Genomic DNA, 144,179 nt, shown 5'->3' with positions numbered 1-144,179 from the left:
ACTGGTGTCTATTATTCAAGCTCTCAACGGAAGAATCTGGGTGTGACGCGTTTGGCAAAATAGGTCCACAAACGCTAAATAAAACTAAAATTCTCGGGACAGGAGCATGTGTCCAAATTTTAATCTTAACCGTTCTATTTCATCAGATACGATCTGTAAACAGGGCTTTAAGTGTAAAATACCGAACTTGTCCTTTAACTAAATCAAGTCATCTTGTTGCTTTGACTGAGTTAATTTGAGTCAACTTATAGTGTCAAGTTTATGCATCAATTCGTGTTTTGAAGTGTAATAAACTTGACACTATAAATTGACTCAAATTAACTCAGTGAATGCAACAAGATGACGTGACTTAGTTAAGTTGAGTCAACTAATCGAAAACTGAAGAAAAAAAGCAAATCTAAAAATGTATAAATACTATTGTAGTGTAGAAATACTAAAACAAAATCACACTCAAACATCTTTAATTCATTTAAAATAAAATTAATAATTAAATGTTAGTTTTGTAAAGAAATAATGCCGGCAGATTTTAATATTTTGTCCTCAAAACTAATTCCAGGCATTTAAGAATATCTTTAAGTCATTAAATAAATGTTTTACATTTACATTACATTTATTCATTTTGCAGACACTTTTATCCAAAGCGACTTACAAATGAGAACAATAGTTCACAGTTGAACTAACCGTAGGACAACAAAATGCAAGTGCTATGACCCTTTTCAGTTTAATCCATCTCTTCATTTAAATGTCCTATAGAAATAAAATTGTATTGTATTAGGACCAACAATGTTTTCGATCCAGGAACATTTTACTTCCAACATCACAGTCACTTTTTTTGTGTGTCGTTGTATAGCAATGCGTCACTCGAGGCTGTGCATTACAGTGATTTCATCAGCTTTGCCACCGCACCGGTTGCATGATGGGAACAAAAACGATTTACAATCTCAGATTTCACGGCCGTCCCAGGAAGGACAGTAATGGCATACATAAAGAGTGCAACGGTCGAACACCTTGAGCTGCGTCTCTCTAAAGACCCGCTGATGAAAGCGCCTGCAAGATGATTCTCTTTGCTTTTTTTATTCCCAGAAGCAAAAACGTTGCCTTGCGTTTGCTGACTCATCAGTCTGATTTCATGGGCAGCTGGACTCTGATCCCCCCAACCGGCCCATCTGCTGGATGTGTGTGTGTGTGTGTGTGTGTGTGTGTGTGTGTGTGTGTGTGTGTGTGTGTGTGTGTGTGTGTGTGTGTGTGTGTGTGTGTGTGTGTGTGTGTGTGTGTGTGTGTGTTTGCTAGACATGTTTGTCTGTCTAGTCTGCTGGGAAAAAATGAGGAGTCCTGCTCTGTTGACTGAGAGTCCTGTGTGTGTGTTTGGCTCTGATGTTCTCAATGGACAGTACAGCTCAGCCGACTCACTCAACATCTGCTGCCCTCAAAACCACCAACACAATTACAGCTCACGTACACACCAGCTCTAACCCACTACACTGCCATCTACTGCATTTCCACCCTCATGCTCTCGGTCTGTTGAACTTTAAAGGTCTAAAACTGTATCTGCACCACTAATCAAATGGAATAGAAGAACACATGCTCCATCTGTATGCTGCAAGAACAAGCCCTAAATTACAGAAACGAGTTAGATTTTAGCATTTCCGTCCGATTCCATCGTCCTGAAGTCAATTGGTTTGTTTAAATGTTTTATTTTTACATTTTTGGGGGGTTAAATGCCTGAATTAAGGTCAATTTTACTTGTGGCAATTGTATTTAGGCTTCAAACTTTATAAAAGTTTGTTTGTGGCGATTATCAGGATGAAAAAAATAAATAAAAAAGGTTGAAGAATCAAACTTTTGTTGGTCACAGAGCTTATTTTCTGGAGTGATCCAAAAGCCAATGGAAATATACATTTGGGTTTCAGTTGAGGGAACCAGGATCATGGGAACTTTTTGGGTTGGATACAAAAATACTGCAGCATTATATTGGTCGGACAAGCAGGCCGTGAGGTTGTGGGGATGCTCAAAAAAATCAGTGTTCTGATACCACAACAGAGACACTGTTTATACGTTTCCAGGAAATTAACCTACGAATGGCTTCCTTAGATATATGCCTATCTATATTAATCTGAGATAGGAGAAAGTATTTTAACACTGAAAAACATCCATAGCTATATGTTCTTCGGAGCAGATTAAGTTAATCAAATAATGTATCATCTTATGAAAAAACATTTTTGGCTATTTATAGTACTTTGAAGATTAAAAATGGCATTGCATTGCATGTTCTTGAGATCAGATCAGTTTACTGGTTCAAGGTTTCATCCATTAACAGAGAAGCCCTCCTGGATTCTTTGCTGCTCTAGTAATGTTTTTCAAGAACCATTTAACTTAACAAGTTTCTCTTTTCACATCAGGCTGTAACAGATAAGGAAAAACAGGAATGAAACCAAGGAAAAACCCTGCTATAAATTCAAATGTGAGACATTGTGAAAGGAAACACGTGTCAGTCTATAAACTTTTCGTCTAAGATGCTGTCACAAAGTGTGTTTTTTGCAGCGCTAGTGTTTATGGAGCTCCACTTGATGGTTTTCTTCTATAAAACCTCCTGTTATCTTTTTGTCCCAGATAGGTTAACTTCAAAATCTTTCACAGTCTTTGTATATTGGAAAAAATATTGCACCGTATAACACACACGGTCTGTCAAGTGTTTCCTGGGTTTATTGTGTCTTCAGCGTCTTGAGTTCTGGGCATGAATGCCTGTGCTCGTGTTACAAACAGCCAGTAAATCTCTTCATTCTCTAATATGAGCCACATTAATACATACACTCAATCTCATAGTCCACTACTACAGCTGCTTTGTGTTATCTTACAAATGACTGTTTATGAAAGAAAGCCAATGGCTCTGGAGAAAATCCTTTTAAGCATGTAAGAGTTGTTCATAGTTCAAAAAAAGTCTCCAATAAAAAAAAAGGGTTTTCCAGTCTGACATCAGATAACCTATTATTTCTCTAGTTCTGTAGCAAAGCATCTTTTGGTGCTTTAAAGAACATTGATCTAAAAAAAAAACAACTATAATGTCACATTGATCTCCACATATGGTATAATAACAACTAAATAATTTTATAACATAAAAATTACTATTTGTTGAACTTAAAATGTTTTAAATACTACTATATAACTGTTAAAAGAATCTAAAGTGTTACTACAATCCTTAAAGAAAAATCCTTACAGTTTCTCCAGCAAAGAGACAAGTAATGTCACATGTGAGTTTCAGAAGGAATGTCTCAAATATCTCAAACTCAAATACAAGCTTCCACTGGTTTGTGGTGAATCTAAAACGAAAAACTAAATCCATTTCATGCTAAGGCAATGAGTTGTTTTCATTCTTCTGTTTTGTAAAGACAAGCGCTGCCAACATATTCCCTCCAGAAAAGCAGATTGCTCCGTGACCTGTTCGGTTCTGTCAACTGTGAAGATCAACATATCTTTACTCTTCTCTTTCTCCATCTCTTTAGCTGTAGCTGAAATCTTACACCACCGAACACCTGTTCAGTTATTCTTACAAGCGTTTCACTGCTGTCTCCATGTCATAGTCTTTCTTCTTTTACCATCTCTCTCCCTTTTTCTTCATCTTTACTCCCACACATTGCACTCTTTCCCTGAAATCACGCTGTAAAAAAAATGAGATGCTCCAACCTGATCTCATGAGAAAACAACTATTTTATTAGGTGGCGATTTAGATTTAGTCAGTTTTGAAAGAAGTGGAAGCATGAAGGTCCATCTCTAAACCTAACCACCAGTTGGGCAACAGCAGATTGTACAAAAGTGTACAAATGAGATCTGTACAAACTCATATGAATTAGCCACTAATTCGACAATATTTAAAATAGTTTTGAATTGTCATGAGAGTGTGTTAGATATTTGTAGTACTTTAAAGCCCCCATTATGCTGTAAAACCGACGCAGTCAATACGGTTTGTACTGTGTATCAAGCACTGCAAGATCCAGAGCTGAAATTCAGATATGGTAATAGGTGTGTTTTTTTTATATATATATCTTGGATGCATGTAAACCTATTGTAGGAGACTCCAGAACAATTAGGGGCACTTTAAATGTTGAAGGCAGTGGTTGCATGGTTTGTTAGGGTTGAATTCATAATTATTTTAAGTAAATGTGTTGACTGAACTTAAAAGTCAAGTTGCCATGACTTCTAAATAAACATTCCTCGCACACCTGGGTGGTCATGGCCAGGTGCGTAAAATAGAAAACATAGAAACAGTCCTGCATTTTCTTGTAAAAGTTCAGAGATCTTGAAAGTATAGATGACTTAAAATCCACCATAGTGCCAGTTAACTATTAAGATAAAGTAACTCTATCAAAAGTTACTTCATGTTTGAGATACACACATCACGAAGAGCAATGTGCTTGTCAAAAAACAAGAAATCACCTCAAGAAGTCACACGACAAAATGTTGCTAAACATGACAACAAAATCAACAACAACAAATACAGCTGGCGAATGGTCAAAAAATGCAACCATATTAATGATGATTCATGCCCCTGTGCATGCTGGGAACAGGGTCAATGCAACTGAACCACAAAAACAATTTCAGTGTTGGCCTTTTTGAACGAAATAAAATGCATTTATGCAACACACTATACTCATGTTAAAAAAGTTACATTTAACAATAAGGTAATTTAATAATCTTTGTTAACTTTAGTTGATTAAATATTAGTAACAGATACAACCGTTTAACAACTAATTATTTAAGTAAATGTTGAGATTACCATTAACTATAAAATTAAAGGTAGTGTAGGCAATTTTGGACAGGCTAGCAATAGCAAGCTAGTTTTAAAAGCATAAGATCCATCCTCCCTTCAGAGCGTCTCCAAACGACGTTAAATTACGTCTCATGTCTGTGTCATGCGCCGTGCACTATGCGTTCGGGCCAATTATCAAGATCAGAGCCCTCTCCCCGGACAGCACGCCAAATACGTTTACCAATTTAATCTATCCGACTTATTTGTAAGTGTGAACTTGTGATTTGGTCCTGTGACTTCCACAGAAGATATATGCATGTTTTATATTTAGACCACCCCTATTATCGATTGCTATCAGGATGTGAAGAGAGTTTCAACCAGTATAACAAAAAGTGTTTATAAAACAAATGACCTATCCTACCTTTAATTAATGCTTTAGAACTACGGTATTTGACAACTTTATTTTTCATGTTAACTAATGCAGTTATCTAATGTTAACAAATACCAAAGGTAGGACTATATCAAGAAACTTGTTGCTGAAAGTTAAAATATCATGATTTTGCTGATTCCTACAGCATTATTATTGATCTAAGAATCATTTTACATTCTCTCAGACTGTGGTTTTTCCTTCTTTCTCTCTATGAAAGCATGTCTTTGTGGTTGTGTCTTTGGGTTCAGCTCTCGCCCTTTTCATCAGCAGATATTTGAAATCTAACTAACCCTATTCATGGTCTGCCAGCTCAGGCAGCGTCCGGCCTGCGTTCATGCCACACAACACAGGCGGCCCGGTGCGGGGGAATCTCAGGAATTCGGTCCAGGAGACGCAGGCGGCTGACAGCTGGTTCCAGCACTTTTTTTCTCAATCCCACTGTATGGCAACAGCTCACCGACCACCAACCACCATCTGTACACCTATCGTATTCTGCACAGATCTGACAATAGTCTGACTTTCCCAGGTTTAGCGTTACAATCTGCACTTTAATGTAGCATTTACAGAGCGTCCTGATACGTGCTGCTGACGGTTTCAGACTCCAAACGCTCAACTGAGCTAATTAGGATCATGGTTCTGGTATCAGTACATCATATTTTGTTTGCAGATTTATTATCAAGGTCCAAAACAGTACCAGTTAGTTTAACGAACAGATGGGGAACCGGAGACCAACGCAGATGCTAGCTGACGCTAACAAGTTAACGTTTATGCATTCGGCAGATACCTTTCCAGTGTTGAAAGAGTTACTTTGAAACAGTAGCTTGCCAAGCTTAAGCTACTCATAATTCTCATAATTACTCATAAACTACAGTCCAACTGTTCTTAGCTACAATAACAGAATTAGATAAATAGTAAGTAACTAACAAAAATAGCAATCCTTTGAAAATGTATATCATATGACAATAACAATGAACATTTGTCTCAAAGAAAAAATGAATGTCTGAATCTCAGGGTGACAGCAAAACTTGAAGACATATTTAGATGAAATAGGCTACAAGAAAAAAAAAGTACACTTTAAGAGTTAAAAACACAGTGATGAACAGTGTTTAACTTAATATTTACTATTATAAAGAAAATACATAAAAGTCAGTGCAGGTATGGGAAACTGCGTATAAATTGAGAATCAAGACTTGGTCTCATTTAAAAATAAAAATAAAATAAAAATAAAACACTTGAACCAAATGACTTTCATAAGGATATGTCCTGCTGATGCCGGCATATCATTGTACAAAAAATAAATATATATATAACAACCTCTGAGTGTAGAGAATGCAATAAGAATACATTTTCTTCACTTTTAGTTACTCCACACACTGCACCTTCCACAAAAGTAACTTGCACTTACAGTTCAAGCTCAGGGCATTTCTCATGTTTTATAGAGCAGCAGGGTTTATAAGTGAACATCTGTGTGGAATTTACTAGTCGGTGGTAGAAGCCAAATGGCCACACTTTGGCTCAAGCTTAAGAGCGTCAGCATTGAAGTGCAAACAACCATCCACATTTGGCTGCCTGTTTGCCAGCTGCAGACAGAGGAACCCTTAGAAAATGCTAGAGGAAAAATTTGTCCAGCATTTAAGACCAAAGAAAGTCAATTTTTTTATGAATGGAGAGGCCTTGAGACTTCTGGGAGATCGGAAGTCATGTTTACCCACAGGATGCAGATGAAGTTTCTCGGGAGATTCTAACTGACAGCGTTTTGAGATCCAGCTCTCTGGAATTTTCTAACACCATCCTGTTCCAATTTGTCTTTATTATATACTGCGAATATTATCCTGACCTTTGAGGGCTTGATGGGGTACTAATGTAATGGTCTCTTCAAACAGACAGATTATTGTCTGCTGTGCTGGGAGGGAATGAGAGTCTGTGTTTGCCGCTCACATGTGTGATTCATTTGCCATGCAAGGTATGGCAAACGTCCCACCTCAACAACAGAGCCATATTGAACGGGTGTGTTTGTATAATACATCAAAAGCAAAAGAGAAACACCCTCAGACAAATAATACAGCTGCTGTGAGACAAAGTTACGCTTACTTACAGAGCACAAAAGTACTGTGCTGCTGGTATTATGTCACAGTGATGGTATCACACGGTAATACCGTGTTATTTTGATATGGTACCCTTGTAGTGAATGATTATCATATTCATACACACTGTAAAAAGTTGTAATCTGCTAATGTTACTTTAAAAAGCATATTTTACCTGATTTAACCCATTCAAATTTGGTTGTTAGAATAAATTAATGTGCTTTTGGTTCAGGGATGCTAAACAATATTTTTTGATTTGAATAAAACCTGATAATCTAAAGGGGTACTTCACCCCTGGCAAAATCAGCTTTCATTCAATTAAAATTTGCTGCATAAAGTAAAAGGTGAATTTTTTTATGAAATCGGTGCTATCTGACAAGAGAAAACAGAGGAAAAATGGATGTTGTCTTTCAATGCACTGGGCATGTTGCCCAAAACTATTTATTATTTACTGTTAGTGCATTAATATAGGAAATAATTATGATTAATATTGCTCTGACTTAGTTTTATTTGCTAGTGCCTTTCAAAAACATTTCAATTATTTATCCTGTGGCCAAAGCTAAAGCTCTTTATAATATTTGCAACACTGGAAAAGAACAAACTCGCTGCTGTCAGACCGGCTGTCGTCTTTCTAATATGCCATAAACAGTCGGGAAGGTGCACAAGCTCTTCCTTTGAATAAATTAGTGAAACCTCCTAAGAGTTCATTTCCATTCAGAAATGGAGGTAGGAGAGAAATGATGTTGATAAACACACCCACGCACATTCAGTTGAACTATAAGGAAAGGCTCATGGGTAATAATAACCGATATTTTAATGTGCACAGAGAGAGATATGAGGTACATGTCCTCTGGAACTCCATGTTTGACAGTTTTATTGCTGTTAATGAAACGCGTGGCATGGGAGTATTAAGGCGTCATCAAATTGACATCTTTAATTAAAGTGGCAGCTTAATTAAAAATCCAATTTACTGTGAAACTCTAATGAATAGAAAAATGCAAAACGCAAGACTTGACCTTCAAATCAGAATGCTCCAGATTTCAACACACCGACAAAACGCTTCTTAAATGAAGTTGGAATCTGGATCCGCAATGTTGCCCTGAGACGCAATAAAAGAGTTTGTGTGAGGCGGGTGATTTAATTAAAACCTGAGAGTTAATTGTTATGACTGACAGTGGTTAAGAACTGTCAACACATCAAAAGTAAAAAAATAAGCTGCATAAAATCCTGTCATTCAAGACATGAGCAGAGCAAAAGTTCAATCTCCAAATATCCCTGTTGTTCTTAACGTAACAGTTAACAAAAAATAAATAAAAAATCTGTAAGTATTTACAGAGCCAGTCACTAAAACAATTCGAAATAGCACATATGTTGTTTGGCCCACTTTATACTATGGTGCTTCTTTGCTATTTTAGAGACTGACAGCACCAATCCTCATTCACTTTCATTATCTAGGCTATTGACTGAATACTGTTAAAGCACTATATATTTATTTAAACCAATCTGGATAAAAATTATAATCTGTAAAATGAGTGAACATTGACTATTCTTCAACAGAAGAAACAGAAGAAAGCCATATAAGTTTGGAAGAACATGAGTGTGAGTAAATGATGACAGAAATGTCCTTTTTATGCAATCCTTTTGATAACTATTCTAATGTATTGTTTGTACGTTGTGTTTTATTTATTTTATGATGAATAATAACTTTAAAGCTTTCTAGAAGGCACTGCTCATTTAGATAATTTAAGTTAAGTCAAGTCACCTTCATTTAAATAGCGCTTTTAACAATATAGATTGTTTCAAAGCAGCTTTACAATGATAATTGGGAATTACAGTAACAGAGATTGTTTTGGCTTTACAGCAGCTCTAGTATACAGTTATTGTCCAGCTAAAATTAGTTTTGATTGATTGATTCACTTCCGTTGCAAAGATCATTAGTTATTAACTTAGGGGGCGCTAACACGACACCGTTCTAACAGAAAACACTCAATGCGCTTTGGTACGCTTATCCGCACAAAACAGTTCCTGGTGGCTCGAGAACGCAAACCCTAGGTTTCAAGGTGCAAGTCTTGAACATTTTTGAAAAAAGTTTTCTCTGCGCAAACCTCAAAAACACAAACCCGCGAAAACACAGACGGCGTGCACATGCGCATCACTTGTTTAGTCTAGGCGTGTAGTCCTTTACAAATCAACCCTCAACAAACTACTTGTCTGGCCTGAAAATGTATAATAAAGAATTATCAATCACTTCCGCGTAGCCACGTGAAACGGGATTATCCCAACAACATTTTATCTACAGAGGTAAAGGAGAGGAGGCTAGTTGACACTTCAGGAATGCATTGTCGACGTGTTCAGGCGCTGGTCCTTCATCAGATCTGGATACGGCCTGGATCCGTCGGACTGCAGTAAACCTCAGGATAAACAGAGAGACTAATATTAGCATAGACGCCATTCTTCTTATGATGTAACAAGTACATCAGGAACAGTATACAGTATAATGTGGCAGGCTTGCGTGAATACATACTACATTCTCATTTATTGTCCCATTCATTCAATCACAAGTCTAATATGCTGATGTGCAAACATCGTTTTGTTGTACTAGCAACAAATACACTTTCTACATTTCTTGGGGATCAAATAGGAAGGAAAGAAAGAAATATGACATTGCCCAAAGTGTCAAGTTTATTCTGACCAAAATCGCTTGAACACACATCATGTTATAAATACAACATCTTCTTCAGAAACCACAAAACAATAAAAACATTCACCACGCTTTCTGACAATTCTAGAATTACAGGCTATACAAATACAGGCTACTTTTGCTGTGTAGAAAACATACAATATGCTTCAAATGATTATTCATATATGTAAATTTGCACTACTTTAATGTCCAGACAAGGCTAAAAATAATAATAATAATAAAAATAGCAGTCAGAGCAGCAATCGTTTTCCCCTCCGCCATGTTTAAAGTTTATGGCCTGCCCGACTCAAGAACTTGGGTATCAAAGATATCGCCGAGCTTTCCATGGATGTTAATAACTAGCATATTTAAATTTATATAATGATAATTCAATCAACATGACTTTTTAAAATAAGTTCGCTTACTGTAAAACCTAAAAATAAATTATTGAATCCTTTCAAATAGTGCCTTTATTCTTACAGTTTTTTACAATCGCTATGACAGTTTTTTCAATACATTTAACAAGTTTCCTAAACTCTTAACACGGTTAGCACAACATCAGTCTTTGTAGGCTATACAATTAACACATTTCTTGTTGCTTTGACACAAAATGCATACAGTTAACACAAATTTAAAATGCTTGAACTTCTTTTACACACAAGCTCAACCAATACCAAAACAATGTAATTTTACTGCCAATTTTACAAATGCTTTCACACTGTATGTCAGAACAGATAACATCATGTTCGAAACATAACTTATAGGCTAAAGTCAAAGTGAACAGCTGTTCATATTGTGAATTGAAACACAAATATATTTCCTTTATTTTATTCCTTTGCTACTGAGAAACAGCTTATTGAAGTTTTGCAAATATATAAATTACAGCTGATTCCCATCCAGAAGCACACTCAGGTGTTGAGGTTCTTTCAATCGCATGACCATATGTTATAATGTAAAAGAGGACTCTTTGGGCTGATCTTGTGTGGAAGAGGAACAATTTCAACACAAAGAAAGAAAGAAAGAAAGAAAGAAAGAAAGAAAGAAAGAAAGAAAGAAAGAAAGAAAGAAAGAAAGAAAGAAAAAGAAAGAAAGAAAAATGCCTACACGAGGGAGAGGAAGACGAGTACAGGACAAGGGAGAGGTATATCTTGCTGTAATGTTCTTTTGCAAATAAAGTCTTTACTGCAGACAATTCTGTCTCTGTCTTTTTTTTTTTTCATAAACTGTACATAAAGCTACTCTGAGATGGTCATTATTTTTTTGTATTGAATTTCTGCAGATAAAGAAAAGAAATCCATGCATTTACTAAACTCAACAACAGAAAAATGTAGAGAAAATGTTATATTCAATACAATATACTGTCTATTGTATAAGGGCAGACCTGACACATAACATAATGCAGTTTCTGTAATTTCAGCTGATGTTACTGTTTTTTTTGTCATTGTGTTATGATTGACTACATGTTCCTGTTGGAAGAGAACATGTGTTAGTGTTTTGAATAATTAGTTGATTTTGAAACATGTTTGCAGTGTTTTGTTAGATATAGTGTATTGTGTTAGTGTATTATTGTATTTTGAAAATTAGTTTTGGAGTTTAGTTTACAATGTGTGATTTTGAGCATGAAATTAACCGTTTTGCCAATTGTGTGTTTTAGGTGTGTTGGTGTGTTAAGAGTTTAGGAAAATTGTTAAATGTATTGAAAAAACTGTCATAGCGATCGTAAAAAACTGTAATAGTATCATGCCGTCTATAAAGGCTGATCCATTTACAGGAAGGAAATGTTTCTGGGGGATATAAAAGCTGAAAAAAATTACAGAAAATCTCTCTCTCTCTCTCGTCATGCTCTGATTATCTCTCTTTTGTCGGGGCTGTTGAACACAGAGGGCTTTGGGAAAGCAGTGACTTGAAAATACTGGCGAGGACTCTGAGTCCTCCACAGACAGTCACACCGTCCACTGCTCTAATAATCGAACTAATGACCGTGCTAATTATGACCAAGCTGCTCTAGTGGATACTTCTCGAGCTGCTATCAATTCTCACGCATCAGTGACCAGAAAGTAACACCTGCTATATTGGTTCTCGAGCCAAGAGAATGGGGCTGATGCTTAATTTTTTTTTTCTTCATTATTAGTTGAAGAACTAGTCTTGTGTCTGATCAGCAGTAGGATAACACAAGTACTTTGACACTCTCACAGACCAAATCTAGGCAAAATGTAGTGTGTGTGTGTGTGTGTGTGTGTGTGTGTGTGTGTGTGTGTGTGTGTGTGTGTGTGTGTGTGTGTGTGTGTGTGTGTGTGTGTGTGTGTGTGTGTGTGTGTGTGTGTGTGTGTGTGTGTGTGTGTACAATATAAATCTATTTAATAATACCCCACAATAGTTGGGGAAATATGTCAAAGTTATTGAAAATGTATTTTAAAATATACCGAAAATACTTATTTTATTTTTTTTGCCATATGGGTTGCGTACAAAATTACACTGGTATTTAGGGACAGGCATTAAGGTGACTTAGATCGTACCTATCAGACAGTTTACATTTTGTCTATTAAAACGGGGGAAAATTTAAGACAACGTCAGAAAATATGGAGTGCCTCAAGGATCTGTGTTAGGCCCTCTGTTATTTTAAATAAATAAAAATACTGCCACTTGGTAATAATATTAGAAAACATGCTGATGTTTCGAAGTAAAATTATTTAATCACGCCCAGATGAAACCTCTAAATTATCCAAGTTGACAGACTGTGTTAAAGACATAAAACATTGGATGACCAGTAATTACAGTAGCTAACTGTGTGATTTGTGTACATTTCCAAAATACATAACTTGGATACAGTCACCTCTGATAACAGAGAACTCTAAATAGTAATGTAGACACGGCTGCTTTGAAACTACATTGTGAAAAGCGCTATACAAATAAATTTGAATTGAATTGAATTAAGTTCCAGCCTAGGAATTTTTTTTGGGGGGGGGGGGGGGATTCTCGCTAGCTATAACAGTATTAGCTTTCAATTAGCCAAATTAAGTTAGACTGACCAGATTACATTAGCTTTCCCTGTATTCAGCCTCTCAGATGTGTAACCTGATCCTCTCAACCTCAGCAAGCAGGGCCACAGTCAGTTATTCCCGCCCCGCAGAAGCAATTATTCATTTAACATTAGGTGTTTGTGCTTTGGGCTTCAACAAACCCTGCTGGATGGCGACTCTTATGACTGAACGCCTGCCGTCGCCCACAATAAATAACCCTGGGCACAGGGTCCAAGCTAAATAGAGTGACTCAAGATCTGTGTTGAAGAATAAAAATAAAGGCCTCGCTGCGTGTTTGGCGAATCGACAGGTCTAAAATATTGAATACGAGCGGTGAGAAAGGATGGGGAGGTGTATAGCCGAGTCTTCTGTCATATCGCGTTTATGCTGGCCAAGTGCCATTTTCCTTTCACTCTGCCCTTTAATCATAGACATAATGAACAGCCCCTGGGCTCTGGCGATTGTAATGTGATGATACCATGGAAGATGGAAGACAGAGAATTGGCTGTATAAAAGGTGACAGACTGCGGTCGCCCACCGTTTGGAAGCCGTTATAATATTAGCTTACTGCCTTTCTGTAATTCTAAAAGGTGAAGACATTTCAGTATTCGGGGTATTATGCTAGTGTACCCAGATTCAAATGGTACAAACTGGTTTATTAAAGTAATATGTCACCATTTTAATAAAAAAATATAATGTCATTTCACATCTGAACAGGAAAAGTAGCTCTTTCCATGCAGTTCAGTGACCACATCTGTCAAAAAGGGCAAAAAAAAAAGTAGTCCTCCTTATATTATAAATTGTGTGCTATATTTAGAGTCATATACTGTATGAAATTGCTAATCACAGAAAATATTTCCCTTTAATAATCAGATATGGTGCATTTGTATCAAGTTTGAAGTCAATGACATTTCGTCACACAAAAAAAAGCATTTGCAACTTTGCAACACAAGTCAAACATGTGCATCAACATTTTACAGTCCATCCAAGCTTCTCAGACTTTCAGAACGTTCTGGCAAGGTTCTCGAAAAGTTATGAACAAATGTTCTTCCAGTGACAATAGTAGAATGTTCGTTCAAAGTTATCTGGGTTTTAATAATCTTCTTAAAACGTTAGCACATAAACGTTATATATACATAATTTATGGAACGGAATTCGTCTAACATTTTTTAAATGTTACTTGTTTCAGAATGTTCAGAATGCTCAGTTAACATTTGCATAACCAAGGGGGAAAAAACTGTTTAAAAAGGACGTTTTGAACGTCAACAGAACATTCAGAAATAATGTTTGTGGGAATGTTGACAAAACATTCTTAGAACATATTTTTGTTAGCTGAGATATGACTTTTTTAGTCCAATTTCAGAGCTTCAACAGAGGAGAATCAACCCAATCTCAGAGGAAAATATGAGTTCTCTTGATGTGAATTATACAAAAACAAACATGAAGATCCATGCACCCCTAAACCTTTCCGTCAGTGGCGTAAATAGATAATACTGTACGTAAAATGTATGAATGAGATTGTAAAAGTTCATATGAATTAGTCACCAATTCGCCGAAAAGAAAAATAGTTACAAATTGTCATGAGATTGTTTTGGGAAGATTGTCAGTGACTTTAAGATTGTTTGGCTCACAAAGCTATTGTATGACTTCAGAAGACTTGAAATAAAGCAATTGAGTCCTATATGTAGTAGTTGAAAAAAAGCTGCACAAATTTTGTTGTATTCCATTGACAGAAAGTCTTAGAATGGCATATTAGGGTGAGTATAAATTACAATATTCATTATTAGCTGAACTATCACTTCAAGACATTATATTTTAGAAAAGTGTTCCCTTCTTCGTTTTAAATGTTGCATTACAGGTTAATTTAACACTTACAGTTTTATAAAATATGATCTGTGCATTAGCTGCATGCTAAATTAGGGAAAGCATTGAAGAGCTCACAAAGAGCCTTTGCCCCATTGAGCAAACCACAGCTCTGCCTGGAGCCGCTCGCCACGGTAATTTGATTCACCTACACAGAGTGTGATGGAATTTAATAACCTGAACAGCGATGATGTGTGTCCGGAAAGAGGAAGGCAACGAGTTTCTCCAGGAATCTAGAGGCAAGACTGAACCCACAGGAATGTTGAGCCCTGTGAGAGAAAACGGCTTCTCTCTCGCTACCAAAATTACGTAAAGTTTGAACAATCACATACTGTGCTGAGCATGAACATGGATATCTAAAGCTTTGAAACCTGAAGTCATAGACGGGGTATAGCAGCTTGCTTGTTTAATTGTGAAGGTCAAGTTATCATTTACTCACCCTCATGTCGTTTCAAACACATTTTCGATGCCGGAATTTTCCATGTCAAGCTCAAAATTATTTTAAACATAAAGAATCAAAGTATCATAAAAAAGGTTTGTATGAATTGACAGTAAAAATATCAGCATATGGTTTTGGAGCGACATACTGTACGTGTGAATATTACCCGCAGCTGACCAAGTCACATTGCGAGTTTAAACTGAAGTTGTTTGTAATGCATGCAATCTGTTGGGTTTCACACCGACTGTGTGTCATGGAGAGAGATCCTGTTTTAAGGTTCTTTGAGGGGGAAGTGCGATATATCTTATTCAGATCCTCAGGAGACGTCGATATGTGCTGGATGCTGTGTATTTCCAGCTCAGCACCAATGCCAAAGTCTTAAGCAGCTCTGGGCACAGATACACCAATCTATTGTTTCCTAATTGAAATTATGGATTTTCACAAAGCTGGGAAGTCAGATAATGCTTACCAATTCGATACAACTAATATATCCATTTATATTTCGGCTTCAGACTCAATAGCAAACGGGCAGATTCCAAAATTAACTTTATGGCTCATCTGCCAATGTTGAGTGAATTGAGGACATTTACTGGCAATAAAACTAGAATGATTTAGCACAGATTTCTGCTTAGCATAGCAATTTTGTGAGAAACAGAGCAGTGTCATACACAGAAATATTGGTAAATCACTGCAGTTTCCTTTCCATGCCCAGCGCTGATGTTTTACTTTTCTCTGGGAAGTTTTGCTCTCTTTAATCCCTCTCAAGTGTTCATGATAAGGCTTAAAGATTGGAGCGGTGGAACATTGTGAAATCAGTGAGTGCTAGTGAATGAAAATTTTAAGATTCCCACAGAATTTTTTCTTTACCATTATGAATAATCAAGATTATTTTAGCACTATTAAAGCACAGACACAGCATTTATGGTGTAACTAGGGCATTTAGTGTCTATATATGCCAATGAAGGACTTCCGAATCTATAGCGCTGAATGAATATTAAAGTTTTAAAGAGATAGTTCTCGACTCTCAACAATGAAGATGTTGTCATTATTTACTCACCCTCATGTCACTGTACTCCAAAACATTTAAAGCCAAATGACTGATTTGTGTGAGAACAAATGAAAACGTGACTCAACATTTGCTGCAAATCTTCCCTTCACTGAAGCTCTCGTGTCTCAATTGTAATTTTGCATAAACAAACAGATGAATCAGATTTGGATAGGACAATTAAATGGTATTTTGACATCAGTTATACATCGAAAATCCATTTTTTTCATAATGAAATCCTTTTAACAGTCTACAGCATGGTTAGACTGTCACTGATAATTCTTCTAATAGACACAAATAGGGTTGAGTGTGGATTTCAGGACAGCGTGGGCGAATGAAAGTGGAGTTGCAGATTCAGCTCCGTCTGTTTCCCTGGAACTCTTCAATGGCTTTTTGTGTAGCTTCTTTATGAACAAAGGAATGCTGCGTCACACTGAAGAGCTGCTTGTCCTGTAAGTCTGGAGATGTGTACGGTCACAGGTGCTTATGCTCTCTAATGTCCTGACCAGTCAGATTCCTCTGTTCAGTAAGGCATGTTTCTGAGCTGCCTGTGTCTGTGAATTGTTGTGTGAAACATTAACCTCCCCCGACAGGTATGCTAAAGTTGATCCCATCTCAAAAACTCCCCAGGCTCTACCAAATATGTAAACACGTAAGTGCCATTACTGGCATTCGATCATGTAATTTCTTGCCTCCCAAAATGCACAGAAATTTCCCTGCGGTGCCTGTGCTTCTGAATAGAGTCGAGACACACTGTTGACACATGCACAGCATGACTGAATTATGCAGATGACGCGTCACATATAATGTGGAGTTCCTATGTTTCTCAGGAGTGACAAGGCAAGAGAAAAAGAGAAAACACAATACAAGACGGTATGCTTAGAATGACATAAAACACTATTTTTGAAAGACAGAAATATGTGCACAGTTTTCTGTATGCATGAATAACTAGATGACAAACTACAAACTACATTTGCAGAAGGCTCATCATATAGCAAATAATACAGTTGCTTGATTTGACCTTTCATTTCTAGTGTGACAAATGAATCTGAAGCGATATCTACCACAATTGTTTTACATCTTGACATTTGATTTGACTGCTAAATGTCAAGACATTTTTACACAATTGTCTGTAAATATTACCATACTTATTTTTTGAGATGGTAAGTGGACAGCACTTGCTGGATTTTCAATAGAACATAATGAGATGACAACAGTGATTTGATGTCTTACTACTATTATATGCCTTGTCCTCGGATGCATTTATCCACATGTTGATGGTTCTGTTGGAGTATTCTCAAATCACGCCGAATAACATGAATCATCAAACTCCTGGTGTTCATACGAGCTCAAGTGCCAAGCATGCATATCACATACGTACAAAGTAATGCTGAAGTTCATAATAATCTTTTCAATTAAACTTTGAACTCAAATAATTATTTTGTTTATAAACTTTACAATTTTGGGGTCGAAAAGATTTTGAAGAACTGTCTTCTGCTCATCAATGCTGAATTTATTTGATCACAAATACTGTAAAACTATAATGTTGTGAAATATAATTATTTAAAAATGTCCTATTTAAATATATTTTAAAGTGTAATTTATTCCTGTGATCAAAGCTGAATTTTCAGCATCATTACTTACAACAGTCTTCAGTGTCACATGATCCTTCAGAAATCATTCTAATATACTGATTTATATATATTTCAAAATAATAATTTTAACAACAAACTTCTGAACCTTGCATGCACAGTATGCAGTTTTCCTGTCCAAACACACCCAGACCTACCCAATGACAAAGAGTGAGTGTTTGCAGCAGAAATGGCTGTGTGAGTATAAACTCATTTTGTCCATGTACAGTGAGAAATGCTGGGCTCATACTGTGTGACATGATCTGAGAGAAGGCCGCAGCCTCCAGGCCATGTTTGATAATATCATAATACAGCTCTGCCCTGCACTGAGCCTGCAGTTGGGTAGGCCATGAATCATCACATTATCCATCCTCTCTATGGGAGGAACAAGATCTTACACTCCACTCTACCAGACCGCGGTAAAAAAAAAAAAAAAAAAAAAAAAAAAAAAAACTCTGTTGGAACAGCTGCAGGGCAAGATTGGGAGGATTTTGAAGGTCAAAACCTGAGGATAACACATTAAACTATTCTGAAACTCCACAACGAGAGAGAGAAAGAGAGAGAGAGATCCCTCTTTGTTCCCTTCTTTCTGGAGAGACATTTGCTGGAGTTCTTATCAGATTCCTCAGATGTTTGTTTCAGGTTGTTTGAGACCAATGAGCCTTGCTCTGGCGGTGACGGGAACCTGATGCCTTTTAATTTTAGCTACTGGCCCCCAAACTACGTTTTGGCCATTGTAAACCTGACAGCGCACGCTAAGGTATTATACTGCAATATGCAGCTCCCTGTCAGGAAAGAAACATAATCTTGCCCCTTTTCTGGAATGCAAGGTAACAAGAATCACCGAGAACAAAACATCAAAGCTAATCAGAGTATGAAGACGTGCCCACACAAAGAATGCATCTTCCCTGCATGGCATCTCTTTTCCAAAATTAGTGAGCAACATACATTACCATTTGAAAGTTCGGGGTCAATACAATGTTTTTTTGATGAACACTTTAATTCAGCAAGGATTCATTAAATAAATCAAAAGTGACTTATTTGCATCAAATCAGCATATTAGAATTATTTCTGAAGGATCATGTGACACTGAAGACTGGAGTATTGATGCTTATTATATATATATATATATATATATATATATATATATATATATATATATTAAAATAGAAAACAGTTATTTTAAAATGTAATATAATTCAGAATATGTCTTTTTTTAATCAAAATTCTTAGAGATCCCAATCCTTTTAACGGCGGTGTATGACTCTGGTAGACTTTTATTAGACGGTTAGGGTAAGGTGTTAGAGTTCGGGTAAGTAGAGTAAGTTGACATACTTGAAAAGTTACATATAGTCAGTAGAATGTCTGTTGGGGAGAGTCTAAAAATGTATATAAAAATCCAAAAATGAGAAATTAATAATGAGAGTTAGTTGACATAGTTGTAAAGTTATGTATAGTTAACAGTATTTCTAGAGTTGACCATTTGAAAAAAGTGTTACCAAAAATTACTATTTTACTTATCAACATGCTAAGAGCCAAACTCCTTTATTTTATGGCGCACACATTGCACAAATCATATTCACTATCATAGGGTGTTTTTGTCTTGTGTTTTCTAGTTAAAATATCTTCAGATTTTTCCATTTCTTAGTTTAAAAAAAGTGAAATACATTATCTTCCAGTGCATAGGACAAAATACACTTTGGTTAAAGTTTCTGATGCAGTCTAAATGTAAGTTATTTATGGATTTTTTTTTTTTAGACATTGTTACTGGAAATAAAGTTACAAATAATCAATAAATGCATTACAAGTCAATCACTTACAAGGTTGAATTTCAGTTAGGATGCAGCCATAGAAGTCAGCCGTTCATAAGGTTTTGAAACCGAGGCATGGTTTACAAGTCCTGACAAGATTTATATAGGTCTACTTCACTTGACATGTTCACTAACATGGTTTCCAGCTATTGTTCCTTCAATGATCTAAATACCTAAATAATTTATTGTTGGAGACAGTGGGGCTGAGTTTAACAAGTGTTTACACATCCTTCCTTTATCGAAATCTCCAGCAGCTGTGTGTGTTTCCTGTCTGTGGAGGGATGCACTCGGACACTTTTAATGGATGCGGATCTGCTGTGTCATTCAAAGCCACTAAAAAGTAAACGTTTGTCATTTTGACTCGATTGAGAAACTAGAGAAGCAGATTGGAACATCTTTTTCAGTCCCTTTTCACTCTCGACGGAGAGATCTAATGTCTCTGGTAAACCTCCATGCATTTTCTATCAGGGACCCAGGGTAACACTTACGAAACGAGAGAGGCAACCCTTCCTGCCCCCACACTTCCTTATAAAAATCCTGGGGTTATTTTTATTCGTCTTTCTCCTCTGTCAAAAGGGTCAGCGCTCCGCTCGTGTACCCGCGATTCTTCTCCGGTTTAATGCATTGCCATATTAGCATTTAGATAACCCCTCTGAATATGGGAGGGCAGGGAATTGAAGGCAGGAACAGAATAAATACAGTGAATAATACATCATACATTTAAAATGAATGGCACTGGAGGTTTTTCCAGCGTGGAATTTGGCAAGATGGAGAGCCGGAAACGAACAGATGCCCCAAATTTGCAGCACCAGAGAGAGAACTGACCAACATTCAATCGTCTGTATGGTTTTGGTCAAATTTGCTGTCAGGAACATGCAAACTAGATGTGGCCCGCTATGATGATCATTATTTTGATTTCAGTTTAACATCCTTCTAGAGTGATTTTATCTGGTCATCAGCCCTGTATTGTTTAGTCTGTTGACACTTAAACACTTTGAAACCCTCAAATATGTATTTTCCTCTCAGAAACTGAAACCTAAAATCAAAGACGTCCAACCAAACACTCACCGGCCTAATTAATGATTATACGCCTGTCAGTGCAGTGGCCCATGTCTTTTGTTGGAGCTCTGCTGGCCTTGTGGTTTATTAAGCCGAGGTTCTGACTGGATGGAAATGACTGAGGTCCCGCAGGGCCCAATCACATAGTCATCACGCTGGGAATGAGCTGAGAGCCCGTCTATGCAGATCAGTGTGTGTTAAGAGCCTACTCTGCAAATCTAATGGCCATTTAACCATCTGGGCTGAAGAGAAAAAGAGAGAGAGAAAGAGAGAGAGAGAGAGAGAGGGTCCCGTAGAGACAACTCCGGACCCATCAGTATTCTTGTCAGCATCTCCACATGTGGAACCATGAACGAAATATCGCCCCAACCAACCCCTCCTCAACAGGCTTTATTGAAACAAATTGCAGGTCCCTTTACCAGCTGCACTTTAAGCAGTGTCTGTGTGTGCGGCTGGGGTGGAAGAAGTGGAAAGCGCATGATTAAAACCCGGGGAAAAGGGTGGAGGTGTGTCCCAAGTCCCAGGTCAATCAACACGGAGTGATTTAGAGACGTTGAGAAGATGGGGAGTGGTGTCACCGGGTGTCTGACAACACGACTGCTTTCGTGAGACCTTTGAAGTCAAGTGGTGGAAAAGGGCAGAAAATGACACTTCATGAAAGGTTTTCATAAGTACAAATTACAGACTGCCATTGGAGAGTGTTTTACGCCATTTCCAGGGCAACACCCTGGAAAGACCCTAGCAACTGTGTAGCAACATTATAAAAACAGAACATGAGAACATCTTAGCAACTGCATAGCAGCACTGCATAGTATAAACTGCATAGCAACACCCTGGAAACACCCTAGAAATTGTATAGCAACACACTGGAAACACCCTAGCTACTATAGTAACAACCTGGAATCACCCTAGAAATTACATAGCAACACACTGGAAACACCATAGCTGTATAGCAAACACCCTAGCAAAATTACAGAAGCAACTTGGAAACGACTCAGGATATCATAGCAACTGCATAACAACACCCTGGAAATAACCCTAGCAACTGTTTATCAGTACATTACATGGAAAAAAATATGTCAAATCCTACGAGAAGAAAAAACAATGAACTCATCTTGCACCCTAACAACTGAATATCAACACACTGGAAACAACCTAGAACATCTCAGCAACCACATAGCAGCCACCACCAGAGCACTCTATAGCAACAGCATTGTTTAGAAAAAAACACTTTTTTGTTAATTTTGTTGTAAAAAAAAAAAGAAGAAAAAATGTATCTGCAAATATACCAACATTAAACCAACATTATGGAAAACGCCCAGGACACATATTGAAACTGCATTGCAACACCCTAAACACCCTAGAAAATGCATAGCAACACACTGGAAACACCCTGGCTTCTTTATAGAAACAACTTGGAATAGCAAATTTATTTACAAACAACTTGGAAACCACCCAGGACATCCCAGCAACTGCATAGCAACACCCTGGAAACACCCTGGCAACCGTATTATCATTAGAAAAAAAGTAAAAAATAAAAATTGAAAAGTAAAAAAATTTAACTATTAGTAAATGTAAAAATATGGCAAGCTATGAGAAAAAAAAGAGGTGTGGGGAGTGTGGGGAGTGTGTGTGTGTGTGTGTGTGTGTGTGGGGGGGGGGGTGCTATGAGTAATGAGAAAATATGAAAAACAAAGAGGCAGAGAGGCAGGTAAAGAAAGAAAAAGAGAATCAGGCTCACACCTGCATGGTTCACACCTGTGCACAGAGACCTACAGCATCAGATCCCACACTTTATTGTACCATGACAACCCCGCTGTCAGCAGAAAGGCATTTCCCTGCTCATAGATTTATAGCCCTGGACACACGGGCCCATTATTGGCCCAGACTGTATGTAGACCTCTCCTCCACCCCCACCCCCAAACATAATGGTATGTCCCATCAACAGGGGCCCTCAGCCAGGTCGCCATAGCAACAGCGCCAAAGCAAACAATGAGGTTGAATGAAAGGAGCGTGATAAGATGAAAGGTGCTTACCTAACCAAGAGAGCTGATTGGATGAGACCTCGAGTTAAAACTGTTACAGCACACCTCAGTAAACACACAGAATGAGGGCGTACTGTGGTCCTTCGATCTCGCTTACAGAGAAAAAGAGAGCGTTAACAGAATGAACAAAGAACATGAACAATGAAGAACATCTCCAAGGAAATATAATGCTGTGCATGTGGTTTAACACTAAAGTGATTAACAACGTTTAACAGATAGAAATATGGAGAAAAATACCCAGATGAAATGTAATAAAATAGAGATCTCAATTGTGTCTCCTAATATTTGTTAAGAGAAATACAAATGAATTGTTGACATGCAATTCTTCACATACAAAAAAGTGCTCAGATATTGTAGTTCAAATCTAAATCTCTGAGCTGATTGCAAGATGTTTGGGAAGACTAAGCAGTGTGTGAGATGTTTATTTTTGCCCGGGAGTGTATTTTTCAGACAATCAAACCCGTTGTTTTGATTTTAGATCCGTGTAGCACGTCATTTTTATATGTCTAGTACTCATTTCAACCATTTAGTACCAAATATCCAAACACACATGATTTAAATGAGACAGAAATCCCACAGCGGTTAACAAATGCATCACTTCTATCAACACAGGCCTCAAAATTATAATAATTTCCCATCTTGTGTGTTCACGTTATTCAGATTAGGCTTTGTTTTACGCTGAGTTGGCCTACCCTCCTACTTGATATTCTGTAATTAACATATGCAAATAGTCACCTTGGAGACATGATTAGGTAAATGTGTGCAGATGTGACATTGAATGTGCACTGCATGAGCAACCCGACCGTATTAATAAACAAATTCACTCTCTCTCAGTTACTCTACATATATGTCAATCAATGTAGCATGGCCAATTTATATTAATAAACACTACACACTTTCATTAACGCCAGCAAGGACGAAAATTAACTGGGTTTTTTAAATCGCTGAAAGTCTGCAGCTTGAATTCTCATTTAAAAGCAGCAATTGTGTATGTTTGAGCTGGCAGGGATTGATTCTCTTTCTGATTACTGTATCCCAGTCTGTTTATCACACGGGTGTCTGTTTTGGACCCCTTGGTAACCATGGAAACCTGCCAAATTGTTATGGATCACTGCACATACCTGAAATAATATTCCATAAGCCCTGCCTGAATTCATTGCAAACATATGTGCGGCAGCCAGGCAGGTTTGTGCAAAGACGGGCTCTCGCTGGGGACGAGTTGAGCTTTATGTCTCAGGGCGAGCCTGAATATACTTTCAGTAATCCAGGGAATAAACAGATTTTGCTTTCTGTTTTAACTTGGATGATTTCAGATTGCTGTCTAATTTGTGTCTAATTCTAATTACCTTCCAGCGAGGGCACCGGGGGACCCTGACAGCCTTTGAAAGCCTGTTGCTCAACCACCCCCAAATCAGTTCCATTTCCTCCTTCAAACAAAGAATAAAACAACTTAAACTGACTTTAAGAGGCTCAATCCCTCCATACACTACACGCCTCTGACCGGGGGATAAGTCGGGCTTAGGGGTCCCAGGATGCTCTGCTGTCAGTTTGGCCCAGAGGTCCTGACATGCCCCAGCTCCCTCGCCAGCCCTCCTGGTCAGAGATCAAACGAAGACCCCCGGGGCGAGAAGGGCCGGCTGGCTTAGGTCTGTTCATTCATCACGCTCAACCACAGACAGACAAAATCAGACTAAAGAGGCCGACGTTCCTCCTCTCTTTCCTGTCAGGAGAGGCGGACGCTTGAAAGCTTTACGTGCAGGAAGCCACAGAGTGACATTGGAATGATTATGGGGCTGAAATGGAATAAAGTGCCCTAATCCTCAGTTAATGGACTCAAGATGAGGCCACACACCTGCAGAGCACGTCCATCTTCTGTGGACAACCTTTGTTCACTGGTGCAGGAGAAAACAAGACTATTGGAAATCACGACTGAGTCCCTTATCCATCCATCCATCCATCCATCCTTTTATTCATCCATCCATCCATCCATCCATCCATCCATCCATCCATCCATCCATCCATCCATCAATCATTCATTTATCCTATCCATCCATCCATCAATCAATCAATCAATCAATAATTGTATCCATCAATCAATCAATCAATCTATCTATCTATCTATCTATCTATCTATCTATCTATCTATCTATCTATCTATCTATCTATCTATCTATCTATCTATCTATCTATCTATCTATCTATCTGCCATTCTATCAATCCATTCATCCATCAATCAATTATTTTACCCCTCCATCTATAATTCTGACATTCTATCCATCCTTTCACTCATCTATCAGTCAGTCCGTCTGTCCGTCCATCCATCCATCCATCCATCCATCCATCCATCCATCCATCCATCCATCCATCCATCCATCCATCATTATGGCATTCTATCCATCCATCCATCCATCCATCATTATGGCATTCTATCCATCCATCCATTCATCCATCCATCCATCCATCCATCCATCCATCCATCCATCCATCCATCCATCCATCCATCCATCTATCATTCTGGCATTCTATCCATCCATTCATCCATCAATCAATCAATCATTCTATCCATCTATCTATTTGGCATTCTGTCCATCCATCCATCCATCCACCCATCCATCCGTCCGTCCGTCCGTCCGTCTGTCTATCTGAATTATGCCAAGCCGGTTCATTATCTTCACAACTGGCATTGCAGATTTATCATTTAACCCGTTTAAGCCATCATGTCGCTCTATCTTACATTACGGTATCCCGCTTCTTTCTTCACCAGTAAATTAAATGAAACAGTGACATCAATGAGAGTAGAAGTCAGTATCAGTGAAATCAATGTGAGCACACAATGAGGTCTCTTGTTTCCTGACCTTTATGCAGAGGTCCAAATAACCAGTTCGACCCGTTTCACCTTGCCAAAATGAAGAAGAATTGCCCCAGACTGGGTCATATAAAACTCGGTAACCAGGTGATCATTCGTGTTTCGCATACTCCAACTTGGTGTGTGACGGAAATTTTAATCAACCTAGTGTGATTCAAGTCAATAGTTTTGTTGGCAGAATGGATATTACATATAACCATTAAACAAACTTTATTTCCTGAGTACGTTTTTACATTACTTTGTCAGATGTCAGTCAATGTAACATTCTTCTTTTTTTTATCATTTGCTTACCATTATTGTGCACACCAATCTTATTTCTTAATGTCCTGTATCTACTGTATTATATGTGTACCATATGTTTGAATGTGAACTTTGTGTACTATATGTGTATATATGTATTTTTATAGATCTAAATGTGTTTTTCTTAAGACTGTCCTGTATGGCTGATATTGCAAAACAATTTCCCCAGAGGGATCAATAAAGCACCTACACCTAAAAAAAAAACTTGAACCATCACTGCATCAGTTTAAAATGTTTATTTAGCAATCAAACATAAGCTAAGACTAATAACTGACAAACTGTGTTCCGACTGCATGCAGGACATGGCTCATTAAATCAGGACTGTCCTGATTGTATCGGGATGTCTGGTCACCCTGTTTAAAACAGACGAAACATCGAGGAAAGAGATTGCTGGATTGTTATGAGTGTTGCATAAGTCTTTGGGGGCAGTTCTCTTGTTCTCTCTTTCTTTACTTGTCACAGCTTGTGTGCGACTCTAGCATATACTTGAAACTTGGCATTGTGAACTGCAAATATTGTTGCCACTTATGACAAATTGCTTGCAATGTTTCTCAGTTGTAAGTAGTTTTGGATAAAATAAAAAAATCTGCTAAATGACTAAATAAAAATGTAATTTACTAATAATGAATTGCACCTGCTGATATCAGCATTTATTTGTACTATCTTCCTTATTCAGGAATTATGCAAATCAGTGCAAATACATGCAGAAATCTGTGCTGAATGCAATTTGCTTACCAAAATTCTCCATCTCGAAGGCCAGTTAAGCTATAAGCTGTGGCGGATGCAACAGACTACGATGATGTGGTAGTTTACTGTACGTTTACATGGACACATTTTGTTTCAATTGGAATCAATTCATTCTGATTGAAACAAAACGTGTCTATGTAAACGTAGCTACAGTAAATACCAGATCATAGATGAAACCGAACATAGTGTTTACATGAACGCGTCGCTAAATAAAGAGATCGGGTTAATGTGGACATTTGTGCCAGTCATATTTGACACTACAACAACAACAACAACAACATTCTAGTTTCGGGTTTCCATTCGATCAAACACACCATCAGAGGAGAAAAGATATGTCACAGCAAGAGGGAGGGGAAGATATTTTGATTAAAGATTATGAGGTGCATGGATAAATAATATAAAGACTGATTTTAAAAACACTTTTCTCCAATGCTTGATTGTCATTTGAGGAATTGAATCTGCCATGATCACTTGAAAATACACAAACATTTCTTTTAAATAAAATTCAGTTTTCTGTCTGTTTTCCACCGTAATATCAAAATGTTAATTTCACCAGGCAAACAGCGCGGGTTTTTGTGAGTGAGGCAAAATCTAAAATGAGCCTAATTTACATACAAATGAGGGGTGATTGTGCTGGGAAAAAAATGACAATAACTTAATTTAAATATTCACAGTGCTATTTAGTATCTGGATAAACTAGATTGTGGGTGTGACATGAATGAGACAGGTTTTGGGCTAAAATGCTACATAAAAGTAGAGCAGTACCTCTTATCTCTTTTTCTTTCCCCCTGTTTTCTTTCTGTCAACTAGACATATGTGATTGATACAAGCCTGCCAGTCTGTAGCATGTTGCTAATTTTAGCACAGCCAGCCCTCCCTCACTCCCTCACTCTGATGCTCTCTCTCTCTCTCATCTCCTCTATCTCTTTGTCACCTGGGGAGAAGAGTGGTAGCTGCAGATAAATTGGGTTCCTGCCCCAGAATCCATCTCTTAACGGCACTCAGTAAACTTGGTCATCTGTCAGACATGCGTACGCTCTGTGAGTGATGTAGTGTGTTGTATTCCAGGCGGCTGTCGACAAAAATAGAGCGTCGACATCGGTAAACACGGGAACAGATAGAGAGGAGAGACAGCAGCATCGGTGTGCTTTCCCTGTTCGATGCTAATTTTGCTCTCTCCTTCTGCTGTAAAGGCTATAAATACAGATTATGTGGGTTTGGTAAATAACAGATATAATCAAACGTGGCCAGCTGGACTATACATGTATTTAAAGGAGGCTAGATATTTTGTCTCGTAAACTATATAGGTCACGGACCACTTTGCCTCATTCCGTCTTTCACCTTATTGCTGCCATCGCTGTCAAGAGTGATTAATATTCCAATGTCCTCATGCAAATTTACCCAAATAGGGTTGGTGTGATTGGTGCAACTGTGGTAACCGGTGTCAGAGGAGACCATTTAGTGAGATCATGCATATGCATGAGATAATTCATTTATCAGCTTGGCTGCAGTTAATCTTTGAATATAAATATGCAAGGGTTTATAATTTTCACTAAAAATAAGGAAAGAAACAGCAGCCATACGGGTCGATGTGAATTGACCACCTGTCTCTAATCAGGAAGAGCTCATCAGATAAAGCACGAGGAAATGAAAAGAGACAGCACTTCTCTGTTCCGAAACCTAGTGAACTGCGAAAGGATATGGCATTTTTTAGGCATCTCAAGCTGTGTTTCCTTCCAAACTGTAAATTAAATTATTGCAAAACAACAACAAAAAACTGAATAGTAAAAAAAAACAAAAAAAAAAAACAATTAGGGAATAAAATAGAATAATATCTTTGACTTAGATGCCTCGTTTTAGCAAAAATTATAAGGCAGCATTGCATGTATCCTTCATGGTTTTGGGAATTACATAATACATTGTCAATTATTTATCTATTTTATTAAATACGGAAAGTTTAGGGGGGGAAACTGCATTCCTTAAATTTGTTAAAATAATTTTGTGGTGCTGCCTACATAGAATGGTCCCTAAAGGTTGGGATTCTAAAAACGCAGCGAGGAAGCTCACTGTGTGTGTGTGTGTGTGTGTGTGTGTGTGTGTGTGTGTGTGTGTGTGTGTGTGTGTGTGTGTGTGTGTGTGTGTGTGTGTGTGTGTGTGTGTGTGTGTGTGTGTGTGTGTGTGTGTGTGTGTGTGTGTGTGTGTGTGTGTGTGAGAAAGAGATGTAGGGTGGAGAAAAAAAAGACCCTGAGGGGAAAGAACAGAACTGAATCAAGGACAACGGGAAGGAATATCTGTGCAAATCAGACCCAAGTCACAGCAATGAAGGTCTAAAATGAGAGCCAGTGCAGTACACGCTGAACTACCTATGATGGATCACACCTGTCGTACTTCCCAGCTTTCGTGTCATTTCTTAGAGCACCTGACTGATGCATTGTGGTTATCCAACACGGTAAACTCATCTAGCAGAATCTAAAGAGCTCATTCGCAGATTTGGTGGAACTAATGCATGTTTTGGAATCTGGTATACCTTCAGGAAATTAAACCAGCAGTAATGAGCACATACTCAAAATATTTCCGTCGGGGGAGGGGGGAGGGGGGTATCAAGGCCAGACAATTGGGTTGTCAATGACAAGGACAGGTCTACAGAGATAAAACAGGTGATTGCAAGCATATTGCAACATCACAGACACCCAACAGAAAGATAATTCACAACTGAGATCACTTATAACATCAAAAGTGGCTTTAAAAATATGTATAATGTTACAAAATATTTTAAATAAATGAGATATGAATCAAAGAATAATCACATCAATAACATAATGCAGCACAACTATTTTCAACATGGACAATGATACTGTTTCTTGAGCAGTAATGGCTGCTGAAAATTCAGCTTTGCATCAGAAATAAATTAAATTTTAAAATGAATTCAGATACAATATAACTTTTTAATACAGAGTCCCTAAAGAGACATGGTGAAAAAAAAGAGGTGGGAGGAAAAGTTATTTGGCAATGCTTTTGCGTCCTCTCACAAATGTTTTATGACTTATTATTTTCCCTCTCAGCTCATATTGTTTTCCACCACCAGTAATAATATTTTAGAATATTAGTGTTTTTACTGTATTTTTCATCAAATAAATGCAGCCTTGGTGAGCATAAGAGACTTCTTTCAAAAACGTAAAAAAAATTACCGAAATATATAAAGAGCTCCTTTACTTTAACAACTTCTGAGCAATGACATTTTCTTCTAGTCTAGTTCTAAAGATGAGCGAGATAGAAACTAATCTAAAATGCTATAATCTAACATGGCAGAATATCCTCTGCAGCTCTAAGGCCACATTTACACTTTCTGATTTGTTGACCATGTCTGATTTTTTGACAACCAGCTATCTTCTTTAAAAGATGACCCATATACGATATCTGCATTTTAACTACACTTGGCGAAACAACCCAAGGTAGACATACTGGCCTGGAAAAGCTTAGGCTGAAAAGAAAGTAAAAACAAGCTTTCCGCACCATCTTTAAAGGTCAGCAAAACATTGGGTTGAGCATTCGTCCTCCATTGCACTATTGAGAGTCATGTGAGAGTCATGTGATCACCGTTGGTGTCCACCTGAGTTGACGTCATTGGCCATCGTGTTTTTTTCAATGACGTACGACTCGCATTGACAGGGGAATATCTGATCTGTCGGCTTACGGCAGATGCAAATGCACTTATCCGATTCATATCAGATTTATTTCCTTGAATGAATGACACCTGAAACTGATCTGAGAATATCGGAATTCATGTGCTTGTTTGTTTTACTGCCTACACGTTTGTGGGTCATCATATCCGATCTGTGCCACATGGGAGTAAAAAAATCTGAATTGGGTCACTTAAACCATGTAAATGCGGCCTTATAGCCAGTGGACAGCATCTCACAGACCCACAATGCATACAGCATGTACGTTAGTTTCTGTCGTTCTGTCACTACCTATGATAGTCTGAGAGTTAACACCGAGGTCACATTTAATTATTAGCCACGGATCCCCACGCGTGGAATTGTCCTCCCCTCGTGAAAAGAAAATTAATTGCATGAAGCTTAAAGCTCATTACGGGGTTTATATCCTGCCCAAAGCCATGCTTATCACCATCTATGATAATGACGTATCCCATAATCCTTAGAATGATGGACATGGAGAATTCATTATGTTTTGCACATTGTTGACATGGGAGAGCCTCGTGTGAGGTGGGAACGGATCTAGATAATATTCTGCACGTGAAGACAAAGATCTGCACTGCTAAATTGCATTGATGTTTTGTCTGCGTCCAGGTTGAGTTGTTCTTTCATTTCCTTGTGATTTCCTTCGTATGCAGTGAAATAGACACATTTTGATGTTTATTTTGAAATCTATATTAATGTTCTTTGTGTTGCCCTTGTTTGTACTGGCACATTGGGATATAAATAACTACTAATAAATCTTGACTAGCAGTGCATCTGCCAGAGAGAACCTAGAATACCAGTCAGTCTCTCATCTCAGAATTAATCTAAGATGCCATAAGAAGAGGGATCTGGATTTAACTGAATATGTTTGCAGGGCAGAACCAGAGCAGGACATTTTAAACCAGCCTAACCCTGAGACAACAGTTACGATAGCAGATAACAGTTAGCAAACCACCTGGTTTAACCTGGTTTGTTTGAACAGGGTAAATAAGAGAACATGCTACTCATTTTGCAAAGGCCACACACACACACAAAGAAGATATTGAGGAAAACAATTAACTTCTTATTGTAAATGATTGATTCTTCATTGGCAAATGGTTCCATGAAGAACCTTTAAAATTCCCTCAAAAACCTTTCCACTCCACATAAGGTTCTATATAGTGGGGAAATGTTCTTTAGATTATTAAAATGTTCTTCACACTTAGAAAAAAAAAAGTTATTTTAAGAACTGTTCACTGAAAGGTACTTTACAACCCAGAATGGTTATTCTATGGCTGCATAGGGGCCATTCAAAAAAAAAAAAAAAAAACGTTTAAAATGCGAGACACAGGTCAGTGGAATAAAAAAAAGAGCACATTTTAACTTGTTTTTAGAACATCGTGTCATGCGTGAGATTCTGCAAAGACGCGAGAAGCAAGCTCAAACGGCGAAACGTGTAGCGCATGCTTGCATAGAAAAACAATGGAAAAGTAGCGCAGTGGAATAGAAAAACGTGTTCCGTTTGTTCTGAGAGTGTTTGAAAAACAATGCTGACAAATTGCGATGACTGTTGGTAACACCTTATTTCGATAGTCCACTTTAGAAATTCTACTAACTATAAGTAACTCTCCAGCTACATGTCAACTATCTGTCATTAGAGTATTAGTGTATATGCTTAAATCAGCAAACTCTTTATTTTGTTGGTCCCCCAACAGACATACTGACTATAAGTAACTTGGCAACTACAAGTCAACTTATTCTACTAACCCAAACCCTAATAACACCTAACCCTACCAGTCTACTGCAGTCAACTAATACTCTAATGAGAGTTAGTTGACATGTTGAAAAGTTACTTATAGTAAGTTGACTGTCTAAAATGGACAAAATAAATCAAAATAAAGTGAAACATGACGGTATTTCCCACAGCAGTGCTTGCATTTGCTCATTAAGCTGCAGTAACTGTCACTACAATTGGCAGAGACATCAGAACAGTATTTTCAAATCTCTATAGCGGTTTAAAATGGTCTCACAACCCTCTGTTTAGTGGTCTATTTGTGAAGTGATGCCACAAAAACGAACTGCTAAATATGTGGATTGCCTAACCTTTGACAATTGACCAATACAACCTCTATTGATTGAAATGTTCTTAACAAGTATATCCACACTGCTCACTTTAATGTGGCGTATGCTAAGGTGATTGGATGTGACATGCACGCTGTGGTGGACTTTCAGGTTGACAGCTTTGGTTGCGGGGCGGACAGGAGGTTGAGGTGGCTCCAGACTCCCAGCGGGAGCAGAGCGCTTTGAAAAACCTTCACCTGGAAACAGCTGCTGTTTCCCACGACAACAACAACCTGTCCTTGAGAATCTCCGGTGGCCAAACGGATCGAGTTCTCCTCACAACAGCCACGGACCAAACCCGATACCCGGCGCTTTGTCCGCCGCAGTTCCGAGCTTTTAGCGCACAAGGTCGAAGGGTAAATTAGCTTTAGTCAAATGCTAAACGGAGGGGAGTTTTCTTTCACTCCCTGGGAACAACAACTTGTACAAAGGTGCGCAAGGAGTCAAATGTTACCTCGCCACTTAGGTGGTTACGCCGTCAGCCAACTGTGGCGAAAAACAGCAGCAAATAAAGCTATTCAGCCCAGTTGAAGCGAGGAGAAAGGGAGGATGTTTATGGAAACGTCAGCCGATTTTAAATGGAGTGGAACAGGTGATGGACAGCAGCGGGATTCAGGTGGTGGGGGATGGACACAAAAACAGGAGAGAGAGAGAGAGAGACCAGACATAAAGCAAAAGATTTCACCACACTCTCTAATAAGACTTTAATCAATAACCATACAACAGAAATCTTGGACTAAATCATTTCACCAATTCAACATATTGGAATATATTTATATTCACACGCAGGAGAACTTCTCACGAAAAACCTCGGCCTAATTCACAACACACACATCTCCATGAGGGCTTTCCACACACACTTTCCTTACAGCCTTTCGTCACTCTCGTCAAACTTGCAGCTGTTTGCAGACGTGCTCTCGCCTGATTCACGAATAATGCCAAGAGTGGTTTCAGTTGTTACTATTTTTTTCTTAAATTTAGAATACATTTTATTATTCAATTTTTGGTGAATCGTGATTCGTTCTCAAAATCATTCGTACACACATTTCACGCACAGATTTGTGCGTACACATGCTTATGAGTGAGACCCATTGAGTGTAAAGTCTGATTCCCACGGAAATAAAGTAATTTTATCGTGAAATATTTATTTAGCAAAACTTGATATATATATATATATATATATATATATATATTTAGCCAAAGTCATGGGATTGATTCCTAGGGGATGCTTGAACCAGTAATGCATAGTTTTAATGCAATGTAAGTTGCTTTGGATAAAAGCATCTGCCAAATGCATAAGTGTAAAATGTAAATATTTAAGACAGAACTGCAACCATCACACCAAGGGTAAAAATTCACCCTGTGACAAAGCAATGATTTTTTTCTGGCCCACATCGGTCAAAAAAACGAAAATGAACTAAAGAAAGACAAAATGGGAATGAGGCTGACGAAATTAGTCCCATGTTTGGTGTGAACATCAACAATATTACAGGTTGGGGAATAAAAAAGATTAGAAAATCCATCCATCAAAGCTGTAAAATGGATTCTACTTTCCATCAAGTTCAAAATGTATCTTGACAAACTTTGCTGTTTTACTTACAAAGAAGATCATATGTAAGTATATGTATTTGGTTTGAATTTATTGTAAGTCCTTGCATTCAATTTTAAATTGCAATTCTGTATTTGCTATATCTCAACTGGAATTTAAAAGACACTGTCAATTCAGTTCTGAATGGTATGAGTATGTGCAAATGTTTAAGAAAAGGCCGTTCATGAGCATATAGTCATGTTTTGGGAAGCGGGTCTTGCTGTAGGGAATTGAAGAGGAAGATTGAAGGAATCGGGTAGTTGTGTGATTAAACTGGCAGAGCCCTGGAGAGGTTTCAGTCGGCCTCGATTGGCAGGGAGAGGGGTAGAATGGGTTATGACAGGAACAGCAGCGGTAGCAGGGCTTTCATCTGGAAAAGGTCCTCATTAGAGAGGGAGACGAGTATGAGAGCGCAGCTGTGGTCTACCTACACACACACACACACACTCGCAAGCTCCACTCAACTCTACTGCACACCAACTCAAACTCAATAAAACACTTTCCTAAAGATGCAGATTCCAAAAGAAACTGGCATGTAGGACTTCATCACTCCTGAACACACACACACACACACACACACACACACACACACACACACACACACACACACACACACACACACACACACACACACACACACACACAGGTAAATAGATTTCCTCTGGGGATAGAAATGGGGTGGTCAGAACACTAATGATGGTGAGATGGTGAAAGGTGAGCGGTCAGGTTTCTCTCCGCTAGATTACACAAGTCATTAGGAAAACGTCCAGTCACACACAACAACAACCGTGTGTGTGTGTGTGTGCGCGTGCGCGTGTGTGTGTGCGCGCGCGTTTACTTAGCTATCTAAATAGAGACATTAGACTTCTATTGTTTTTATATGCAGCTAGTTATACTATAACCTAACACTAACCCACACCCACTAACCCTAACACAAAACTTTCTGCATTTTTATAATAATAAAAAAATAAACTGTATTTAATTTATTGTTATTATGCCATTTTTACAAATGAGAACTTCCCCCAAAAGATGTTTTGGGAGTTTTTGTCATGTTTAGCTCAACTCTGAGTACAATTTTGTCCCCGAAATATGGTTAACCAGGTACAAGCTTGTGTGTTGCCTCATGAACCCTATTATGGGGACATGTCCTCACAAAGATGGCTATATCTGAAATACTTTCCTTATGGGGACATTTTTGGTACCCGTGAGGAAAACAGCTTATTAATAATCATACTAAGTGATGTTTTTTTGTTGAAAATGTAAAAAAGAAGAAAGTTGTCTGTGATGTGTAGGGTTAGGTGATAAAATATACAGATTTATTCCATGCACCTTTGAACATTACTGCTCTGCTGCGAAACCTGAGTCATCACTGGCATCATGTTAAGGCATCATGCTAGGAAATGAAAGGTATAAAGAAAAGAATGATAGGTAAAGAAACCCACAGTGACAAGACACAAGCAGACCAAATGAGAAAGTGCCTGTCAAAATGTGTGCTGCATTCAGGGTGAATACATTTGGTGACATAGTGAGCCTCTTTGTAGGCAACATTTAAAGGCATCATATTCATGATTCTGACACGAAGGCAAACCAAAAGGCACCATGGTTATGATGCTTAAGAAACATTTCTTATTATCCTAACCCTAACGGCATTCATTTGAAATAGAAATATTCTGTAACATTATAAATGTCCCTTTTGATCAATTTAGTGCTATTGTTCGCTTATTCAAAAAATCAGCTCTGCAAAATACAATAATACTCAGTTGTGCGTCCTGTGCATTTTATGGGAATAGTATGACGCACATAGCATCCCATATCGATCACTTTTGAGTTTCCATTTCAGGATGCTGTCTATAAGTCAGCTGTTTTTTTAACACAGAGCTTACATCATTGTCCCAGAGAATGGCTGCATGTTAACATTTTATAATTCGCTTCGTGACATTTTAGAATGATCAAATTTTAACAAGCAGACATTCCCTGAGACATTGCAGTCCATAATCCAGCTGTGCGCTGCCTGGACCGAGTTCTCTGAAGAAAGACTCATCGGATCGCCAGGCTCTGAGCTCAGGTGGTTCTGGGAGGAAGATGAAAGGATTGAGGGGGAAAGGTTAGCTGCCTCCCCTGTCTAATGCAAGGTAACAAAAGCACCATTGTGAGGGTGTCAGGTGCATTGTGGCAGCCCTGCGAGGCTTTAAGTGAAGCAAATTCAAACAATGCATTAAAGGACAGGAGAGCGAGAAGAAGGCAAGAGGGAAAAAAACAGCAGGGGCCATTTTAAACAGACTCGACAACAGAGCGTTGGATGGGGAGAATGCAAGGTTTTGAAGGATGTTAGATTGCCTGGAGGAATGCCATCACTGGAATTAAACCACTTCCAGGATTTACATGCATATTCAATTTTCTATTGAACCTTTTGGTGTACACATTTCATGAACTGACAGCAACGCATGCACATATATATATATATATATATATATATATATATATATATATATATATATATATATATATATGAATGAATCTGCACACATAATTACATTTTCCTTATTATATTATGAGTGGTGCTTGCATGCGCCAAAGTGGGACGGAGTGACTGTCAGGCACGTCCGAAAGTGAGTTTTGAATGAGTAACTTGTAGATCTGTATTGACTCAAGCCACAAACTTTTCCAGATGATTCAGTTCGATTTGGTGAACTGATTCCTTTGTGACCTGTGGACATCACAATTAACAGCAAGAAATGTCAGTAAAAGTTGATGTTTTTTTAGTGTTACGTCTCAGCTATAGCATTCGGGATTTGGACGATTTGGATTTATTGTTTTCTTTTTTTGTGTACCCAAACTATTACCTATTTGCAAGTACTGTGAACGTATTCCTATTGGCATCGGCACGCAATCTTGACAACTATATCCTTTGAAAGCTTACAATCTCTAGTTTACATATTTGGTGACTGATTTTCAAAATAAATTACAGAGGAGCCGTAATTTATCAATTTGCAACAATAATGTTTTCATACTCCTAAGGCGTTCAGACCTTTATTTTGAAATAGTGATGAACATGAAAAATGAAAAAATGGTAGAAACCTCAGTTTGTTTTCATGCTAAGAGTTCAAAAGATTGCATCCATTGAATTATTTTTGAAAAAAAGGTCTAAAAAAATTTTTAATATAAAGAAAAAAATAATAGATTCACCATTTGTGATGTGGCCGCGAGCTACAATGCACACACGTGTTATTTTTGTGTTTCTTAGAGGTTGAATTCATTTAAAAATCTGCCAAACTTTTGCCAAACCATCCTATACTTCATAAATTGTATGAAAATTGTAAAAAATCACTCAAACAACATATGGAGATGGAAGCGCCCTTATATGGGCAGTAATGTCAACTAGTGGAAAAGTTTGGTACTGCGCCCAAACAAAATCTCACTGAAAGCTTATTTTTTTAGATATCATCCTAAAATTTGAAACACAATTGTTCAGATTTATGGCTTTGATTTTTATTGCATTTTTAGAGTCCAGGTCCTCCAACATTATAATTATTTATAACAAGACCAATCTCACATCTTAAGGGGCCGCTTAAGGGGTTTAGGAAATTATTTAGTTTTTTTTTTTCCAAATGTTTTGGGATTTACAGTGTGGCATTGGCAAAAAAAATAATAATTCTCTCCACTTCTACTACACATGCTGCATGATTTGATGCATCATTCATCTGTAATACAACCAAGATAAGTTGCACAATGAAGTTCAAAAGGTTAAGGATTGCTCAAAGACAAGTATGAGCTATAATAGTGATCTTTGCCTTATCAAGCACTGCATAAAGTCAGCTTACTTCACAGAGACACAACTGGGCCAATTAGGAGTTATTTTCAGGTGAAATGTGCAAACAGGTCTGAGCACAGCGGGAAGGATTATGCTTCATTTTTCCTCACCGCTCAGAGAACAACTTAAGTGACTTGTGCTGTGTGACATGTGAGGAGTTCTTTGTGCTGGCTTTGAGGTGTTAAAGAAATTCATCACGCTCGCTTGTGTAATTGCATATATGTGCCAGACAACACACGCTCACACACACAGGCAAAACGGAGTAAAAATGAGGATGAATGAACGTGCCGCTGTTATTCTGCAGTTCTCTTCCCTCCACTGATCCCGGGCCTGTGATGCCAAACTCCCTGCCATATTGGAATATTAATAGCCTTCATTACATGAAATCTGATTTCATTGTGGTGCTGCAAAAGCTCGTAACATTTTAATTAACTTATTGAGCATATGGCCCAGCTCGCCGAGATGCAGCGTTACAGACTCTCTGCTGCTCCTTTAAGAGACAAATAAACCGATTCAAAGGGTGAATATCAACAGAGCCCCATGTTCAAGATGTGAGGTTTTTTTTATAGTGCATCTGCAGCATAAACACGTCTCTGCAACAGCAGGCGTGAGATCTGCGCTGGAGTCGTTAGGATTGTATGCACGAGTGGAGAACTAAATGCCCTGTGCATCTCTGAAAAAAACTGTGCATTTAAAACAATCACACACATCATCATCAGGTTTGAATTAGAAACAAACACAGCAGAATATATCAAGTCTTTCATGCGGGAACGGCAGCTCATTTTCACAGTTTTGTGAAATAATGCTGCCAATGTGAGCTTCAGTTCAGCGTGCAATAATGAAAGGTGTGTGTGTGTGTGTGTGTGTGTGTGTGTGTGTTATCGACCCACTTGCTTTATTGGCTCCATTCAAAACTCACCCAGGCAGTTATGATCATTCAGTCAGGACCTTGGATATGAACCAAACAAATGCATGCTATTATAAAGAGCTATCTGTGAGCTAATATGCTAGTGTGTGGGAAATTATTTTGAATATATGAGTATAAGGAACATCAGGGTTCTGCCATTACATATCCTTTATTTGCATTATATTAAGAACAAAGTCTATGGAAACATATTCTCATGTAAATGGCTTATGGGTAATGTAAAAAAAAAAAAAAAATTACACACATTATTAAATGTATGTATGTTGTCAGTTCTATAATTTTTTCCCTATAATTTAAATATTTACCATTTAGCCTACATACATACATATGTTCTATCTGTTCATTATTTTCTATTTATTATGACGACTCAAACTAGCGCACAACCTCAACGTCATCGTTCTCAGCCACTCCCTCTGTTCGCTGATTGGACCGGTAAAACATTGACCGGAGAAAACCCAAGAATATACCGCAATCACCAGACTTAGTACTGAAGGAAAATGAAAATTGAGCGGAAGTACGTAGGAGGGCGGAGCCAGGCAAGCTCGAACCTATGTTAGTAACAAATTTGCACAATGCCAGTCTATATGTTCCTCATTGGCTGTCTGCAGACCTCTGAGTCTGAGTCTGAGACGATGTGTGCACTGACCCTCAAACACTGTAGTTTTAGCTGTGGCCTGGAAGAGTTTGGCTTGTGTTGTTGACATGTCGAGAAGGCGCTGTTTTCTGCGCTGCGAAAGCAAATCCACTGTGCATTTCTAAAGGACGAGGACTTGCGCTCTAAAATTATACGGTAAAATCGACGCCACCATTACTGTTCGTATCACTGTGGATCAAGTGCTAGCATTTAGTTTCCGACATGCACTGTAAGCAGTCGACCAATCACAACAGACTGGGCCATCTGACTAATCAGAGTAGAGGAAGCTCTCGGAAAGGAGGGGTTTAGAGAGACTGAATCCTTTATTGAACAGTTTCAGACACTGTGAGAAAAGAGGTAATGCTGCAATCTATATTATGAGAAAACAAAAGTTGTTTTTGACCTTGAATGCATGCAAACCTATTGTAGGAGACTCCAGAACAAAATTAGAAATCTTTAAAATAGCATAATAGAGGCACTTTAAAGCATTTTTCACAGCAAAAATCCACAACATTTTTAAAATCTTTACCATATTTGATTTGAGGAAGCTTTTAAGTGAACAATAATGTTTTTATATACAGAAAAAAATAATTACTGTATTTGTGTTTGGAAAGCCATATGAGGTAAAGTAAATAATGATTGAATTTTCATTTTCTTTTAACTGCTGCCTTAGGCACAATTGAATTGTGGATTTGCAAACACGCAGCCCATTGTTTTCTTTTGAGTACCCTAAGAGCCCCCTTTTGTATGCTCTAAATTCTTACTTCTGGTGTGGTTTGGGTTATTGTTTACAGTTTACTTTAGATGATAGCAAGACTCAGCAGGAATGCACTGAAGCACACAAAAGAGATGCTGAGAAGTGTCTGCTGAAACAGTTCTTTGGTTTCCAGGAACCAGACTGGAGATTGTCCAACCCGATCTCACGGCAATTCGTACGAATTTTACGAGGTGGCTAATTCGTACCAATTCATACGACCTCACTCGTACGAATTTGTACGTTTTTTGCTAAATCGTACATATTTTACGATTTGCCAAAATCGTATGAATTCATACGAATGACCTACCCCTGACCCCGCCCCTAAACCCAACCGTCACGTGGGTTTAGACAAATCGTACAAATTCGTACGAATTAGCCACCTTTTAATCACTCGTACAAATTCGTACGAATTGGTTGTGAGATAGCGTTGGATTGTCTGTGAGATGCATACAAAATAACACACTATAACATGCAGTTTAATAAATTAACCATCCCATGAACATCACACTGCTGGAAACACTTGAGGCAAGGTGGTTTTAACTGGTGGTCTGTTGCTAAAGCAAGATGGTTGTTGCAAATGAACCAGTTTAGCAATGTAGTTTAGCTATTGTTATTCACCAAGGACATGCTTTGTTTGCTAAATAAATAAAAAAAATATGCTTTTTTCCACCTCAAATACATAGAGATGTCAAAGGATGAAAATTAGGGGAAAATGCGAGCGTGTAATCGACCATCATGTAACCACATAAATGTCACAAGATAGTTTTGGCCCGGAGACTTTAACATCTTGTATGCGCTGATTTCCACAGACACTCATTCCTGCATGTCTGAAAGAAATGAAGCTGGCAGAGCCTGAACGGTTTGTCCTAAGCGTGAGAAGCCAAAGGACGAGATCATGTAGAACGAGTTTAGCTTCCTGATTAGATTAGCACATATGCCACGCTGTTGGAAGTGAAGGCTATTTGTGTCATCAACACTGCGGAGAACTGGACAGAAAGTGGAGGAGACCAACCCAAAGACATAGTAAGTGGTGAAAAATGACTTTTTTCCCCTTCAAATAAAGCCCATAATCATCCTCATGTTGGTAATCGATAATGTAACCAGCAGGGATTAGACTTAATCTGTACCGTCACACAGATCAATACAAGAACAAGAAGCATGTCTTGAAAGCGTTGGGAGAAAGAGAGAGGAGAGGAAGAAAAGAATAGAGAGAGGAAAAAACGAGGAATAGAAATACTACAGCCACTTCTAGTTTGAGGTTGACAATGCACCACTACATCAGCTGACCAGACATCTCATTAATGGATCATTAGTGAACTCTCACTATATATATATATCAGTAAACCAGTAAATGTATCTAAACATTCTTTAAATTAAACATGGTTTCAGAATTTTCTATTTTAATGTAGGCTTACTTGCACATAGTTTTTATTCTTTGTTTTAAGATTTTCTTTCTGAAAATGTATTATCTTCATAATTTGAGAACAGGCTGACACAAAATGGCCACTGCAGGTGAAAGTTCACTGATGATTAGGTCCATTAATGAGATGTCTGGTCAGCTGATGTAGTGGTGCATTGTCAACCTCGAAAACTAGAAGTGGCTGTAGCATTTCTATTCCTCGTTTATATATATATATATATATATATATATATATATATATATATATATATATATATATATATATATATATATATATATATATATATATATATATATATATATATATATTGTATATATTGTAGTGTAAATACAGCTGTAAACATTGTACAAAATATTTCACTACAGTGTAAATACGTGTGTAAATGAGGTGTGGAATCTTTTGTGATCCAATCAAACCACATTTGGAGGTTGCCAGAAACACATGTGACCACACTGCATTTGTAATGTAAATGCTAAATCCTCCTTGATGTGGACATCAGTGAAGCACCACCTACTGATCTGTCAATTAACCACTGTGCTAAAGCATGGGTTTTCAAAAATAACCATCTGCTCTAAAGCGTTGGAAAAACCCATATGCACTAAACTTCTCCAGCTTGCCTGACATCAACATGCAGTGACACAGATCATGTGAAACGAATATAGGCGAGACTAAAATAACAATGAGCCTTCTCCTTGAAACGTCATGTTTGCAGTGAAACTTAAATATGGAAATGAGTTTGGAAAGCAACAGTGTCGACTATTGTGACATTAGACACTGTGTGCTTTGTCAATTATACAGTAACTAATGATGTTATTGCTAACTAAAACTATTAAAATCGGTTCCCTTTCGAAGTGGAATTATTCGCTGTGTCGTCAGTCATTGCTATGGGAACACTCCTAATAAGGCACGTGAGTTACACGCCAATTTCTGATTGGCTACCGCAGTCAGATGACGTCACAGGTGCACTGGCTGACTATAAAAGGGTGCCTAAAGAACATCAGCTTCATATTGTCTGAAGGAAGACGTAGGCACGCCGGATGCGTGGCAACATGACGCAGCGTCTCAATATCCTTCTCAGGGAACTCGGGAAGACTTATTGAAATCCACTTGAAATGAATGTCACCACCAACGATCTGTCTCTCCTGACCACTTGTTATCGGATAACACGCGTCGGATAGTAGCGGCATGTGTAAACAGGGCCTGCATGGCACTCTTAAGCACAGCGCTTTAGCATTACCTCAGCAAACCCTGTTCAATATACCAGCTAAATGTGATGATTAAACTCACAGAAAGATAACGCCATTTGCAAGTGCACAAAACTAGTATTTATAAAGTGCTTTAAATCCCATTTGTCAACTTCTGTAGACTCGGCTGCAATTAGAACCAGAGCCACATGTGGAAGTCAGGTTATGCATCAAGCTAATGCGAGCATTACACTTCGAGTGATGGGCGCAACAATATATCTCATTAAAAGTAAATGTTTCCCTTGGTCAGCAACTGCTTGTGCACTCATCAGTTTGTCAGCTCAAACCACTAAATCAGTTTGCAGCAACAGACGCCATACCGGTGCCATAGATCATTCACGAGCTAATGTGATTCCCTGTTCGGCGCGGGCAGGCTTTCTCCAGACCGGGGCTGAATTAGTGCCGTTTAATGGATGGATATTAATTCCTTTGAGTCACAACAAAATTAAGTAATAATGTGACCATTAATATTTCAGTCAGAGAAAAAGAAGCCCCCACCAAGATCTTCAATCATTTGTAAGATTGGACATACTGTAGCTGGAGGGGAAGGAGAGAGATGCTAGGAACATAATATCCAACTCTGCAACTATTTAAACGATTCTGTCAACTCAAGGGTATGAGCATAAACGAGGAAACTCTGACGGAGCAGAAACTCTCTCGATAAGAGTCTTCCCGCTCTGTCCTGCTATGTACTGCATCATTTGGTGCTATAGAGAGCAGCGCCCCGTGGAGACTCCCGGTTGGATATACCGCTGCATAATTGATGATGCCGATAAATCAGACAGTCATACCGAGGGAGAAACTGAGCCTGTTCTAATTTCTCATCCTGTCTTATGATGTAATGTTGCAGCATTATGAATGTAGCGCGATAATGACGCTGGTTTATTTCTGATGCATGGATAAGCTGCTAAGAGTAACGCCACAGAGGACTTTTATCATTTTAATATCTACTGCTAATTTTTTTTAATAACCTTCTGACACGCTTGCAGTATAGGCTCCAAATTTAGAACATTTTCAAAAGAAATAGTGATTGTGAGGAAAACTTAGCGGTGCTTATTAAGACCAAGTGTTCTGCACAAGTCCTGAAAAGTAAAGGCAAAGTATTTTGATCGCCCCCTGGTGGCTGGCTGCAGTTTAGGTCTTAAACCCCGCCCTCTCCATGTAATCGAATGAATTAAAACTAAAAAAATCTAATTACACTTCATGATTGACAGCTGTGCTTGTGATTGAGTCTGTGGGAGCGGGAGTGTGTGTGGGACCTTGATGCCGTGGCTCCACCTCAGGATCACTACTGCGCAGATTCGGGCTCCGAACGACGTAATTACATGTTATTTTGCTTAGTTGTCTATTATCTTGGGAGAATCATGATTTCCTTTTTTAAACAAAACAATCGTGATTCTCAGTTTATCCAGAATCATGCAGCTCTACATAACACCCCAATAAACCACCTAGTAATGCCCTAGCAACCACCTAGCAATGACATATGAGGACCATTGTTTGAACAAACAGCACTCATATGTTCTTCAAAAAAATCTAAATATAGTTGACTTTAGATTTGAATTCTTACCTCATACTCATAGGTCTAAATGTATACATTCAACTTTCTGTATACAAATAATAATAACCAAAAATAGCAATGCTGTAACAAAACAAAAGAACTGTTCATTATAAACACTCAGTGCTTGTTTTAACTGTCTTGAGATCTCTTCACATACAACACACAGCTCTGAAGTCAGCGGTGTGCAAACACCTAAAGGGTCTTTAGAAACAAACGCCTGCACCTGTTGCCCTCCGCATGCGACACAGCCCAAAACCTCAACCGGTACCAAAGGGGTCAAAAGTCCAGACAATGCAGTGCTCCATAAGAAAGAAAAGCCACTAAGCCGAGTGCAAATTTACACAAAGCACATCTTCTTCACCACTTTCCGCTCGGATAAGCAGCAAGGTATTCGGCATTCTATTGAATTCCCTCTTTAAATAGACTTAATCCTCCGCTCTGGCAGAGGTTCACAGAGCTCTCCTCCACTTTTAATTAGACGTACAGTGGCTGGCGATGGTAGCCGTGCTGGAGGAGCCCAGTGTCCACATTCCTGAAGGAATATAATTAATCAGAATAGAGGAAGGCCTTTTGTACTCCAGCGTGGTTGAGTGTGGCCTCTGCCCACGCTGTGGCAGGAAACACTGCTATCGATAGAAATCTTACTCTTATGCTCCTCCCTGCAGGGAATACTAATGGTCTTTGTCATTACATAGATTCGTACTTCATTACTTAGAGTGTTCTTATAATGTTTCTTCTCTAAAACAGCAACCTGGAATGCAGTCAGGTGCAGGTAATGAGTCACCACTGAAAAATGAGTGTTGCCATATAACAATCCTGGTTAAGAATGATAATTATGCTTTTGAATCATAACTATTATGCCGTACTATTTGAACTTTTTGTTTTACCTTTAATAATGCCTGCATATTTTAAAGAGGCTATACTGGATGTAATAATTTGTATGTATTGACCGGTTTTTTATTAGTAATGTGTGAACATCTTTTAACAAAACCTAAAAAACGAGACATCCCCCGACTTCCTACTTTAGGTTGTCTATGAAAGCCTGTAGATTGGGGTGGCCAATCCTGTTCCTGGAGATCTACTGTACCGTTCCTGCAAAGTTCAGCTCCAACCCTGATCAAACACATCTGAACCAGCTCATTAATGTCTTTAGGAGCACTTGATAATTACAGACAGGTGCAAATGTCAGGATAATTGCAGAGCTGGTGCAAACTTATCCACGTAGCCATGATCAGGTGCTTTCTAAACTGCTATTTTCTCACGCTGTGCATTACATGTTTATTAACAGTATAGTGCTGCAAAGGTAATTCCAACTTCTTTTTACTTCTAAGCAAAGAACAAAAAATTACTTTGCCGTGGGTTTGCCTTTTATCATGTTCAGTCTCGTGTGTGTGCCCGAGCATGAGCAGTAAATTGCTAAGCTGCAGTTCATTTAATGGCCACCGGTGTCGCTAATAACAAGCATTTCTGAATTCTACACATAGTCCCTTTAATGCCGGCTACAGAGTTTGCGATTTCGGCAATTCTTAAGATCATTAATACTTCAATAAACTTGGGTACGGCATGCATGTAGACCGTACGAGGACGAAACCTATTGAATCGTAGGCTACGACACAAGTTGGCATAGAAGACTGAAATGTCACCAGCAAGCGCTTGTGGATGAATCGTACTTTGGCAGTTGTGGTTTTTATGTGTGCTGAAAAAAAGAGGAGGAAGCAAAAGAGGAAAATTTGGGCGCGGCAATGTCTAGGGAAAAGAGGCCAACTTGGCATGCCAGGTTTTTTTTCTAGTGCCACACATGGGGACGTGGCTAAAATGCAATGTGGTGAAATTATTTAAAATTCACCCCTCTGTTTACTTATGATAAGATAAAAATGAACTAATATTATTTCCATCACACACACACACACACACACACACAAATAAAATACATAAAACAGATTTCTTCATAGTTGTCTAATAAACCATTGTAAAGATGTATATTACAAATATTGTTGGTTCTTTGACAAATTGCTTATTCTTCTTTGGATAAAAGTGTCTGCTAAATGCATAAATGTAATGTAAATGTCAGATGAATATGTACCCCGATAACAAAGATGAGGACATGAAAACGGCATTGAAGAAATGACCTGGATATTGTCCTCAATGGTTATTGTAATTCACAGCTGTGCCCTGCGCTCTACTTCACAGCAAGTGTAAATGTTTACTGTATTGTTCTTAGATGTTGTTATACAAGCTGCTGCACTCCAGCATAGGCCTACTCGATGACGTCATGCCAATTAGATGCTCCTCTGAGCTCACACAGACCCCCGGTGGTCGGACTGGGGTACTGCGTGTTTCAGGTGTCCTGTCTTAAAATAAGTTAATACCTAATTGCACGAGCACGTGAGTTGTGAACATAATTCCCTGTCTCTGGTAGGCAAGCTCTGAATCAATCATTTAATATAACCACACTTAATTTATTACAGTGATGTTCTGTGGCAGACACACTAGGCTATTATTTATGTGTGGGGTGCAAAATCAGCTGCTGTGCACCTGTGTCCCCAAATCATGGGGTCTTGAACAAAACACAAAAATGCAAATGAGCCTTTTGTTTACCCAAAGATGAGTTAATTTGGCGAGACGCTCATTACACGTCTTCCTGGCCAGTGTGGGCTGAGCCGGATCCAGGACAGCTCTGAGCCAAGAGCCTGTCGAATAATGACCCTCAACCATTGCAGCTTTTCACACAGAGTCAAGGCCACAGCAGGAGGAGCATAAAAGATCTGCAGGCTCCGAGCACATTCACGGACATCTGAGCCGGAGCCTTTCAGTTCGCACAAGACACACAATCCTGAGTCTCATTTATAGTTGCATTGGGTGTGCATCTTAACCACTGGTGCAGTTATTGTCTCCAAATCAGCTACTTAGATTATTTTACATCATATTATTCATGATAGAGTACAATCAGAAGAGAATGCATCATTTTCTACTTGTACTAAACCCCGTCACTTCCTCATGTACACACTATGTACTTATTATAGTAATAACTCGGTAATAACTAGGTACTAACCCTGAACATTTACCTAAACCTAACCTTGTAGTTAGCTTATATTAACCAGTACTTTCTTAGGTAAGTACACTGTAATTACATGTGCTGTCAAATAAAGTGCAACCACTACTTCTAATCTTATGAAATAAGTTAAACTGATAACATAAACTACAGAGCTTCAATAATGTATCTCAAATTGGTCAGAAACATATTAAACGAATTTACATGTAAACAATTATGGTAACACTTTACAATAAGGTATTGTTTTTGTTAACATAACATGAACTAATCATGAAAAACTACTTCTTTATTTATCTTACTGTGATTTCAACATTTACTTAAACATTGCTATTTATGAACTAACAATAAACAGTTGCATTTTTATTAAATAACCTTAATAAAAGATTAATTACTGCAACAAATGTATTGCTCATTGTTAGTTAAATGGAACCTTATTTTGAAGTGTCACCTCTAGTATTCCTTAAAGTCAATCTCAAATTTGAATATCATTCAAACTGAATAAGTGTCTGAAATATCCAAGAAACAATATGCCAATTGACAGTAAAATCGACTCCACAATCTCTCTGGCCCGCAGGTGCGCACATGGCATGTTCTCAAAGAACAAAGAGCACATGTGCGCCCAAGACCCTCTGTTTCTAATGACACACATGTAATCTGATCGTGTCACGTAATCCTGAACACATACAAACTGCAGCTCCTTTCGCTGCACTGCCTCGGCGGCGCACACAAAGCCCAGTATCTCACACCAAAGAAAGAAGCTACTGTGACTGTGAGATGTCACTGAGGAGAGAGAGGAAATCCCATGGAATAATGTGTCATCTGTGAACAGACTGCAGTGGTCATTTTCCCTTCATATTTTGCCAGAGGAGCATTCGATATTTGAACGAGAGCTGGATCTGTTAAACGAGACCTTACATTATGCAACTATGCAGCATTAATACTTTTTTGTTCAGATTTTGTCCTGAGTTCGAAAACATAAAAAGACAGATTCTATTTTTTAAATAACTTCTTTCTTTTTTTTTCTAAATTAAAACTCATTTTGGGTGGTGTAACTGCCTGAAGACTTTAAAAAGACTCATTGAAATTCAAGAAAAAAAAAAGTATAATCCTTATTATAGTGTATTTCAAAACTTGAGTTTAAAAGAGATGAGTTTATTTTAGAATATTATTAATATTTTAAAAGATTGTCTTTGCCAAATATAAGTCAGTATGGCACAATCAGTATACAGGAAGCCATTTTGTTGTCATGTGACCATAAAATAGAGAGAGAGGACCCCTTTAGACCCCCACCACTGGGTCAAAAATAATTGTATTGGAATGGTATTTAGTACTTTTTTACAAAAAAAATTTAACACATTTTCAGACACTAAGTCATTAAATCAAAACGTTGTTGAAAAAAACTGCATGAAACCAACATGAATACAAAGGTATACTTTCTTATCATTTGAAAAATATGTGTTTTGAGCTTTTAAAAAATCATTTGTATTATCTTGGACATGATTATGTGCCGCTGGCCCCCTGAATTAAGAAAGAAAGAAAAAAAACGTGATGTGAATAGTGTAATCTCTCTCCAACACGCACTTCTTAGGCTATTTTGCCACCACAAAGCAGTGCCTGGTGTCATTCCACTGCAGTGAACAGTCACTGGTCATGCGGGAAGAAAACACGCTGTGGATCTGCTGCTCAGAAACTTGGTTTGAAAAAGAGCCCCGCCCTCCTCCTGCCTCTCCTGGAGCCTTATAACCAGATGCCTGTTCTTCAGACGCACATACCCAAGAAACGCACTGGACTTGAGCACACTTACGATCCCGGAAAGCAGACAGAAAGAAAGGAGACGGAATATACGCGCATCGCATTTGTTTTACTCCGAGAGAAGCATTTTGGCTGAGCGAAGAAACATGGATTTTTTGAACCACAACTACTTGAGCGCGCGCACCTCCTACGATTACACCTTCAATTTTTGGAATGACTATCTTGGCCTCTCCACGCTGGTCACCAAGAACAACAAGCACAGCGTCCCCCAGAGTCCCAACTCCATCACGGAGTCCCTGAAAGCCACTCTGGGCTTGGACGACAGCCCTCCGTGCCCGTGCGTAATCGCGGCCGGCGGCGAAGGCGACAGCGGTGGACACCTGGACTCCTGCTGCTGCCCCCCGCCCACCTCCATCCTGGACCTGAAAGAGCGCTTCTCCATCCTGAGCCCCTTCCAGAACCAGGGCACAGGGGGGCTGCTGTCCTCCTCCCAGGAGCGGGAGATGGGCATCGGAGGAGGCTTCGCGGGATTTGATCTGTTCGGCGTGGAAAGGAAGATGAGGAAACCGGCCGCGCGCAACAAGCAGGAGCCAAAGATCTGCGTCTTCTGTCGGAATAACGGCGCGCCGGAGGAGGTGTACGGCTCGCACGTCCTGAAAACCCCGGACGGGAGGGTGGTGTGCCCGATCCTGCGGGCGTACACATGCCCCCTATGCAGTGCCAACGGGGACAACGCGCATACAATAAAATACTGCCCTCTCTCCAAAGACCAGCCTGCCCAGAGAGTGCTGAAGGGAGGCAGAGCTGTGGGTGGTAAGCGAGTGAAAATCTTCTAAAAAGACCCCTATAGACTTACATGTATTGCACTGAACATTTTCTTTCAGATGACTGTTCTGATTGACTGGCTTTCCGAGTCTTAACTACTAGGCAAACAAATAAGATGATATCAATGTTTTTGTTAAACGAAAAAAAAAAATCTCTTATATTTTTATAGATACTTTATTTCCATAGTTTTATTGCATACTTTATTCATAAAAAGCTATTTTTTCCTTTTCACGCATAGGTTTTAGATGTTTATTCACGATTCATAGTCACATTTTGTGTGAAATAAGATGTTATTTTTGTTTAAAATGGGGAAACGTGAATGTTGGCACCAGAGGAGTTGCTCTTCTGTTCAACTCAAGTATTTTCTTTACTGTAAGCTAAGCTTGCACCTCGTTTTTGTCTTTAAACCAAAGTTTAGTTTGCCATTAAGCGATTTTAAAGAATGTCCCACATGTCTTCATTTATGAACCTGAGTCCCATTCCGCTCTCTCCTGAAAGTCCACTCCACAATTTCCTGTCATTTGCGAGCACGGACGCGCAGAGCAACACAATAGAGGCTCTGTTGCGCGTTCATGTTGTCAGCATAACTTCATAATCGGCCAAATTATTTCCAACCCCACTGACAGAGTCGGGCATTTTACATTGCAGAGTCCATGTTACAAGTGTTGCATGTAACCATATTGATAACAATAAGTGAATTTCCTGCAGCTTAAAAAAGCAGTGTTGCTCATTAGTAAACATGAACGTTGTAATGTAAAGTGTGACCGCAGGCTATTCTTCTGTGTGAGGTGCCCTTTCAATGTTTACACCCCGAGGAAGGGGAACACACACTGGAGGGAAAAAAATAAAGAAAAAAATCCTATGGGTGCCTCTCTTCAGCTCGATACAAAGTCCACCTTTCTCCAAAACATCCTGGGAGAGCAAAGGGGAAAGGGAGAGGTTTATGAACAAACAAACCAACAACAAATCAGTTCTCCAAGGTCCACGGTGGAATAAAGCACGTATGAATGTTCTTAATAAAAAGCTTTTTTGTAAAAACAATGTATTTGCCCCTTTTTGCATTATGTACAAGAATAATCCCCCCCCCCCCCAAAAAAAAAAAAAAACGAAAAAAGGATGCAAACATGAATGTACAATTTGACACTTGCAGGACTGCACATTTCTGACAGTTATGTTTACCAAAGGAATTCAATTTTAATGAAGTAAGGAACATAGATTTGCTGTACTGTAAATAATTACAGAAAAATGGAAAAGAATTAAGTGATGTCTATTCAGTATTTTACCTTTTAAAAGTGACTTCAGAGGGAACTACCTCACCGAGATTTTGTACTTACATGTAAAATGTCAACAGCAGTTTATTAATATAGTGTACCATTTATAACAAGGGTTTATAATAATATTTTTGATCTTTGTATAACATAATTGTATTTTTTTTCCAGTGCATTCTACGGACGAAAGTGAAATCCCAATAAGCTCTAAGCATTGTTTGCTAATAGGTGACAGCTGTACATAATATTAATAATCATGATGATGACGTCATGCATTTTAAGTTGTTGTTCAATGTGACATTCTTGGTTTGTGTGTGAGAGAGAGAGACTGAGAATCAAATGTTGAAGACATCAACCGATTTGCCACTTTTGTAATTAAATTAAAAGAGTAAAAAAAGAAACACTGTTGGATTTTCTTATTTATATTTTGTCACAATTTCCCTGTATGCTGCTGTGCATAAATAAAAGAGATGAACTCACTAGATGAATAAACAGTTTAACTGGCGCTTTCATGTTGTCGTCCCTACGGATTGCGTTTAGCAGGCCCATGTGAGCCTGTGTCACTGTCACAATAAGGGTCTTTGTGAATCCCACTTCATTCCCATCACCACTCAAGACCTCTCTTCACCTACAGGCCTTTCCTCTCTTCATAAATGTTACAAAACAGAAACAAAGAAAAGGAGAACAAACGAGAAGTTTCTCTGATCGTTTTAAACAACCAAACAAGCATCTAAAAGCATCTACTGTGTATATAGTCTAAAGGCTAGGTATCATTCAGTTGCCGACTTGGCAATGGTTGCAGAAAAAAAATCATACACTAAACAATTGAGGATCACAGACTTACAGAATTTCAAGTTCTACAAACACAACAAACTCACAACATTTGCCTTGTGTGGCATTGCAAATGAAAATGATGTGTTCTAAGTTCGACTCAAAATATTAAACATGTTTGATATCCTCCGACTGAATAGAATCACAGTTTGAATAAAAAAATCTGGGCAAATGACGTGTAGTGTATTCCAGCGTTAAATCAAATAAAAATATACAATTTACAGCTTTTATCTTCCATCAAAACAGACCAAAAATGTTGATTTCTCATGTTACACTACACAGATTTGTGTCCAATCAGATGCTCTCTTGAATAACAATGTCTCTCAGATCATCACTTGCAACTGACTAACAATATATATTCCTTATCCGATATTCCTTATCTGTCCTGTTTCAAAAGATAATACATCCACACAGGACAGAAAAGCAATTTCATGTCATGGTTTGCCGATGGTGATGTCATCACGCAACCTCTGGTCCTCTCGGAGAGGGGCGTCCGGGAGAGAACAGAGGGCGTCTCTCTCCTGTCAACAGGCCCGTCCAAATCTTTCCCTCCATCCCCTCTCCCTTTTTCCCTTTCTCATCTCATTCAGACACACACACAGCTGAGACACTTCATTAAAAATGGATAAATACAAAGTGCAATAGGGATTTTTTATTACGGCAGACAGTTGCAGAGAAGCCCGGTGGGTATCTCTCTCACACACACACACACACACACACACACACACACACACACACACACACACACACACACACACACACACACACACTCTCACACACACACACACACACACACACTCTCACACACACACACACACACACACGCACGTCTGGATAACAGCTTTTATTCCCCTGTTACTGCAGCCCATTTTCGATGCAGCAGGAGGATTTTCATAATTAAGTTAGTTCCACCATTTATACCGAGAGTCTCATATGATTTTAGCCAGAACAATGGAGAAGGAAAGATGGCTTTTATTACAACAGAGCCTTGAACTCGCTCCCCTCTGATTTGTCTTCTAGACAGTTATGGATTAATGGAAGGTTTTGCACTCATGTAATGTTTCTAATCTCCTTTGTGTGTGTTTTCCGAGACTTGAGACCACATACTGATCATCTTATGGCATTTGAACAGTATTGAAATCATTAGAGAGTCTTTGATAACTGTATTAAAGTTCTCTAATCTATAGCTGCATGTTTCATTCTTTCTATGTTTCTTTAATTCAATCATCAAAACAAGGCCTGTCTGATCCATACATGTACTCTCTTGGCTTCTCTGCAGTGGCACAACACATTATTTGGACACCTTTACTGTACAGTCTGTAACTTATGCTTTATAGTCTCCCTGCGTCAATCATTTTATCCATCAAAACTTATCTTTGATCACTTAAGTTAAATATTGAAAGTTTTTTCTTAGTATAAGCGGTTCTATGAATATGCAAATAACCCCCACTCACTCACACCAGCTCTGATATCCACTGGTTGACTATCACATGTTGACATGGTTGGTTATGAGGTAGTTTGTGACGTTAGAAACACTTTGAGACTGTCTTTGGTTCACTGCAGTTTTAAGGAGAATATAATCAGCAATGGTGTTGACTTATTCATTTGCACATGATTTGTCTTAAAGCATATTAAAAACACCACATATACATACTGTATAAACAACATTAAAAGCTTGATTTTCACCACAAGGGGACATTAAAAAGTATAAATATCAATGCATTAAAGAACAAACTATCAATGTGTCAATTATAAGCAAGCAAAATATAGTATAAGCAAACTATATTTGTTGTGTTGTTGAGAAGCATACAATACTTGATGTTCAATTCATAGTAATTGCTAACTATAACACATTATAGAACTGCACCACTAGGGGTTCTAGTGAGGAATCGTGTTGAGTAATGTGATGAAGAAGATAAAGTTGAATGTGTGAGTTGTACACCGCATGGAGTGTGTTCTGTTAAAGGGTGAAAATACCACATAGTACAAATAGCTAAATATTTAGTCACAATGAAAAGGAATTTGAGGATTTGGCTCTATCCATTCATTGGTTGTTGATTGGATGAAGATGGATCTGAATGTGAGCTTGCAGGCATCTAAAAGAACAGGGTTCAAGGCAAGCTAACTAAATGGATTGGAGAAGTCCTGCATACCTGCAAAGAGAGAAGTCTGGAAGTTATTTTGATTAAAAATATTATGAGGTAAGAAAAATGCATTCAAAATTAAACATGCATGGAAGAGTCATTCACAATAAGATGCATGACATGCATTTAGAAAATATATTTCATACCAACTTACCAAAAAAAAAAAAAAAAAAAAAAAAAAAAAAAAAAGCAAGTCAAGGGAACTGATTTGTTTCATACACAAACAAAAAATCACTTTGACTCCAGTTGGTTAACTGTAATAGCAAAAATGGCTGAAGTTAAATGTGTTTGAGAATGCTCTAGAATCATGTTGCTTTTGGAGCCATCGTAACTCAGATTCTGTATTTCTGAATGCAAAGTAGCCTAACAGATGGGACGATATATCACAGCAGTGTGAACCCTCAACCCAAAGCAGAGTAAAAAGGAAGAGAGGTGACTCAATTCACAAGGAACAACTTTGAAAAAGTGAGGTGTATTTCACACAAATCTCGCCTTGATGGGACCTCCTAACTGGTGAAAGTGCAAACGGTTGTACATGGAAATCAGGGGTGTGACCTCCGTGCTAACCGGGTCTGTCTGCATGGTATCCGGCCCTGCTTGAGCCTTTCGGGATCTCTCAGACATGGCTGTGTGCCAGCCAGATGCACTCTGCCCCTGTACTGCTCTTCTGTCTCCCGTCAAACGGAAACTTCCAGGGCTTTTTAACAGAATGGAAACATATGTCGGGATCGCATGATCGTGCGTGCTTCTGAGGCCTACAGTGGCTGCGTATATATGTGGCCGAATGTTTTGGATCAGGTTCGAGATCTCGCTCCAAGAATTTGTTGGGTGGGTGAGCTTGGTTTTAAAGCTCGGTTCGAGCCGGTTTCTACAGGGCACAGGGGTTAACATTCGTCTGAGATGAAAGCACATAGCTGTCATAACCTATTCCAGCAGCCACCGAGCTGACGTGTTTTGCTATACGGTTCAACACAATAACAGGAATTCTTCTTCAGGAGGAAAGGGCTCTGCGGTCTTTAAGTCACAGAATGCTTTAACTCGAACTCTTAAGTACTGTAACTAAAATGAGTTTTCCTCTCAGCGGCCTCCAAATGATTTCCCATGAGTCTAAGTTTCACTCTGCGGTCGCAAATACACAACAAATGAGCTGACCCGTGATCCGTGGAGCCAAAGCATAGAGCATCTATTGTGAGAAACATTTCTTCTGCAACTTTCAAAATCGTTGTATGTTTGTGTTGTAGTTTTTCTAAAAAGTTGTCATGAATGGCCTTTTTTTTTTTTCAGTTTTTAGTTGAAAACCGTCGTGTAAACGGCTCCTTAGCACCGGTGTTTTACATGAACTGTTTCTTGTGTTGCATGCTCATCCTCTCGCAGGGATAAGGGGATCATGTGACCTCATCTACAGTCAGTCTTGTGGTCACTTACCCTTTAGTTCAGAGGGTTTCCTGCTGGCTGATGGGGTGAAGGCAGAGAAGGAAAGGAAAAACACCATTGTACTTAATATGGAGGGTCTGAGTTATAGAAATACACACACATGCAAGAATGCATGTATGGATGCTTGTATTCAACCTTCAGGAAAAAAGTTCATTGCAAGATAAAGTTTTTAAAAAAAAGACACAATGTGAGACAAGAAGTCACAATTGTAAGACATTCGACCAATTGATGTGTTCGGACATTATCGTACATCCAGGACCCAAAACGTTCTTGGACACATTAGCCTCACTTACAAATATGAATGCAATTATATTAGATGAAACGTATCAAGCCAAATGGAACTGACTTTAAAGAAAGTAGAAGTACGTAGCAATAAATCATGTCATAAAAAGATGTCTGAATGTTCTGCACCAGCAACAGTCATTAAAAAAACTACAAGCCCTTTAAAGATTTGAGAGAATAGGCTTTCATGTCAGAACAAACATTGTTTATTAAGATCTTTGCGCTGGGGTTTGAATAGTTCAGTTCATAAATGATTCACACAGGCTTGGAAAGTTACTAAAACAGACAAAACAAAGCTGTGTTTATTTTCAGATGTCTATTGCTCATGTAACTCAAACAGCATGTGCTAGCAACAAATGTATTGACAGAGAATACATCTTGAATGCAATTTATATATTTTTTTTAAATCAACATGTCTGCTAAATTTATATTCAAATTAATTTTAACGGCAATCTTCTAGTAACTTGTGTGAAATATTATTGCAATTTAAAATAACTGTTTTCTATTTTAATATATTTTAAAATGTAATTTATTCCTCTGATGGCAAAGCTGAAATGTCTTTACTGTCATTTTTGATCAGTTTGATGTGTCCTTTCTGAATACAAGTAGCCTATTAATTTCATGTAACAAAAATCAATCAATCAATCAATCAATCAATCAATCTGACCCCTAATTTTTGAACGTTTCCTGTAACTCCAACAGATGAGCATGCCACATGCCAATGCCATGGGTTCGATAAATTGTTTACCTTCAATGTAATGTAATTCGCTTTGGATAAAAGCATCTGCCAAATGCATAAATGTAATTGATAGGTATTATAGTATAAACAAATATGCAAGTAACTTTTTAATATTTGAATGCATTCTGAATAATAAAGATGAAAAGTAACTTGGCCTAACTGATCTACAGTAACTACTGTAGTTTTGTCTGGCAGTAACACTGAGCTGTCATACTCTACTCGTCCTACTGGGGGCGACCTGCGGCTCTTTGTTCATTAGCACATTCAAATCTAGGAGAATTATAGGGAAAAGGACAAATATGTTGTTGATTTATAATTTCAGTTTTATGCAGTCAATGAAAGGGAATCAAGAGAATAGATGGGATGGATTTGGATATCAGAAGCGGATGTGTGTGTGTACCATAGTAAACTCTTCCCTTCATGTATAGCTTTGCTTTTGATTCCAATCAGCTGTGGTCTGCCATTGCCACGAGATCAGAGGAATCAGTGGTAAATACATATTTCTGCTTTGATGTTTGGCTCCAATGTTGTTCAGATGCTTCCAGGTTCATTATCAAACAGAAAGCCTAAATATCACACTACACACACACTATCAGGCGCACTAATGACGCTTGGCAGAGTGGGAATGACTCTATTGTCTGGTTTTTATACACTATATGGTTTGGGTCCCTTCAGTAAATGCTATTTATCATCCATCAGGCAAAAAGTCTGACCAAAGAGTAATGACTTCTTCTCAAAAAGCCACAGTATTTGAGTTCATGTCACAAACAGACAAGTTACGATCCTGCACTCACGGTTATGAGTTTTTTCAATCACTAACCCTAAGTACTGTACAGCAGTGCTTAGATTACCTTAAAGTGGCACAACAATATATAACTGAATTAAGGTCTGATGTCTCTTTCAGGTCTTATATAATTTTCTCAACTCAATGTTTTGGTTCTCTCTCTCTCTGCTGCTTAAAGCAATATAGTGGGTTCAGTGCAAGTTAAACTTAATCAACTTCATTTGTAGCATAATGTTGATTAACACAAATATTAATTTACCCTTGTACCTCCTTTTCTTTTAAAAAAGTTAAAGAGAGGCACTTACAATAGAAGTGAATGGATGTAAATCTGTAAACATGAAAAAACACACTGCTTCAATAGAACAGCCACAAGACACAACAAATGTGTGTTTAAAAAGATTTTAGTGTGAAAAAAAAGAAGAATCATGTAACTTATTCTGTGTAAAGTTACATCCAATCATTGTCATGACAATGAAAACCAAAAAAACATCCCTACAATTAACAAAAAATGTACAGTACACAGAGGAATTAATGTTATTGCTTTGATAAAAAAAACCATTTCTGCTTTTGGACCCCATTGAATCCCACAGCAAGAACCTAAGAAAACGAGAGCCAAGGCGAAATTATTTTTGTGGTAATCAAATTGAAGCTTGTAACTTGAATTATTCACTTGAATTGGATCCAGGATAGTCCTTTAATAGAGTATGAGGTTCTTGCTTGACTATACGTTGTTTTGGTCATTGGGTTCTGGAATGTTCCCACTGAGCGAGCGAGAGCTGTGATCCCATGTGGTTGTGGTTTAGGCGCTGGGTTGATGGCTGAGCGCTGGGGATGCAGGATGGAGGAAATTACTGCAGCTTCCTGCAATATGGTGCCACCAGGTACACTGAGCACACACACACACACACACACACACACACACACACACACACACACACACACACACACACACACACACACACACACACACACACACACACACACACACACACACACACACACACACACACATGGTAATAAATATAGTTCATGTGTAAGTTAAACAAAGTCTTCAAGTAAAGCACAAACCACAAACACATCCAGCATAACTGTAGAGCCTGAAAGTATCTTCACAGTGCGGAAACACATTTCCCACATAATTGTGCCCTGTGCTGCATGAGCACAACACATGCTCTGACACACACACACAATGTATTGCTTACTGTGCCATGCAGTTAAACCAACATACACAATTTTCTAGTATTTATAAAGGTTTAGTAATTAGTTGTATGTTTGGTACTGCACATTGTGAGTCTGGGTAAAATAATTTGTCTTAATAATTTTGAATTAATGTTCTTTTATTTTATTTGACCAAAGCCGATTACAATAAAATGCACAAATCATTTCTACTATCACAATAGAAAGCTGAGAATACGCCTACACAAAGAAAGCTTAAAGGGATAGTTCACCTCTAAATAATAATAATAATAATAATAATAAAATTTACTCACCCTCATGTTGTTCCAAACCTGTAAGAGTTTCTTCTGTTGAAACCCAAAAGAATTTTTGAAGGATCTGTAACCAGACAGTTGACGGAAGCCATTGATTTCCACAATATGTTTTCCTATAGAAGACATTGTGTGCCTCAACTGTCTGCTGAATAATCACACTATTGGCTTGTTAGCTGCTTTTCAGGAGGATTTTAATTTCTTACTATATTGTGAAGCCACTTTGAAACAATCTGTATTGTATAAAGCGCTACAGAAATAGAGGTGACTAGACTTGTAAGCCAATTCAGTATATTTACAAAATAAACAGAAATGCAAGGGTGCATTTTTCTTTTAGCTATCTAAATGTTGAGGATCAAGTTTGAGTGATCAAATTATATTTACAATAAACATAAATGCAAGGGAGTGTAAATAAATAATTAATTTCTCAAAACAATGAGTTTTGATTTCTGAACAAATTATCTGTTTTAACACATGATCGTTTTCTTTTCTTTTTTCATTTAACTAAGTGTTTCCCAAATGAAATAAAAAAGCTATTTATTTGAGTGATGTGTCAAAAGAACTTTAGCAATTAGTAAAAAGTTTGTTTAACATTTGTAAACTGAGTGTAAAGCAGATAATGTGCTTGCAATTTTGTTTCAGTGTGCTTCAAGTGTGCACTTTTAGAGTGCAATTATAACAACAAACTGAAATAGAACTGCATCTATGAATTTACTGGATTTAAAGATAGAGCTCTTCTGCCCTCTAGTGTTACTTATGAGGGACAGTGAAGACAAATCTGTGAAATCTTTGATTTAAAATCCCATTTAAAAATGGAAGGGGGATAGTTAAGGGATTTCTGGAAATAAAAACCAAAGAAAACTCATGGCGTGAAATTCAGCACTAGATCCCCAAACAAATGTATGACCATATTATCTGTATTGCACAGTCAGGCGTTCTTGCTTCCATTGAAACACAATATGCTCTTTGAAACATTTACAAATTAAGCTAGACAACATGCATTTTGCACACAAAGGTTATGCCAGCTCTAGTGCTATCATTATCGCACAAAATGAACGCATACAAACACAAGACATTCTGAAATGTTTAAATGTAAACTCAATTAAACTTCACTCAAATTGTTACACTAACAAACATTTTGTGTGTGTGTGTGTGTGTGTGTGTGTGTGTGTGTGTGTGTGTGTGTGTGTGTGTGTGTGTGTGTGTGTGTGTGTGTGTGTGTGTGTGTGTGTGTGTGTGCTCTTGTTTATGTGATTTATGAGGACATAAATTTGTATAATGACACGTGTATTACACTATCACAACTTAAACGTGGTTTATGAGGACATTCCATGAGTTCTCATAATTCAAATAGCTTAAAAACATAAAAATGCAGAATGTTTCCTGTGATGGGTAGGTTTAGAGATAGGGGTAATGGCGATAGAATATACAGTTTGTATACAGTATAAAAACCATTACGCCTATGGAATGTCCTCACAAGCAAAACAAACTTTTAAAAAAGTGTGTGTGTGTGTGTGTGTGTGTGTGTGTGTGTGTGTGTGTGTGTGTGTGTGTGTGTGTGTGTGTGTGTGTGTGTGTGTGTGTGTGTGTGTGTGTGTGTGTGTGTGTGTGTGTGTGTGTGTGCATTCGAGTCAGTATTTCCCATTTCCTAGGACTTGGTTCACTGCTATAGTAAAGATTGCCTGTGCGGCAACACAAGTAACAGTAGATGTCGCTGTTGCGCAAGTCATGGTAAAGCTCCCATATTTCAGAGTCAGACTAGAACACTTTTTATCAGTCGGATTAACAGTACTACGTTCATTAATTTGGGGAGACTTAAATCCATCGAAATCCTGCAGCAAAAAATAAATAAATTAAAAACCATACTGGAAAGCGTCCTCCTCAGCGTCATGCACCTGTCGAGAGTCGAGACACAGGTAAGCGAGCTATCTGAATAATATTCATTCTAGAGGTGTGGTCTAACTTAGGTGGGAAAAAAAATCATCGAATAATTGGTAAATCAATAACAATTACCGTACTCCCCCATATGCAGGTAAAACATTTTGGGACACTTTTATTCGGATGGTAGGCTACAGCAGTTTCGCTATATTGCAGCATCACAGCGCCAAATCTCGCGATAACATTCTGACGTTAGACACCTGACTGTTAGTTCACATATTTGTTTAGTTAATTTGACTACAAAAGATACTAGAAATTGAGTATAAGCCTGTCCTCAAGTCATCGAGTCAATCGTAAAAACTGGGTTAACTAAAGACAAGAATACTGAGACGAGCAGCTGTGAGGTCAATAAAACCAACCAAAGGCTGAAAACGTGACAACAACCTGTCTACTGTAACTTTCATAGAGTCCCTCCACCTCACTGACAAAAGGTAAACAAATAATCGTTATATATTACTGAAATGTGTCCAATTCTTGTCGGATACTGGATGATTCTCGGAAGGTTCAAAGTTATTATTTTTTTTCCTTGGTTATGTAAATGTAAGATACAATATGTTTATTTTTTTTTATAATTGTTTTAACATTAGTACGACTTACGGAAACATTAGCCTAGTTTTGAATGTTACATTTATTGTCTATCTGGAGACACAGTGACCTGTAGCCTAGCTCTGCATTCACTGTCTGGAGAACTAGACACTCACATATCACTGAAAGTAGCTTGTTCAGTTTAATTCAAATCAGCCCAATTTAGCCCAATTCTTGAACATTTTGTTACAGTTTAATTTGACTGTGTGCTGCACATGTGGTAATAGTAGCTTTGCTCTTCTTCAGTCATTGTTATGTTTAATTAATTGTGATATAATCACATGTTTGCTATTGCTAGCTAATAGCTATAAAGTGATTTATTTGAATGCATGTATCTTAATTTTATTGGGTTTTAACAGTTACGCAACATTTGAGTAGGTGTTAGTGTGAATATTGTTTGGTTTATTTTATTTTTTATTTTATTGTGAATGGTAAGAGTGAAGGCAATCGGTCTTCTCAAATGATAGCTTGTTTTAACAGTGTTTGATTAGTGGAAATTAGACCAGTTTCAATGTTTCTAAGTGCTCACTGAAAGATCTGTTCTGTGTTTTGGAGAAATGACAAAATATTGGATATTTCAGGGATCTTGTGGATGCTTTCAGTTGCTCAGGAAAACATTTGTAATTTGTATTAGTCGCCTTTATTTACATAGCGCTTTTTACAATACATATTGTTTCAAAACAGCTTTACAGTATAACAGGAAAATAATGCAGCAAAGTTTGTTTCTGCTGTAGCCTACAGCAGATCGAGAAGAAAATAGCGTCACATTACATCAGATATTCATCAGTGTGCTGTTTATGAAGTACATTATGTGATCAATTTGACAAATCAATTTGAGAATTTAATTAATATTGTGTGTGTGTGTGTGTGTGTGTGTGTGTGTGTGTGTCACACACGCACACAAATATATTTCACATTTTGTATATAATATATACAATTTGTATACATGAAAAATATAAAATACAATTTTTAATATAAATATAATAAATAATACTGTATAAAAGAGCTGCACACTTCAATTTATTGTTCTAGTGTGTTTTAACTGTAATTTTTTTTTTTACTCATGATAATTTCTAAAGCCCAAAGTCAGTGACTTGACCCAATAAAAGCGTTTTCTCCTGGAATTCTCCCTTCACGTTTCACGGAGGAATCCCATAAGAGCAGTCAGTCATTTGTAGAGGGACCCCCATGAATGCAAACGCAATATGGTCACAGCCTGGCGCGAGGTGGGGTGGGTTTGTTTTCACATGCTTAATTCAGTTTGTCACCTTCATTCAGGGGGCTTTGAGTGCCCTAATTTGTGTTAATGAGGGGTAATAAAGTCATAGTCCCTTATATTAGTGCCAGGGGTGGGGGGGGGCAGGAGAGAGAGAGAAAGCCAGGCTGACTGCTCTCCTTTCTCTTTTTCTCCCCACCTATCCATTGCTCCTTCCTTCCGTCAAAGCCAGAAAGCCTTGATCCGCTGTTCCGTCGTCCCGTGCGGCTCGCCTCCATTGTTCCTCTAATTAGATCTCTTTTGTTGGGTTAGTGGCGACGCCATCTGCTCTGCTGTCAGGAGCACGGTGGGTCTGGGACAGGGGCATTGTGAGGGTGCAGCCCATCTCCCCGCTCCCCTCAACGAGCTACAAAAGAGCTGGCGTGTCCCCGGCGCACTCGCATAAGGGCCCTTTCACACTTGATGGAATTAGGAAGAGATTGATGTCCCCGTGCTCAGGGAGGACCATAAGATATTTGTAGAGCTGCAAGCGGGTTAAGCAACGCACGTCGCCTGATTGCACTGCTACGCTGGGAAGAGAGAGAGAGAGTGTGTGTGTGTGTGTGTGTGTGTGTGTGTGAGGGGTTAAAGAAAGTTATTGTAAGCACTTAGCTGGTAATGTTAAAGAAAACAAGAGCTAGACCTTGCATAGCACGTGTCAGCTGTTGCACTGGATAAACTCTCGTCAGGAAGTCTTTTGAGCTGCCTAATCATTGTTGTCAGAGCTGTCAAAACTGGGCTGTGTAAACAAAATCTCCTTTGGATATGTGGAATGTGTAGATGAGTACTGTATGAAAACCCCCAGAGCTGCATTTGCCCCTTCTTCTTAGAATGGCATTAACATAATGAAGATTATACGTTTATAAAGCTGTAAATGATCATCTTTCATCTGAACGTGTGGGCATAGTTTAGCTCACACTATCAGTGACGGTCTGAGAGTGCCGTGGAGATGTTCTCCTCTGGGGCTGTAGGTGGCAGTGTGGTTTTTTCCACATCCGTTACCAGCATATACAGCTCATGCAACAGGAATTGACCACAGGTACCGAAGGACAGTGCACTCCGAACATCTATCTATCTGATGCATGAGAGGCATGCCTGAGAATTCAGTAGAGACAGAAACAGAAAACCAGAGAGACGGAATTAACCGCTGTGAACCTGCGCTAGAGAGGATGATATAGCAGCTTCAGGTTTGATGTGTTTGCTAACGCATAAGGGCATTGCAGCTTCACCATTTCTAGTCTGAGATACGTGAAATCTGATTGAGAATATAGTCATCTAAATTGCTTTATGATCATGACCCAACTACTGTATGTGAAGCAGTTTTTGTTTTCATTTTAAAAGAGGCCAAACAGTTTGTGTTTTCTGTGGTTTTAAGACACAAAGGGGTGTTCCAACATAGTAGCGAAATTCTACATTCTAGAAAAAAAATGGACATTGATTAATATTACTAATAGACCCAACAGTACTATGCACAATTTAAATAATGCAGACCTTATAGAAATAATGTTAACAATTTTGCAGTTGATAACTGTTTAAAAAAATATTATATTATTTTTATTTTTATGAGAGACATATCATGCAACCTGTCCATGTTGGCAGCTGTTTTATTGGTCTGGCTTTTACTAAAGGATTGATACATTTGGATAGTTTGACTGGATGCACAGCGTTTGACTTCAAAGGTGAAGCGTTTTCTCTCCTCTTTTTTCCCTCCAGCTGTGCATTATATGGTTATTTGCTTTTTATTATTTTGTTTTTAGACCTTTGAGCCATTTTTGGGTCATGTCCCACTAGCTTGTTAGAGAACCCCTGATCTACCTCACTTTGCATTTTAAACGCATTGTGAAATGGATTTATTGCATTCTCTTTCTGTCTGTTTTATAAATTACTTATACTGCCCATCTGAAGATAAGTGACCAAAAGATGATGTATCATGATGTATTTGAGTTTTTATTACAGCACTTACGAGGCAACATTCTGCTTTTCCTTTTCTACAATTGTCTCACTAATTCAGCTTCAATATAATATACATAAATATGTCAATCATTAATGCATGTTGAAGAGCTATGTTTAGTTATTTGCAAGCATTATATATTTCTAAATGAATGTAAGATTACATTTATAGAAAGTTCCCTATTTAAAATCTAACCAACAGCAATGATGTCATTGTTATGCTTGAATTCTGTTGTGTCATGTGATGATTCTCACACATCCCATAGAAAACAAGGCGCTCTAATGGCATGACAGTGGCAAAGCTCGAACTAAAGCTTGCCTAAAACTTTCACATTCTGTTTGTATTGCCTTGCATGCACATGTATTTCCTTTAGGAAATGCAAACATAGTTTATTTGCTATCTCAAAAGTAGTCAGACATTTAGGAGACCAGTTCCTTAACAAAATTCACAACACCAGAATGATGAGGCTCTGATCTGTCTCTCTTTTTCACTTTCTCTCACATTCTCTATTGTCAATCAGTATACGTTATTTTACTCACATTCTTCTTCCTCTCTGCACACACTCCACGTCTGAGAACTCCCGTTCTCCCTCCTCCATATTTCCCACCCTCACAAAATCCCCAGAATGCTCCTCCGACCCTGTCTAACAACAAACACACGTGAAATGAGTTACTTTAGCTGCAAACATTTGGCCTGGCATTAGTGATGGTGCTCCGGGCTCATGTTGAAGTTCTTATAGTCGGGGAGTCAGACCTGATTAGGTCGAGGGGCTGATCCGGGCCACGGACGCCATTCAGGACGTTTGCATGTTCACAAGACCCATTCTGAAAATTTCAGAATATGAGGACAAGATAAAAAAGTGTCAGATTATGTTAGACTAAAACTATTTTGTTTTGTTGTTATGTGGTGTTGAGTATTTTTGAACTAGCAATTTTACTTTTTATTTTACTTTTTGCTTATCATTTTTATATAAAACCTATCATTAAGTTGTGACTGAAATATCAATTGTTCACACTGCAAAAAAACGCTTTTCTTACGTATTTTTTGTCTTACTTCCAGTTAAAATTTCGAAAAATTCTTTAAATCAAGATGCATTTACTATATGAGTAATATGGCATAAGATATTATGACTTGTTTTCTGGTAAAAAAAAAACTAAATTAAGTGAGTTTTTTGTTTAAAACCAGCAAAATTATCTGCCAATGCGGTTATAAAAATATTCTTGTTTCCGTTTGAATTCAGATTTTTTTTATTACCGCAACTCACTCACTTAATTTCTTTTTTTTTTGTTTTCTTCAGAAAACAAGACATAATATATGATTTTACCTGTCTAGTAAATGGATCATGATTTAAGAATTTTTCGATATTTAGATTGGAAACAAGACAATGTTACTGAGTAAGTGCATTTATTTTCAATAGTTATTTTCAACATTTTATTGTTAGACAAAATGCTAAACATTTTAAATTTCAAAATACTTCTAGACTGACCCAATGAATGCATTTTAGATTTTTAAAAAGACAGGCACTGAATAGATTTTGAAACGACCATTGGTTTGAAGATTGGAAAGTGCATTCACACATGCATATTAAGCATAAAAGGCAGACGCACTTAACTCTATCCATTCTGCACTGTGTTCAGAAAGGAAAGAGGAAAAAAAAAGCTCCTTTTCCTGCAAACACACGGAATCTTTTACAGATTTCACCCTTGGTTGACCATCACTCTCTTTTTCTCTTTCTCTCTACTAACCCCTCCTCCTCCTTTCAGACCTTGGCGGTCCGCTGCTCGCAGGGTTAAAATAAACGCTAGCAGTGAACCATATTGCGTTCCCTCCTCTAATCTCTCCTTATTCACAGGCGCGTAATTGGTAGTCAATTTGCACTCCCCCTTCACCCATTGTGCTGTATTTCCCTCTGACAGAGTGCGGAAGATAAATGACCGAACCGTGCCAGAGGGACCGCAGCTCGCCCAACACAGGCACCCTAAATTCATTACACCAATTTCCTCTTGTCCTGCTCTCCAAAAGAGAATGAGAGGGAGAATAAAGAAATAAAGATGAAGAAAAACAGTCAGATGGTCTTTGTAAATGAAGGGGAAAAGGGAAAAAGAAAGAACAGACGCGAGAAGGAGCATTTGGACTTGAGAGCATTCAAAAAAGAAAAGCCGTTTTTACCATTAGCTGGAATGAATACAGCTAATTGGTTTTAAGCATTGTTATTATTGATGTATGTAAACTAATGTATTGAAAAAAAGTTGTATTTATCACGTGCTGCAATAAGAACAAAGTAGTTAATTTTTGTAAAAATAAACTAACAATCATAAACTAAAAGTGAAAACATTGGTGAAGACAAGATGGAATCAAAATCGATCCTGTATTCAGTGCCGGTGACTCTAAAGAACAACCACAAAAAGAAATCTAAATATAATACTTTTCTCAACCTCTGAAATAACTTTTAATTACGAATAACATATTAATGATCCAATAAAATCCCGTTTTACAACATTTCTCTCTGAACATGTTCGCTTTATGTGGAAATGCGTCTCATAGAAATGTCTTTATCATCAACCCTTAGCATTACATTTCTGAAATCACAACACAGGCAGGATACTAGGTCAGGTTAACTTGATATATTCCCTTTGTTTTGTTTCGGACCCGCTCCGCAGTGGAAGCTTCTTCCAGACCTGTCCCTGTCCTCGTTCCTGAAGCTGCTCTGTGAGTGAAATGATGTATCTTGCGCACACATCTCAGAGCTTCCTGTCTTTCTCTGAGATCTGTATCATTCTCTCTATCTATCATTCTATATCTACCTAATATCGCACTATTGCTCTTGCTATAGCACATTTCCATTTAATCATTTAGCAGACACCTCTATCCAAATTGACATTCAAATTTAAAATACAAGCAATGAATCTGTATGATATTGTTTGTTTTCTTTAACTTATTTTTCCTCCATTTTTTACTAACTTGTTCTGTCATTTTTTTTCTTTTATTCTAACTACCGTTCTTTCTGTCTTGTTTTATAGAGCAATTGTTCATTCTATTGTTTATTTAATAGCTTTCATTGGTTCTATCAGTTGTTCTTTCTGTATGTCGTTCATTTTACAGTAGTGTTTTGTGTTGTACAGGTCAGGACAGTATTGTCATGTTTTGTTTGTATTGTTCTATACTGTTGCTATAGTTAATTCATTGTATTTATCTATCATTTGTTCTATTGTCCGTTCTTTCTATTATTGTTTCTATTGTTTGTTCATTCTGTCATTTGATCATTAATTTAATCTGTTGTACAGTATGAATTGTTAGTTGTATTGTTCCATCATATCATTTATATTTTGCTTGATCTGTCCTTCTGACTGCTGTCATTTGTTCTATAGTTATATTTATTTTTCTATCATAATTTCTGTTCATCATTTGATATATTATTTGCTGTAGTTTGTTATCGTTCATTCACTGTTCTTTTTCCATCGGTTCTATTGTTCTGTTCATCTATTTACTGTTCTATCTACGGTATCTTATGGTTTCATTAATTTCATTAATTCATTAATTTTATGAATCTACAGTACTCTCCAAATTGGAAACACCAACGCTATCTCACAACCAATTTGGACGAGTGATTAAAAGGTGACTATTACATAAGAATTGTCTAAACCCACGTGATTGGTAGGTTTAGGGGCGGGGTCAGGGGTAATTTGTACGAGTTCATTCGAATTGGGCAACTCGTAAAATATGTACGATTTAGCAAAAATCTTACTAATTCGTACAAGTGAGGTCGTATGAATTCGTACAAATTAGCCACCTTGTAAAATGAACCTCGTAAGATCGGGTTTGGAAACACCCATGGTTTTCAACTTGAAGTTTTGAAAAAAATCATCATTGCCTAAATGCATTAATGTAACTTGCAATTATTATTAAAAAAAAAAAGAAGAAAAAAGGGATATTTCACCCAAAAATTAAAATTATGTCATTAATGAGTCACCCTCATGTCGTTCCAAACCAGTAAGACCTTCGCTCATCTCAGGCACACAAAAAAAGATATTTCTGATGATATCCTATGGCTCAGGGGGGGCTCAATTGACAGCTATTTAATTAACACTTTGAAGGCCCAGAAAGGTAGGAAAGACATCGTTAAAATAGTCTAAAATGTGACTACCGTGGTTCAACCTTAATTTTATGAAGTGACGAGAATACTTTTTGTACGACTGTATTCAAAAACGACTGTATTCAACAATTTCTTCTTCTGTATCAGTGTCCGTCACAACGCATGTGTGTATGCTGATGAGGCAGGATCTGGCTTTCTGATACATGACCCAGAAACGCAGGGCTGTGTTTACAAGCAGAGGAAGACGAACGCTCAACATAAAACAGTTCATAACTATGTCTGCAGATTTCGAACACAGAGGATGAATTGCATTTTTTTGCACAACCGAACTTATTCGAACCAGAATATACAAAGAACGAACTAAAAGAGATAGAAGAGGCTGAAACAACCACAGCCACAAGCTTCTGAAAGACAGAAAGCAATGGAGAGCTGGTGGTGTAGATGTCATCAGTGCCAAGCGATGCCTACTGAACAGGAGAGTGTGTGCTGCATCCATTGTGATTTTTTCATGCCACATCTTGAAAGTTTGGATAATTCAGACGATGAGACGACACATGCATCACACGAATGTGTCGTGGTGCTCTCGTGAACGCGCGTCGAAGACTGATACGGAAAATAAGAAATGCATCTATCCATCTTTCTCTCATTCTGTCATCTGAATAGCTTTCCCATGTTGAGTACATGATACCATCAAAGTTGTGTGTATTGTTGTAAATCGTGGATTTATTATATAGTTTTGTTTTCTTTTTACCATTAAATCCAAAAGAGCTTCATATTGTTTTTACGTGTGTGTGCACTTAGTTGTGTATGCATGTTTTTTCCCCCCTCTGTCTTCACAGGCTGCGCTGTTCATAACTCTTGTTTCAGCCTTCAAAGTCTTTGGCAGATTAACAGAGCCACAGAAGAGTGTGATTGAGCCGCTGTGGTAATTTATGTATCTTCCCTGGCTCTGCGATTCAGCTTCGCACCTGTTGAGCTTCCACAATCAGCTCTGTCTCCCTGCCAGGGCTAAAGCGGGTCAAACGGCCTGTAGAAAAGGCAATTGCCGCTGATGTACTTTATCTGAAGACGGGTGGAGGAACGGGATGAACGGCGTTCTTGAGCGATACAATAAAACTTTCAGATCAGTGAGGGATAGATATTCGCCGGTCTTGGTTGCTAATGCAGACAAGCTGACACACACCTTTATCGGCAAGCTACTTAGCAACATGCCCGCAGATGGCACGGATCCGAAGACACCGCAAATGTTTTGCATTAAAGCCTCACGATGAGAGCGAGACAACAGAAATATGACAGAGTTGCAGAGATGGATGCTTGAGCGTTAATAAAGATGTCATGTGAAAACATCAAGAGACACAAAGTCTCATTTTCGGTTAAGGTGCTGCCCTCCAGATGTGCGCGAGTCGAAGAGGAGATTGGGCCGTAACCGGGCCTGTCTGCCACGCCACTTCCAGCTAACAGGCACAACCTTGGTGCACGTTTGAAGTGAGGGCCAAGAAGTGTCCGGGCCCTTAACGACCAGCAATTTATTACAACACCGTCCTGCTGAGAGCAAAAGGTCAGAGGTCACTCGGTGAACCCCATAAAACCCCACTCTCTTGTTCTTTTTTCTTTTCTCTTACCCCAGCCAGTTTTCCCTTCAAGCCAGCCTGTCTTTCTTGTGCCTTTAGCACCTGTTTAGCACCTTGGTTCCTTTATGGGGGTTGTCAGGTTGCTTTTAAGTGTTTCATGGTTGTGGTTCAGGGGGCAAATAAGGGTTGGATATGGTGCCAAAGGTAAGACGTGTTGTTTGGTACGTTCCAATCCATCTGAACTGTCAAGGATTCTGGCATCTTGTTGGATCAAATCCATATACAATGCAAATAAAACCATCATTCCACCTTTCAACTTCCTAGGGTGTTTGTTGGAAGCTCCTGTGTGATATATTGCTTTTGGAATATGACCAGTTTAGCATTTCCCCTCTATAGGAATAGACTTGCTCTGTTTCTCGTTCTCCAAAGCATTAACAGCATTAATTTGCAATGTTCAGTGATTACAATGTGGCAAGTTTTCAGAAATGTGAGATGGTAAAAATGTTTTTCAGGGACTGAGATGATTTTCCTGAATCCTCTGACACAGCTGGCTCTGGCTTCAGCATGTGGTAATGTGAGAGATTCTGGTTAAAGGCCAGCGAATAATTTCAGCACAGCATGGACGGTAAAATTTGGCCCACACAGACTCCAAAATGAAATGGGGGGAGTCCCTTCCGACTAGTACTACTAATATTACTGGCTTTGCTTTAGACTGAGGTAAAACTGTGCCCTAAATCCGCAGCTTTGTCGTGAAAATGTTCATGTGCTGTACAGGTTCATTCAGCGTGGAAACGGGAGAGGGGAGGGCAAAGAAATCAAAGAACGTGTCCGCCAGCGAGATTTACTACATGGCTGAAAAACAATGTTTTCGCTTGTCTTATAACCAGAAGCTGAGAGAGAGAGGGAAACGAGAGAGAAAGAAAAGATTATGTAGATAGAGTGAGAGAGAGTTCAAAGACCTGCTGTTCTTGTTATCTGGCTGAAGTGCAGCAATACAATTCCAACTTCATATTTCGTACCTCCGTAGATGGACCTGTGAGTTTGGAGAGTCTAACTGCATGTTTGGCCTTGTTATGCTTCCATTTATCAAATCCAGTTGCTTGTTAATTTTTGCTTGCATATATAAAGACAAATTGTGCACTCAAAGATCATTGTGTCTCAAGGTAGAAACTGTCTTCTCTTATGCATTTCGGCAATCCTATAAGATCATTACAAATCACACATGGATATAAGCTTGGGTACGACATGTATGTAGACTGTACGATGATGAAACCTATAGAATTGTAGACTATGACGCAAGTTAGTAAAGAAGAATAAAACTTCATCAGCATGCGCTACACAAATAGAGCAAGATGAATCAGACTTTGGCGATTGTGGTTTTTTATGTGCACTGAAAAAATGAGGATGCGAAAGAGGAAAATATGGAGGACCACCGCTTAGGAGCCACTGCCACGAAATTTAGTCTGGGACAGCCCAAAATCATACAATGTGTACCGATCATAAGTCAGAAATCAGAATCAACAATCTTGACCTTGTTAGCGCCGGCTGGTAGATGTAGTAACTAGCCTAAATCTGGTTCTAAACAGTGTCTTTCTCCATAGAATGCCATTAATAAAACATATTTTACAATTATTATTAGTTTTTATTAGATCATAAAAGCGTGGACTTTATCAATGTTTTCCTGGAGGAATTTATTGCTGTGGAATTTTTTTTCTCAGCTGAAGGCATTACTATAAATATAGAGCAAGAATAAAAGTAATAATTGACAACAACGGCATTCAGATCAAAGGGAGAGTCATTATTAGAACTCAAACTATTCAAGTTCCACACAGAGTCTGTCAGAGGATATATTTGTCCAGAGAAGTTGGCTCTTCCCCTCAGGAAATGCCAGTGAAATTCACCTGTTGCCTGCTGGTTTCATAACAGTTCCAGACAATTAGACACACTGTGTGTGTGTGATTTGTGTTTATAGGCCGTTGTTTGTACTACGTAATACATATAATGTACGTAATTTGGCATGTCAGTGTAAGATAGTGGTGACAATGTTTTGCAAAATGTGATTATCCTATGCAGTTGCGTTTTTGTTAGACTGGTCCTTAGTTATTTAATGTTAAACGACAAGTTGCGCTGTACTGTTTGTTGACAAGCTGGTATGGACTATAATGCACACCACAACCTGTCAACAGATACACAAACACACAGCATTGCTGTCCACCTGCTGCATCCACGTCACAGAAGTGCTTGTAATATCGCGAGCGGATGGATGTGTAATGAGAGTGGGGTAGATGTCAACCTCTAGTGTTTCTGAGTGGTAATAACCATCGTTTTCTGAGAAGGAGAGTGAATCTGAACGTGACCTCTGACCCTTAGAGAGTGATTACTCTCACGTTACCGTTTATCACAGGATGTTGATGAATGGCCTTTTTTTCAATAATGGGGAGTGATTTCAGAAATGTTGTTTTTCATTTCATTTTCTATTTACATCAACATAAGTTCAAAATATGGTAGAACTTACTTGTATACCAATAATTTCATAAGTTTTAAGCTGTTGACCTGTGATACCTGTGATCAGTTGGAGGTAACACTTTATTTTACAGTGCTCTTGTTACACGTTAAATGTAGTTACTGTAGTAATAACTATAAATTATGCATAATTACATGAAACTAACCTTAAACCAACCCTTATTCCTAACTCTAACCCTATAGTATGTAGTTAATTATATTACTCAGAACTTAAATAAATAATTACACTGTAACACGGACAATTAAAACAATTGGATTAATAATTTTGTAATTCAATTTAAATTTGTGACGTTTTTAATATGAACTGTTTTACTTGGAGGAAAAATAGTTTGTGTTCTTATTATTTGTATTTTATTTATATCCTTATAAACTATTTTATTGTAAAAAAAATAATATAGCATATACATTGTTTTTAATTTTTTTAATTGATTATATTTCTCAAAGCATATTCATTCAGAATCTGGAAATTATTATCTATTATACAATTAAATATATCATATTAACATAACATTTTAAAAAGTTGCTTTTATCACACTGTAGTACTATGGCCACTATTTAGTGTTTAGGCACATGTTGCATAAAATCATAAATTGGAGCCAAACAACAAGCACCCCTTAAATAGTAAAATTATTGTAACATACAGATTGTTGCGGCCTTTACAGTTTCAAAATGGCATTCAGTTTTACTCTACACTCATGTTGGCAGTATTTCTAGATTTGTTGTGGCTTTGTAAAGAGTTTGTGTAGCAGACAGAAGCAGAGACCTCCGTCACACCGCATCAGAACTCTAACCCAGACAACACTGTCAGCATCTTACTCGGTGTCTCCTCCGCTGGGTCGCCATGAATCATGGAAATTGATTATGCTGTCACGTCCCAAATCCCGCTGCCCAGGGCTTGACCGCACTTGTGTGTGACTATCCACGGTCAAGCCTGCTTAGGAGCTCCGCAGCCAGTGACCGTGGCGAGGGGCCAGCCCTTGAGGACCAACCTCCAGGGTCAGCAGGCCTGAGAGCGTGGAGAATGGAAGAAGATCTTTCACGTCCAACGCAGGGAATGAAGACGTGCTGCTTCACATACCAGAGCCAAGCGCTTCTCTTGTTTCCTCTCTCTCTCTCTCTCTCTCTCTCTCTCTCTCTCTCTCTCTCTCTCTCTCTCTCTCTCTCTCTCTCTCTCTCTCTCTCTCTCTCTCTCTCTCTCTCTCTCTCTCTCTCTCTCTCTCTCTCTCTCTCTCTCTCTCTCTCTCTCTCTCTCTCTCTCTCTCTCTCTCTCTCTCTCTCTCTCTCTCCTTTCCTCGCCGCTCGGTGACATCCATCTTAATCAGGTGCTGACGACATCATCTTTGAGAACGGATTCCGAGACTCCATGGAGACCAGACCATCTTTTTTTTTTCTTCTTCCCTCAGCAGCATTCTTGCGGTCAGTTGATGACCACATCTTTCAGTTATTCTGAAATATCTGCAAAAGATAGAAAAAGAACATGAGGTAATGTTTGTCTTAAGTTATTTATGAGCGTTTACTTTCTGTCCACGTTACAAGAGATTTAATGAATGCTGGTTATTAGTGATGTGAAAACAAGAAAACTGCCCTGTCTGCTAGCTTAGCACTCTTCCCCTGCTCCCTCGCTAATGGCTTCTGCAGATTGTTGTTCTTTTTTATTGTAAATATAAATCTCCTGTAACAAGCTGAAAACACCCGTAAATCTTGTGCCGGTTTCACGTCGCAGGAGTTTTTAAGGGTCAGCGTCAATCCAAGCGGGCCGCTTAAAGACGCCGATTTTGTTTTGTGGCACTGGAACAAATGCAACTTTGTTTTTCCTGAAAGACACCAGCGATAATCAGTTGGACTTTATGTAAGATTCTACATCATGCAAAGCATCTGCTTTTGATACCAAGATTGAGTTTCCACAGTGTTTCAATGTTAACCCAATAAAGAGCCGAGAGAGCGTAAAGGGTCTTGTTAAAAGCACCTGGTCCTCTCTGTCTTCCGTGTCCAACGCTAGCGACAAACTGTGAAAGAACCAGATGCAACCGACCCGCGCACACAAGAGGAAACGAGATCTGTGGCCTACGTAGAAAAATGGTTAACAGAAATGGAAGAGTAGCTCGAAGTCTAATTAGTCTCAAAAATGGCAAACATCACTGCATGAGGATAATTTGTCCTTTTGTAAATTTGATCCAGGACTCCAGGGTTGGCAAAATCTTATCTTTGGGGTTTTTTTGGGGGGGGTTTGTGTGCATGAGAAATAATACATTCATATTACTCACATCAAGAACTTCTGGGAGTTCTGGCGCTGTTGGCTGTGGCGGAAACATTTTTGTCATTTTTTTTTTTTTCCCTTTCGTAATTTCTCTTCTCTGAAATAAAACCGGCACTCTCAGTTGTAGCAATGGGTCCTATAGATGTCAGGTCGTCGAGCACAGACTCGTACTTTACTCTGGCCTGTGGTGGTCACTCTCCATAAGACTGTCATTAAAATGTCTTTGGTGATTAAAGGGACACTTCAGTCCAGGCTTTTTTGTCGTTAAGTCGTCTTACTTGGGTTACCTCAGCACAAAGAAAGCAAGATAATGTCCACAAAGAAAGCACGCCATGTGTCTGTAATTTGACCTGTGAACTTTTCAGGTTATGATATCAAGTGTAGTCTGAAGAACAATATGGTCCTTTTCTATAAATACATGGAAAAATATATATATTTTTTGTATTTAAAGGGACAGTGAATTTTTATTTTTCTTAAAGGAATAGTCCACCCAAAAAGAAAATAATTTAATCTATTTATATTTTTATATTTAATTGTATAATCTGTTTATTATTACTTAGTCTTAATTTCCATCTTGTGTTATATAATTTATACAGTATATATATACTTTTTTTTTTAATGCTTGAATCTGATTGGTTGATGAACATTCTAAGGTGTGCAATTCTTTTCAGGGAAACGCACGGCTAAAGTAGTTCCAGGCAGGTCTTGACCACATTACATGTGCAGTTCACTTCACCAAATGATTCCAGTTTCAATTTTGAAGGTCCTTACAGCCGTGAACAGCAAAAGAACCAAACCCACAACGACACTGACCAAGCAAATAAATATAGTAAACAATATGATAAAAACTTCTTTTTTTTTTTTTTTGCCACAAGATTTCGTTTTATTATGTATTAAATGTTATTTATTTCTCACACTCGCACAGCAACGTGTTTCAGTGCTGTTCTGATGATTTTATCAGTAAAATAATTTAACAACTTAAAAGTCACATGACATTTTTCACTGGCGAGGTAATAACTGCTGTTCTTGAAGCAGATAAACGTATAGTTTCGTTATTAGTAGAGAAGCTGTTGCTGAACACTGTTGAGAGACTCAAAGACTGTTAATTCATACATGCTCTCTCTCTCTCTCTCTCTCTCTCTCTCTCGGAAGAAATTAGTCGTGTTTTAAGGACAAAAACCTGAAATGTCTTAAAATACATCATCTGAACAATGTTTTGTGATGGGGTAATCGTAGTATAAGCGGAATAATTGACTCCAGGCCATGTAATTATTGAAAAATAATGCACACCCCACTTCACGTCATGGCCGCATTACCACCTCGGGTGTGCATTATTTTTCACATGAGAAATTTTTCAAGATATCTTCTTTTGTATTTGGAAGGTCATACAACTCATGTTTGGAATGAGCAAATGATGACAGAGTTTTCGTTTTTTGGGTGTTATTCTGCATGTGTGGTTTTTTTATGATTTTTTAAAATATATTTTTTTATAATTTTAAAACATTATAAATAATGGGCCAGTCTCAAATTTACCAGCCGTCAAAATTGTTCCTCCACACACACTTACACACACTCAGTCCAATCACCACTTTTCTTTTTTGATGCGAGTGTAGAGAGTAATGTTGTGAAAAAAAGAACAGAAGAAAGAAAGAGTGGGTGAAAGGGAGGAAAATCTCAACACTTGTATAAATTTGTCAGTCAAAGTTTTTTTGGGGCGGATCCAGCTGACAGTTTGGACCGGAGTGTGTTCTTGATAAAGGCAGTGGTGCCTGATGGGAACCATATGCCGGCTCTCTGAATCAATGAACCGTAAAGTTTAATGGAGAACCTCCAGGGTGACCCTGGCCATATCCAGGTGAAGTTCTCTGTATAATGATGTATAGGGAGGGTCTGGGAGTGTGTCTCCTTTTCTAAGTGATTCATCTCTCCCACTGCCATTAGCGATAGGAGCTTAAAGTGGCCCATTGGAAAGGAAAATAGATGCTGTCCGTTGTTTGATGTGTGGAAGTGTCACTTAAAAATGTTGGTCTGTTATCTCTGAAGTCATTTTGTAATGTCGATTCAGAGGTCATGCCATGTTCAAGTGCTCCGATGTGCTGACGCTTATTTGACAGGAGGTGCTTTTGCACGTTTATCGCTGAAATGGATCTGGTGTTGTTCATGAAAAAGAATTTTACTGTGTAAAAGAGAATTTCGTCTACTGGCTCGGCCCTGAACACGCGTTCTTTGTGCCATCTTGGAAGATTTCCTCAAGTAAGTGATAAATGCTGAAACGTTAACTTGTACACTGCAGATGAATGTTGCTCCACAAACACTCTGAGGAGCAATCAGAAAGATTGAGCAATGATTCTTCTCTCGGAGACGGCCAACTTTCGGCCTATTTGTGATGCGATTGATCCGAAGCCAAAAGTGAAGTGCGTGATTGTGTAGCTCTGGATGTACGGAGGAACAACTGGCAGTGATTAGCATGCGTTCGAGAGGATCTCCTCGTTGGACGAGCAGCCGGTCACAGAGAGCAATGGTCTCGCAGTGTCCGGATCTGGAGACGTCCCTCTTTCAGCACCTGATCTGTTTCGCTGCAGGGGCTCCTTGTTGGGAGTGCAGGATATACGGATGCTGTTTTCTGGCCCTCTGCACAGGCTTGAGAAACACTAAACAGAATCCCAACCGGGGTTGAATGAGTTCTTTGATCTTCTCGTCTTTCTTCACTGAGAGCTGGTGTTTAGTTCTTATAAAGAAAAATTTTGCACTTAATGGAGTCGTTGTTGTCCGCCCACGTGATGCAAGTGAACAAATGGTCTCGTGGTTTGAAGGACTGTGGGATACAAACATTCCATCATCACATTTCGTTTTCAAGGGCAATGGTTTTCCCTACACTATTTTTGTCTAGAGACGGTATCTTGAATCTTGTGATGCTTGAATCGGTTTCTGCACTGAAACTAATGCTTGGGTTATCAGTTAGATGTGACGGGTCAAAATTTGTTGTTGTATGTTACTGGAAAGGTACTGCTGTTACATTTTTAAAAGATTTCTTCCAGTAATTGGTTTACGTTTCTATTTTTAAATTTTACAAGATTGTTGACTGAAGATTTTTACTGGAATTGCTGAAAATGTTGCTAGTACATTATCCTGTAGCTTTTCTATTCTTTTTGAGACGATACACATTTTGATTATGATTAATATATTTTGATTAATATCAGACTATTTTTGTGCACTGAAACGGTCACTGAAGAATAGATATTTCAATGCCTTGCATGAAAATGGGACATTGGTAGAAGACACATCTTCTGCTTTCTAAAGAGTTTCTGAAATGAAAGGGATAGTTCACCCAAAAATGAAAATGGTCATCATTTACTCACCCTCATTTTGTTCCAAACCTGTAAGACTTTTGTTTCATCTTTGGTACACAAATTAAGATATTTTGAATGAAATATGAGCGATTCCTCTATTGACAACCACGCAACAGACGCAGCACGTTTGAGCTTCAGCAAGAACCAATGAGGTTCATTCTTGTGTTACGCAGCACGTTTGAGCTTCAGCAAAAACCAATGAGGTTCATTCTCGTGTTACGCAGCACGTTTGAGCTTCAGCAAAAACCAATGAGGTTCATTCTCGTGTTACGCAGCACGTTCGTGTTAGCTTCTGCATGAGGTTTGTTCTCATGCGTCAATCAGGTTTGGTTGAGCTTCTGTTTATGTTCAGTGATCAATGTCTTTATGTGAATAAAAGCCTAAATTGAATCAGTTCGTCAAAGCAGTTGTGTGTCTTAAGAAAATTTTGACTAAACCGATCAATTCATATGGATTAGTTTCACGATCTCTTTATTAACTTTTTGAAGCATTAAATTGGTTGTTGTGTGTGTAGCGAATGGAAATCGCTCAAATTTGTGTTCCTAAGATGAACGAAATTCTAACGGTTTTGGAAAAACGTGTAAATTATGACACAATTTATTTTTGGGTGAAAAAGCCTTTTTAAACCCTAATTAAAAGGTTCTTCATTATCTTTTCTGAGCCATCGAGATGGCATTGAAGTTTGTTTTCCTTGTGCATTCTTCATCCTGAGGGCCAGTGTGGCTCCAATTCTGTCCTGCCAGAGACTTACTAAATGAAGTCTTAAGTGCTCTACAAATCCAGTTTCAGCATCTCAAGGCTGCTGACAGCCACGCCAAACATACATTTCTTCGGAGGAGGAAAGGAAAGGAAAAAGAGCTGTGGTTTTCAGGCTTTTGACCAAGAGCATCTGCTGCTGATCTGCTTTTATTTTCCTCATTAAACTTGCTGCTTGTGCACAGAAATGGCTGCCGCTGTACATTAGCTATTCCTGCCCGAGAGGCAGTGCCCACAAATCAGTCCGTGAGAGGAGTCCGAGCCAGAGCTGGTTATCACCTCCATTAAACTTTCAGCAGCCATTTAAGAGCTTTTGGAAAAACTGTAGATCAAAATAAGAAGAAGAAAAAATGACACATGCTGGTGATGATATTCGTGCCCTCAGGCTTTGGTGTGACTGTTTTTCACATGCTCTGATTTTCCATGCAGACTAGCAAATTGTGAATAACTCATAGCCATTGTGTATGAAGAGCATTCTGGGAAAAAGAAGTACATACTCAAAAACAGTCTTCCTTCACACACAGGGCCTTCCAAGCACCCAGCTGAGCCGAAGTCTTTAAGATTCTGCCCGAGTCTCACACATCTTCATACATCTGTCAGGTCTTGTCAGGCTGTCTATGACAAGGTGGATCTTCCAGGCAGTAAAGTGCAATAATGTTCTGTAATTTCCCACATCCTCCTCTAATCTTAGCTAATGAAATTGTCATCCGACACAGTGTTTGAAGAGGACTCGGGAAAGCGGCGCTCTATAATTGACTGGATGCAGCAGTCATCCCCAGACTCACATCTATCATCTAATCTAGTTATTGCACTCACAGAAAAAAAGACAATGTTTCGCTGGTTCATTGCTTTTTTTTTTTCTCTGAAAGCATCTCAGTAAATAAATTAGCCGAGGCAATATCGCAGCATTTATCTGTTCTGTGTGACGGATTTATGTGCATTACGGAATAATGTTTTTACTGCCGATAAGAGCGATGTGGAATTCTGCTGAAAGCTACAATGTTGTGCTTTCTGTGATACGCAAACAAAACTTTCTTAATATCGTATAGTGAGATAATAGTGTTTTCCAAATCTTAAATAAACGACACTGAGCAGAAGGCTGTCTTGCATCAAGCCATAATATAATGTATTAATATCAAAGACATTTTTAAGTTAAAGAGTCAATATTTCACTTTCAACACATAAGATAAAATATAAAATGTAAATGGATGTGATTGTTTAACACGTGATTTTTTTTAAAACTGCCAAATTATTTCATTTCAATCATTTCTTCTTTTCATAAAAACAAATCGAGTAATTTAATAAAATAGATTTGATGTATGCAATTAAATACTTTAATCAATTGACCACCCCAGTCGGAATAAATTAAAGACTCAACATAGCCTTATCAAACCAACTTGAGGCTTGCTTTGAGTGACTGCGGGTTAAAAGGTCACTCAATGTAAAGTTATTGCTCAACCTTTTGGGGGAGTGCTTGAGATTGCTCTTTATTGAGAAAGTATGTTCTCAGCGGACAGACTCAGAGAAAGACAGCGATTTATGCTATAAAGAGAGAGAAAGCACAGGCGTGCAGCAGCTCTACACATGTGCGCTACGCCGCCTGCTCGTAGCTGTTCTTAAGGCATTTTGAGCTGATTTTTGGGGATATCGTAAAGCAAAAGATAAATGCGTACTCCTGTCAGGAGGAGCTCTGCTCTGACTGCCGCCTCGTGGGATCGAGCAGGAATGCTATATATCCCGAGCCGTTTGCAGCAAGAGCGCTGTATGCCACAAGCCCTGTAACATAGGGTGCCACAGGAAATCACTCTTCTGTACGCTCACCTGTTCCCCTGACGTCCCGCCGCACTATTTAGAGTCAGAAAGATCTATGTGGAGTGAAGGAAATTGAGCATGCGCCTTTTCAATGTACAACATGCTTTTAAATTTGTTAGTATTCATGCGGCTCACTTATCTGTGTGCTTAGGGTTTGAACAGACTCCAGAAAGATCTTGGCATGCACATATAGCAGAACTGCCACGCCATATTGCTCGCCTACGATGGATGCCTCAAACACATGGGTCTCATGCTTATTTCTGCACGTCGTGTTCCATTCAGATACGAATGTATTATTTAACTCTCTTAACGTTGGAATGGGTCAACGCCGCCGAAAATAATGCCCAATCCGCATGTGCCGAAGAAGTGTGAAGCATGTGTTCCCACTGTAAATAGATCAATAAACTGTTTGCATTCCTCGGGGGGTGCAAATGTTGAGACGGGCCGGATTCTATTGTGCTTTGAGAGATTAGCCAAAGCGAGCCTCGCCATGAAATTTCATGGCGTGAGAACGGGCTCTTCTGAGCGTCGGGAGGTTGAAGGTTGTTCTGTGTGGCGTGGGGTCCTCTTGTTTGGCCCCAGGCAATAAAACTGAGATTTCTACTGTACCTGCCAGCTGAGCTTCTTATGATATCCGAGGCGCACACAGAGCGTAGCATTCCAGAGGAAGCGCTATCAAAGGCCCGGGCGCTCTGTAATGACATCAGAGCCCTCTGATGTAAACAGGCATGACGGCTCTCTGGACGCAAGTGCGGTTTCACAGAGCATAAGTAAATCGTACACAATTACAGTAACAACAGCTAGTCGGGCGGCCCGCGAGTGATCGCTCACAATGCCTGCTACTGCGGCCTTCCCCTTGAAATATAACGGCTTGTACTCACACACACACACACACACACACACACACACACACACACGCTTTGTCCTGGTGATAGGAGCTGTAACTCTGACAGCAGAGATGGTTGTAAATGTTGTGTGGCATGTGGTATCAAATATTTATGGCTGAAAATGAGAGTGGGCTGTAAATGGTTCAGGCATTCAGTGGCTGATGTTGTTGGAGATGGAAATATATGATTGAAATGTTTCTTAGTTTATTAAATGCTCTGAAATATGATGCCACGAGACTGTTTTAAGATCTGCATAAGATTTTGTTGTACTAAATGGTACATGCATGTCTGTTTGGCTTTTCAGATATGCATGTATGGTAAAACATATTTGAACAGTGATAATCTGTCATTTTAAAAGACATTGACATGTACAAGTTAAAATCAATTGATAGCATATGTTGCATGCTTTTCGAAGTAAACCGGTTAAGCTTCTATTTTTATTCAAGCACTTAAATTATTTATTTAAAAATATAGGCTATATTTTATCGACTTTTTAAGTAGTCTATATGTTTTTATAATTTAAGGTTTATATATATTTACTTTTCTCACGTGTCTTTTCACTTTTATTTTTTGCTTTTACCCCTTTGAATTTGTGCTATACATAACTCCATCTGAACCGTCATGTTGCTTTCGGACTGTAAATCACCATTTGATCTCAAATTTCATAATATTTGTCTTTATTTTTGTCCTGTCAATTGCTTTTGTGTCTAATTTTGGAAGGCACCGTCTCACTTGCACCTGCAACATGCAGAGATCATAAATTCATCAAAATGTAAATCTTTGTAATCATCTTCCTCTACAGAGATGGATATCACCTCCGCAGCCTGAAGATCGCTTTGCAATCCTCTTCCAGTGTTTTCAGTATGAAACCGAACCCTGGGAGCATTTCGACCTGCGCTTCAGAGAGCACAGAGACTGATGTGCTTTTGTAGATGATGACAGATACAGGGCCTTGATTTCACTTGATTAAATAAAGCAAGAATCTCTGTGATGCATCATAGAAGGAGACCATCTTTCTCTCCTGAACTCTCTCAGGTTTGAGGTCATTTCGTTAATCACACTCTCAGACCTTCTGAGCCACAGGTTAAAACATGTCACAGCAAATCCGTTTCTCCATTTTTGGGTTTGGTGCTGAAAAAAAAAGCAGCTTTCTTTGAACATTTATAAAAAATGATTCATTTTCAGCGATATCAAAGGAACGCATTGTTTTTCTTTTTGGTAACTTTCTCACAAGGAAGATATTTTTACTCTCCTGGCCTTTGTTTTCAGTAATACATTTCAAACTTTGACAGAGATATTTTGTTACATTTTTATTATTACATATATATTTAAGAAAAAATATGCCATAAATTTGTTCCAATTTTTTTGAGTCTTACATGTGTAATAGGAGTGGGCGATATGACCAAATTCGTATTTCATGATATGAGGAATTTTATTTTACGATAACAAGATATATCAATCTTTATTTTCTGTCATTTTATCTAATTTCTGTTAGAAGAAGAAAAAAAAGAAGCAAATTACAAACAATAGTAAGTTTTTCAGGTAGGCCTACAATATGTTTATTTAACATAGGTAGAAATGTAAAAATCAAATGTAAAATAAAGTCTTCACTGTATGAATCAATTAAAAATGCATTCTTATTAATGCTAAAAAAGTTATTAATTTAAGAGCAGGAAGTTATTTTCTGTTTTGTTTGATTTACATTAATGACACAGAGAGCAGCAGGGAGGTATATTAGGCTGCTGTCACTTTAAAACCGAACACACGGATCCATTTTACAGATACAGATCCAGTTTACACCCAACTGTGTGTGTGTAATCGCATGCTGAGAGACGCGGCTTTCTGTGCACGCACTTATGCTAATGTGTCAGCGTGTGCACCGTATTGAGTACTTTTTCAGCACGTCCCAGATTTGCGATTGCATTCTGAGAGGCGGCTTTCTGCGCTCACTTTGACAGTGTGCCAGTCATCTGGAGCACTGCTCTTTATATTCTCATTCATGCATTTCATCACTCTGAAATCAAATGTCAATAGTGCTATATACAGTATTTACATACCACGATATAGCAAAATCTCAAACGATAGACGTGGTAACGATATATATGTTGTCATACCGCCCAGTGGAGAACACAAAACTAAACCTTTACTTTGTATTACAGAGGCAGGAATAGTAAAGGTGAAAGTTTAAATTGTAAAGAAATATGCTGATATGTTAGCTTTAAGTAGGCCTATGTGTATTTTCCATTTAGAGGACCATTCCGAGTGAGATCAGGCCAGGCCTGTTTTATAGTCTGTTCCTTCCATGCAAAACTCTATTAATTCTGGAGGAAAAACATCTTGAAATATGTCTTTTTGAAATATAAATTCTTATTAAATATTCCCAGATCAATGGAAATAAACGTCTCTGCTGGGGAAAGTTTCGGGGGAGAGGAACTGAAATGGAACACCACCTTTTTGCGGTATGTGTTTCTTGACAAATGGAGTTGTGTATTAGTCTGTTCTATCAAAGCTGATTGAAAACTGCATTTCTGCAGTTTGTTCACATTAATTGTAGCCATATGTTAATGTTCTGCTTTCTTTTGCTTCTTTTTAAGGAAGTATTGATCCAGGTTATGAAAGGGCCTCTCTGTCCACAGAAGAATTCTGTGTGATTATTACCACTGCTGGTTTGTGTTTAATCTGACCAAAAGCATGGGCTGTCGTGGAACCATCTTTTCTTCTTCAGATTCACTCTTTACTTCTACAAGAGTGTGACATCCTGATTCTACAGGTAAACCTTTTGAGTTGGATGTTTCTTTAGACCAGGGTTTCTTTAGACCACTTTTTTTGTCAGCTAAACAAAATATTTACTTATAGCATGCCCTGTTTTGTTTATTTTTTAATGAATGATTTATTTGTTTATTTAATAGGGGCAATGCACACTAATGAACATCAGTATAAAATACTAAATGTATACCAGATTAAGCGCAAGATTTACTAACAGCTTGCGCTACCGCAAACCCTCTTTTGGCGTTAAAAACTACTGTCAGGATTTACTAAATACACGCAGTAAAAATCGTGGATAGTTATTTTTTAATTATTTTTTAATTGAATCGTGCAAGGTTATTTACAAACGTTTGCGCTCGTAAATGTACTTGTATTTGCGCTATTATTTACCACCCAAAATAAATCATGTATTTTTTGTTTTGGGTCTTGGAAATGACATAACATTGCTAAACTACATAAATGGGAGGTATGTGAATAATTGAATGAGCAAAATTTTTAAATAAATCAACGGATACTTCAAAGTAGCCAGCTTTTGCTGTTAAAGTTTAAGGTAGCAGGGATTTTTTTTTTCACAAACATGTTTCGTTTTTCAGGTTTGAAACAGAATAATGTCTAAATATAACAAAAAATGTGTGTGGATATATATGTATATGTGTTGAAGTCTCTGGACCAACATTTTTTTTCGTCCAATCATTGCATTCGGTCCGAATGCATTGATAGGATGTCCTACCTGCCTGTCAACGTGTATTTCCATGCCTCCTCACACCCTGCCTGCACAGACATCAAACGTCTTCAGTGCGTTCTGTAAGGCGTTGGAGAGTTGTAGTCACCAATCGCCACAAACAAACAGCAGCCAGTTCCTCCTGAACCAAAACAATAAGCTTATTCTGTGTTCATAACTGCAACTACGAGATGGCAACCCGTAACGTTCTACCGCTGTTCATGTCCTCAGACTTGGATTTATGCATTTCTATGTCAACACTATCAATGTTGAAATGAATCTGCAGCCGCCAGGTTGTACAACTGTGAGCTCTCTTAGATGTTTTCATTCATTATTATTGTGTTTTGAGACATGAGGTAATTTAATACCATGTTTGGTGACACTTTGCAGACTCTGGCTGCTTTTGCTAGCCTCTCTGAAATTGCCTACCCTACCTTTAAGTCAGGAGTGTCCAAACGCTCATCTGATGATCCAATAATGTAACCATCAATAACTTTTGTAATATCTAGAGAACCATGAATACTGTGTGAACTACACTAAAGAGTGCAGATCATTCTAGAACATCTTGCCTTCTTGCTGTCTAACTCAGAAGAAGCTGTGCTTTTGGCCAATAAGCTTACTGGCAGAGGTATTCCGATACAGAGCCGATGTACTCGGGGCTGCACATCCTGAATGCGTCCAAGTGAGTGGGAGTAGAAATCCCTGCTGATGGATGGCTGGTATGGAGCCAGCGTTCCGGATGGGAATGGCTGCCCAGTGCTGGGATGCTCTCCCAAATCCCCCCTGTGAAACGGTCGCAGCTGCCACGTCAGTCACCTGAGCATTCCTGCTTTTTCATCGAACAAACTGCAATCAGGCCCTCAGCGGCTGACCTGACAAATTGATTTGGAATCCCTTCTGACGTTCCATCCCTGCCTCGCATTCCCTCTGCGGTCAGCATCGAGCCGAGCGAGGCGGAGATGAAAAAATAACGGCCTGTACTATCGTTCCTGCTCATCGGGTAAAATGATCAAAGGATGAGTTGGAAAATGAATGATTGGACCTAGAAGGACAAAAAAATACTGGCAGATCATTTTTTTTAAATGCATCCTTTATTATTATGGTGGTGACATGGGAACTAATCATGCTTGGTGGGGAAAAAAATAAGATTTGTTTTAAATAATAGTGTATTGTTGCACTAAATTAGGCCTTCCACGATCATACAATTTTGGATGAGGAGTATTTGTTATTTTTAAGCTTAATACAAATACACTTTCAATGAGTTTATTTTTAACTTGGAAACATACAATAAATATATCTATTATAAACAAATATAATAATACTAATAATAATACTGTTATATCGATAATATAAATGAACCATGATAATAATATTTACTATTACATATTATTTTAATATGCATTACAATATCAATATAAATAAAAAATGTTGCTTTCATTATTTGGATGGCAATATGTGACTGGAATTGCATAATAGTCTTATTGTTTATGTTTGTTCATTGAGAACATAACACCCCCTCTTCCGTTAAGTATCTCTCTTGTAATGCTCAAATTTACAGCTTGAAGCCCACCTTGGCAGAAAAAGAAGAGAGGAAAGATGGACAGAAGGAGAGAGCGTTAAAGAAACCGCTCAATAGCGTAATTCTGTGAGAATACAGCGCTGCTACACACTCATTTGGGAGACATGGTCCTGTCAGCGAGATTCACCATCTCTGACCAACTGCAGCTGAGCACGTATCAAATTCAGCTTCTGTGTCTTCCCTCTTTCTATTTCTCTCGCTCTACTCTCTTGAGGAATCGTTTCAGTGTCTTCCTTGACTTGCTAAATGATGATGTCTAAATCTCCACACAGCTGCCATGCCAGATCCGCTGCAGGACCCGGTAATGATTGAAAAAAGTTTAAAACTCTGTCAGTCATCCAGATACACCGCTGCTTTCCCACAACACACCAGTTCAGGAAGCGAGTGAGATTGAGAAAGAGAAATCTGAAGTGCTTAACTCATTTTAATCTTTCTTTATGCCAACTAAAGCCAATAAATACCTTAGATACATGCATAAAAACACACACACACACACACACACACTGAAGCTTAATTTGGTTTATTGGCTTGGTAGATGGCTCATCTCCAAGCATAACATGTTTCTGCTCAGGTTGGAGAGCTGGGAAATCGGAGATGCAGTTCCAGTATAAAAAGTGAGAACTGGTCTGGCCTCTACACCCTGGCCTGTCGTACCACAAAGCGTCTGTGTCTTTTACGCATTACAGAGGAAAGAAGGAGGGGGCTCCCGGACATGATATTTCATTTCTTCTGACCCTTAACTTGCCTTTTTTGAATCTTGAAAGTCGGGCCTGGAATTCAACGACATGCTTCCATTCATGCTTACACCATTGGCGACCTGTTGTCATATTAATAAAAGAACATTATATTGCTTAGGTCTTATAAGATCGATATGTTTATGTGGATGTAGATTTTCTCAACATTTTAAGGCTCTCCCACTGCTTGCTGCCTTTACCACAATCCCTGACGTTTGCCTGTCGAGGATGAATTGAAAATGCCCGCTCACTCAGCGCCAGTGGCCTCATACATACGCCAGCTTGTCATAAGCTGTTTGAATGTTAGAGTTATAAGCTCTTTGTCCTTGTGTCTTTTCTTGGCACCTTATTAACGCTGTAGCATCTCTCAAACGTACATTCAGTCACGACTGACGCGTGTGGTACTGCTGGCCCACAGCCATGCACTTCACCAAAACCTATGAATAACCCGTCCAGGTCCGTTTGGATCTCGGTGTTAAAAACCCGAGCTCTGTCGTGGGTGGAGGTCAGAGCAGATGGACATAGCGAGATCCCTCCTCGTCCACACTGACATCAGCTGCTCCTGTAAAGCGGGGTGCAGGCGTCTTTTCTTTTCTTTTTTCCGTCTCTTCTGATGATATGGCTGCTTATGTGGCCCCTGCGGTTTATGAGGAGCATCGTTAGATTGCTGGCATAGCGGATAATGTTTTAGATGTAATGGTGTAAGGAAAGAGGTGTGTTCTTTAACCCATTGATGCCTGTATTATTCCCAGAGATGTCTTATGCTGTTTTTAGTAGCATTTTATTTGACCATATGTACATACTATGGACTTATTATAGTAATTAATAACTAGGAAATAACTAGGTACTAACCTTGAACCAATCCCTAAACCTAACCTTAATACATGTAGTTACCTTATTACCCAGTGGTTTCTTAGGTAAGTACACTAAGTAGCCTACTCGTACTGTCAAATAACATTTTATATACATATGTTGTTGTATTGCAAATTATTTGAATATGCCAACTTTAGTAGCCGGTTATGTAGCCAAAATAATGTGGAAAGCCAATCATGACACGTGTTGCTTTTTTATTTCTAAGCATTGGCATTAATAGGGTGTCACAACCTCAACCCTTCCGGAAACCCTTCCCACTAGATTAGAAAGTTATTTGGTAAATGTCTTTCCATTGTAGTTTGTCTTCTTGATGAATAAAAACTTTATCCAGTTTGAGCATTTTAGAAATGTTTATTTGCATCTTGGTGTTTCCATCCAGCAATTTTATGCAATGTCCCAAAATCCAAATACAAATATGTGGATGTAAATCCAGTTATGCCACATCATAAATATGTTTCTTACTTAGAATTAAAGTACTAGCCAAACTCATCAATCAGAAACAGATGTCACATACTGGAGAATTATAAAAGTTGTAGTTGTACAGGTCGGGGTTTATTCAGCACGGGTGTATTAAATTGATCAAAAGGGACATTCATTACAAAATATTTATGTTTCAAATAAATACTGTTTTTTGAACTTTGTGTTCATTAAAGTAAAAAAAAATATTTCTGAAGGATCATGTGACATTGAAGACTGGAGTAATGATGCTGAAAATTCAGCTTTGCCATGACATTTCAAAATACAATAAAAAAGTTGTTACCTTCAGTTGTAATAATATTTAAAATATTATTTGATCAAATAAATGTAGCCTAAATCCTACCAACTTTTGAAAAGTAGAGGAGCCTATGCTATTTTAGTTGCACTTCGGCTTGAGTAAGTTTAAGCACTCTTCACTCTGTTGTGTTCCTCATTTGTAAGTCACTTCAGATGAAAGCTTCTATTAAATGAATAATAATGCAATTGTAATAGAGCAGTGCACGAATGAGAGTGGTGTTTATTTAAAGCTTTTGTGTTTCATTTCTGTTGCACTATAGTGGAACCAAACCGATTGCAAAAGTAATGTGGGTTTCGTTGAACTCTCACTTTGTCTGCCATGTTCTCTTTCGGGTCAAGAGCGACCATTTTTACGAGAATCGTGCGATTAAGCTGGATCTCCTAAATCTCCTCTTTATCTAACTGCCTCACCACATCCGGTGTATTGACACAGGCATCTGAAGGAAACTCTATCGTCCCCTGAAGTACTGCGGTTTGTTCCCAACAAATACTTTAATCATGTATGTTTATGATCTTGTGTAGTTGCATATAAATCTGGGATAGGTGAACGCATATTAACACAAAAGAAGTGACTCGTATGACCCTTAAAGAATGGATGCATCCCTCTCACGCTCAACCAAGACCAAAACCGGCAAGTGATCAAGCACACATTAATGCTGCCAGGACCAAATCCTATAGCAACTAAATACACACATCCTATACCAGATTAAACCCTAGCAACTAAACACATACACACTCACACTGCTGTGTTCAAGCCTCTCCTATTACTGTTTTAATAGGGAATTTGAGAGTGTGTGGAGGCCCAGGGGCGAAGGCTGTCTCTGCACATGATCGCCCGCAACTAATACATCCCACAACTGCACATGAGTGTGATGGAGCCCCTGCCCATATCACTGTGGAAACAGGTGCTCTCTGCAGCCCAGCAGATGTCCCATAATGCCGCTGTGGCAATATCCGTGCACAGAAACAATGTGTGATGCCCTGCCAAGGTGGTCCGACTTCTGTTTATAGTTGACTGTATGTGTGATACAATCAGACTTGTATGTTTGTGGGTGGACTGTCCTGATTGGTTAAATACAACAAGATCCGTGACCTGCTGTCAGTTTGTGTAGTACACTTATGCCAAGTAGGCAAACAAGCTTCACCTTGAAATCATAACCACACTTAAAGTCAAAGAGAGCTGTTCAACATACATCTACATCTCGTGGTTGTGAAGCCCACAAGACCGTAGGGTGTCATATTTGGTGCGAGCTCCGCAGCAGACTTCTACCCGACAGTCAAAGCAACGTTATGTCACGAAAGTGCGGCCTCGTTGGAAGACCACAAGTGCTTAGGGTGCCATTTTGGACAGAGCCATTGACAGCAGCTGGAAGCTCAAGCATGTATGCTTGACGGGCAAGAACCAATGAGGTTCATTCTCGTGTTACGCAGAACGTTTGAGCTTCTGCAAGAACCAATGAGATTCATTCTTATGTTACTCAGCACGTTTGAGCTTCTGCAAGAACCAATGAGATTCATTCTTATGTTACTCAGCACGTTTGAGCTTCTTCAAGAACCAATGAGATTCATTATTATGTTACGCAGCACGTTTGAGCTTCAGCAAGATCCAATGAGATTCATTCTTATGTTACTCAGCACGTTTGAGCTTCTGCAAGAACCAATGAGGTTCATTCTCGTGTTACGCAGCACGTTTGAGCTTCTGCAAGAACCAATGAGATTCATTCTTATGTTACTCAGCACGTTTGAGCTTCTGCAAGAACCAATGAGATTCATTCTTATGTTACTCAGCACGTTTGAGCTTCTGCAAGAACCAATGAGATTCATTCTTATGTTACTCAGCACGTTTGAGCTTCTGCAAGAACCAATGAGATTCATTCTCGTGTTACGCAGCACGTTTGAGCTTCTGCAAGAACCAATGAGGTTCATTCTCATGTTACTCAGCCCGTTTGAGCTTCTGCAAGAACCAATGAGATTCATTCTCGTGTTACGCAGCACGTTTGAGCTTCTGCAAGAACCAATGAGATTCATTCTTATGTTACTCAGCACGTTTGAGCTTCTGCAAGAACCAATGAGATTCATTCTCATGTGTAAAACAGGTTTGGTTGAGCTTCTGTTCATGTTCGCTGATCAATGTTTATATTTGAACAAAACCCTAAATTAAATCTGTTCATCATATAAAGCGATCAAGCCTCCAGAAAATTCGGACTTAACCGCTCAATTCATATGAATTCGTTTTATGATCTCTTTATGAACGTTTTAAAGTGTCAATGTGATAGTTGCATAGCTGTCAATGGAGGGATAGAAAGCTCTCAGATTTCATTAAAAAGATATTCATTTGTGTTCCCAGGATGAATGAAAGTCTTACGGGTTTGGAACAACAAGAGGGTGTGTGTAATTAATAACATAATTTTCACTTTTGGGTGAACTAATCTATATCATACACCTTTTTTCAGTGTGTTGTATGGTAAGAGCGGCACAATAGTTATTCAATAATTAAAACAAATTGAGGTTTGGAACATGAGTAAATAATGACAATAATTTCATTTTTTGGGTGAACATTTTTGCTCCCAAACTTTTATTTTTTGCTCCCTCAGTCTCTCAACATTTCTCTATGTTTCCTGTTTACAGAAATAGCCTCTGTCAGTTTTTTTTTTCTTCTCCTCACTGTTTGAAACCTCCTAAACAGCCCCTGCGTCCCGTGCCAGACAATGAACGCGACCTGTTCCTGGCTAAAAATCTTGCCCCGCTAATGCCGCTGTGTGAAGTCTGCGCTCAACCATTTGCTCGGTCTGTAGAAATAGAAGCAAGCATTACCGGCCTGATGGAAGTAAGGTTATGGCTCTGTGCCAGCCTCCGGAGAGCGCCAGAGCCAGATGGCATTAGACCAGGGCCCGACACACATGCACACACACCTTAATAACCAGCTGTACGGGCACCCTTTTGTTCACTGATGCTTTAACGCTGTGCATGTTTCATGTAGTAACATGTGTCTTTGTGCATGTGTGTGTCTGTCTTTGAAGTCTAATGTATTCTAAGGCCGGACAGTGAAGTGTGACAACCCTAAAAACCCTCACGTGATAACTAGAAAAAAAAAGAAAGAAAAAAAGAAAAAAAATGAAAGAAAATGTGAAGCTTTTAAATTAAATTAAAACCTGAAATACAGAAAAATAGTTCTATATAAATTATTATTAAAAAATAATCCATACCTGAGGTGCCTAAATTCAAGTTTCAAACACTTATTGAGATTTCCATGTGTCACTAATATGTTCAGTGTTTGGCAGGCAGGGCAGTGTTTAGCGAAGAGTCACGTACGTTGAGTTTCTGTGAAGTGTTGGGTCACGTTTCCATGTCCACTGTAGATCCACATGTCCAGGGAGCATGAGGAGCTCCTCGGTAAGGATTGCACTTAGTGTTTGATATCATAATCCTGTTATGATTATGATTGATCCCACAAAATGTATCCCAGATGGTGAAACGGTGGCAGAAATCACATGGTGTCCTCTTGGATTTAGAAGTGAATCGGACCTGATGGATTTCTTAAACTTCTGGCTGTTTTAGTGCATGTAGTTCAGGTTCTAAAACAAGTGAATCACATGATACAGGGCCTTACACTTACTTTAATACCGTAACCATAGTATATATCATTTATATTACGATTTTTTTTTTTTTTACTTTCTAATAAACACGGTTTCCTTAAAATTACTAAGCAGCAATAATAATCAGAAATGTTTATTGAGCATCAAATCAGCATATTAGAATGATTTCTGAAGGATCATGTGACACTGAAGACTGGAGTAATGATGCTGAAAATTCAGCTTTGATCACAGGAATAAATATATATTTTTAAATATATTTACATAATACCGTTCTTTTAAATTGTAATAATATTTCACAGTATTTACTATATTTTTAATCAAGCAAATGTAGCCTTGGTGAGCATGAGAGACTTATTTCAAATACATAAAAAAAAAAAAAAGCCCCCCCAAAAAAGCCCAATCTGAACAATGGTGTAATACGATAATCAAACAGTAATATAATCTCAAATACAACAGTGTTAAAAAATATTTGATTCCTTCTAATAAAAGTTAATTATCTCAAAATGAGGTATAAGGTCAACTGGCTGCCAGAAAATAGCAAAGCAGTTATTTTAAAGTAAATCTGAGGTAAATGTCACTTCTTAAAGATATAGATCATCACCATGGCAACTGAGATGTCAATACTTATATTTTTCAGCTTGATGGTCCTTTATATATATATATATATATATATATATATATATATATATATATATATATATATATATATATATATATATATATATATAGAAATCAATATCCAATTAATTATGAACAAGCTGAACTGTAATCTGTAGTTACTTGAGCGGCTCTTTCTTTGGTTTAGCAATATGTCTTCAACTAAAATCAATATTTCCCACCACTGTTGCTTTAGACTTTAATTATGAAATATGCATCACTGAACCAGGAGTGAGGCACATTATAGTATATAATTTTTTTTCTTATTGACACAAGCACTACGCATTAATACGGTTTGAACAAAATTTCTCTATTTCTCAGGAGTATGTATACTGTGATAGTGTCAGTATGCATAATGCCTGGATGACACGTGCCAGAATAGTGTGCAACAGAGGCACACTGCAAGGAATACTGTGTCTGTGTTTTTTATTTTCATCATTTTCTTACTTGTTCAAGCTGCCAAACATTTAGACTTTTTGCACAAATTTGGATTATGAATGCAAAATTTATATTTCTAAGATGACAACTGGATGCCACTCCCTGAATTAAAAATGAGCGATGTGCGTGACAGCAATATAGCATTCTAATAGTGTTAGAAAATGTTGCATAATGCATACTTTTTTTTATTTTTATGTTTTATTCCATTCAGTATTAGCAGTTGTACAGTACCATTTTGACCATATCCAATGTCTCGATCCCAGTAGGAATGACTGTAGAGCAGGGAGTGTTGCGGCTCAGGACAGACAGGGGCAGCACTGCCTCACTTCATTCATTAGTCGTCTGTTCACAATCACACATCCATCGCTGAAGCAAAGAATCTCAGCAGGGCTTTGGACAATATCGCTCTCTCTGTCATCTTGTCTCACAGTCGATCTCTTTCTCAATTTCTCTTTTGAAGGAATTTGCCTAATGACCCAGAGGTGTTAGAATGAGCTTCCTGCCTGACCATCAGAGCCAGACGAGATGAGTTGACTGTACAGGAAATGAACACACACTGTGACGAGGGTAATTACATGAGATTATCTTCACAACCAGCCCATGATTTGACCACCAGCAGACTTGAAGCTTTTTTGTCTTCTTTTACAAAGTCAATGGTTGTTATAAGAATAGTTCACAAAACAATTTTAGCTTCTAATATAAGTCATCCGAACAGATTAGATTCATCTCATTTCACGAGAGTATCTTTGATAGAGATCCACAATTGAAAAAAGTTTCCAGACAATGTGAAATCATCAGGAAATCATGTGTTTTTTTGGTATATATATATATATATATATATATATATATATATATATATATATATATATTAAAATAAATAAATAATCAGTAGTGAAGAACATACAATGTATAGTCTTACTTTTTCAAATATACTGTAGCAATCTTTGTCATTTTAACTGATAAAGAAATAAAAATGCTAAATTGCATATACCCAAATGTTACCATATGGTGAAAATTATATTAGATTTAACAACACGTATGTTTGCAGTAAAATTTACATGAATTGTAAGTAAAAGTTAGAATTGTTTTAAAAATTACAGTAAAAAAAAAAACTACAGGACAGCAGATGTTATTGCATGACATCACATTTGATTTATATTTTATTTAAATACACTATTTTCATGTTTATTAGACTTGGTTCATTGAAAAAACTAATTTGATTAACTTTAAGTCATCGTATGGTCTTTTAATTAGCACCTATTTTATTGTGGTGGTTATTATAAATGTTGACTTTATTTTGAATATATAATTGACTATAATTGATATATATATATATATATATATATTAAGATAAAGGCAGATTTAAGTAGTAATACCATATGAGCATCACTATATTTTTGTGTCAATTGGGATGGCTTCTTTAGTGTCAGTATTTACTATCGTTTTTTGGGAAGCGGTGCGAGTATTATCTTTAGTCGCTGAGGGTTATCTGTGTGTTGACAGGCTAAATCGAATGGCCTCTCTAATCAGATAGCACTTGGTTTGAAGCACTGGTCCAATAGCTTAAAGATCACATAAACACCCTCGAGCTGTTCCTTTTCTCACCATGCCTCATACAAACACTCAGAAATTCAAAGCAAAAGCTGCCGTATATCTTGGTAACAACCTGTTTTATGGCTTCAAAGTGTCAACAAATAAACGGTGTCTTCACACCAGCCTCAAATCCATCTTTACTCTCGACTGAAAGGATTTAGTGAACTGCAAGAGGCCTGTTTGTAAAAATGTGCATCAAAGAAAACATTCCAAGCACTCGCTCGCTCACACTGGCACTGCAATGCTCTCTGATTTCACCACATACACACCTAGTTTAGTGGAAAACTTTGGTGCACCCCTGCTGAGAGGGACTTGGATTTTCCCACGCTGAAGAGCTCCCTCACATTTGGAGCATACCACATGTCTTGCTTTAGAGGATTTTCACCCGCATCGCCATGTGCCTGCTTGCTAAAAAAGACATGGGTTGTTTTGTCAGTTAACTGTTTTAACAAGATCACAATGACATGACTGGCATTCTCCCATTCATTTGAAGAGCTTTATGGAAATCCTCTGAAAATAACCATAAACCAGAGTCTAGTCTTTTACAGTCCTCTGGTGTTGAGTCTCGTTCACATGTCACAATGTTATGCAAATATCCCAAAGTTGTCATGATCAGTCAGCTACTCTTGTGCTTGTTTTGGAAAAAATGCATGTGTGCCGGTGCCAGGTTTGTGCGCCATCCCGAATCGAATTGGGAATGCATTTAAAATTCCAATTAGGTTTCTGAGTTTAAATTGGGGTAGCAAACATGATGATGAATTGCAATTCAGATTTGATTGTAATGATATAGAATTGGAATTAATTGAAATTTAAATAGACTAATTTGTTTGTTAAACTTGAAAACCTTGAATGTTGGCTTAATAAAGCCTTGTTTGAAAGTTTCTAAAAAAAAAGTGTAAAAGGCCTTTATGGCAAGACATAAAAAACAAACCAACAATGGTTTTGCTTGTATGCACTGCATGGTTCATTTTGAGATTTTGGCCCATTTTGCTTTCTCTAGACTGAAAAAAACCCATCCAATATATACATACAAGTGTTTATTTTATTACAATGTTTACCATTGTCAGAGAGACTACAGAGGGATTTTTCATATATAATTCAACTGATTATTTTATATATATATATATAAAATAATCAGTTGAATTATATATGAAAAATCCCTCTGTAATATATATATATATATAATTTTGTTTGGTCTGCTGGCAGTATTTTCTGATGTATGGATACATATATAAAAATGGATATCCAAAATCCCCTTTGTAAAAATCTTTAACTCTTATAGTATTTTGTAGAAAAATAAATATTCAGATTTCTGTGCTGGAAATTTATGCAAATTAGTTTACATTTAAGTAGATTGTGAGGCATTATTTAATGAAAACAACATTTCACAAAACAATTGTCTCAATATTCTGTGATTAATCAACTGAGGAAGTATGAGGTGAGGTGATTTGTATTCTTTTTTCCGCTATTAGTGTCTTGCCTTAACTTTGAATGTTTACAAACCAGATAGATAGATAGATAGATAGATAGATAGATAGATAGATAGATAGATAGATAGATAGATAGATAGATAGATAGATAGATAGATAGATAGATAGATAGATAGATAGATAGATAGATAGATCATTTATGGGTGGAAAAGCATTTGACATGTTTATGTGTGTATGTATAACTAATGTAAATAATATAAACGTTGGAAAAGTCAGTTAGGATATTGACATGGCTTATTTTGGGAGCTCTAATTCTGTAACGCCGCGAGTCAAACAATACACGATCGCTCGCCGGGATAGATTTCACATTCATATATGCAGAACACACACTAGGCCTATTTATAGTGTCTCGAGTTAATGCTAGCCCAGGTTGGGGTCCAGAAATACTAAAGTAATAGCTAACACTAATTCTGCCTTATACCAGTCGAACAAACAGCTGCGGACTCTTGATACGCCGCGCGAGCCGTCATTATATTCAGGATCTCCATCCATCAAGACAGTGACAATGCTTTGGCCCATTCATCTTGAGGGTCTTTTTGATGTGTTTGTGTAACGTATCTGGATTGTCCCACTTAGCTGAGACAGCATGGCCAACCTTTTATAGTCACCCGACCCCCCCTTCCCAGCATTTATCCTCTGCCACAGTTAGACGGCTGCGAGGGGACTTTCAGATCAACTCGAGGTGAAATGGGTGAAATTATGAATCAAATGCAAAGGTATGTTTCATAGATCTCTGAGAAGAGTTTATAGAGGGAGGCTTCGGCTCTTAGGTAAAGGACACACTCAGCTGCTAGATTAACTCATCAACGCCACATTGCTGGGTGTCAACAGAAATGTTTCACGCACAAGACCGGCAAGGAATGAGCAGCATTTGGAGGTCAGCAATGGCCTCCTCCCCCCCTTTCAAATGTTAGCGTCTGCCTTTGAAAAGAGCCGGGGTGTCACCCTGCCACCTCCTCCAGGAACTGCAGCGCAGCTGAACACTAGTGGTTTAGGTTTGCAAGCTACTAATGATTACAGAGAGATTCATTACTGATAATTGATCAGTTGAAATGTTCTGTCAATAATTTCATTTACGTTTTCTCAGCTAGAACATGCTTCGTGTGTGTTATACGGTTTGGTGTCGTTGACAGATGCCTTACGGTGTGTGTAAGATGTGGATCAAGTATCAGAATCACACTGTTTCACCATTTTAGAGCGCACAAGCAAGAATAAACTAGATGTTTACATTTTCTGTTGAATATTGTTGCCAGGGAGTTGCCATATGCCATTTTTAAGATGATATGAGGTTTCCGCAAAAATATGAAGCAGCAAACACTTTTTTCAACATTATAGAAATGTTTATTGAGCAGCAAATCCGCATATTATAATGATTTCTGAAGGATCATGTGACACAGAAGACTGGAGCAATGATGTTGAAAATTCAGCTTTGCACCACAGGAATAAATTACATTTTAAAATAGATTCAAATAGAAAAGTTAGTTTAAATTGTAATAATATTTTCGCAGTACACCTGTTTTAACTGTGTTTTTGATTAAATAATTGACTTTTTTTCAAAAGTGTGTGTGTGTGTGTGTGCTACTTTTTTAAATATAGCTTAATCTGTTTTTAATAATGACCTAATTATTTGTGTTTGATGAAACTGAGGATTTCGGTTCAACCTAGTTCATATTAAATGATATTAAACCGAAAGGTCTGCCTCTACAACAGATACATAAGTTTGTAGGTGTTTACAAAAGACAGAGAACTAGATAGACCACAATCTCTGAGCCAGAACTATGAATTATTAATAATTGTGCTTTTGATACCAAAGAGAAGATCTCTGTATGTCTCCTAAAGCCACAGTAAAGTGTCATGAACTTCATACCGCTCTTGTATATTCTGATAGAAGATCTGGTCCTGGACTCCGGTATGCACATAATGTGTTTCCTCTGCCGCACGTTGCAAATCTCACTTGTGATCCTAAAACAAGTGCACAAATCTCTGCACAGTGGGACTATAGTTTGGAGGGCCAAATTACACCTTGATTCATGGGAAAAGTAATTCTCTAGAGGCGCCATGGACAGGTTCTGTGGCGTAAACGCGTACATGCATTTCTCATGTCAGTTGCTGCAAAGGCCCGGCTCTTGACCTGCCCCGACAGTGTTCTTAGTGTAGTGTTTTGTCCGGCTCCCAGGAGGGTAAGGGGTTGTGGGAGGGTGCAAGGGGGCAAATAACCACACTGGCCATGTCAGCTCTTGCACTGCAGCTCCCTAGGGCTGGCGCCAGAAGCGCTCCGGCAGCCGGTGGGCAAAAATAGATGTGACACCTCCACCCCTGCAGTTGCTCAGACCGGGCGGAGGAGCACGAAGTGCAGCGGCATTGAGTTTCCGCGGCTGTCATCGTAGCTCGGTCATTACTTCTGGCTAATTATCTCGGCCCATGTGTAAACAAACATGCTGCCAGTGCACATCACACAATGTATTTGCAGATCCACTCTACTTTGCATTATCTGCTAGATTAGCTACTGCTAGGCTAGACTTAGCCAGCTTTAGCATGCCTGAACCCGCTATCCCAAAGCAATGTCTGTGGGTCAGCTCGGATACAGCAGCATGCTGAACATGATCTGTATTAGATAACCGGATTTTGATTTTATACTTGGTGAATGGATTTAAGTCAAGGTAGACACCATATTTAATTTTTGCGATTAACATCGAGGCTGTGAAAGGCAGGCGACTGTTCCTTTTACAGGACGCCCCACTTTTATTCAGTATCCCTAAATTATGAACAGAAACAGGTAACAACAACTGAAAAAAAATAACAACAATTGTATTGTTTTCTGTTGATTAGGATTTGTAAAAGAATTGTAAATGGCACATTTTGTCTAATATACTCGAATAGATTTTCACAACTCAAAACTACAATGATACAATGTTAATATGTGGAGTGTGTGTTACAGTAGCTGTTACAGTATATTTAATACTATGTGAGGCTTGGTATTAATAACTGAATGGGACTGTTCTAACTTCATATTAATTTGTGGTTAAACTAAAACTATTAAAGATTTAAACTAAAACTGGAATTGATATAAAACTAATAAAAATGACAAAAGCACAAAACAAAATGACTAAAACGTAAAGTAAAATTAAAATTGAAAATATTATATACTATAATAGTATACAGTATAAATAATACTAAAATAACACCCTCAAAAACACTTACTAATCGACTTAGTGGACCATACTGACCCATCCATATTAAAGTGTCATTAAACCTTATAAAACTAAGACTCTTTTTTTAAAGTTTGCTTTACAATTCAGGGAATGCAACATTTTTTATTGTGCTAAATATTTGCAGAATGAATGACTATTCGTCACGATTTCTGATTATTAATGCAAAGAAACCCATCAAACTATTGCACTATTTCTATCACACCAGAGTCTTCATGATCTTTTCTATTTCCCTCTTATCTTTCAGGCATTCGATGGGTGTACCTGCTCAAGAAGGCCCACCACAGAGACGTCTTCCCATGTGAGTTTGTTTAGTCAGGATCAAGAGAAAGTCTATGACAAATGCTTGACGTGTTGCCAAACTGCGAGTTGTCACATGGATGATTCAATGGTTATTAGATGACAATGACTCATAAATCAGACGGCTCTTTGGCACATCTCCACTGCCAATTATGAGTGTTTGTCAGAGAATCGGCTGTCAGGATTTGCTCTGGACTTCTAATGCAGAACGTATCCACTTAGAATGGACATCACTGGTGCTCGCTTATTCATGGATGCAACAGAAATCGCATTATAACATCCCCTGACGTGGCTAAATAGCTTGTTTGCGTGCTGTACCTTGTTGAGAGGGTCATGAGTCAGCTGTAAACTCTAGAAGGCTGTGTGATGAGCAGGTGCCACTAGTTATTCCCAGCTAATAGGCTGATGCTGGGAAGCTAAGCACGGATTCAGCCGTGGAGTTATGCGATCGCTTTGATGGCGGCTGGAGTAACCCTATAGGTAATTAGCCTTTGAGAACATGTGCGTATATTCCAATCAATCCCCGTTTAGTTGGGTGTTATCCTCTATTAGCTAATTGAATTAGCGTGCTGTTTTGGTTTTAAATTTGAGAAGAGTTTGGTTGGAGACGTGCTTATAGCATTCTGTCACAGAGCTCTGGGATTAGAGCATGGTATAATTATGAAGTGCAGAACATGAACCCGATACGACCTTCATCTGCAATGTAAACATTTGTCTGAAAGCCTCTTTCCCACCACTGCTGGACTCTGACATGACAGTCTTAATGCAAATGATCTACGCATAAGGTTGATCTACATGATGTGAATGCAACAATGTTAAAGTCCTAGGGAAGATGGATGTGGGAACCTGTAAACATTAAGCGTAAATTGAATCACCAAATGAAGAGTTCATGTGCAAACACCGATAAACGCCACGTTTAAAAAAACGGACTGCTGTGCGTTATTCTCCACATATAGCACGTTCTGAACCCTAAACACGTTTTGTCACAAAAGCCGGTATTGTTTATTGTCAAGGCATCACGAGTTTCATGTTCATGACAAGCACCCTTGTTGTTTGTGAACACAACCCGATAAGTCAGTTTTAGCGAATCAGCGCGCAGTATTCAGGTCAGGTGACATGGCTGCTAGTCACTTCGAAAAGACGCGTTAGCTTGTGTGATCGAGAATGGATCCTTTCAACGAACTTGATGAACCCGTGATATCTTCTTCGGGGCGTCAAGTCAAGTCAAGTCTTTATTTTTGCCAGAATTAAACACTTACACCAACATTTATTGGATTTATTTACTTATTTAAAAATCTTGTTCTCTTCTTTTCTACATTGTATCTGTAGCTTGGCATTGTGTACTTTCACATTTTGAAGATGTGTAGTCATAGACTTACAAACTAGCAGTCTGTATTGTTAAAAGCTGTATTTATTAATAGAGAAATTAGCATGCATTTGAGCAAGAGAAGTAAGCTGTTCATTTATATTCAGATAGTGAAGAAGGGTAAGAAAAGAGGGTCATCATCATGTCTTTCAGCAGCAGAGTGAATCCATGAAGACACGTCATTATTAACATAACTGCTGTGACACGGCTTTGACCCTTGACCCTTGACCTCTGCTGGCTCCCTGGTTCACATTGGAGACAGTTCCTCTCTGTTGCGTCTCACGGCTCCTGTGACAAAAACTCCAGCCTTAATCTCAGTGAAGGCATAACATTATCAACATTATCAGTTGCGTTTAAGACCTGTGTGCAGGACACAGCTTCCTTCTGTTGAAGAACTTTGTGTCTGTTATGCCAAGATTAAGACATTTATATGGCTTTTTTGAGTGAAACTAAGTATTCAGCAGGAAATAAAGTAGATCAGGATTCAATTTCTGATTGGACGAAGTTGGGAGGGGAAATCATGAAAGTTGTTAGGCTATGATAGTATAGTTATATATTTCCTCTAAACATGCAGCCTTGGTTATGTCAGCAGAAAGGAAAAGTTGTTTCTGAGAATGAGAAAGATATTACATTTTGATGAAAGACTTCGAAAAACTTTATTTTCTTTAGAATAAAGTTGATAAATCATGCACAATAAGATCAGGAACATTTATTAATATGGTCAATATTGATTCGATTTTATGCACCATGAGTGTGCAGTGCAATTCCGGGTACGAGTCTATATTAATAACCAAAAACAGAAGATTTTAGATCTTCTCTCTGGAGAATACCTGGAACCGAGCCGGTCGTGCTTCGGAGAAAGAGAGGATGAACAATCACACAATTAAACTGTGATTGGAAACATCTGACAATTCCTTTGAATTAAACGTTTAAGAACAGTCCCTTTCAGCCCGTATATTAAAACAGCCTTACAACCAGCTCCAATAGCTGACATAGCTTGAAAAATGAAAATGAAAGAATGGTGATGAAAACGTAAAAGAGAGAAAAGCTCAGCCAAGGGACTGCTCATTGTACAAGAGTATAAGCGGGTCCATCTCTTACCGAAAGCAATTAAATAGTGGTTATGGGGGTCTGGTAACATATGTTCAGTGTTGGTGCGCGGGCCGCAGAAGGGGGCGGGTGAAACGCATAGCCTCCGTAAGCCTGAATAATATGTGGAAATGGTGCGGCATTTGTTGTGCTGTCGGCCTGCCATCTGATAGACACTATCCCCTTACACAGACGAGCCTCTCCGTCGCTGAAGACATTCACAACTGGTGCCAAGGCCCAATAAATCAGCCAGTATCAAAGAGGCCATGTAACGCTTTCTGGATTTCAGCATATGTGGAACCAGAACCTGTCTGTCAGCGGGCTGAGCCACTCAGGGGTGCGGGGGTGGAGTTCAGCAGGACGTCCCAGCTCTAATGTGGACCATATGTGGTCGGCCGCACGGGGCGCTACCTGCTTTCATCCTATCGCCGGCTGTCTCACAAACGAGAGGATCCCAGCGCTGGCAACTGGGCTTTGATAAAGAGGGACGCATTCTTAAACACAGGCTGAAATCCAGTTTTAAAGGATGCTTATTTTCGATCAACAAGTAATTTTATTAAATGCTTTAATATTCATGAGATTTAATAACTTAATTATTGGAAATGATTATCCAATAGTTGATATCAAACATATGTAATATCAGCCCGATCTCATCCCAAGGCTTTTGACATATCGTCTACATCCAACGCACATGGCACCCTTTAGCGTCAATATGAGACGCAGATAGATATGGGCCAGAAGGCGCCTCCTAGCGGTCTAACCCTAACCCTACCCCAGACCTAAACCCAACCATAACCGAACAAAGCTCTGTGCGTGTCATATTGACGCTAAAGGGTGCCATGTGCGTTGGATGTAGACGAAATGTCAAAAGTGTTAGTATATGACGCCCAAGGATGAGAATGCGTTGGTAATATTTGATCGCTTTATATGATGACCAGATTTAATTTTGGCTTTTATTCACATCAGATATCGTAAACTGAAGCTCAAGCATGTTCGCTTGACGTGCGAGAACCAATGAGATTCATTCTCGTGTTACGCAGCACGTCTTCTGCAAGAACCAATGAGGTTCATTCTCTCGTTACGCAGCACGTTTGAGCTTCTCAAGAACCAATGAGATTCATTCTCTCGTTACGCAGCACGTTTGAGCTTCAGCAAGAACCAATGAGATTCATTCTCTCGTTACGCAGCACGTTTGAGCTTCAGCAAGAACCAATGGTCCCCAAAAGCCGCTTTAAAACTCGGGGGGACCTGTCCTTTCAGGCAGTTGCCCCCAAACTCTGGAACTGCGTGTGGTCGAATCTGTTGATTCTTTTAAAAACATCTGAAGACACTTTTATTTAGACAAGCTTTTAGTTGATTGGGCTTTTATGTTTTGTTTTTAGAACCAATGAGGTTCATTCTTGTTACGCAGCACGTTTGAGCTACAGCAAGAACCAATGACGTTCATTCTTATGTTACGCAGCACGTTTGAGCTTCTCAAGAACCAATGTGGTTCATTCTCATGTTACGCAGTATATTTGAGCATCAGCAAGAACCAATGAGGTTTTTTATTTTCGCACGGCAATCAGGTTCAGTTGAGCTTCTGTTTATATTCACTTATCAATGTTTAAACATGAATAAAAGACTAAATTCAATCTGTTTATCCTATAAAGTGATTGTGTCTCTTCAGAAAATTTTAACTAAATAACTCAATTCATATATATTAGTTTTACCATCTCTTTATAAACTTTTTGAAACGTCAAAGTGGTGGTTTGGACTCAATTGTTTTACGATCTTAGGGGTTTGGAACGACATGAGGTTGAGTAATTGATGACAGAATAATTTATTTAATTTTTGGGTGAAATAACCCAGAAATATATAGGTGTGTATTTATTGAAAATAATTGTATATAATTATTACATTTTAAAACAGTCTCGTATGCTAATTCAAGGCTTCAAAAATAAATTAAAATACAGTAAAATGAGGATCATGCTGATTTGGTACTCAAGAAATATTTAATATTTATTTTATTATCAATCAGATGTGCTGCTTAATATTTTAGTGGAAACTGTAATACTTTTTTTCAAGATTATTTTATGAATGGAAAAATTCTAAGAACAGCATTTATTTGAAAAACAAATCGTTTGTACAAATTTGATCCTTTACAGCGAAGACATGTATATTAATAGAGTAAATCATTAGCTTTCTCTTATTTATGAGCCGTCGTCAACAGTTAATACAGTCTCAGTTGCACTAGTTGTTGAAATGCTCATTTGTATCAAGTGAGACAAACATTTAACCATGCCCGGCGCTGTCATAGGAGCCAATCCATCTTGACGTTTAAGACGACACTCGCTGTCATCTGTGGTTTTAAGTTCCCTGAGCAACTGAAACTGGCATTTTTCTCTCTCTCTCTCTCTCTCTCTCTCTCTCTCTCTCTCTCTCTCTCTCTCTCTCTCTCTCTCTCTCTCTCTCTCACTCTTCCTCACTCTCTCCATCTTTGGGTGTCCTGCTGCTTTGTGTTTAAGGTTTGCGTTCCATCTTGCCGCTCTGCAGAGGATGAGATCAAACTGTGTTGCTGATCTAGAGTAACTTTGTCTTCTAGAACTCTCGCTGGAGCCCATTTGTCTCAGTTGCATTACATGAGTAATGGTTACTGGACATTTGTTCTTTGTTATTATTTTTTTATTAAAAAAATGTTATGCTCTATGTTCACATAACGAATGACAAATTACTGTCTACAACAGGAAATAGAAATCAGGCCTTTCAAATCTGGTTTAATTAAAACCTCCCAGCAAATGCATTTTAGTTTCATAAAGTATTATTAGTATTAACATATCAAAATTTGTATTATTATTATTATCATCATCATCATCTGTTGATTATTCTATAACTGCTTATTTCTGTCCAACTCTTTTAATAATATAATATAATTTATTTCAGTTATGTAACTATAGAACCCATGAAGGGACATGAAAGAAAATATGTGATGGGAGGAAAAAATACATGACAATGCTTTTGCGTTATATATAATAGTAAAAATCAATTAATATCATATAATGTTAAAAAAAATGCTTCAATGGCTTTAACTTTAACGATAATTTTAATTTATAAAATTTGCATAATGTTTTTAACTGAATAAATCATTTAAAAATAATAATTAAAAAAAGAAAAAAAATTATACACATATATATAGTGTAATATATAATATATATAAGTTACTGGGATTTTAAATTGTAAATAGTTACTATATATATATATATATATATTAGTAACTATTTACAATTTTATTTAAATGTAATACTATTTTAATACAATTCTATTTATGGAAATACAATTATTATTTATTATTATTATTAGATATCAGTGTAATGATCCAAGCAATGTGCAAGTAAAAATAACAGGAAATTTGAGCAACAGAAATCTGTACAAATATAAATCATGTTGCAAATGAAAGTTTTGCACAAGGCCTTGCAGTAAAGCTGGTCCGGTCTGAAACCGGCTACTGCTGGAAAGTGTAGTGCTCCCGAAGGAAGGGCCGCATAGTGAGCATTCCGAAGATGAGCGTAATTGACAAGGAATCTGCAACTCTCTGGGATTTTAGATCTAGGGATCAAAGTCTTGTTACTTTCAGCTGAACGGTGGGAACTCTCTCCACTCAGCACAAGCTCTCAAATAACAGTCTGAAGGACCTAAAGACAACATCTGTGACATAATGTAACTGTAGAGTATTTTTAACTTGTTTACAATACCTTTTTTTCCTTATATATATATTTTTGTACATTTGATACATTTGATTAATTAAAAACTAATATTGTGAAATATTATGACAACTTAAAATACATGTAAATGCAATTTATTCCAGTGATCAAAGCAGAATTTTCAGCATCATTACTCCAGTCTCCAGTGTCACATGATCATTCAGAAATCATTGTAATATGATGATTTGCTTCTCAAGAAACATGTATTATTATTATAATTAATGTTGAAAACACCTTTGCCGCTTAATATTTTTCTGAATTTTTTTTTTCAGAATTCATTAATGAATAGAAAGTTTTTAACAAATCTATTGTAAGATTATAAATGTCACTTTTGATCAATTTAATGCATCCTTGCTGAACAAAAGTAATTACTTAAAAAACAGGTTTTGAACATTAGTGTAAATACAGTAACAACTAACAGATGGACAATCTGCCATTTATACTTCTTAGATATAGCTGATATAGCAACAGTACACTATGCATATGCTTCTCATATGTTGATGAATAATATGAGTTGAATGTGTTGTTTCTCTGCAGATGTGTGTGTGTCGGCTGAGAGTTGGCGTCCTCCGGCCAGCTCAAGGTGACAGAGACGCATGGTCATCGATCCCTGTCTCGCCTCCTCTCTGTTATCAAAATGTAACATCATTATCTCCCAACCTTTGACCTCTTCTGATGGACACAGGTGACAGCAGTGCTTACATCAGCGCAGTGAGGTGAGGAGGGTCATTATTATCACATTATTCTCATCCCCTCATCACCAGTCAGTCATCAGTCGCTCCGGTCTGTCTCTGGGAGTCCTGGCGTAGATCTACACATCTTCCAGTGCACTAATAAGAAATTCTGCTGATATCTGAAATTCAAAAGACCAAGCAAAATTGTGTTTTTGTTTTGTCAGAGAGGAAAGGACAGTCATGTGTTAATTGTGGTTCTTGCTAAGGTGAGCATCACTATATAACTGTTACTGTCATTTGCTTTAACGATTTCAACACTAAGCATTAAAGTTCGGTGTGTACCCCATCCCAGTAAAGGAGAAACCCGAGCCATTTTAAACCAGACAATCAAAAAAACAAAAAAAATCAGATCTCCTTAGCATTTGCATAGCGGCGCCCTGGCAACCACTCTAGCAGTTGCATGCCAACATCCTGGCAATCACTCTAGTAATTCCATAGAAACACCCTGACAATAACCCTAGCAGTTGCAAGGCAACCCCCTGGCAACCATCCTAGCAATTGCAACGCAACACCCTGGCAGCCCCCCTAGAAATCCCGTAGCAACACCCTGACAATCACCCAAGTAGTTGCAAAGCAACAACCTAGCAGCGACACTAGAAATTACATAGAAACGCTCTGACAATCACCCTAGCAGTTGCAAGGCAACACCCTGACAGCCACGCTAAAAAATCCCATAGCAACACCCTGGCAACCACCCTAGCAGTTGCAGTGCAACACCCTGGCAGCCCCCCTAGAAATCACGTAGCAACAACCTGGCATCAACCCTAGAAATTCCCTAGCAACACCCTGGCAGCCACCTCAGAAATTCCATAGCAACAGTCTGGCAATCACCCTAGCAGTTGCAAGGCAACACCCTGGCAGCCACCCTAAAAATCCCATAGCAACACTCTGACAATCACCCTAGCAGTTGCAAAGCAACAACCTAGCAGCGACCCTAGAAATTCCATAGCAACAACCTGCCAACAACCCTAGAAATTCCATAGCAGCTACCCTAGAAATTCCTTGGCAACAACCTGGCAACAACCCTAGAAATTCCATAGCAACACCCTGGCAACCACCCTAGCATTTGCAAAGCAACACCCTGGCAGCCACTCTAGAAATTCCATAGCAACACCCTGGCAACCACTTTAGAAATTCCCATAGCTACACCCTTTCAACCGCCTTTCCAATTGCATATCAATACCCTGGCAACCACCCTAGCAGTTGTATAACAAACACCCTGGCAGCCACCTTAGAAATCCCATAGCAACACCCTGACAACCACCCTAGTGTTGTATGATGCATGGGCAAACACAAATGTTTTCTTCAGAAATTTCTGGCGTGTATAATTGCAATCTGTTTATCTCTTTGCCACATTATGATCACTGTTTCAATATGGTGCATAAATGAAACATCTCAGAGGACAAAGGAGGAAATAATTATTTAATGGACTAAACATATAAATAAATAAACTCACTTTTTCATGCTGCAGCTGCACTAAATTGCCAGATTGATTAACTTCTTTGTCGCCCCGTGTGAATGAAAGCACTTTCCCTGGGGAATGAGTTACAAGACAACATGTCAAAGACAAGCTTTCTCCTCTCTGTATTACACACACACATACACACACTTAAATCCAGCCCGTGTTGAAGGCAGGACAGCTCGGGGCCGTTATTCCCAGAGGGCCGCTGTGTTTCAGGTCTGGGTTATTGGCTCTCTGCTTCACTTCATGTAAATGACTCGTGGTGTAATTGAAAAAAGAACTCTCGGGCGTGTTTGCCCACTTAATCCCTTTAAGATCATTATGAGTGTAGTCAATTGGCTTGACCCAGCTGCAGCAGGACGGGGAACAATGGGGTTTGTCTTCGGAGCGGGTCGATCTCCAGACCCAGCGGGCCAGAGGTTAATGAATGATTATTTCTCACTTTGTAACCTAGCTGGATCTGTGTCTCACTGCAGGGCCCTCGTCCCTGGAGAACATTCGGAGAACAGAAGAACAAGCACAGCCAGGCGTAGAGGGACACGTTAGACACACACATTGGTGATTTACATTTTTACATATACCGGTCAGTATGTTTGTGTTTTTGAAAGACATGAATAATTTTATTCAGAATGTATACATTGTTAAATTGATCAAAAGTGACTAAACACAATTCGGTAACACTTTACTATAAGGTTTCATTAGTTAACTACTTTAGTTAAAGCTGCAGTCCGTAACTTTTTGGGGTTCAAAAATTTCCAAAATACATTTTTGAGCTAGTACATAACCAGCCAGTATTCAACTATCTGCTTGCCGTAGCTCGATTCAAAACGGTAAGCTTGTAATAATGTTTTTAATTCCAGTGGTACTGGTGGATTTCCGCGGGATATTCGAGCATGTCTTTTCGTCATTACTGTACGTCACATCTGTGCACATAAAGAAGGAGTCCCTTTTTATCTTTTATTCATCAATGAATCCTAAAAAAAAATATATATAATAAGGGTTTCTATAGTTTTCAAGTATGTCACAATTTATTTGCCATGGAATCTGTAGTAGTAATAATCCTGAATGGTTTGTAAAATGTATTATAATTATAGCTATAATTCAACACGATAAAGGGTTAATTGTTTGAACTAATACTGGAGACTTGGAAATAGTTCTGAGACAGGAGAGTGCCCGTGATTCACAGCGAGAGATGAGGAAATCAGACTTCCATAAGTCTCTGAAATATCTCCATCTGAAATAACACCGAGACATTGTCTCTGCTTCACTGTGTGACCGGCCGAATGACTAATATCTTCCGAGGTTATTGCGTGCAACGCGTACTTATCCGTCTACAGCAGCAGAAAACTGTGCAGAATGGACTGTCCCAGACTATTGTTTGGTGCTGTGCTGTTTGATGTCGGAGGGGCTTCCTGGACAATTCCTGTATGAGCGATTTGTTTGCATCCACTTGGCTGCTAAATAACTTCTCACATCAAAGAGGGCCGCTGCGTCCCGCTCACACAATGGGATCATGACGGGCGATGAATGACTGGACTGTGGACAAGGGTAATGCCTTCCGCTCGTCTGATGAATATCAGTGTGTACAGATTTATGCCCTGAAAACTATAAACAAACACTGAACGTCAGGGCGGGGGGATGCCTATATCAAAACTTACTGTAAAAATAAATAAACAATATATATTATTATTGACAATAATGATTTTTGGAAATAATTTAGGTCACTATAATGAAAGAAAGAGTTTATGCAGACAAAGTGACCTCATATTGGTCAATTATATTATTATTAATAATATTTATAAAATAGTTATGTTACTAAATTAATATTAAGTATTAATAGCAGTTATATGATTTTTTCAAAATGTAATAAAATAACAAATAATAAAAAATAGTTTATTTATATAATAGTAATGTTTACATTTTTAAATAAATGTTATTCTTTTTATTACATTTGATTTATGTAAATTATTGTTGTTGCTATTGCTCTTATTAATATTATTATTATGATTGGTGAATTGTGGCATTTTGTGGTCAAATAAATTTTCATCGTTATAATGGATAATAGTTTCATGGACATTTCATGTTTATATATTTACTAATTTGGTCAATTCATATATGTACCTTTATTTTAACTATTTTGCATGACTATGTTATGTTGCATGCTAAATATGCAAGTTATAATTTATTTTAAAAAAATAGCTTATAATAATAATGATGATGGTTATTATTTATTGTTGTTGTTGTTGTTGGTCGTCTTCAATATGTTTAATTGACTTGTCAACTGTCAGACATTTAAAGACATTCACCCATCCACCCTCATAAAACACATATAAACACTTATTGATTTATCGATCTGCTCTCTCTACTAGACTGGGCCGCTGTCGACAGAGTCTCCTCTTCTTCAAGGTGTCTTTGAGACGGCCTCTGTTAGAACGACCAGATGACCGGCAACTCGAGCCAAGATCTGAGCAGTGACGTCTTCATTTCTCCCATAGAATGGGACAGCATGGAAATACGGCCATTGTTTATGCGAGTCTGGTATCTGTACAGAGTCATTTGCCTATTAAATGTTAACATAAAACAACTAGATGATTGAAAAAACAAAGTTGAAAGGCAGTTAGGCGTTGGGTCGGTGAGGTTATTTTAAGTAGTTTCATACAGACAGGCCAACGAGAGCATACACTACCTGCAAAGCATCTGCAAGATTTTAAAGTGATTGACAGAGCGTGTAAAGTTCAGTCCCACGCTGCAGACACAAAGCCTGCCAACTCCTCAAACACTCCTTCGAATTGAGTTTTCAGCCTTTTTCATTTGACATTGAGATGATCTAATCATGAGAACTTCACAGCAGTAAGATGATTGTCATGAGCCATGAACGATCATTGGAGTCCGCAAATGCAGCAGGAAACGGTGTAAATCTTTCTCTCCGCACTAAACACTACTGTAGGATCATTTAGGAAGTGGCGTCTGCTTGGCAACAGCGCCAACTCTCTCACGCTAAAGGATGTGCTGAGAGCCATATCCCGTGTCTTTACTAATCACAGAAAAGCATTTCACGCTCTGTCATTTCCTCTGGTGGAGCTTCTCTCTCTGGACCAGAGTAAATATAACCTGTCTGACAGAAATACACTGCTATCTCGACCGCTGGAGAAACCATGTCTGCTCGTGCGACAAGGATAAATCTAGTTGCAGTGAGATGAATAATGCAGTCCTGTCCAATGCATCAAGTGGCCCATTTCTGAGATCCTGGGCTCGACATATAATAGACAAAAAGTTTTTTTTAGGATATATTGATATGATAGTATGCACCCAAAAGTGGACTTTGATTGGTTTTTCAAATAAAATAATGGATACAAAAAGATTTGGAAAACATTTTCCTACATAGTAGTTCTAGTTTCATGGAAATGTCATGTTCATTGTTTTCTGGTCCATGCGTATGAATATATCAGAAGCATTATTTTACAATCATTTTAACTATTTTGCATGACTATATTACGTTGAATGCTGAATATGTAACAATTTATAATAAATATTGTTATAATTTTTTTAAGTTGTAAATACATTTTTAGCTAATAATAAAATAATGTATTTTAATAATATAATTATATATTTATATATATATATATATATATAATGAAATAAATAATACAGTAATTATTATTATTTAACTTATGTACTAATCATATTAATAATACTTATAATATTATATTAATAATCATATTTGTTATCTTTTTTTTAATTTACAGAATAGTGGCATTATAACAAAACAACTCCTAATGTTACTTCCAGTAGGGGGAAAGAAAATGAGCCATTGCTGAAAACAGTGAACAATATATATTATTCATTTTTCAAATACGTGCAACTATTTCCAGAGTGCAGGCGGTGTAAATTTAGACACACTCGGACACTTTCATTCTATTCTGTCATTAATCTGCTTCGCCACAGAGGAAGAGAGCACACTTCTCTCAACACACACAGGAAGTCCCGGCTGCTCTGACGTCAATCAGGGACGTTCTCCTCTCCGATTGGCTGCTCTCACTCTCCGCTGTGCCAGGGGACGGTGCCAGTGGGACGGGAAGTTGGTGTAGGTGGAGTGAAGTTGCCCAAAGCTCACGGGCACAACGCAGAGCTAAAAAGCGCTCAAGGCCAACAAACGTGCTCACATCCTCTCTGGAAACGCTACCTTTCTCAGCCACTTCCTCTTTTGTACATGCCATTAAAGTCAAAAAGACTTTGGAGTATATTTTTGAGTCACTCGTACTCTTTACTATACTTTCTGTACTATATTTCACAGACAGTGTCTGTGAGTTTGCTTTGTAATACTCACTTTTGCTTTTTGTCTTTTGACAGGTTTGATTTGCAGTCTGCAGACATAGGGCATTGAGGGCATATATGCGATGCTTCGTGGACAAGAGCATCTGCTTAATACCTTGAATGTAAAATTAAATTAAACTTACTAAGCACAACCGAATAAGGCTCTTCATGCACACAGACTGACATGCAGGTTTGTGTATTAAGTTCTTTTAAAAAATCTGTTTTTTTAAGGTCTGCAAGAGATTTTGCCCGGGGTGAATACAGGTTAAGTAAGACACTTAAACATGTATTATTTTCTGTATGTTCCACCACTGAGCAAAACAAATATTCTAAACTTATAAAAAAGTATGGGACATTGCCAATGTTTTTCAAATGGAATCCAAATGGCAAAGTCAATGACAATTCAGAAAAGGTCCCACTTTACATGTATTCACCCTACTTATTTACATTTTCTGAAGGAATTGTATTTAAAAAAAAATATTTCAAAAATATCCAACACAAACCTGGTGTGTTGTTATTATGTTGCAGTTCTCTGGTTTCAGTGCACTGTTGTGTCCTTGCTAGATTTGTAATGGGGTGTTATGGGAGGTCGAAAACCCACCAAGTCTCTGATATACTTGTCAGATTACACTACTGTTCAAACGTTGGGTTAGTAAGATTTAAAAAGAAGACGACATTGGTACTTTTATTTAAGAAGGACACATTAAATTGAAGTGACAGTACAAATATTTATCATTTTACAAAAGATTTCTATTTCAAATAAATACCAAGTTGACGCAGGCTGATAGGTCTTTAACTAATTTTCTAGCGATCGCATCATCTACATAGCGCAGCTGATTGGTTGCTGTTGCATCAGAGGCCAATGAGCTGTGGCTCAACATTCAAACGAATACCGGTAGTGTTGCTGTTAGCAGTCTGCAGTGCGCTTTCAGAAACCCTCCCCCTTCCCCAGCTCCACCTGTATAAATCTGTTTTTCATGTATGTTACATGTGCAGTAGCAGCAGCAGCGTGTCTTACATGCTCACAGCAATGTGTGTGAATGTAGCAGTAGCAAGCCTCTACACTTGCTCTGCAGCAGCAGCGTACAGCAGATCATAGCAGAGAGTTGTCATGACAGAAATGCTGTTCTTATTAGCTTCCTATTCATCAAAGAATCCTACAAAAAAGTATCATGATTTCCACAAAAAAAAATATTAAGCAGCACAACTGTTTCAACAATGATAATAATAATAATAGAATAATTTCAGAAGGATCAGGTGACACTGAAGACTGGAGTACACTCTAAAAAATGCAGGGTTGTTTTAACCCAATTTTGGGTCAAATTTTTAAATTGCATTTTTGATCCAACGTTTGGGTTTTTTCATATTTTACCCAAAATTGGGTTAAAACAACCCAGCATTTTTTTAGAGTGTAATGATGCTGAAAGTTCAACTTTGCCATCAGATGAATAAATTACATTTTTATATTAAAATAGAAAACAGTTATTTTAAAATGTAACAATAATGATCAATATTGCTCTTTTTACTGTATTTTAATAAAATAAATGCAGCCATGGTGAGCATAAGGCTATGTTCAGACTGCAGGGGAATGTGGCTCTGGTCTGTTTTTCTCATGACAGTGTGAACGGCACAAACCACATTGTATCTGATCTATTTCATTCTGAATTGTGCCACTTCCACATACATCCTTAATCAGACACAGGTCAGATCTTTTGCAGTGCAACCACAGTCTGAACAGTCATATCGGATTTCGTGTGACTTTTACATCACTCTAGATCGACATCCGTCACAGTTCTGCGCTCATGGGAGTCACTTCACAGATTTGACATACACAAAGTTATCAAGGCAGTTGTGAAAGGTAGTCAGTGAAGGACAGTGATGTGTCAGTACTCATCAGTATTACAGTGACAGCTCTATATACTGTACAAGCAAAACATGAAGTCTTGTATCATAAATGTTTAAAAACCGCTCTCTTGTTTTGCATTCCCGTCTCAGTTTTCAATATAGCCTGCGCATGCGGGTCAGTTCAGGATGATCTGTTCACACTGGAATCTGAATTGAGTATTAAGGCTTGCAATGTGAACGTAGCCTACGAGACTTTTTTCAAAAAACCTTACAGACCCCAATATTTTGAATGCGTATGTGAATTTTTGTTCCACCTGTTTTATAGTTCGCATAACAACAATTGTTTATTTGAAAAGTAATATCACAGGTTTTAACAAGTCCAATCATTCATGCCTGAACTGCAAATATTTGATGTGTAATATTTATGAATTAGGGATTCATTCAAATGTCTAAGCAATGCTCTAAAGTAAGCAGTAATAATAAAGATTCTTGCTTTAGCCAACACTACTAATGTTAATTATGCTTTTCATTCAACTAGGCTGGTGCATGTGGCAGCAAATGTGACTCCATCTCTTCATATAAAGGCAGAGTTAAAGGTCAGACATTCAGCTGACAGTGTCTCTGTCACACACACACACACACACACACACATATATACTGCCCTGACTATGATGTGTCAGGGGTCGCTGGTTCTATTACTAAGGGAACATGAGGGGACAACACTGAGGAGGATGAGGATATGAGCCAAAGATGCTTCAATTCCCCAGTCTCTCGCTCTCTTTCTCTTTCTCAGAGCCTCAGGCTATGATCACCCTCTCCATCCCCTTCCCATCACTCCCAACATGGCCGTAACATCACTGCTGCGTGCTCGTGTGTGTGTGTGTGTGGCGAGAAGGGTTGCAGAGAGGCATGTTGGTCCGTCAGCTCTGCTGGTGTCCCGGGGCTCGCACCAGGTGTTCACACTCGTGCTAATGAAAGAGAAAAGAGCAGGCGAGACGAAGGGAGAGCAGCCAAACTGAATGAGCTCCGTCTTCGCTTCGGCATTAACATCTCTATTAAACTCTAGCCAACATCTGCTACCGCTGAACAGGCAAACACCGTTCACTTACTCACCCTGCCGAGAGCGATCTGCCATGTGCGTGCGTGTGTGTGTCTAGCTTGACTGAAAGGCAACCCGCTAGTCATTTGTCACCTTTGCCTGGAAGTAAAAGATATGAGTAGAACCGCAGTGCATGATGGGATTGCCTCCTATACATTACCTCATGGCATGTACTAAATTTGTTAAGAACTTCAACAATGATGTTTTTTCACAGTTCTCGAATTTCACCTTGTGATAAAGAAGTGTGCTTAATTGTATTGAATGTGCACTTTAAATATTTAAAAAGTATATTTAAAATAAAAGAAACAGTATTTGATAAATAAAAGGCAAACTAAGTGTATTTAAAGAGAGTACACTTTTATCGCTGCGTTTCTTAACACATTTTTTTTAAAATGTCAGATTGTAAAGTACATATTTAAAGTACACTGAAAAAGAAATTAGTTTAGAAACAATGTTCAGAAATTGCCAGTAAATTTTACAAACGGTTACAAAGAAATTGCAAGTATAACACATTAAAATTTTGAAGTAAAAAAAACTGAAATAGTAACTATGTAAAAACTTTTTTACAGTGATACATTTTAAATCAGAATGTTTTAATTATATCATATTTTGATGTGTTCACTAACATGTTAAAGCAAATTGAATTCAGTTCACATGTATTTGTATAGCGCTTTTCACACTGCACATCGTTTCAAAGCAGCTTTACAGAGTCCACATTACAATGTAGAGTGATCTGTTATCCGAGGTAACTAAGTTATTTCAGAAATGTACATATACAAATCACAGTTAGCTAAAAATGTATTAATTTAATTAGTAATAATTTAAGGCAGAAACAATGAAGTAAAGAATACTTGTTTGTTAACAAATGATGAGTAAGTAACTGACTATCATTTTAACTGTAGTGTGTTTTTTTTATATTACATTTATATTTCATATATTTAAATGTACTGAATTTCAATTTCATCATTACAAATGTGTAATTACAAGTATATTTAAATATATGATACTGAAGTTTCAATAGAAATTATATTAAATGACATTGCTTTATAGTATATTCAGCAATACTCTTTAACCATTTCAAAGTATGAAATTACATATAAAGGTTTAGTGGACCAAAGTTGCATTCAATGTATATTAAAACTATTAATTTAATTGCAATTGACATGCAAATAAGTGTCCGGAAACATTGCATTCAGTTTGCACTGAAGTATACTCCTTTTAAAGTCTATTATTTTCATTATAGGACTCTTTATTTTCTACAAGGGTTCATTGTCTTATGATCCACTGGTTGCACACTGGTTGCAGAATCTCTACAGATGCAATACATCATCCAGGAATTGTGTGTCTCATGAATACTGAGTTTTTGTACATTCTACTTATTTGACACAATGGATTTTGCATGTGTTTGAAAAAGTGTGCATATTTAGCCCTCATTAGGGTGGGCTTCAACACATAAACAGTTGAGTGTGTGAGTGCGAACGAGAGTGAGGGAGACAGAGAAAAATGAAGAAAGAGTGCATCCCAGACTGGGACTTCATCCATCATTGGAATCAGCATGTGCTGTAATTACTGTGTCAAATAGATGGGAAGATGCCTTTGAGGAGGATGGCGGCTGTGTGTGTGTGTGTGTACGCGCTTGTGCATCTCCCTCCTGATCATTTTCCTCTCCCGAGTCACTTCCTCCTGCACTGTCATCTGTCATGCCTACATATGCTGTCACCGAGTGCTGGCAGCTCTGGCCAAACCCTCCACTGCAGAAACAGCGGGATTTCATACGCGCTGAAGGTTATAGTCGACGAGAAAGCTATACATTAGGGAAGACTGATGCGATTAGGTAGGGACAGCTATTCCACAACACAGCTGTAACCCTTTATCAGCGCAAAATATTGTCAGTGCACACAGCGCTGGCTTGAGATCTAAGACTGGAAGGTGTTAATTTACGTTAAAGTGTTAGTCTGAGCCGTAGCCTAGCGGAAAGCGCACCGGCTTCAAGCACATTGAGCCCAGGTGCGCATGCAGGAGACTCACGTGGACTAAATGCTCATGCATTCGGCCCATTTTGCACCCTGTTCTCTTTTCCTTAAAATTCATTTTTCTTAACATTTTGCCTGCATAGTAACATGTTAAAATTACTTTAGCATCCATTTAGAACACTTTAGCAAGAACATCGTAATGTGTTTAAACTGCATATAAATGTGCTAAAACGACATTAGCAACCAGGGCAACTGTGGCTAGTGGTTTTTCCAAAGTTACTAGCCACTCAGTATTTTCACTGGCCACAATTTTGACATCGATATCATGGGGAAAACTGCCATTTATCAAGCGTAGCGTTAGTTCTGGCAAGTCACGTAGTCAAGCTCGCATCAGCTGACTGTCAGCTGATCCACATCTAGGCTACCTATAGGAAGCTCCTTCAGGATTATCAGCAGCTATCGCGTTTCTCAGGAGCGAATTACCCTCCTCCCTCCCCAGCTCCTCCTCTCATCCAGTCAGGATTTGGCATTCTGATTCCCCTTGAATCTGAATAAATTCTCGAATTATGTTGTTCTTTAAAATCTTGAATGAATGATATCTGCATACATTCATGTTGGTTCTGTTCGGTTTACCCAAAGACGGGTTATTGCTGTCCTCCTGTTGTTATCTGTGCTAGACTGCATGAATGCGCAGGGAGTTCTCTCCAGAACCATACACCCAATCCTAACTGTATGCTAATTGTCAATCGTATTTAACGATAGTGGTCCTGACAGAAAGATATTTTTTAATATTATCGCATAATTTGGCAGCATGTATATTAGGCTTTAAGACCTGACACACTGATCCATGCGTTTTCTTTCTCAACTGTTTACGTTCACTTAAACCATAACTGACTACCGAACGCATTCTCATCCTAGGGCGTCATATATTGACACTTTTGACATTTTGTCTACATCCAATGCACATGGCCCTTTAGCGTCAATATGACACGCACAGAGCTTTGTTCGGTTATGATTGGGTTTAGGTCTGGGGTAGGGTTAGGGTTAGACCGCTAGGAGGCGCCTTCTGGCCCATATCTATCTGCGTCTCATATTGACGCTAAAGGGTGCCATGTGCGTTGGGTGTAGACGATATGTCAAAAGCTTATTGATAAGTATTTTTGTGATTAGGGTAATGAGAAAATCAAAACACAATTTAATTCTTGTCAGCGACGAGAAATCTTTAAATTACCTGCACATTTTTGACATTATTTTGTGTGCATTTGACTCTTTAAGCGCAATATCCAGAGAAAAATAACTCAATTTAGTACTGAGAGGCGGTTATATGCGTGCACTGTGTGTGTGTGAGCACAAAATCTGCAGGAATGAGTACAATTATGTGCATTCACGCCAAATATCCAAACCCTGTAACACCAACAATATTCATCTGGAGCAGAAGAAACAAGTGAGTGAGGAGAGGCGGGTTTGAGAGAGATGAGAGAGTGAGAAAGCACAGCTGGTATCGTCTATCTATTCTGCAGATAATGATTACTGGGAGTGTTTCAGATAATCAGTATTGATATGCATAAAAAAATATATATTTTTGACAACACTACATTGCACTTAGTTCACTATTTCAGATGCCTTTTGAAAAAGGGAAAAACTACAATTAAAATATTGACCAAATCCACCTGTATTGGGCTGGTTGGTGGGTGTTAATGTCAAGCTGTTAGCAACCATCTCGAATGTCACTGTGATTTTGCTAAGTAAGACATGTGGATCAACATCTATTGTTGATCCTGGAACAACATTCCTGTCCAAAAACATAATCCTAACCCTATACCTATCCCTAAACCTAACTCAACTCATAATTAATGAGGAAAGAGGAAAATGATAGATGAATAAGAATGGTAGAGAAGCCACTAACCCTTGTTGTAAACTTAACAGTCACTAAAAAAACTATCCCTCAAATCTGATTGGTTGATTGGAATGTTAATTGGTTGATCTTAGTCTCCACATATCAACTGTTGTACAAGCCTTTCTTTTCAGAAAATGGTGAAATTTAGTGAATCAAAATAATCCTCAAAGGAATGACTATTGGTGCTAAAAATATCAGTGCGAATGCTGTTTTTTTGTACTTTTATGGTTTTTACAATTGATTGTGTGCAAATAGCAGCATGTGCTTGTTTACAAAAACATTCTCAAAAAGCAATTGATCGTAAACAAACATACTTTTTGCAAGATTATTTGTAAAGCTGTGAAAGTGAAAAGCTTTTGTGTAAAAAAATGTAGCATCAATAGTCATGTCAGTGGTTGTAGAATGGATCCGAGTAGATCTGGGAGCTCATGTGTTCATGGAGTGTATAAAAGCAGTGATGTGTGTAAGACATGTCTCTCCTCCCCTCACATGAGCAGAAATCTGAGAGATGAGGAGAGTCCCGGGGCCATATGGCTCAGCTGGAGGTACCAGGAGTGCCCAGGCGAAACCATGAGGTGGAAACGCTTTACTCGCTCCACTGATTCTGCGTCATATCAAAGAGCCGCCGAACCTGTAAAGAACCCCCTCCCCCGCGCCGGCCCAGACACTAACCTGTGTGACAGGAAAAAATGGTAAAACCATTTGACCCGGTGCTGGCCACTGTATCCTTCATCCGGATGAGGACGTCTCGTAAAAATACAACAAAACAGGCTGAGCAACGGGGAGAGGGAGAGCTAAGGTTTGTTTGGTTCATGAGGATCAAGTTAATATTGGCTATGTAAATATCCACACAAATATTAAGCAGCACAACTTTTTTCAAAATTGATAATGATAATAATAAGCATCATATTAGAATGATTTCTGAAGGATAATGTGACACTGAAAACTCATCTTTGCCATCAGAGGAATAAATTAAAATTTTAAATATATTTATATGGACAAGAATTATTTCAAATTGTAATAATATTTCAGAATATTAAAGTTACTGTATTTTCATCAAATAAATGCAGCCAAAAACGTTTTAAAATCTTACCAACCCCCAACGTTTGAGCGGCATTGTACTCCCGCTCCATATAACTGAATTATGATACCACAGATCATAGCATCCAGCTGTATATTAATTACCTTAAAATTCATAACATTTTGGTTACATTTTTTTTTAGCTTTAGCCTTGTATTCATCAATTGATAAATTAAAAGAGAATCTTCACAAATTTCTTATCTTGCACATATGCACACTTTGAAAATACATCATAAGCATGTTTGGCATGCTATTGTGATTTGAGATGCACTAATTGCAATTGCACACTGTTTAAGATGGTTTATTTATTCAGTTTTGTAAACATTTAAACGTTATTTGTGAATGTTCTCTGAAAATTCAAAACGTCTATTTTTTTTACTTTTTATGTTTCAAAAACGTTTCTTTCTTGGTTATGCTAACGTTAGGGATGCACTTCGAAAATCCATAGTGTCCATATATTTGGCTCTATTTTCAGCATATTGTACTTGTACGTTTTTCAGCATATTGTATTGTATATATGCACTAATTGTAATTGCAAACTGTTTAAGATGGATAGTGTGCAAATTGAAATGTAACCCTTGTGTTGGTTTTGTGCTATTGTAGGCCGAATTAGCTACTGCAACAACAACAACACACATTTGACATCACCACCCAACTTGATGAGTTAAGGTCCATCAGTCCACCGATACCAGTTCATCTCATTACTGGGGATGTTAACTGGAAATCAGTAAGTCACAATTATGCATACAAGCATGCCATGCTAGAAGGGCAATAACCTGGCTACCAAGTAGTTGTGTTTTTGACCTTGGTTACCAGTCATATCTCAGCCATTAGCTGGTTGGCCAGCCAACGTGTGCCCAAAAACCAGTTTGAACACCTGAACTGGCAGTTGTAGCTTGATTGTTGCAAGTCTAACATGATCTATTAGCTTGGACCAGCCAATGGCCATCTTAGACCAGCTGGAAAAATATTTTCGTCTTGGAAATACCTGCTTTTTTCCCTGCTTGACAGTTTGCTATTGTCCATTGAGAATACTTTCCCGATCTCATGCGTTCACATTTAGGTGAGTTACACTAACAGGTTTTGTGCTTTCAGCGCTGTTGCAGCCGCAGGTTTATTAGGAAGTGGCAGCTCTCATGGGCTATTAGGAGTGTGTAACATTCTGTGCCATATGCTAGCTGGTTGTTTGGGAATAGAAAACGAGCCGCTGTGTGGCTGAATGTAACAAACATTTTGGCAGTTAATTACCACGGTGACATCTATAACCAAGACTGGACGACAGACGCCAAAGACAAAGAGACGAGCCCTTGTGAGACCAATAAAGGGGAAAAAAGGTAATGCTCTGCATTTTGGTTTAAATTTTAAACATTTACCATATGTTGTTGTTGCAAATATCTAAAGTCTACCATTTCTCCCTAAGCACTTCCCATCTAAATTAGTGGCATGTATGAGGGGGCTAGCATTCAGCGACTCTGAATTGCATCACGGCTCCAATTCCACTCAGGTAATTGGTTTGCACGCTCAGCTTCCGAACCCGAACTGTACGTTGAAACTTCGCCCAGAGTCACACCTCAGGTCAGATCTTTATTACAAGAGTGGAATGAAACGGTTCCTTTCTTCCCTTCCTCCACTGCAGATATACAAAGCGAACGCGTCGTCCAAAGAGCCGGAGGGTTATTTTAAGCAGCCTCTGGCTGAGTGGCGTGCGTCGGGTAATCAGCATGCAAGGAGAGGTAATTTAAAGATGTCTCGTCGCTGACAAGAATTAAATTGTGTTTTGATTTTCTCATTAGCCTAATCTCAAGTGGGCCTCGTTATTGTGTAATTTTCCAGCGTTGACACGACATCTTGTTTTGGGAGCTGACAGCCTTATGCTGTCGGGGAGGTGGAGGGGTATCAAGCGTGAGCTCGGAGGACACTGATTGGTCCCCTCCCTCTGAGCTGATATGAGCAGGGATGTTATATATCGACACCTGGGGCGGGGCTGGGGAGGGGGACGTGACGGGCTTGGGCCTCTCTGATGAATCTTTCAATGTCACTTTGTTTTCGAGATGCCATCACTTTTACAACAGAGTAAATTAGCTTTTCAGGGTCCTGGCGTTTCTCTCTGGGAGGCTGTCGGATCTTCAGTCATTCCTCTCGCTCTGACACTGGCTTCATATCCCAGTGCCGCCAGTCCCCCGTGCATCCGCTGAATCTGATAAAACCGGCGACCTCTAACGAAGTGCGCCCGTACGTGAACGCGCGCTGCTGACACTTCGTTTTTATCTAACGTTGAAAATCTGGCAAGTTTCTTAATGTGAAGCCATAGTTTTTTACAGCAGTGTTTTTTACAACTGTGTTGTGTACAGTGTTTTTTAGCGCAGCGCCAATATAATCATCAAATATACAATTACAATTGGAAAGATGCAAGCTTTGTTTCCAAATGCCCAAAATACAGATGTCAATTTAAAGTGCCCTTATTATGCTATTTTAAAGGTTCCTAATTTTGTTCTGGAGTCTCCTACAATAGGTTTACATGCATCCAAGATCACACAACACTTTAATTTTCTCATAATACTCAGGATTCAGTCTCTCAAAACCCCTCCTTTCCAAGAGTCTACTCTGCTCTTATTGGTCAGATGGCCCAGTCTGTTGTGATTGGGCTATCACTTGCAGCAACAAAACGCCCATTTCCATATTGGAATTTCAGCTCCGAGTCCTCATTCTTTGGAAATCCATGCAAAGTGTATTTGTTTCTCGACAACATGAACCAAACTCTTCCAGGCCTCAGCTAAAACTAGTGTTTGAGGGCTGGTCAAAGTTGACGTTGTTCGCTGGCAGCCAATGAAGACCATAGACTCTCAAATTTGTTACAAACCTACGTAGGCTGTGCAGGAAGTAAGACTGGAATTACTGATGACCAGTTTCAGGCAGTTCAGAATTGGTTCTTACATTTAGGAGACAATAACAAGAACTGCCATTACACACATGAAAGGTAATATCCGGGGGGGAAAGTACAATAGGAGCACGTGAATGAACTGTAAAACACACACTCTACTCCGCTCAATCCGCTGCTGTATAAAAACCTTTAGTCATGTGGACCTCATTTCACTTTGTAAGATTTTAGACGTTCCCCATCTTACAGAATCACTGCTGTGAACTTCTGGGAAGTCACATCCTCTTTTAAAATGAAAAACGTCTCATTGTCTCATTATGATCGTTCCAAGAAACCTCCTGAAAAGAGTAAAAAAGAGTGAATAGCACACAGTTTAGTCATACATTTTGAAAATAATTGTTTGGAGCTTTAAGAGAACAACAAGACCCATCAGCATTTCTACTGAAATATGAGTATATCTTTTGCATAGTTTCACTCTGATGCATTTTTATTGGCTGTCACGTTTTTGACAGCGGAGATAAATCATCTTCCCTAATATCTTGGATTCTCTCCCTGGTTTCGCGTTCTGTTGCCAGTCTTTAGCAAGCCAAATGTGAACAGTGTGACCCCAGCTCTGCTCCCTACACCTGTTGTGCTGAATCCTGTGCTTAGACAGGTATAATGGGCTTCATTTCAAAGCAAAGACACACACTCCGTTGCAAAACATAGTGAGCTGTTTGCCTAGACAGCATATTAAGGCATTATAAACATTAAAGACCAAAAGGTATAGGCATGAATATAATGCTTCAGATATCTTATTTTGTCTAAAGTTCAACTCAAAGGTAGCATCAAATAAATCGTTGATGGAGGGTGTAATCCCAGAATTCATTGCAAGAAGGTCAGTGAAAGTTCAGTGTTGGTGGACAAAGTGAGAGAATTGTCAACTATAAATGTAAAAGAATCCAGGAGAAAATGTATCATGGTTTCCAGAACAATATTAAGCTGCACAACTGTTAATAATTGTTTATTGAGCATCAAATCAGCATTAGAATGATTTCTGAAGGATCATGTGACACTAAAGACTGGAGTAAAGATGCTGAACATTCAGCTTTGCATCACAGAAATAAATTACATTTCAACATATATTAAATGGCAATATTTCACAATATTATTATTTTTTATCAAATAAATGAAGCCTCGTTGATCTTAAGAGATTTATTTTAAAAGCATTACAAAATCTTAACGATTCCTAACATTTGAACAGTGGTGTAAATATATGTGTATGTGTAATCTATTGTAATGTTTACTAGAGTAACACTGGCTGACTAAAGCTACATTATAGGATTGTGTTTTTGCTACATATTGCTAAAAACAAAATCCCAAAAGGATGTCTGCTAGAGCAACTAATTTTTTATATGATTTCTGTTCCTTGATTTTTGCATCAATGTCAGTGCAAAAGTGACAGTCCACATCACTTGAAGAAGTATCCATGCTTGTAGGTAAATCCTTATCCAATACTATATTAGATAAAGTTTGTAGATTTTCAACCTGACGTTTTGACCTTTTAAGTGTTTTTCCTGTACGATAAAAATCTGGTACCTTGGAAGTGTGTTACATAAGAGCCGCCTGGCATGTCTTTGTCTTACAGGAAACATTGACTCTGAACACTTTACGGTTATTGTGTTGCGGCGACTCTGATAGTCTCTTATAATTCGGAGAGGTACTCTTGAGATCTATTAGCACCAGTCAGTATTACGTAAAAGCCCAAACCAAACAAAGGCTCATCAATAAAACAATACCGCTACATAAACAATGGAAGAGCTCAGACGCGACGCTCCATAACCTTGGTTCCCACACCTCAACACCATGCAGGAGCTACAAAAGACACGTCATCGTGCTAGTGGCGCAGGGAAGGGTTTTATTTCGACCAGTCTTTCGCATGATGACAGCTTCCTGTTTGAGTAAGGATGTGCTAATTTCCCAGAGTTCCTGCAGCGTCCGTGATTTTCGCGACACACGCACAGACTTCAGCTGGGGTCTCGTTTCTTACCCTCATTTGTCACATTGGCACATCCTGGCCTTTGATTGTGGCAGGCATTCATTGGTTTGTTTTAGCAGAGGGACACAGGAAAGCGCAGTAGCCGGCGACGATGCCTCGCTGTCTCTTTCTCTCGCACTATCTTTCTTTTACAGTGTCAGAGGGCAGATGACCAGCTCTTTGTTACTGTGACAAGTTCGACGGCCCCCGAAGCTTCTGAGAAACCCTCCGGTCGCGTCGGAGCAAGCGATTGAAATGTCTGTTAAAAATAGCGAGGAAGACCTTGGCCTGACGTCTCGGCTGATGCTTCGCGGAGATTTGTTTTCCTGCTAACGTTTCGTCTGCTGTGTGTCTGTCTGTTGACATCCATTAGCATAAGAATTAGCCTGCATTTAAGAGACAGGATGGAACATCTGTGTTGATGTGAATTAATTGAAATCCTGAATGCTTGCAGCAGTGCTAATTCGCTGCCTTACTAACAGCATAAGGTAGAAAAAACACTTTTTTGCTATTTAGAGATGTCTGTTTTCCGCTAATTAAGAAACAAACAAAGAACGGATGCCGCAGAGTTCTTATCGGCTAATTTCCCGCTGCCGTCCTGCGTTGCATATTAAGTGTCTTCGTTTGCACTCTGTCTTTTTGTTGTCGGTGCACAACAGCTCAGCTGATAAGCCATCCCAAAGGTCAAAATGTCACCGATCCCATAATTTCCTGTAAATGCCAAAGCCGTTCTGTGCCCGAGGTTGGCGTGCCGGCGCGGCCTCATTTATATGGGGCTTAATGGGCATGTGGGTGTCAACTAACGGGATCTGACTCTTACCTACATGTGCATTAGGCAGCTACTGATCTGTAGCGGCTCTCCGTTGGGGTACGCTCGCGAGCGAGTCTGCTTTACGCCGTGATCTATTGCCACGTTTAACTGCGGTGATCTATCGCACGGAACTGGCAGTAACGGATGAGCCGGCCGAGCTGGAAAAACTCCCTCATTTGTCTCTGTCGCGGCCGCTGAAGGAGAGGAGACGCTAATGCAGGCCGACGGCACAGAGAAGGGATATAATTATGTCTCTGTGCCTCCCCAAGTGCTCGCTGGGTACCCAGCCGTAATAAAGCCGAGCTTATACTGCGCTCCTCTCCAAATCCCTTCAGGAGCCGCAGGAGGCGGCCTGTGCTGTGTGTGCGTTCCCGACTCTCGTTGAGTACAATCCGAAGGGTTAGGATTTCCCTTGTAGCTGGCTGTTTTATGAGCAATATGAATGTTCTGGCTAGGGGAGAGTGGGCTAAGCAGCGACACCTTTTACTTATGTGTCCCCTGGTCAAGGAGAAATGAACTAGTTAAACATTTACATGCCTAGTAATATTTTACAATGTGTGCTGTCAACTGAAATTAGAAGAAAGTGTCAGCTGGGAAATTGTGTTCCGTCAAGGGGAGCATTTAGTTATTGGGCAATACACAAATGTGTTCACATTATCTGCATTTTCATACAAATGTAATATTTTACATTTTATAATATGTTCTGCATTTGGAGACAAAGCTTACCCCAAACCTACTGTAGCACATTTGACCGCTTCGCTACAATTTTGGTCTCAATCTCAGTATCAAAAATAGTCTCAATCTCAGTCTCAAACACAAACGTGTGTTGTGTGTGTACAATTGAAAATAATTATTTTCTATTTTAATACATTTTAAAAAGTAATTTATTCCAGGGGTCAAAGCTGAATTTTCAGCATAATTACTCCAGTCTTCAGTGTCACATGATCCTTCAGAAATCATTATAATATGATGATTTGCTGCTTAGCATTTTTGTACACACACAGACTCTGACATAAAATTGTTTGTATGTTACCTACCAAGATTGTTGGTATTTTTTTTTTTTTTTAATCATAATCACTTGTCTTGTCTCTATTACAGGCAGTATGAGAGGCTCTTTCTAAATATATGGTATATATATATATATATATATATATATATTATGCACCATTTACCCATCGATGTATCTTTTCCCACATTTCCCTTTTTGGCTGAAATGCATGTCCGCAACATTTAGTATGAACTTTATTTTGAGCTTATTTAGCAAGAAAGCATCTGTCAAGAGCATAAATGCAAACAGTGTGTAAATTTAAAACATAATTACCAGGAAATCGAGGGTTAATAATCCTGGACTAGTCCATTGAGGAACGCCATCATATGATTTATGCAGGAGATGAATCAAAACACAGTTCTCCATGGAGGCTGGGAAACATATGCAGGTCTGTAAATCTGTACACAACACTAGAGTGAGAAGAAAAAACACAAGTACACACACAAACACTTTTCCTTATGTTGGCCCTGAATATTTCACTGTAGAGTGGGTCCCAAATTTCCATTTTGCAATGCAATATTTTTCTTCTTCTTAAAAAATGACATTATTAGCAAAGCATTTTGGGTTATAAACTGATTTGAACATTGATTTTAGAACGTCTCTATGCTTTAATAACAGCGCTGGAGCTGACATGAACATGCTGATCATGTTCTCCAGCATAACTTGAGATTATTCCAAAAGCATCTCGAGCTTCAGTGAAAGCAAGCACGTTTAAAAGTCTGCACAAAGAGTCAGAAAATGTTAGAATGTTTATTATTAATTTCCAACTTTTTTAGTTTTTAATTTTTCAAAATCAAAATAATTGTTTGTTAATTTCCACAAACATAAAATCTAAAGTATTATCTTTTGTCACTGTACACCTCATAGACATTTACATATTTATATTTATGCATTTGGCAGATGCTTCTATCCAGAGCAGGGTTGTATATAACTAAAACCATTTAAAAAAATCGTCTTAAAATAAATAAACTTTAATTGAACTAAAATAAAATATAGAAAAATCCCAAATGTATTTTTTTTACTGAAATAAAATCAATAAATACTTTATAGACATATTAAGAATTTATATATATATATATATATATATATATATATATATATATATATATATATATATATAACCTCTCATTCAGGAACTACATATTAAACACACATGCATGGTGTCGTTTGTATTCCCAATTCCTGTCAGAATCTGGAAATGCTTCAAACGGAGTGTTTGAAACTCTTCAAGACGTGACGTGTAGTTGTCGGATCAGAGAACCCCATCACACAACCAATGTGACTTCACATGCTCCGGGACACTTTGAAGTGTCAGCTGACCACTTGTAGCACGTCTTAACACTTTCTTTCCCCCGCTACAGACCCGAGACAGAGATGAAGGGCCTGTTATGTCAATTAACCAGCGCGGCTCATGCGTTTGGCTGCGATTCAAGGTTGCACGGGATTAGGGAAGGCTAGTGTTAGAACGGTGGAGTTATTCATGTCACCGAGCATTTCCCCAACAACTGCTGCAGACCGCATGCGATCGAGCCGCAGACTGGGAGAGATTATTCCTTCGGTCCTGTAAAGGTTTTGATGGATGAAGTCTTCCTGGTTTCACATCTATCTGTGGTCCACTGAAGGTCTTGAGCAAACACAATCGGCTGTAACAAACAGGAAGGCCCCGCTGTTTTATGAGGACCTGCCTGAGCGGGAACACTCAATCTGTGTGTCTTTCACTCTTTCTTCCCATAGGATGGAGAAATAATAAATTAGATATCTTTAATATCTTCAATATAATTGTATTTCCTAGAGATCGATGATATTAAGTATTTTGCTTTTAAAATTGTGCTCCAAATAAAAAGACCCCGTCTTAAATTGTGCAGATTTGCCAAGATACTGAAGTCTGTGATCAAAAGTTATCATGAACTCAATTATTTCTCATCCAATTCCCCAGTGTTATTTTAGTATTATTTATATGCTATTATAGTAATTATTCTTAATTTGAATTATTTATTTTATATTTTCACTTTATTTTTTTGTCATTTTGTTGCGTTTTTGTCATCTTCATTCGTTTTTTTTAAGTTTCAGTAATAGTAGTACTTCAGATAAACATATTTATTTTACTTAATTGCCAAGGCACCATTTCACAGTTTTTCATCCAATATTTCTATTTTATTTTATTCCATTTCAGCTTTGTTTCGATTTCCAAAAACTCTTTATATATATATATATATATATATATATATATATATATATATATATATATATATATATAGTTTTAGTTAACAATAACAACACTGAAATTCTCCAAAGACCAAATGACCTGAACTGCTATACGCATTCATTTTATAGCTCTGTAATATTACTGTATAGCCCCTTTCACACAGAGATTCCGGAAAATACACGGATAAAGTGACCCGGGATTTGACCCGGGTTCGTTTGAAAATGGTTCATTCACACTGCCAGTGATTTGCCGGAATCAGAGAGCGCGTTCACACACAACCCGGGTATGTCCCGGATAGACGCGTGACGTTATGATGTGACGTATAAGGTGGCGAACGATCTCAGCTTCGGCGCGGATTGCAAGGAGCTCTCGGGTCTCTGCTTCAGTCCAGTTTGCAGACATCTTTTCGTTCTTTCTTGTATCGATGACGAACACAAACTTTCTTCTAACAGAGTAACAGAGTCGCACGATAACTACCACATTGCGAAGGCTCGTGCATCATCACTACGACACACCCCTTACGGCATTTGTCCTGGCTTTTGTTCACACAGCGCGCGTTCCGGGTCTGAACACGGCAATGTTACTAGGTCCCCAACCCGGCATCGATCCCGGCATTAAACCCGGGTCGTGTTTGCGTTCACACAGAAGGCATTCCGGCAATTTGCCGGCAATTTGCCGGGTTCAAAGTGCTGTGTGAATGGGGCTTATGTCAACTATTGTCTCATTTCTTACTTCTCCTAAGGAATTTTAGGAGAAACATCTGAGACAACGTTGATATCTTAAATAAACTAAACTGAGCATTCCATTAAAAAGATAGTCGACCTAGAAGTGAAAATTCTGGCATCTTCCTCATGTCGTGCCAAACCTGTACAACTTTCTTTCTTCTGCAGAACATAAAAGAAGACATTTTGAAGAACACAGGGAATGAAACAATTTTGGACCCCATTGACTTCCATTATATGGACAAAAAAATATATATTGTTTTTCGATCCACAGAATAAAGAAAGTCATACAGTTTTGGAACAACATGAAGGCGAGTATATTATGACAGTTATTATTTTTGAGTGAACTATCCGCTACGTTTCCTGAGCCACGCAAGGGCAAACTTTGAGCAATGCTCTCTCTTTCTGCTCTGTGATGCAGGAACTATTTAGAGGAGTTTATTTGCAAAAAAAAGAAATATTATGCAAACATACTTTCCTAAAAGTGTCAGACCAGAGCCAAACTCTGATTAAGCTCTGACCGAAACGTTACCTCAACCTCATTCATAATCCTCCTCCAGAACCCTTTACCTGGAGAGCATGCTGACCTGCGATGACAAGAAGCATCATCATTAATACAAACCCCTGCGAGAATGAACTCGCTCGCACTCCGTTTGCTGATGAAGAGTCTTTGGGCTGTTCGGCCAATAGGTGTTAAACTTTTACTAATATGTCCAGGATTGTGTCTTCCCAACACACAAATCCTGCCAAACATGGAAATTACACGTCACCTTTTGGAGATTGATGACAGCGGCCCGAGATAAATGCATGTGAAGGGATTATTCTCAATGTGGATCACTATAGAAGGCTCATCGTTCTTCTCATTAAGCCACAGTTGTGCTCTTTTAATTGGAAACTTAACAGATGCACATAAAAAATTAGCTCAGTAGTGAACTACTCCAAATATATATCTGGTCTGACATTGAGACACTTTGTGCATTCACAGGTCATCTGGTTTGAGGTGTAAGCAACTGCCGGCTGTCAGAATGCAGAGTAGATTCTGGAGCAGATTTGAGGAAGATGAAGAGGAGCAGGGAGAGAGAGTGGTAAGCATTCATTTAGCACACTCCCACTATTAATATCCAATTTTAAGAAAACAATCTATGTATTTATATGAATTGTCTATCTATCTATCTATCTATCTATATATATATCTATATTATATCAAAAATAAATAATTTGTTGGTAATGATACAATAAGTTTCCTTTTGCTTTCTGCATTAAACTAACAATGAAACATTTCTAAAGCATTTATTAATTTCATTTAAGTCAATGTTAATTTCAACATTGACTAATATATTATTATCAAACATTTTATCTGTTAATATTAATCAATGGATTTGAGATAAAATGAACTAACAATGAATACCTGTACTTATATTAACTTGCGTTAACAAAGATTAATAAATACGGTAACAAATGTATTGATCATTGCTAATGTTAGTTAATGCATTAATTAACGTTAACTAAACGGACCTTATTGTAAAGTGTTACCAATTTATTAAATATAATTTGCAAGGTCACATGTTGTCTTGGGAAATCAATGGGATTATTAATGATATCCTCTGTATTGCCATTATTTCTTATCAAAGTAGGCCTTTACTTTTACTTTGATAAGAACAAAAAGCCTTCATTAAATCTGTTCATCATATCAAGTGATCGAGTCTTCAGAAATGTTTGACTAAACTGCTCAATTCATATGGATTCGTTTTACGATCTCTTTATGAACTTTTTGAAGTGTCAAAGTGTCAGTAGTGTAGCTATCAATGGAGGGACAGAAATCTCTCAAATTTCATCAATAAGATCTTCATTTGTGTTCTGAAGATTAATGAAAGTCTTACGGGTTTGGAACAACATGAGGGTGAATAAATAATGACAGATTTTCCATTTTGTGGGTGAACTATCCCTTTAAATCAAAGTATCACATGGCATACTGTAAGCACACTGGTGTATAACATAATATAATAGATTTTGTTGTTAAAAATATATATTTTTTTAATATTTGTTAACCTCTGTAATAGTTTAGAGTGCCTTTGCATTGATCAAAATGCATTCATGTCATTTATAAAGTGTCATTCTCTTCTAATAACTGTACAAATATCAAAAAAAAAGTTATTTCATATATATAGCCTAATGAACTCACATGTGGTCCAAAGCTAACATTTGTATGTGCTTCTTACAGTAGATAACCATGCTTTTGGGAAGAATGTTGTGAAGTGTTAAGTGCACTAACGTTATTCTTAGTGCCTCAGGAAACCCAGCCCAGTTTTTGTTAATTCTTTATAAAGAAAAAATAATGTGTTTTGCGCATTGCTGTTAATGATTGTTACCCATCCAGCTGACACGAAATATCACTGGCACTCCAGCGACATGAGAACACGAGACCGGAGACGTGTCCAGTTGTCCCCTGAAGCAAGCAAGTGTTGGTATCTTGGCTGTGTCCCGTCAGTTTAGCCTAGTGGGAGAGGACAGCCTGGCCGAGCTGCTGATCTGGGGCAGTTTGGCAAATATCCGCCCCCAGAGACGGTGTGTGTGTGTGAAGGACTCGGCTGGGCTGCCCGTGAGAGTGCTTGAGGCACTTTACCTTCTTTACCCTCTGCTGGAACACATGAACGTGTTGTGTGTCATGTTCCATAATTCATGCACGTCCCTCTCGTTCTCACTGGATCTCCCTCCTTGGCAGACTGCCGTCTTCTGTCTGTCTGAATGACAGATATGAATTACAGACGTGCCACAGGACATCCTCAATGGTGCATTCCTCACTTAATGCTGAGCTCTCAATGAAACCTGTGTGCAATCATTCATTATTGTGGTTCTTTGTTCAGTTCTCAACAGTCTTCTGGATGTATCTGAGACCAGATGAGGCCAGAAATCCCACAGACTTGCACTGAAGGACCTGAGCCACATCTATAGCAACAATGGTGGCAAGCATCAAAATGTAAAAAAATCTTCTTAATGATATACATTAATATGCTAGATTTTTCTGAACAGAATACATCTGTTTTCTCTCCTTATCAATCCTCACATATAGGCTATTTATTGCTGAATGTCCAATAAAGCTGTTCTCATTTACATATTTTCTGTCAGACAATGGAGAGAGTCTGAAATAGTGACTGACTACGTTAACCAGCAGTCCAAAAAGTCGCTAGATTTGTCGCTAGTCGCTAGTTTTTGATAGAAAAAAAAGCTAAAGGGGTCTGAAAAGTGACAGTCACCAAGTTGGCGACACTGAGCAGATTGTCTCCCAAACTTTTTTAATAACGAATTTGTGTTGGGTTTGTGTTTAACTAAATGTATGTTTGTTGTATTTGTTTATTAATTGATAGAAATAATGAGAAATGTAACCAAAGTTACATATTAATGTGTTTATATACTTTGTTGTTTATAAAGCAATTCAAATAATCATTAATGATAGTACATCCCTTGTGAAAAAGAAGTGTACTCTGTTTTTAAAAAAATATTATTTTAATATTACACTACAAGTGCACATTCGATAAAAGTAATTTATACACTTTGAATTTGATTTGCTATGTTTTAATATTGGAGTGACAAAGAACTATAGCGTCTTGACTGCAGCTTACAGTACTTCATAATAAATTTCATCACATTTTTTTTATTTATTTTTTTATTGCTTAAATGAATAGTTCACCCAAAAATGAAAATTCTGTCATCATTTACTCACCCTCATGTTATTCCAACCCTGTATTAATTTCTTTCTCCTGGTGAACACAAAAGATGGTATTTTGAAGAATGTTGGTAACCAGACAACTGATGGCACCTATTGACTTCCATAGTAGAAAAAAAAATTATAATAATGGAAGTCAATGGCTAAAGTCAACTGTCTTGTTACCAGCATTCTTCAAAATATAATCTTTTGTCTTCAACAGAATAAAGAAACTCATACAGGTTTGGAACAACATGAGGGTGAGTAAATGACAGAATTAAATTTGTTGGGTGAAATGTCCCTTTAAAGACCAACAATTGACCATTTGCAGGGAGCTTGATTGACAGGTGATCTGACCAATCATACTTCGCCATCCGCCATTTTGTCCGACAAAGCAGTCAGGAGAGTTAGTAGAATAACATGGGAAGATTTGAACTTGAGAAACGGAGTGTACTGACGCCTTTCCGCGGTTAAAACAACATTCCTTCTGATGTTCATTCATGTTTATTTGATGCTATAAATGAACTAGAAGGAAGAGATGATCGGTTCACGAGCAGCTTTAACTGATGCTCTACAGCGATCTGTCAGACACATTAAAGAGCCACAAAACGGTATTTATTGTTTAAATTTCTTTAAAAAAATGACCAAATTTGAATGGTGAGAGTTTGTTTAATATGTTTAATATAAAAAATAACCGAAAAGTAACCTGGTCTGTCCTGTCTGTCAGCGTGTTGTCAGTCTCCTCTCTGCTCCGCGATGTATTTTTCTCTGCGTGAGAACATGATGTGTGTGTGAGAGCAGCTTAGCTTGTCGGACATAGCGACAGTAACCAAGGGGGGCGGGTCTTTGCGATCGGCCAATTGGACCCCCTGCAGAACTGCTTCCTCAATACAATGCTAGTGAGAAAAGTAATGCAAAAGTAACATTCATACAAGAACTCAACTATTAACTTTTTTTACGAGTAATACAAAAATGTGCAGTAACGGGTCCTAACACACTCGTTGTTCATATTGATGTGTGTGATGTGAGATCATCCCTCTCTCTCTTTACAGTCGCAGCACTTGCTGAAAGCACACTGCTTTTCCGTTTCATCTGGGATGATGTCCTCTCTCCGTGAAGACATTCCTGACGGCCGAGGTAACACAGATTTACCCTCTGCACCACAAATGTGTTTAGAAAAGATATGATATACGGGGCCCAGCGTTTTATGACTGGAGCTGTTCATTACATTCCTGAAGTGGCAGCATATCTCAGCGAATACTGGTCTCCTTCACCTCCCAACCTGACCTACGTGTGTCCTCCCAGATCAACAGTCAATTACAGTCGCTCTCTCACTTTCTCCCTCGGAGAAGAAAGGAAGTTTTTGGGCCGGCCGCGGTGCCACTGCCTGGCTAATTAGAACCAGGGTCTGTTAAAACGAGAGCTTTAGTAAAACATGCAGTAAAACCCTGAAGGCGAACCATAAACTAACCCATTTCTTTCATTCTTTCAGAAGGGGACTCGGTCCGAAACCTGGGCGTAAACTTTTACGAGCACCCCTGGGGTCACCAGTAAACCCGTTAATAGAGATGAGATATGAGGGCTCCCAATGGCCTCCCATTTCGTTTCTTTTTCTGTTTTCTTGTGTTTTTTTGTGTTCTTAAGGAGAGTCAAGTGCTCGGGTTCTAGCTCGGGGTTTCTTAGAGGAGCAGCACCATGTGTCTGTACAGTGTGTGTGTGTGTATTTATATATATACAGTATATATATAAACCTAATACTATCATATTGTACATCCCTAGGGAATCGTCATTATCAACTACTTGATTTAGAAAACAAATTTGTCGTACATATTTAAATGTTGTAAAATGTAATGATCTGTCTGAAAGTTCGTTTCTTTCCAAAAACAAATCTTACTGACCTCAAACTTTTGAACAGTAGTGTGCTGTATATTAGTTATTTTAACTTTTTATACTGTAAATCTAATAAAATCAGTCTAACCGTATGCTAATTTAATTAACTTTTCAAGTTCATTTTAAATAACTTTTTTACTGAACAATTCACAATCGCATAAATAAGTGCTAAGAAAAGTATCCAAATGTAGACATTGTTGTGAGTAAAGATGTGAATAAGCAAAAAGTGTCTTTAGAAGTAAAATATTTTTATAATAATCTCATGATATTGAACGTTGTCAGTTGGTCCAAGATTAGGGGCCATTCACACACTGTCTGAAATAATGTTTAATTGTTGGATGTACTGTAAATGCAAACAGACATCTCGTGAAAAAGATTTACAAGTTTTTTAAACAATTTTCTAAATGGTCAGAAACATCATTTTTAATCAATTTTAGTTTTTTTGAAATTTCAAAGTTTGCGTTTTTGTCAATATTTTTTGTTCCTATTTTTATATCAACTATAAATCACTATTTATTTAGTGATGCCATTCAGTGGCATGTAAACTGAAGACGGATTATTTTGTAAAAGCTTAGTTAAAAAAAAAAAATGCATTTTTATTGCTTAATATGTCTCTAATTTGTATTTGACTGAATTTTGACAGAACGCACACAAACACCCTTTTCAGGCCCGAGGGGGAATTTAAAGCCCTGATCGGAGTTACAACCAATCTATTAGCACAGGAATGATGATGCCGTTGAAAAAGCTGACAAAACAATTTGTTAATATTATAAATGATAATGATTTTTGGGCGGTCGCATTGCCCCCGGGCAACAAAAACACACCCGAACGTCACGTCGCAGGGTTTATGTGTCTGCGTTAGCGTTGTCACGAGGGCAGCACGCTTCATATTTCAGAGCTGTGCTAACTTTCTCAGGTTACCGCGTGTCCCAGGCTTTCCTACCCCTCAGACCACCCCCGATTAATCTTCCCCTCGTAGCGCCTTTATAATTTGCCATTACAAAAGCCATTAAAGCGCAGTCTGATTCAGGCCCCCGGAGGATATTCTAGCTGAGAGATCGAGAGGCTCCTAGAGGCCCCTGGCGGCCCTTTGCACCTCGGACGAGCCCCGAGTCGAGCGGACAGGTCCTTAAAGCTGGGTGAAAAGATCAGCCAAAAGAAAACAAGCATGATTAATGAGAGAAAACGAGGGCCCTTTGCTTTCTTTCATCTGCTCTGATTCTGGTCTTCGGTGAGCCATTAACCCACAGGACAACTGTCCACCGGAACGCTGAGAAATGAGCTCCCTGCGCTCGGTTCAGGCAAATGTTTATGCCTCACAAATGAAGGTGGAACCGAGGGACATTCAAGAGGTGGAAGAGCGTGGAGGAGAGAAAACAAAACCCGACTGACCGCTTGGAACCAGAGTTGAACCGATATCATTAGTAACGGTATTGCGGCTAATCGCTAATTCTCTTTTCACGCGGCAAAGCCGAGAAAAATCAGCTCTGGAAGTGAGATTGCTTCATTTGTGGGCCGTTTGAAATGAACCGTGAGGTTACAGATCATGTAGTCTACAAAATAATCACAAATCAGAGCATTCAAAAGTGTGTAAAGCACTCTGAGGGGATCCGCTGAATGAAAGTTGTGTATTTGCACACGGTGTGTCTGTGTTGATTTAGCACTCGACTCACTGCAGGAATTATGCAAGTAATGTGCAAGAATAGATTTTCAGGATATTTTAAAATCAATTTTTAACCAAGCAATTTATTGAAGATACTTGGAACATAGTTAGAAAATGTAAAAATGCATAGAGGGAAAGCGCTCCAGCAACACTTCTGGTCAAGAACTTTATTATAATATGCAATTATTTAGAAAGAATCCAGTTTTTGGCCACAAGTGTTGCTGTATCTCCTTCCCTCGATCATTTTGTTTCAATTTATGCACCAATATATGCAGAATTATGAGATATAAACTCACAATTCTGATATATAAACTTGCAAAAAAAAATCTAAATTGCCAGAAATAAAATGATATATAAAAAATTGAGGAAAAGTCAGATTTGTGATATTTCCCTTAATTCTGACTTTATTTCTCATGATAGGCTACTTTAGTTCTAGAATTGTGACTTTATATCTTTTATTTCAGACATTATATCTTCATACCTTTATATTTTGCATTTCCTACTCTTTTTTTTTCAGAATTGGGATGTATAAACTCGCAATTAGTTATATACTTTCTATCTCACAATTCTGAAGAGATTCTCAGAATTGTGAGAGATAAATTAGCAATTTCGAGAAAAAAAAGTCAGATTTGTGAATTTATATCCTGCAATTACGACTTTTTTTCTCAGAATTTAATCTTTATTTCTAGAAATGCGACTTTATATCTTGCATTTCAGAATTTCTTTCTCAGAATTGGGAGATATAAACTCGCAATTACGAGTTATAAAGTCGGAATTGCAAGATAAAAACTGTAAGTGCTGAGGAAAAAAGTCATAGTTGTGAGATATAAACTGGTAATTGTGAGACATTTTGAATTGTGAGAAAAAAGTTGCAGTTACCTTTTTATTTAGTTTTTTATTTCCTTGCGGAAACAAGCTTCCATAAGTAATAGCACAGTGTTGCGCCAGACATTTAGCACTGATTATATGTGACAATTATATATGTGACTATAATAAGCCCAATTAGTTGACAGTGAGCTCATTTAAATATGGCGCAGCACTTTATCAGCGCAGAGAGTGCCAGTTCAACTGGATTTTAGGTGAATAAGACATTTTGCACTAAAATGCAATGCACAAAAGAAGTGCAACTGTTTCCAGTTTGCCTTTAGTCAAATTGCTGCATTCAAATGATTGAATTTCTTTCTCCATGTTTGAACATTCATGAAAACAGAAATAAAGTTGTGAGGCTGAGGCAGCACACACACACACACACACACACACACAGAGGGGGTGTAAATATGGCTCTCTGTGCTAAGGGTCTGTGTGCGGGTACGGTTCGCAGCAAGTCCAGCCGCCCGCACCTGGACCGGGTGAAACGGAATATGAGCTGAACTCTGCGTCTCTGAAGCCGAGGCCTGCCAGCGAAGAGAGAGGAGTTCGGGGTCAGGGGAGAGCGAGAGAGAGAGAGAGAAAAGGTCACTCACACAGACAGTTTCACACAGTAATGTGTTTCAAAGCTGTTCCCTCTGCAGGGGTAAGAAACACTCGATCACTTTATATCACTAGAAATCTTGAGGCCTCTCGCTTACCCTGCACTTTTCACATTGGTGAACAACTTTATGTAGCAATGGTCAAATGTGATTTAAAAGAATCTGACCATTTTATATTTCAGCTTTTTCAAATGTACCTATGACAAATGGCCTGCAGATCTTAAAAAACGGCCTTCATAAATATGGAATTGGGCTGTCACGCTCAGTGCAACACTGAATTTCTTTCTTTCTTTCTCTGGACCAAAATATTGTCATTTAATCTCATGAAACCCCACAAATTCAATCTTATGAGAGATATCTTAATGATGCGAAAGTCTGTTTCCTTCCTGACAGCTCTTGCTAGCTCTCGGCCTGCTGGGACAGGGGAAATAATCGTTCATTAACCTTTAAACTGGAGAAGGCGTCAATTCAGTCAGGCTTCAGCCGACACACACACACACACACACACACTTACACACACACACACACACACTTACACACAAACAAACACATTCCCTGCGGAGAGCTTGCAAACATGTACTTTACATTTCATATGAGACCATAAACTATAACACTTTACAATAAGAATTCATTTGTTGACATTATAGTTAACTCATTAGATAGCATAAACTAACATTGAAAATACTTAGAAACAATCTTATAAAGTCAACATTGCAAACTCATATATAAACTTTATATCTCAATTCTGGGGGAAAAAAGTGAGTAATAAGTTTGCAATTGCGAGAAAAAAGTCAGAATTGTGGATTTACAGTATATCTTGCATTTCAGATATTTTTTCTCTGAATTTGGAGATATTAACTCGCAATTACGAGTTTTAAAGTCCGAGCAAGCATTTATTAATCTTAGTCAATGTTCATTTTAACATTTATACATTATCAAAATCATGCAAATCAAAAGTTGTATCTGTTAATATTATTATTTAATGGACCTGAGCTAACATTAATTAATAATGAACAGTGTATTTTTATTAATAACATCAAGGAAGATTAATAAATACTATAACAAAGGTAGTGTATTCATTGTTTGTTTATCTAAACCTACTCATCACAGAAAACCTTCTACAGTTTTACATTTTCAAAAAACATCACTTCATATGATTAATAAGCTTTTCCAAAATAAGACCAAAAAATGTCTCTAAAGGGACAAGGATTTCGGATATTGCAATCTTTGTAAGGACATTTTGTCGCCCTAATAGGGTTTACCAGGCCACACACACACACATGTTAGTAATATTTAAGCAATGCATTTTTATTTTTTGAAAACACAGATTCTATATGATTGATTCCGTGCTGTGACTATAACGGTAAATATTTTTTCTTTTCTTTTTTCTTACAGCAATGAATGACGCCTCGAATCATGCAGCTTGTTAAGGAAATGTTCGCTATAAAATCCCACAGTTACATTGAAGAAGGGACCTGAGCTACATCTAGAGACCAGTAAGCAACCATCTACAACAGCATAGCAATGCCCTAGCAACCACCCACAGCATCCCAGCATAGAGGTGAAGACTTTTGCAGAGGCAAGCACCAGTAAAAACCTTATTTTTTATTATATACTGTCCCCAAGTATTAGTGTAGACACAAGCCTGAAAACTCGTCATGGTGGTTTCTCTGCAGTTAAAAACGAATTCCTGCTGTTTCCGCCATTGATTTTGTTGTCATTTCTGTCTGGAGAGCAGACATAGTTTATATCTTTCCCTCTCACAGTAGCTATAAACATCGGCTGACCCCGGCCCTCGCGCTGACATTATAAAGAGTGTGGCGGTAGTCATGTGTGAGTCAGTGTTGTGTAAAAACAAACCAAATGCCATCGAGTGTGTCAGTAGCGCAGCCGTCCAGCGGAGCTGTTAGCAACTGCTTCAGACGCTCAGCAGAAACACACCGCGTGGCATTTCCTACAAATGGAAAAGAGTGCGAGAACGAAAGCACATCCTGGAGGAAAAGGCAGATTTTTTGACTCCGTTGGCCCGTTAGAGAATGGCTTTCATCGATTTGGACCATAAAGGCCGAGCAGAACGGTCGATGTTCATGTTTGCTTTACACTAACTTGCTATTGGATGGTTGGAGAACATGATTGAGTGTGTATTGCTTTCTTCAGGCTTTCTGGCTTGCCAATATTGAGTTATTTCTTTTGCATGGTGTTTCCAGATTTAGCGTGGATCTGATGTCACAATCGCTGGAGACTTGAGCGTCTTCAGTCTGCAGTATAGAAATGCTCAGATGTTGCTCTTAATAAGACACTTAATAATATTGTTTTGACTGAAATTGACTGACAGCTGAAATTGACCCATCGCAGGGAGCTTGATTGACAGGGGATCTGACCAATCATACTTCGCCATCCGCCATTGTGTCGCCTTTCCGCAGTTAAAACAACATTCCTCTTTATGTTCATTCATGTTTATTTGATGCTAGAAATAAACTAGAAGGAAGAGATGATCGGTTCACGAGCAGCTTTAACTGAGGCTCTACAGCGATCTGTCAGACACATTAAAGAGCCACAAAACGCTATTTATTGTTTAAATTTCTTTTAAAAAATGACCAAATTTGAAAGGTGACACTTTGTTTATGTTTAATATCAAAAGTAACCGAAAAGTAACCTGGTCTGTCCTGTCTGTCAGTGTGTTGTCAGTGTCCTCTCTGCTCCGCGATGTATTTTTCACTGCATGAGAACATGGTGTGTGTGAGAGCGGCGTAGCTTGTCGGACATAGCGACAGTAACTAAGGGGGCGGGTCTTTGCGAAAGGTCAATTGAACTAATTTCATAAATGATGATCTACAGTTATTAAACTGAACTGAATCAACACTGAACTGACCTGAGCTGAAAAATGTAACTATTGACTTTTCAGAGATGCTTTACAGCAAAACATGTATTTGTCTCATATTTAATGAAGTTTGCCCCATTGACTCTGTTATATTCCTCTTTACCACTGTAAAGCTGGTTTAAAACGGTTTAAAAATCTGTATTGTATAGCGCTATAGAAATTAAGGTGACTTGACAGACAGCTTAATATCAGTCATTTAAGCATCAGTTTTTAATAAATATTTGAGACATTTGTTGGAATACTCTTTATATTAATGAGAAATGTTTGAGCTCACTTTGAGATCTCTGACTTTGGATCTCAGTGTCACAGTGTCTGGTGGTTCCCTGGGTTTAACACTAAAGGTGTCTAGGCATTTTCACTACATTTCCCATAATCCTGTCTGTCACGGATTGTTCATTTCCTTCAGCTGTTTCTCGTCACCTTGTTTGCACTTGTGTATACCCTGTCTGTTTCAGTGTTTGTCACGGAGTCCTTGTATATTGTCCCCACACTTCCGTTCCTGTTGTTCGTGTCTATCTTGTATTATTTGGATTGCCTTTGATTTCGACCCTTGCCTGGACTGTTGTGAGTACGGATTACCCTTTTAATAAAATACTGCACTTGGATCTTCTCGTCTTGTGTGTGTTTGTGACACTCAGACTTAGATATATTGGCGCTTGGAGCATAGTTTGCGATATTGTTGAGAACAATATGATAATATGAACTTTGATAATCTTTGCTCACTGTTTAATCTCAATGTGGTCTTGAGAATCAATTGAGATAGTAATGAGATCTCATGGGTACACCTGTCACCTTCTTGTGTCAATCCACATCAGATAAACTGGAAGTGACGTGCAGAAAGGGGCTGAGGTGCAGTGGATAACAAAGCTGGTTAATTATTCAGGAGTTTGTGATTAAAGGGAGGATGTGCTCTTTTTTTTATTATAGCGGGGTAATGACTGCAGAGCCCTGTGTCTGTCCAAAAGAAGCTGTAACGTGTTAGAGATGATTCCCAAAGGTAATTGTTGAAAGCCAATATCCTTCAATGGAAACATAAGTGAGATTTGAGCAAAAAGTTTTGACATATTCATGATCTTCTGTTTCCTGTTAAAATTTACCGTGAAAAAAATATTGAATATAAAACTGATTATGTTGTTCGGCAACCTATTATCAGCGACATAAAATATCAGCGACAAATTATATTACTTGCGTAAATAAATAAATAATAATAATGTAACTAAGTTAATAAAATGTAAGTATTTAATAAACATTGGTATTGTTTATTGTATTGCTCTTACCTCCATTTTATAATATCTTTATTTCAAATCACTGTAACATATGCCATCTAGTGATTTATTGCCGCATAATTCATCCATAATATTCTCCTCCCCTATTGCATATTTGTTAGAGGTACACTATATATAGCGTTTGGCCCTCTAGCGGTTAAAAAACAGAACAGAAGAACATTGTTTTGGTTATGCTTTGGCTCTGCGTGACACTGCGG

General features: G+C 38.3%; 1 protein-coding gene and 2 long non-coding RNA genes across 3 annotated transcripts; all 3 read left to right on the top strand.

The window, feature by feature from the left end:
• Positions 1-49,199: 49,199 nt before the first annotated feature.
• nanos1 (nanos homolog 1) lies at positions 49,200-51,900 on the top strand. The gene has a single exon (XM_079631647.1). The coding sequence runs from the start codon at positions 49,454-49,456 to the stop codon at positions 50,141-50,143; it is 690 nt and encodes a 229-aa protein (XP_079487773.1). The 5' UTR covers positions 49,200-49,453; the 3' UTR covers positions 50,144-51,900.
• A 9,372-nt stretch (positions 51,901-61,272) lies between these two features.
• LOC307007741 lies at positions 61,273-112,458 on the top strand. The gene is made up of 8 exons (XR_013799667.1): positions 61,273-61,470; positions 84,464-84,538; positions 84,674-84,849; positions 94,678-94,784; positions 100,757-100,810; positions 107,542-107,720; positions 109,677-109,758; positions 111,570-112,458. It is a non-coding gene; the product is annotated as an uncharacterized lncRNA (long non-coding RNA).
• Positions 112,459-132,077: 19,619 nt separating this feature from the next.
• Positions 132,078-135,906, top strand: LOC307008212. The gene is made up of 3 exons (XR_013799777.1): positions 132,078-132,175; positions 133,955-134,067; positions 135,846-135,906. It is a non-coding gene; the product is annotated as an uncharacterized lncRNA (long non-coding RNA).
• Positions 135,907-144,179: the final 8,273 nt, after the last annotated feature.

Source organism: Phoxinus phoxinus (genome assembly GCF_949152265.1).
Source record: "Phoxinus phoxinus genome assembly, chromosome: 12".
Lineage (NCBI taxonomy): Eukaryota > Metazoa > Chordata > Actinopteri > Cypriniformes > Leuciscidae > Phoxinus > Phoxinus phoxinus.
The sequence above is the reverse complement of the archived record's forward strand: the minus strand, read 5'-3'. Positions and strand labels throughout refer to the sequence as shown.

What these genes read in the sequence shown, in the direction of transcription:
- nanos1 (XM_079631647.1), top strand. Translation starts at nt 49,454, where the DNA reads ATGGATTTTTTGAACCACAACTACTTGAGCGCGCGCACCTCCTACGAT.